The sequence below is a fragment of the Carassius carassius genome, chromosome 17 (assembly GCF_963082965.1).
Source record: "Carassius carassius chromosome 17, fCarCar2.1, whole genome shotgun sequence".
In the NCBI taxonomy this organism is placed as follows: Eukaryota; Metazoa; Chordata; class Actinopteri; order Cypriniformes; family Cyprinidae; genus Carassius; species Carassius carassius.
Genome location: NC_081771.1, coordinates 13765244 through 13893225, shown reverse-complemented (window position 1 = coordinate 13893225; position 127982 = coordinate 13765244). Strand labels below are relative to the sequence as shown.

The window sequence follows — 127982 nt, the reverse complement described above, 5'->3', positions numbered from 1 at the left end:
TTTTTGACTCATCACATTTGTGCTTTCCTAGAATTACTGTATGTAGATGGTGTGGGTAGATGTGTTATAAAATACGGCTAATATGACTGAAGATGATTGCAGAAATGGGTAATTTATTTAGGAGACATTTTGAATGTTGGTTTAAATTGTACAAAGTAATTTCCTGTATGTCAGTGTTTTTGTGTTCACACACACGTCTCTCTCTATTCTGTTTTCTCTTTATAATCACACTAATTAACATACAGCTAATAAATTACATCTAATTTAATTAAGAATGTAATTTAAATTTTTTTTTTGGTAAATGACAAAAAAAAGTGTATGTAACTATGCAATAATGCGAAAACAAAATGAACAACAATTAGTAAACTAAACTGTAAGAAAATGAAAGGTTTTTACAAGTCAAAAATATTAGTCTTTCTTTTTTTTATCTCTCTTTCCATTCCCTAGGTGCCAGTTAGTGCATTTCCTCACGTGTTGACATGCAATAGCCCAGAGGCTTTAGAGAGCTCTGAAATGCCACTAGTGGGTTCCCACTTACCACTATGAAAAATTAATCACTCAGGCAAGCCACTTCTCAATGTATGTGTGTTTTTTTTTTTTCAATAAAATGTTTCCTGTGATATTTGTTTTTTCTAGGAGGATATGGGTCATGAGTTAAGCTTAAATCTGTAGTTTATTGAGTATTGTTGTAAGAGCTGTTTTAAAGCGTCTAAAATTTAGGCCAACTAATTTTTAATCTCCTGGTCTGCATCAACATGAAATCTCATTAATATCAGCCCCAGCTGGTGAGCTAAATGAGGTACCTGTCAGAACTCAGCTCAACTGTCGTCTGCTTCTGACAGGCTGTAAATGTCTAGGATGACCACTTTAGGCCATTAGACTTAAGCACTGCGGTCCTGGAAGAATGTTCTGAACTTGATGGTCGCTTGAGATTTGCCACTCGTGCACTTTCTTCCCAAGTGTTTTCTACATTTTCATTTACTACTTTTTAACCCATTCGAATTTATGCTGGTTACTTTTGGATGAAGTCAAAAAGGAGGATTTTCTAGGACCATCAAGGAGCAGAGGGTGGATCTGAAGTAAAGCTTGAGGATCTTTACATATTAATGTCATAGTCCTGTCTGCACATTAAAATACACACTTGCACAACCTGTTAACATGCACCTTACACCCACATGTATTATGAACAGACAATGTGCTCTCATTTTTCCTCTCATTTGCTCATACATAAATGCACATCCACATGCCATGGTGTTCCTGACCACCCCCCAAAAGGCACTGAGGTCCCACTTGACTGGCACTTCCTTCATCAGAAAAGACGGGTGCAGCCTATTGAAATACTTACTATCAATTATTTACCTTCCCTCTCTCCCTCTCTTCAATAACCAGGTTGGCTTTGAGTTTGATGGCCATTGCGTCCACGCTGAGGGCCAACTCGCTTAACGTCATCCCCCCTTGCCCTCGCTCTTCCACATTTTCATTCATCCATCTCACTGCCACTCTATTAAGAGAGAGAGAGAGAGAGAGAGAGAAAAAAAAAAGCCCGGCTGTCAAATGCTAAAACATGGCAAGTGGTCAAAGTCCAGAACGTCTTACTTTACTTCATGTCCTCATCTACACTCATAACAGTCATGAATTTTCCACAGAGACTGGAGGGGACATTGTGTTAACTCGTTGTGATGTTGTTCACTTAACAAACATGAGAACAAAATGAAAAATTAAAATAAAGATGAATAAAAAAAAACTATATATACAATTAAATTATTAAAACAACAAAATTACAAAAAAATTATACTAAAAACTACAATAGTATCAGAGATACTAAAACAACTCTGGGAATCAGCAACTCTGTGTTGTTAAATGCAACAATTTTTTTATCTTGTAATAGTCGGCTGATTAACTTTATAATAAGCTGTATTATACAAAATTACAAAAAACTAGACTTACACTAAAAATAAATAAATAAATAAATAAATAAACTGAAACAACTGAAACTGCTAAATCAACTAAATTGAAAAGACCCACTGAAAAATAAAATGGAAATATAGCTATATTCTAAATTACTAACTGTTTAGTGAATATACTGCAATGGTTGAGACATCTTGTACTATTCATGGACACAAACGCAAAGGCACCAGCACACAAACACACACACACACACACACAGATATTTATGCAGTATTTTACGTTGATTCCCACATCTGAATGCATTATAGACTTTAAAATAAGGTTTTTCTGAGGTTTTAAGCACACCCGAATAAATCTTTTTAGATGTCCTGAAATTCAAATTTCACATGATTTCTCCATCGGCGCTCATGGGCCTGAAAACCTTCAGGAGGAAATATGTACATCACAGGATTAAGCTTTGAGGTCTTCCCCTCCATCATGCTTCTAAACACACACAACCATGCCTGTAGAAGCAGAAGATTATTTCCAAATAACAAGAGCATGCTGTCTTGGCTTGCTAAAAGGATTTCAAGCATGTCTGGGATAGAGGTAAAGCTGTGTGGCGTCAGTGACAAGAGTTTCTGTTGGAAGCTATCTCTAATAAAATGCCTTTGTTTTGCCTTCTTTATTGATCAAATTTCATTTGTTCTGTTTCTCAGCTCGGTTCTCGCAACATATCCCATATTGCCTCTCGAATTTACTGTTCAGAGAATGAGCTGCTAGACTTATCATGGTACACACACACAGGGATTTGAGCTAGACTATAGTGGACACGGCACAGGATCAGCTGGTGACATTATTAACCAGTAGGGGCCATCAACACTGCTGCTCCTCTGGATTTCTGTAAGCCAGAGCATCAGAGCATGTGTGTCAGGAGGGGCTGTTTGGTTTCGGGAGACACTGGGTGTTTTAAGGGAGGAACGGTTAATGCACAATAGCTTGATTAGAGTCAATATTTTCAGAATTTTTTTCATGTGATATAAAGGTCACATTTAAACATGCCTTCATTATTCATTCTAGCTGGTGGTTTGCTTATTTTAAACCCATACTATCGAATCTGTAGAAAGTGTAATGAAAAATAAATTATAAAAGGATATTTATTCATTTATTCTAAAGTGTGAGGAAACCATTTTTATTGTTTATTTCTAATCAATTTATAATTGTTTAAAGTTTATATATATATATATATATATATATATATAAACTTAAGAAAAGATGAAGCTATTAAAACAACATGGTTTGGAATTTATAATGTATTTTAAAAACAGTAATGTATGTGTATTTTTACACTTTATGTACACTGTCAAAAAAGTGTCATTCTTTTAAGTCTGCAGGGCCAAATGTACCCGACTGTGAACTGCTCTTCCAGAAACAGTGTGCGAGATTATACCAGATAGTAATTTCCAACAATGTGCAGTGACTGGTTCTCTTCCCCTCTCCTTCACTCTGAGTGTGTGAGTGGCAAGAGGATCAGAAGGGGCTAATGTAGAGGGACAGCGATGGCATTCCGAGTCTGCCTGGTGTCAGGGAGAATTAGCCCACAGTCACACAAACACTCCGACATCCGAGCTCACACACACTCACAGAGCCAATACACGCGCAAATGAGCCTGTCACTCTACACAGGTCAAAGGTCAAAAGGAATTCTCCATCCTTTTTCCTCATCCCTCGCTCTCCTTTCCCCTGCAGTTGGATTTCTTGCTCTGTGTATCACGCTATGCTTCAATGCAGCATCATTAAACACATTTTAACTCCCTGAGGTGACATTATGAGTATACTTTAAATCTCGTAGCTTTCCATTGAGATTGTTTATATGCATATGTTATTTGTGCATGCCTGTTCTTTTTATAATCACCTGAACCCTTTTAATCCATCATAAACAGCTGACCAAAGTTGTTGTTGAATCCAGTCAGCTAGCACTTATAGTGCCTACTGGACGACTTGAAGAGAATGAAGAGTTTGATGAAGAGGATGTGGAGTTAGTTTATCTCAGGCCTCATTGGACATCTCAGCGTTTTGTTTCTCTAGTCAGCAGGTCCGAGTTGATGGGTTGAGTTTGTAGAGCTGTTGTTTTTAATTTTGCCTTCGTTAGGCCTTGTGTTAATTACCAATCTCATGGTTCACAGCCATGCGGTTGGTCTCTGCTCTCTAATGAGACGGAAATGAGACAAACAGCTGGGATTTATGGCTCGCTGGATGCTCACGCCATGAGAAAACTTGTACGTGCAAGACAGAAAAACAAACAATCACATATATACGATTCGCACATTGTGATTAATTATGCACAAATAGACGTTAACATGATTTGACTGTCCGTATGCAAATTAGAAAATGCACAATCTAAAATATTTGTATGAAAGAAACCTAAGCAGATTAATACACAGCTGCATGAGGACACACAAGAGTGCTTACAGAGCAAAATCTACCCTTATTAATCTTAAACTAAGACTATTTAAAACAAAAAGGAGTGAAATAAACAAACCTTTTAGATATTTATTTTATATTATATTATATTTTTTTATATATTAACCCCCCTTTTTTTCTTCTGTTGTATTATAATTTCCATCACCAATAATAATAATAATAATAATAATTATTATTATTATTATTATTATAAATACACTGTTGTTCAAATGTTAGGGTTGTTTATTTATTAATTAATTAATTTAAAATAATTATTTTATTATAATAATATTTATGTTTCTGACTGATCTTAAATTGTGTATTGGGTAGCTAAAGTTAAAAATGAATACAATTAAATATTTTTACACTCTTTGCATAATTTGCTAAATTACAGCTAAAATATTAAATTATTACAAACTTTATTATATAATAATTAAGTAATAATTAAGTAACAATTAAGTAATTATAAGTATTGTGTCAGTAATAATTTTCTACATATAAAGAACATATATAAATAACAGCCATTTGGATAGTAGCAAATTTTTAATGATGAAGGCATGTGGCCTTAATGTGATTAAGAATAATAATAATAATAATAATATATATATATATATATATATATATATATATATATATATATAAATCTAATTTCATTTTATCTGTTTCTTTTGATATCAGGCACATTGAATGTTTAGGTTGGAAAAATGAAGGTGATCAAATGTAAAAAAAAAAAAGTGGTTATTTTGAACTGTATATTCTTAAAAGCATCTTGAGAAAAACCTGTATTACAGTTCCAACAAAATATATAGCAAAACTGATGGCTGTCTGAATGTTCACACAATGAGGAAACTCTTGTACACGCAGAACACAAAAATAAACAATCGCATAAACAAATCATGCATTGTGTTTTAAATGATTAGACTGTCCGTATGCAAATTAAAAAATGCACAATCCAAAATATTTGTATGAAAGGAACCTAAGCAGACTAATACACAGCTGCACGAAGACACACAAGAGTGCTTACAGAGCAAAACCCACCCAAGGGCCTGGCAGACGCACCCTCAGCCAGCATCGAACATGAGTTCTCCTCTCATTTGGACCTCCTCCCTCACTCATTCTTTCCATCAGCCTCAGGGGAACTCCACAATTAATGACCAGGCTGATGACCGTCTCAGCGGGTGTGTGTGTGGAAGGGGTTGGGGTGCAGTCAAAGGGTGTGTGTGTGTGCGTGTATGTGAGTGTGAATCGCTGAGGGAGGCAGCTCATGGCTCAGGTGATCGGGAAGCATGTCTCGGTGGGCTGTGGGTAAAGACCCGACGCAGCGCTTTCAGGCCTGAGCTTCAGCACAAAGGTAGCTGTGTCTGCCTTCACCATCAGCAGCTTTCACTGCAGCTCCAGACCCACAGTCCTGCCCGGAATGGACCTCTCCTGCAGCCTGTTCGGTGGACCAGAGCCCAGCAAACCACACGACAAAACCCTAGACAGAGGTGGACAATGTACAAGTACTCTGTTACTTGAGTGAAAGTACAGATTATGCTGGTCAAAAATTAGTCCAAGTAAAAATTGTAAAGAGAGATAAAAGTAAAAGTACTTAACTACCAAAAGTGTAATCATTCATCTACATTTGAACCAAGTAGATACTGTAGTAAAACTGCTGTAAATACAGAAACAAAAAACAAAACACAACTGTACCTGCAACACAACTGTAGCTGTATAACATTACAACAGCAAAAACAGTTACAACTGCCTTTGATGTAAGAATGGTGTGTGCAGTACTGCTTCAAATCAAACACCTATTGTGTTTTGTTAGGAGACGCACAACAGTTCTTCTGAGGCTTTATAGGTAATATTTTAATTTATACAACTTTGTAAAATCAGACAATATTGTGTCTAATAGACTATATTTCACAATATTAACTTATTATTATTGAACTGTTGTAAATAAATATCACATTTGCAACTGGTCAGTGTTCAAAAAGCACTGGGAAATCACTTCACATGACCCTACAACAGAAATTACATATAGGCTGTCAAGAAGAAAAAAAAATCCCCCACTGACTTTCAAAGCTGCAACATAGTGACATTCTACTTCAAAATGTAGTGAAGTGAAAAGTAAGAGTTTTGTCTTTCAAATGTAGTGAAGTTAAAGTCATACATTTCCAAAAAAATAAAAATAAATAAATAAATACTCATGTAAAGTACAGATACTTAAAAAGTGTTTTTAAGCACAGTAATCAAGTAAATGTATTTCATTACTGTCGACCTCTGGGTAGACCCTGTGTGCATCTGTTATTATGATCGGACTTGAGTAATGCTCTGGCACATTGTTGTTTAAACCTTGTAGAAACATTTCAAACATGTCTGATTATATGAGATTATTTTTTTGAAAGCAGGAGCTCGGACTACATGACTACACACATCACCCTCAATGCCAGTATGTTACTGTATGTCATAAAAAGCTAAAAAGTTAAATAAAATTAAATAATAAAATATTTTAATCTGACAACAAATTATCTTTTCAGCAATGTTGTAGTGAAGTAACTTTACCTATATTTAAAGAGTTCAGATGCAAAAGCCTCTAAGTGCCATCTGAGATTTTCTTCTAAAATTAGCATTTTTATCAGGCTCCATTATTTGTGTTTAGTTATTTTACTTGAATTGCATAGAAAAGGACCTGTACATTGTCAATAGAATAACTGTACTCAACCTAAACATAGGAGCCTAATAAAAAAATAAAAAAAGCTTAAACGGCACTTAAAAGCTTTTGCACCTCTCTCTCAACAACTCTTCATTTGTTTTTTGTTTTTGTTTTTTTTGATTCAGTAGCAGATCAGTAGCAGACTTTAAAAAAAAAAAAAAAAAAATTTCTTGAAATTAGTCAAACTGTGTATTGAAATTAAAACTGAAAAAAGTGTTTTGAAATACCTCTTAAAAGCTAAAGCCAAAATAAATTCAATTAATACATTTTCACACTGTTTGTATAATTTGCAAAATTATAGCTTGATAGGACCTGACACACAACAATAAATACATACATAACAGGCATTTGAAAAGTAGAAATTTAAATGAAGGCATGCTTTAATGTGACATAAAATCAGTTACTTTTTATCAGGCATTAGACAAATTATTGAAGATGTTTCATGAAAGTCCTTGCGCAAATGTTTAGATTGGACAGTTCTTCACAAAAATATATACAGTGTTTTACACAATGTGGTCCGAAGTTATTTTGATGACCTCTGAATATGTTTGAAGTGTATGTTGTCCAATTTTAAAACATTGTCAGATTTCAATCATGTCATCCAAAGCAAATGTTAATCTCTAATATAAATGGAGTCACAGGCTGCACCAGTACCAAAAACCACCAGCCAGCCAGATGTGCTTGCAGCAGCACCACAAACAGCACCTGTATCCTGGCAATGCATAACCCTTGCTTAAAATCATAAACTGCACTGCGTCTGCCTGCAATCATTGACCTGCCCATCAGTCACCCTGCAGTGGTGTTGCGCCTCTGAAACAAGAAGCTGCGTCTTTGTTGATTGTATGATGAAGGGAAGAAAGTCCGTCAACACAGTTCAAACAAACTGCTTGAGTCTAATTGGCCTGAGGCCTTCTGGTGCGTCTTTGCCTTTACTGTCCTCTCTTAAGACAAGTCAAAGAGATCTCCTCGCTTTTATCAGGAGCTATCAAAGAATTCATGGACTTCAGCACTTTACACCTCTGATTACATGTTTGTTTCCCTCCTACAGTGTGATGAGTGGATGTGTATTCAGCTAAATAACCTTGCTGACTCAAGGTCTGTCCAGTGAGAGTGAGGTGCATTCAGAAGTGGCTACCACAGACCACAGTTAATGAGACAGGTGTACTCGGAGGATTGACTGAGTTTAAAATATTACCATGTCCCGATCCATACCCTGCCATTCTAAACCAACCTACAAATTTGCTGCAATTCTCACCTGTTTCTTGCTAAATGGAATATGTTAGGTAACCACTGTGAAAATACCTGACCACTCAATAATTCTCACAAATGGAGGATTTTTACTTACATTTCTTTATAATACAGATCTTCAGTGTCATTCCGGCAGTCGTACAGAGTTCATTTTTCAGTGAATCTCCAAGGTGCTCCAGGACTTCCTGTCCTCTGGCTGTTTCTACAAATATGACAAGGAATGACAAACAGACAATGAGAGAGGGCTGCAGAGAGGGAAGCAACTAGACAACTAGACACAAGAGAATTTAAATATGTTCCATATTAAGTCAACCCCGTTTAACGTACAGCACACAGGCATATAGTGTTATATAGTCATACCATGGGGTTCAAAGCCCTGTTAAATCATTTTTTTTTCTTTTCTTGTCCATATGTAAGGAAAAATGCAGTACTGGTGTTTATATATATAAATTAACACTTTATTCAGCAAAGATGCATTCAACTGATTTCAAACTGACATTAGAGGCATTTGTAATGTTACAAAAGAGATCTACTGTACTTAAATAAATGCTGTTTTTTTTTTTACCTTTTGATGCACAAGCTATAAACAACCCCTTCTTAATACACAACATGGGTCTAAAATGATTATACATTTCCTATGTTATTTCATACTTTGCAATTTTTCATACTTTTACTATTTTTTTATCAGTTTATTTCAGCATTCAATATTCCCTCATTTATACATTCCATGATCTATGAATTTTCAAAATATATTTTTTACAATAGACAGAAATAAATATTTATTTCATTTTGTTGCTACATCAGGTTTACACACATGGGTCAAAAATGACCCATCTAGACAAGCATGATAAAATAAAAGAATAAAGATATTTTGTTAAAAGAATTATTTTGGCAGTTATTTAGACCAACATATTTAACACTTAAAATATGTTATGTGCCACTTATTTAATAGATAACACTGAAATTGAACTGTCTGTAGTGCAACTGTAGTGAATGTGATTGAATAGATGAAAATAAAACTAACTAAATAAAATCACGTTGGTACAGCACCATTTCAAATTGCCATCTCGGTGCTAACATGCCTCACAAATGACAACTACAGGTTTGTGCTTCTTGCACACAGGCCTGACACTGGGAACACCAGCTGCTGACTTGTCAGCTTTTGGCAGCTGGGCAGATCCTTTACTTCTTCCTCTTCGATTGACCCTCCTGCCTGTTGTATACCTGTGGCCGGGTGGTGGCTGTGTTTTGTTTATTATCCCACATCTTCTCATTACCTTTGTATTATGGCTTTGAAGGTGAGGTGTGTCCTCCAAGCACCTCTTCATATGTGGCATTACAAGCACTTTGACCTGCTCCTTGATAAATAGTCGTCATGCATTGTTCACACCAGCCATGTAATCAGGGGGCGAGCATGATTTCACCAAGTACAACATGTTCCTGGATCAACATCCTTGTTGACCCTGGAACAACATTCCAATCAACCAATCAGAATTGAGATATAACGTTTCAGGAAATATCTGTTTTAGTCTTACAATCAGGGTAAGGTGCTTCTACACTTTTGTTAATCAGCTATCATTTCCAACTGATTTTAAGAAAAAAAATATGGGTAGTGTTAGGTTTAGGGGTAGGGATTGGGTTAAGTTTATATTTTTGGACAATAATGTTGATCCAGGATCATCAAAAGATTTTGATCTGTTAATCTAGAATGTCTGGGATCAGCCATACTAACACTTTAGATAAAGAGTGCACAACAAGCAGTTGATCAGTTGGTCGCTGTCAAACAGAAACCTTGTATGTCCAAAACCATTACTTTTCAGAAGCACTGACAGACTTAAAGGGTGACCAATAGCACTGATTTATGACAAAAAAATAAAAATTATGAAATGTGGAGATGATGAAAAGGTTTCTGCAATGATAGCAATGATATATTTGTATATAATAACATATTATTTTGACTTAGATTTTGTTGACCTAGCTAACATTAACTAGCTAAAATAGAATATGTCAACAACAAGCTAGCTAATAGCATTGGATATGTTTCTCTGTAATAGATTTCAAGGTCAAGGTAACCTTAGCCTAACATTCAAATATTATATCCAGTTATTCAGAAATTAATGGAATTCTGAACGATGAAATGAATTTCTTGCTAAGATATATATAAACTCAATCGGGTCACTTAGACCTATGTTGTGCATCAAATGGTTAACAGCTGAAAATTCATCTTTCACCGTATTAAATTGCATCGTAAAATATGCTAAAATAGAAAGAAAATAAAAAATTTTACAGTATTACTTTTTCCCTGTATTTTTTATCAAATAAATGCAGCCTTGGTGAGCTTTAGAGATTTCTTTCAAATATACAGTATATAACATACCAATTCCAAACTTTAGTAGTGAATAACTTTAAAATACTTTCACAAAATTTCTTAAAACCCTTAAGGATTAAAACAAACGAGAGAAAAAAAAACAACGAAAAACATTCTGCTTAAAAAATGGTGGTGGTGGTGTTCTTGATTTGGAGAAAATAAACTTTAGGCTGCATTTAGCTCGTGCATTATACCATATATGTGTGAAAAAAGACATTCAGAACAGAAGAATCCTATTTTAGGGAATTCTTTCCTTTTCTCTGTCCCTTCAGTGCGCAGAGATGAATGAAACATTTGGCCCCAGACTCATAAAATGGCTTATATATTCATTTCTTTACTGACATGATTTATGAACTTCTAACACCACTGATTTATTGAGGGTTCTGTGTCATCTCACAACTGCAATGAGTGATGAGACTGTGATGTTATCATTAATATTATAACTACAAGAATTATTAATATTTTCTTTTGTTTTAGAAAATCTAAAAAGATACTAGCTATTTTACATTAAGTTTACAAACATTTCCTTTAACCTTAAATACAACGCAACACATGATTCAAACTATGGACAGATTACTAAAGCAGAAATTCCCACACAGTAATCTACTTTTCATAGAGTCTCACTCCTTCACACACCAAAAGCAAACAATGAAAAAGAGAACAAATTAATAAAGTAATAAAGCTTAAAAAATAAAGAACTTCATATTACACCAAGAGCTTTCAAAAGATACTAAACAGTCAGATCGACTGCTGTTATGAGATTTAAGCAAAAAATATGTGACATGTTTTGAAATTACTTTGCATCTACTGTATCACAAGTGACTTAATCAAATTCCATGTTCTGATTACGCTTATTATGGATCAGAAAAACAATCATTATTAGCTGATAGTCATCCAGAGTTAAAAGGATTGCGACCTTCCTGTCAGGGCTAATTATAGCTTATAAGCATAATGAATGCTTGTGGATTGTTCTAAGTGTAACTATTAATATTAATGGATGGCCAGTCTTGCCGACAGGCACTTTTCTATAAAATGTTTTATGATGAGTTAAATATGTTTACATATGCTCGCCTCGGGGGCATTATCTGACTGAGCAAATGGATTTTTGAGGACAAAGGTTGAAGTGCTGCATCAGCATATCCTTGGTGGTTTGTATGGGCTGGAAAGAACGTTTAATGATTATTATTATTATTATATACATTTATTATTTTAGTATGTTAATTAATTTGTTCATATAACCACATATGTCACGAAATATACGTTTATTTTCCAATACAAGAATTTGTTTCTGCAATAATTAAATGTAAACAATTTTTGCACAAATTATTATGAAAGCAATAATATTGTAGAAGTACATAACTCCAGCAAAATATTGAACATCTCACCACAGTGACCACTAAAGGCTACATCGTCTATCCACTAGCACAACCTTTGACCCCGTGACCCTCTGACACGGATTCCTCTGACCTTCTCTTCACCTCAGTCAACAGACATAACGCTGAGCACAAGACAGTTACGTCTCAGTCCTAGAGAACATGGGCCAAGGTTTCAATACACACAAAACCCACTTTACTCATGTCAATTCAAGTTTATTATAACAAGAGAGAGAACCAGGCAGAAAAAAAGATAAAATGAAGGACAGGAACAGAAAAGGAAGGAATAAATAATTCACTAAACGACCACCGTGATTCAGTCTCTTTCCATTTCTTTCTCTTGGCGGGGGTGGGTGTGTGGTGTTAGGTAGGTGTTGTTAATGAATTGTATTCACAAGTGCACTGGGGACATGTTGTTGTGCTCATTATTGGAGGCAGGAAAGAAGTTAATTGTTCAGTGGCTTTTGGTGAGTTAATACTCCAGTGTCTGATAAATAAAAATGAACGATGCATTATAATCTGCTCTGTCATACAAAAATTACAAAACCAGAACTTCAAAGAATTTCAAGCTCTTATACCTCAGAGAAAAAAAAAGTTATAAAATATATTTATTTATTACTTCTACCACTACCACTACTACTACTACTACTACTAATAATAATAATATAATTACTATTATTACATTTGTAATGTTTTATATTTATAAAATTTTATCTTTAATTCAATGTAGAAAACATGTGTATGTAAATATATATTTAATATGTTAATGTCTCTATGTGTGACCCTGGACCACAAAACCAGTCATAAGTAGCACGGGTATATTTGTAGCAAAAGCCAAAAACACACTGTATGGGTCAAAATGATTGATTTGTCTTTTAAGCCAAAAATCATTAGGATATTAAGTTAAGATCTTGTTCCATGAATATATTTTGTACAAAAACTTACATTTCAGATTAGTAATATGCATTGCTAAGAAGAACTTCATTTGGACAACTTTAAAGGTGATTTTCTCAATAATTTTTATTATTGTACCCTCAGATTCCAGAATTTCAAATATTTGAACAGCCAAATATTGCTCTATCCTAACAAATCATACATTAGTGGAAAGCTTATTTATTCAGTTGTCAGATTATGTATAAAACTCAATAAAAAAAAAACATTGACCCTGATGACTTGTTTTGTGGTCCAGGGTCAAATATCATGCCATACTGTATGATCACGCACACATTGTATACAGTAGAAATACAGTCAAGAAAATTAGCAAAAAAAAGCCTAAATATTTATTATGGGGTCCTGTTTTCAGAACTTTGATGTTAAAGGGGTTATATGATACAAATTGAATCTTTCCTTTCTCTTTGGAGTGTTAGAGGCTCTTGGTGCATAAAGTAGATCTGTAAAGTCTTAAATCCAAAGAGATATTCTTTATAAAGGTCAAGAGTCAACCACTCCTACCTTAAACGGCTCATTCTAACAGATGTGGGAAGATTTACATAACACTGCCCAAATGTTCATGCAACGAAATAAGGCATAACTTTTTTTCTTGCTGTTGCTTGTGGAGACGCTGTGTTTGGCCTTCCAAAATAGTACACAACTACCAATCAATGATTTAGTTCAAAACAGTTCAACCCAAATATTCAGATGTGTGCAGTGCATTTTATGGAGAACTGTTTCCTGATCCTGGCATAGTAGGGTATAATGCCGGCTATTCTGATTCACAGTCTGTAAGTACGTTTTCAGTTTGAAAGGATTTGCCACTGATGATTCAAACACGAGTTTTGAGCAGAGTAGCACTTCTCATTGTATAAGTCATTATAATCAGTAATTATGTCCCCACTGGATGCTACAAATGCCATGTTTGTAATGGATTTTATTGGTTTTGTCTCGTCGCACCAGAGTTCTGACAAGATGAGCTAACCTGTCGGATTTTGCAACCTCCAGTTAAAACAGCATAATTTGGAAGCAAAATCCTTTATTAACATGTACACCTACCCAGCGGTTCTCAATTCCAGTCCTCACGTTCCTCAGCTCTTTATATTTAGCATGTCTCTCTTTGTTAACACACCTGATTCAGATAATCAGCTCATTAGAAGCTCCGTGCATGAACTGTTCACATTGACATGGTCTTTACACAGTGTTCATTGCGCCTTACTCCCTGAGCAGGGGAAATCTGTTGAAGTTTACCTCACTTCAGAACATTCATTCACTGATTTGTCTTCACACAAGGATAAGTGTGACATCATATACCTCTGTAAATAAATACAATTTAAATTCACGTCTCGCACACTTCAGTGCACTTTGAATGGAACATATAGACTCGTTTTATACAGGAATCAAGGCGGAATATCCTGTAATGTCCACTTCGCTGGTCACTTACAGTCGAATAGAACAAATGTCTGAAGCGATAAGAGAGACATATGAAATGTGCAGAGCAGGGTGACGTGAGGACTGGAATTGAGAACCGCTGACCTACCCCAACCCTAAACCTACACTTACAGTAGGATAAATACAGTACTGGTAGCATAATATGATAACTAGCATTATTTGTTAGGGAGACGCCATCACAGTATGGTAAGGGGTGTAACATTTTCCTTACACACTTAGGGTATTCGGCCAGTCACAATGCACTGGATAGCTGGCCAATCTGAGCACACCTCGCTTTTCAGAATGATGAGCTTTGTAAAAATTGACGCGTTTCAGAAAAGTGGGGCATAGAGGAGAAACAATAATGTACAGTATGTGGAAAATAATGTTTTTTTTTTTTTTACCTTAAACAGCATAAACTGATTACAATAAACCAAATACACAAAATAATGTTCTTTTTAGGAACATCATATGACCCCTTTAATATTAATCAAGCTAAAGGCATCCTCATTTCTTCTCACATCTATCTCACACCTTTTTCATGTGTCCTAAACATGTGTGTGAATCCATGCCACGGGGGTTACATTCAACTCCAGAGGGGTGTGAAACATTGCAACAGTAACTGCACACCATCCCTGAATCTCTCGACCCCTGACTGGGTGTTCTAACGGAGTCCCACAACAAGATTACACCTGCCGTCACACTTTAGCAGGAGTATGCACATGTACACGCAGCAGTTAATAGATTCTTAAATATACACAATTAATATTTTATGCATAGTTGTGTGACCTGCTCTGTGACTACAGAAGGACTTATGGTCCCACTTTATATTAGGTGACCTTAGCTACTATGTACTCAAATTAAATTAAATTAAATACATTTAATTTACTATGCACTTACATAAAAAAATAGTACAGTTGTGTTCATATTGTATTGCAAAACATGGATACACTTTATTTTAAGGTGTCCTTGTTACAGTGTATCTATATATTCAAGTACATAATATGAATTAACTACATGTACATACTATAGGGTTACTTGCATGTAATTATGCATAATTCATTGTAATTATTATAGCAAGTAGATGTAAAATGAGTAACAAGGGCACCTTAAAATAAAGTGCTGCACTTTTGCTGCTATTGAGGTGGGATACAGGTAAGGTTAGGGACAGGTTTTGGTGGTATGGGTAGGTTTAAGGGATAAGGTGTAAGGGATGGACCAACAGAGTAATTATAAATGTAATCACAGAAATTAATTACATATGTAATTACATCCAGGTATTTGAGAAATAAAAGTAAATTGTAAAAAAGTATGTACACAATAAGTGCATTGTATCAAATGATACTGTGTATTTAAAATCAAACAAACAAAACATGCTGGTCATATCACCTAAAACTGCTTAATCCTGATTAAACTTAAAATTCTGGGAAACATTCAGAATTACAAGATAATTATTATTATTTTATAAATAATGTTACATCAAATAATGCTATTACTACTAATACTATAATAATAAAATATTATTGTTACAAACAATAACAAAATAATTAATTTTATATTGTTTTATTGAATAATGATTAATGTAATAGTTACTACTCCTCCTTTTACAGAAAACGAAATTAAACAGTGTTAATCTATACAAGTAATTATTTAAATACTAATGACCTTAAGATTATTTTGAAACTAAGCTATTACTGCATTATATGGTCCATTCTACATCTCCATCAAGCTTAATTTTTATACTTTTCTCATAAATCCAACATGACTTTATTATGTCGAGTCCAGCTGTATTTTTTTTTTCTGCACCGGAAACATGATCATCAAATTTTAATAGACCTGCAGATGCTCTTGTTTTGGACAGGTGCCTCACGAAGCAAATCATGGCATAGTACATGTTCCTGTGGTTTCCAAACAAGGTTCCACTTAAAGATCACACATGCTTTCCTCTGACATGATCTGTGTGTCTCACTTCCCTCTCTGTCTCTTTCCTTTTCTCTTCACAACATACTTGCTCCTGTTGTACTGCTTGCTCCCACTACTAAGTGTGTGGACTTTGATTAAATATTTAAAAGTCCACAGTGAAGAATGGTCTCCCCCACACATATACATGGACACACACTTAAAGGCTTGTCGTGGAAATGTGAGGTTGTAGAGGGCTCTTCCTTTCAGCCATTGACGATGTTAGAAACCAAATACATTTTAGAATATTTTAAAACAGATTTTTTCACAATATTCCTGCTTTTAGTGTATTTTATATTAAATAAATGCAGCATTTGAGAGCATAAGGGGCTTTTTATTTTATCTTTTTTTAACTTACTATAGCAACAGCTAAATCAATGCAAAAAAATTAACAAGTTTACAACAACGGCGTAGCTTGTTGATATTTGTTGTTGCTAGGCAGCATGTGAGTGAGAAAGTGTGTCCATCTGTTCTGACTTCAGTGGCACAGCTGGTCCACTTCTCTCACTTTCTCACAGTGACAAGCAAGTGCTCACTCCCTGGCGACTGTTTACACGCATGTCACATCTGTAGCCTCTGAATCTCAGCTCATTCATTGCATGGCACAGGTCTCACAGTAGAAATAGGACAATATTGGTCGACTGTGTGGTGGGCATCTGTTATCCAGACCACCATTTACACTGTGTATTTATCTATCCATCATTCCCCCACTTTCAGCCGTCAATCACCCTTAGCATTTATGTTGCTGTTTTCCACTGATCTAATTATCAGTCTGATTACTTGCTTCATTTTAATTAATTCATTGAGGTCTAATTTTGGGGGTATGTTATATGTCAAAACTACACTAAAATTCAACATTTCTATTTCTTTCTAACATTGTTCTGACAAGCCAGAGTCCCAGTGTTCCTGAGGGACAGTGAAGATTTATCCGACTCATCAGAGCCACCCGGTTCCCCATCTTCAGGCGTGAATGCATCGGGTCCAGGGGAATTTCCCAGACAGGTTTGATGAATATCTGTATTCCCCCTCAAATTGTATACTGGGAGTTTCTCCAAAGTGTTTTTGGGTGGAAATGCAAGAGGTGTACTCAAGAACACCGTGACACGTTGACTTTGCTTTAGCTCTGCTTTTTTTTTTTCTCCTTGCTTCCACATGCTAGAGATCAAGAGAGAAAGTTTTTCTGTATATATATATATATATATATATAAAATTTAATTTACTTATTTATTGTTCTTTTTTTGTCTTATTTGAAGTTGAATTAAATCTGTTAATTTAAATATACTGTAGCCCTCAATCACAATATACATTTCTCACAGCAGTCTCTGTCAAACTTGAGGGAAATGAATAAAGCACTATTTCATGATACTGAATTTGCCCAAGGTTATAGACTTCGGTCATTAATATGAAGTATAGCAAGCAATAAAATAGATAGCATAACATCAACAATTTGATCATACGGTACAAATGATGGTGCAAGGATTAGCTAATATGTGACCTGATGTGTGAAAGCACATGCAATTGCATGGCATCCGCCCTTAAATGTTAATAAAGGTGGCATGCATATTTCATTTCTGTAAACAGAAGCAGGTGAGGCTGGGCTGAGGAGTGATTTATTTATAAGGGTCTGACTTGTAAAGGTGGGGTTTACAGGGGGCTGTCCTGTTTGTATATGCACATGTGTGTGTTTATGTCAGCTTGGGTGCAAGTGTCAGTGTGTTGGTGTCAGAGCGGAGTCTTGGCTCCCGGAGGCATGCTAAGGATGCACAACACTCACCGCTCCACAGTTTACTCAAACACAATCACGCCATGTAAACAACAGTACTACAGAGTGTGTGTGTGTGTGTGTGTGTATGCGTGATTCCTCTGGGAATGTGCGATTTGATAAGAAAATAGGCAATTTTCCCTTTTCAGAAGAAGCCACAAAAGACTGCTTTTCATTGAGAACAGTCCCACAGGAGCAGCAGCCCTCCTCCATCACATGCTTCACATGCTCGATCATGTTGCCATGAATACATTCACGCATTTAAAATGGTCTCAGACAAGACAGGTAGGTAAATTGTCTGCTCAGATGGATAAGAAATCAGTTGTGAAACGCAAAGGCAAGTTCATGTACTTGACAGCTTCGGAAAAGCTTGACTTTCAGATGTAGGAGAGAACAAATGGGGGTGAGAGCAATCAAAAAGATAGAAAACAGGAGAAAAAATTTAGGATTTATGAAAGAATAAAAGTATGGATTTAATTTAATTTAATTTAATTTAATTTAATTTAATTTAATTTAATTTAATTTAATTTAATTTAATTTAATTTAATTTAATTTAATTTAATTTAATTTAATTTAATTTAATTTAATTTAATTTAATTTAACTAAAAATTTTGTGATCATTTTCTATTAACAGCTGCTGATAGTCAATGACTTCCATCAACTGGTTGGTTACCAACAGTCTTCAATAAATAAATAAGCTCATATAGGATGAAATTACTTTTCATTTTCACTTTTCATCTCTTAAATTTTTTTTTTTTTATAATTGCAATAACAATTTGAGTTAAACCATTTGATTTTGTTGTTGTTGTTGTTATTTTTATTTATATTTTTTATTCTTTTTTAATTAAACATGATTTCTTTTCAAATTATTTTCTTATTTTTAGCACTACCCAAGCTCAAGGACTAAAAGAACAATACTGCAGAATTTAGAATATTAATAAATAAATAAATACATTTACATAACTTTTTTTAAGGGTAATGTTAAGGTGTCCTTGTTACACGTTACATGTACTTACTATTATAATAACAATAAATTATGCATAATTACATGCAGTAACTCTAAGCCAACCCCTATTCCTAACCCTAACCATGTTACATGTACATGTAGTTAATTAATATTATGCAGTACTTAAAAGTATATTTACACTGTAACAAGGACACCTTAAAATAAAGTGTGACCAAAAAAGTTTCTAAAATGTATTTAAAATATTTTATTTCCAGATTTTAAATACCAAATAGTCCACGCTTGACATTCTGTTGGATATAAGTAACATTGTCAACTACCAGTAGGCTATTAGTATTAATAGAAAGTATTTGTAGATTGTCTGCTTAATATCTGCTAAAACGTTATTTTCATGGTCATTCTATTTAACCGACAGTCTTTCTAATAGTTAAATTCCTACTAATACTCAAATGGGAATAAGTTGACATGTAGTTGCAAGGTTTTAGTTAGAATGTCTAAAGTTGATGATTGAAATGAAGTATAACCAAAAGGATTAAAAGATTCATGTTACCATGAATATATTCACCCGATTAAAGTGGCCTCATATAAGACAGGTATAAACTGTCTGCCCCAAAGGATAAGAAGGGGGGGTAGAGCGAACAAGACCGAAAACAAGAGGAAAACTCAGGATTCATGAAAGAAAAAAGGATGGATAAGCATGGAGGAGTTCTTGGGTGGGAGTTCCAAATGTTAATGGCTTAAATTAGGGTCACCGCAACAGGAAATCGCAGACGACTGGGGTGTCATAATTCATCATAGCCGTGCTCAGTAATGCAGTGTAGGAATAGGATATGCAGGAAAGTCAGCCTTTCTTCCACCATGACCTCATACTGCCAATGCGTCTTACCACAAGACATACTCTCCGCCATTTAGACCAGAGAGATGATTTGTCAGTCTCTCTCGCACGCTGGTGCTAATACACCTCCTTCTGTCTCTATGTGCCAGTTTCTTGTCTTTTGTGCGACTATTCTTACCACAATTTCTGTTTTCTTTCTCCCTCCATCTACAACCGTTCGGTGGGAGGCAAGCTGAGTGCGCAGTCTTTAGCGGAAAACTTTCTGCCCTGTTTTGCTCTCTTCTGTATTATTAGGGCCTATAAAGTGGAACAAGGGTAAACTAGGACATGAACTGGAGGCTTTTCCAATGATACGAGAAACTATACATTTTTTATACTAAACATTGTAATTGATTTGGAGTTTCTTCCATTATATGCATCTTTTTAGCTTGTTAGAGGCACTTTTCTGTGTCGCATTATGGAGCATTTGGCCGCGATATCCTATAAATCTGTCAGTATGTTCTTAAAAATAGATTGAAGGAGAGAATGCCAACAAGTTTTCTCGCTTCATTGCCAAGATTACTGAAACAAAAACAATCGAGGGTCTTAAAGGGACATAAACACAGGCAGATAATGCAGTGCATAACGTGGCAGTTTGTCAGGGTGTGTTAGAGAGGACCCTCAGGGCTGCAGTATACAACAGAGACTGCCAACATCAAGACAGGGTATCTATCCAAGAGCCTGGATATTGGAGCATTGTCTGTCAGCAGATATCAAGTGCACTAAATCTAAGATTACCAAATTAAGAGAAGGCACTTAAGTGAGATATCTATTAGACACACACACACACACACACACAAACACATAATGTACACACTTACAGTCAGTCCAGAAGTCTGAGAGAACCAGTAAAAAATGCTTATAAACATTTATAAGGATTTGTGGTCACATTTAAGTTTATGCTATTTATTTAGATTTGCGGAGGAAAAAATATAGTTTTTGTATTTTAGATATCTTTGCTATTAAAACTATTAAAACAATTACATTTTTATTTAATATTGCTGCTATTAAAACATATCCTTAACTACAATATGGGCAATTAAATGTTTAGATATTGACATAGCGATGGTATTTGGTCATTAGACATTCAATTACTCAAATAAATTGTCAAAACGCAATTTTTAAGAGAATCCATTTTTTAAATATTTTATATTATTGACATCTTAAAATATATATGGGTTAGGGTGGCCACTTTGAATTATTTAATATTTTGTGCCACAACAAAACAAGCTTTTTTTCAATCCATTTCTCTTAACACATTGACAGCATGAATATTTCCCCATTCTCCTTTATTCTATATCAAAAGAATCTCTCCTGATTAGGTACTGTTATTTTAGCTTTGTACCAACTTCATCCTGTAGCAGGTGCCAAGAAAAAGAAGAGGAACAAATAGACGTGTTCAGGAAGAGTTAGAGAAGGCACAAAGACTTGCTCTCGGACTTCACTTCTAAATCGTAGTGAATGTAGTTTGAGACTGAGATCGCTCTGGAGAGCACTACAGATAAAAGGAAGTGAAGACACTTGCACTCTTTATCAGGTTGTCAGGTTGAGTCTGGCTGCGTGTTTCTGTCCAGTCACACAAAATCTGCGGGAAAATAATCTATCAAAACAGAGCGCTGGGTCTCATTACTGTTCATTCAAAATCCTTCCAGAACATCATTACCTTGGAATGCTAAATAGATGTGAGAAATATAAAAGCTGTGTTACCATGAACCGGGCACTTCCTGGCATCCTGGACACATTAAGATTTAATAAGCTCCTTGTCATGTCCTTTCTTTGAACTACAGATCCTTTACATATATTCATACACACCTTATGACAATAAGAAATACACTTTTTTAGATTTTTTTTTCTCTCCACATTTTGAAATGAATGAAAAGACAACTGCATGGACAGCAGAGTTGAATTTCTTCTCTCTGCTGAAGTGCACCACCCAATGGAGAGGCGCATCAGTCGAGTGCAGATGGAGCGTATGATTGTCCTGCTCATCTGTGGTTTAAAGGCAGAGAGAGGGGGAAACTCTTACAACAGATGAGCGGTGATCCTGGTCCTTGACTCTGTGTGTTCATTCAGGTAAAGCGCTTCTGGCCCACTTACTGACGTACACGAGTAATGATAGTGTCAGTGGACTCGGCTGGTCGCCGGCTTCATTCTAGCACTCCATACATCTCGCCCTTGCTCTGTTTACGACTAAACTCATTTCACGCCTCTTCGGTTCATGATGTTTTTAAACTGTGAAACTAAATTCCGTTTCTAATTGCTCAACACATTTTTGGTAAATATTTGTGAAGTACTAATGGTACACTTCTAAATAATATAGTCAAAAATAATAATTGGTTGACTACTGTGAGAATGCATGAGTGTGAATTTGAATTGAATTGGTCAGGTAACTGAGGGAAACTGAACTAGAATTTAATTTAAATGCATGATGATAACATTCTGAGAAATGAATTGTAGTTTTGCATATGTCCATATAATGGTAGTGAATTTATTAAATATAATGTTATGAACATATGTACACTACCGTTCAGCATTATTGGGGTTAGTATGATTTTTTTATGTTTTTGAAAGATGTCTCTTATGCTCACCAAGGATGCATTTATTTGAAGAAAAATACAGTAAGCACAATTTTAAATAAGTGCTTTCTATTTTAATGTAATAAAAAATTTAACTTATTTCTGTAATGGCAAAGTTAAACTTTCAGCAACCATTACAGTCTTAAGTTTCACACAAACCCTCAGAATTCACTCAAATATGATTTAATGCCCAATAAATATTTCTTATTTTTATCAACACACATACACACACATACAATTTTCTCCTTCCTGTTTTCTACTTCACTTTAAATTCAATTAAAATTTGGGAACTGAATTGGAATTGAAAAGGCATTAACTAATTTCATTTAAAGTGACAAGCATATAAACACCACCATTACCACTATTCAGCAAATCTGACTGAATCGAGACAGTTAAAGTTTTAATTACATGTCGCCACTAATAAGTTTGTAATTTTTCACAATAGTCAACTCTCAGTAACTATTTATAATGTATAGCCATTATTAAAATAAATACTCGGTGTATCCAGAAATCACTTGCAAATCGGCTACGCAGCAAAAATGCTGTCAGTGTACAACGCAAATCTCTTGCTTCTCTCAGTGTAAAACTGGCCTCAGGGTATAAGAGAGCTGGGGAGAATTTGCGGATGAGGAATCCAAAGTGTATGTATGTGTTTGATGGCTGTTGGCCAGGTCCAGTAGAGTAATGGAGCAATTGATTGCTGATTGACCCCAGTGTCACTAAGGACACTTCTCCCTGTTCAGCCACTGCATTACTTTTATTTTCATTAAGGACACACAAACCCAGACCCACAACCACCACCCACAATATGACATATAAAAGGAGCACAATGATGGCACTAGACTAAAGAGTAATCGTATAGTCTTTAGCCTGCAGTTGTGATGGTAAGAGTCACCGACAAGCAAGGCTTGAACTGACCTGTTCTGAAGAACTACAGCTGATAGAGTGAGTGGGGAGAACAGAAAAACACATGTGATCAAGGGTGCAAACACAGCAGACTTGTGTGGAGAACTGAACAGATGGATCAGAGTGAATCAGCGAAAACACAGCCTCTTTCTGAAGGTCACTGCAGGTCAATTAGTGCCTGTAAAACAAAGAGTGAGGAGTGAAGGACAGGCCGACAGATACATGAATCTCAGTCATTTTATAATTGCATAATTCTACAAATATGACGACCACACTTCCTCTCCAAAGATGTAGATAAAATAGTATTGGCAATTTTTTTAAGACACAAGTACCTACAGCCATAAGCCAACATATGTGACCCCTGGCTGTGAAACCCCAGCTAGAGTCACAGAGTGGATTACATATTACTAATAGTTTGATTGTTTTTTGGCCACTTTTTATTTACAGAGTGCACTGAGATGATAGATAAAGAGAGCAGACTTTATTCAGGATAGATGACATATTTATGAATAAAAAACAAGGCAGTAGTGTGGGATAGATGTATAGATTAATGTACAATACTATTGTGTCAATCATTCAGCTGATGAAAATATGTATTTATAAAATATTTCCTAGTAAAATTCAAAGAAGTGTGTTGACATGCCATACATTACTGTCATTGCCTCAGTCTCACAGTTTCCATTTCCATTCATCTACACTGAGAACCATTTTATTTTAAATACAAGCATATTATGGCACCCTTTCAAATGCCCAGAATTTCCAGTTTATTGTCATACAGTGTGTACACACAAATATAATTCCCCCCAGTTGAAAACTTTGATGAAATGAGACATTTAGAGCCATTATATTTGCTTGTGCCTTATAAGAGTAAAAGTAACAAAACATTTTTTTTTCTTGCAGGGCTCTAGGATCAGTGTTCATCCAACCCAAAGCCAGAGAGCACTGTTTAGCTGCAGGCTGTCAAGGTGGGAAGTGACTGACAGGAGCTATTTCCACTCACTAATTGGCAGAGTGGAAAAGTCTGAGAAAAAAAAGCAAATCTTTTTGCATATCATCTCCCCGTTTCCATAATCAGGCACGGTTCAACATTAGGAACCATTTGTTTGTCCGTTTGTTTATTTATTTGTTTATTTTCGGGTGCACGGAGAAAAAAAACTGAAGAAAAAATCGCTTGCGTTGCAGATTTTCTCCCTGTGATAGCATGTTTTTCGCTTTGTCTATTCAGCACACAGCGTGTCAGCGCGAGTGTGCGTGCAGGCGCGCGCGTTTGTGTGTGTGACAGCCGGTTTGCAGCGGCGAAGGGTCGCTCACTCACCATCTGTAAATTGCTTTTTTTCAGCGGGTCGGTGCTGCGCCCTGGCTCCGCTCGCGGTGAGGAGGGAGCCGTTCCGCAGTAATGAGTTTGTCGGCGTTTGGGGATCGCGCACAGTGCGCGCCCTGGGTCACTAATTCAATCCTGAAAGCGTTCTAAATAATTATTAATACCTGCTAAGCGTTAATAGAGCTTCATAGGCGATTCATCAAGCTGTCGATTTATTTTAGGGGTTGCGACATTTTGTGTCTGTGATTTCAAACACGTCCAATAAACGTGGCCAGCGTACAGACCTCTAGAGGGGAGGCTTTTTATTGCAACCTATCGAAAATGACCGTTGTGAATCCAATTGTTAATTCAGCTTTCCGTTTGACAGCCAATATAACGCATGATGACATAGGCCTACAGATTGCTTGCTTGATTCTAAATGTATTCTTTCAAATAATCTCAGCATAGGAAGGCCCACATATGAGGTTTATGCAAGTGCACACACATTATACACATTTCCAAAGTGCCCTCGTGAGTGTGTGAAGTGCATTGTGTGTGTGTGAATGTGTGGCTGTCTCTCTTGTAAACTGAGCCATAGAGACGCTGACTACAGGGGAATCTCATCGGCAATGCAGCCTAGACGCCAAAGAACACACTACCTCTTCCTCTCACTCTCTCTTCCTACTTGCCTCAGTCTCTTCTCCCCTCTTTCATTAAATGCACCTTGGCCTATGGCTGCCACCATGCAAGATCAAACGTGTGCCTTTTGGTACCATACATCTATCTTGAATGTATACTGCTGCTGAAAAACAGAAGGAAAAAAAACGTAATTAAGGAGACAAAAAATAGGCATTTTCCTTATTCATATTATTCCAATTCACTCGTGCATTAAAATATGTTATTAAATAAATTCAAGTTAATACAAACCAGTTATTAAGACAAAACACAGTGTGTGTAAGTGTGTGTCAGTCTGGTACACGGTTGAGATGAAGTGATGACTGTCAAACACATTGTCTCCTCTGACACAGCAGAAATGAGAGAAAGTTAGGAAGAAGAGTGGGGGATGGGTTTGAGGGCGTGCTGAGATTGAGCTTCAGTCTGGGATGCTGCCTAAACTGAACGAGGACAGACAGCATCTCAATGGCCACCTCTTGCTCGAACCAAACGTGGCCTGTTGTGTGCATAACACAGAAACATGACAAATGTCATGTTTAGCTACTCTGTGTGTGTCACCCAGGCTGAATATCTGTTTGAGAAAAATACATGCCAGCCCTCCCGTCTTTTACTATTAATAGTAAAAAGTAAAAAAAAAGCATCAGTGTCAGTTATACAGTAGCAATGCCTGCACAAAAAGTCAGTTGCAAACAAAATGCTCCTCTGGGCTGGTCAAAAAAAGAAAGATATAAACTTGCGGTATCAATAGTCAAGTGTATCTAACCTTGAAGTATCTCCGATGAGACTGTTTGACTTTTAGATGCTTGAAAAAAAAAACACTTCTGTATTTAACTACTGTAGAACAATATCCTTTTGTATTTACACATTGCAGAAAAAAAAAGTTTTAAGAAAGAAAATAAAGTTTATTATTTTAAAACAATCAGTTGAAGTTCTAAGAGAGACAAACTATTCCTGTATGATTTGATCAAATATTCCAAACAACTCTTGTCATATAATTTTCCTTTTTTTTTTTTTACTTGCTAAATACATCTGCTACACTTTGACTGTTTACAAGACAAACAAGATGCACCTAAACAACTTAAATGATGATGAACCCCAGTGTTTCCCCCCTGGTTTACTTTCAATTCACTAAACTGCATACAACACACTAGACCAACCAAGTCACACACAAGAATACAGGTCTCATTATTTCCAACGAAACCTTTTAAAAGTATTAAAAAGGACAAATTATTGTAAAAATGACAAATGACACTGCACAGAGAACAGGGAAAGGGCATTACTGGTCAAAGCAACTCTGACAGATAGTTATACTGACATTTTGGTTACAGCACGGTGTAAAAAATTTAGAACATTTGGGATTTCCATTAATCTTAATACGCTGGGCAAAATAGCTCATAAGTGGCAGGTATGATGGAGAGCAAGTAATGCAACATTACGCCCACTGATGCCAGTGAAAATGTTGGACTTTAATATTAAGACAAAAAAAGTGATTTTTTTTTTCTCTCTCGCTCACTCTCTAATTTTAAACCATTTTCTTTACTCTTTTCTTAAGTGCAAATTTATGGTTCATTAAAGGAGAGAATACATCATGTGTGGGTATAATGCTTTACAGAGTCTCATGTGATGTAAGAAAAAAGAATCCATATCATATCTATAAACTGATGTATTAAATCTGAGATAATCCGAACCTTTGGGGTTGCCTCTGACACACAAGCACTGATAAAAATGCCAGAAGCAGAATAAGTCAAGTGAAACACATAGGGACTAACCATCCTTTGATACAACAACAGGTGCAGAGGCCAGAACACTTAAAACAAAACTAAAGTTCAGCCACCAACAGGCTGTTTTTCATCTACACTGAGAACGCGAACCTGCGAGAGGCTCCAAAAGCTTGGAAAAAGAAACCCGAAATTAGAAGATGAGGACCCTCACGTAAATCGTTTCAAACTGATCTTGTACAGTTTTGTTCAAAGCATTTAGTTTTAGAAATCCGTTTATTATGATATAATAATAATACACATTAAGGAACATGTGGTGTAGTAATGCAATTGGGAGTAGGCTAAGGGGAAATTAATTAACAGGAAGATTATTAAGAATAGAAGGATAACATGTTATCTTCGCGAAGTCTGGATAACATTAAACAGTAAATCGCGGCTCAAACTATTACAATAAATGATAGTTTAACATTTGCCATTAGCCTATATATATAAAAATATAATTTATTGTTATTTTAAATTATCGTTTTATTACTCGGGTAAACTAAAATGTGATAGCGACGTATCACAAAACTCTTTTCATTATCATCGATCAAAAGACGAACATATAATGTCAATCAAAAAATTTTTTTTTAAACTGGTCCAAATATGAGATGTTTGCGAGCAATAATTAGACAAATAACAAAAACAACACGAAGAATATACGAATAAAATCACCCTGTTAACTCGTTTGTGTAGCCCTACCTATCTTTCGACTTCCATCTAAATAATTTATTTTCAAACATTTGTGTAAACAAAACGTTTTAGGTTAATGTTAGGCTATAAACGAATGCCACTGTACCAGGAATTTATGAACTTGTGTTTATTTTTACGATGATAAAATAAATCTTTATGTCACATCAGTAGGCTATTAAAATTAGTTCATAGAATTCATATGAATTATTTAAATTAATTTTTGAAAACGTAACCAATTACCAACAACGAACGTTTGAAATAGTAAGATTCGTGTGCCACGTGCGCAATGAGGCACGATGCTTTATAAAAGACACACATCTTTAATTCCTTACACTTTTTATAATTTTCATTTCATCTGTCATTTAAGCCAAACAGATGTCATTGGAATAACTGAATCTTGATTTTCGTATAACAACAAATCACATATTTTAGCCACGAAAAGACACTTGTTGAGTGATTGGAAAAGAGGCTGATGCATTTGACAGGAGTTTTTATTAAACATTATGAAAACAAGATTCTGAACAACATTCAATTTCGAAACATTTTGGTTTGGACTTACTGACACGTAAGGACATTAATAATTTCGATAAATATATAGAAATTATAGACTATGTACAGTTTTGTTTTTCTTTTTTCCCCGCATTTATTTATTTATTTTTTACATAAGACAGCACACATGACAGCACATTATGTAACCTCAAGCCGCTGTGCCTCAAATTAGACCAAAGACAAAGAGATTGCTTCATAACGAACTGTATCATAATTCATAATTTAAACGAAATAAATTAATCAATGTTAACAGTAGTTTTCAGGTGAGATATCAAGCAGATACTATCCCAGGTAAAGGAGCATACTTGGTGACCTTATTTTAGGAGTCTGGCCGATAAATCTGTTAGGAAATTAAGCATACACAGGTCGGAAAGAATTTGAAAACTGACTTAAGACAATTTACGTGCATTAGATAATCCACTTTGGCAACTTCTTCATTTAGCCTGAAGAAGATGGGCTATATTTCAAGCTCAAATGCGCATGATTAATTATAGCAAAGTTTGCACACAAACCCTCTATTGTTGAATTATATCCGCATTTCATCTCTTGACATCTACCTGTAGTGTAATTCAGTACGGTCGGAAGCCTATTATCACCACAATGTTGTATGCCGAACAATAGGCAACTGCTTTATACAGAGTATGCTACAGTTTTATTATGTCATAAAAAGTTAAAACAATCCTTCTTGCCCTACGAACGACGGTTGTCATATTTGAAGTTAACAGTTTTATGTCGTTCATCAACCTGGTTATTAAGACAAATTATATATATATATAAACGTTCATGAAGAGATGATCTTAGTTATTTTTGATATCCATATCTAACCAGTTTTCTACATATCTTCATTTATTTTGAAGTTCAAAATTCACATAACCAGAGCTTCTGTTAATTGCTTTCGAATTTGGTGCATAGAATATTAGCAGCAATTGAAGTCCTTGTATTTATCTGAAATTTAGATCGACTATGTCCACCATAACAGCAATTCGATTAACACAGAGGAAAAGAAATGTTATAGAAATCCCAATTCTTCAAATCGTAGTGCAGTAGGCTTCCTTTGAAATTGTACATATTCAATAGGATGAGAATATCTTTGTCATTTGCATGCTACTACATACAAACATCGTATTAAGACGTTTTAAATAATCAAGCAGAAATGACTTTTTTAAAAAGAAAGTTAAATGAACACATAATTTGACCTCTACATATGTACAATTGGGAATAAATAACTCTGGCTCAGTTCGGTGTTTTTTCTTTGCTCTTATTCTGCACTTTTAAACAATAGAAAAGAAATGTAAAAACGGATTTCATGTGATTTCGCAAGAACGCATGAGTTCCTTCACATACAAGGTTTGTGTCGAGCAGAAGAAACGAAAAAAAAGAGAGAGAGAAAACAGAGAGTGGTTAAGGGCCATGCTTTTCGTCCAAGTGCTGTATGAGGAAGAGAGAGAAAGGACCTGGTGCGTTTGGAGTACCATACATGTCCCGCATGCAGGATTGGTGGGGTAATGCAGACTTGGGCAATGCTTGAGGGCCCTCAAAGTTCATAAGCCCCCTCAACATCAGTTCATGACTGAGAAAAGTCAAGGATGTATTGCTATCTCCCTTTCCTGCTTATAAGTGTTTTAGTATTAGCATTGTTCCTTACAAAGTCCCTTCGCAGACTGAAGTTTCGTTTCCAGTATGTTCTCATCGCCATTAAGACTCGTCAAAAAAAGAAAAAAGAGGTTAAGAAAGCGGCTGTATGTCTTAAAACATGTTGGACGTTGCAGTTACCATAGAAAAAAAAAACATGGATTTACAGAATTCCAAACTGATGTGTCTTTGGAGGTTTATGCGTGATCCCATATTTCGAGCGGAGGTGTTATGAAGTAGAAGGGTCCGTGCAGTATCTGTGGAAGATAATCTTAACATTACACTAACCTTAAGACTTTTATGGTACAGTAATATATGTACACAAATAATGAGTGAAGACTTTAAATATGTCGCTGTAATGTTAGACTACACTTTTACAAAATAAAGGTTCTTCAGTTTTTCCTTTCAGCACTTTAAGTTCAGCAAAAAAAACTTGACTTGCTTGCCAGTAGGCTTACCATTTTGGCGGTAAAAGGGGGTAGTTCTTTGGAAAAGAAAAATTGCAGTATGTTACATTACTGATTCTGTAGATTTGCATAATTGGTTTTGGGTTATTTAAAGCACCAGTAGGCTACATAGATGTATAGAGTCCTTAAAAATAAAATATTTTTTTGTGGAACTTAAAAAAGTTCCCTATATGGCATCAGACCTTTATTTTCAAGAGTGTATGTTCTAAAGTGGACACTGAGTATTTAAGAACTGCAAATAAAATTCACACTGAAAATCATAAAAATTAAGGTTTTAAAAAACGAATACGTTGGTGCGGAAGAAGTCTTTAAGAAGAATCACTCTCACATGAAGAATTCCGTGGAAGTGGTTTTGCCGTGAGTGCCGTTGGACGGGTCCCGAGTGGTGCCGCCTCCGCCGTTAAAGGTTCGGCTCGCGAGCTTCTCGTACTTCTCCTTGTACAGGTCCCGCTCTTTGATCAGACGCGCCACGTCTTGCTTGAGTTGCTCCACCTGGCTCTGCAGCGTGCACTTTTCGCTCTCGAGCATGTGGCGCTGCTGCACGCGCTTGTAGCGGCACGACTGCGCATACCCGCGGTTCTTCAAGGTTCGCCGTTTCTGCTTGAGACGGATCACCTCTTCTTTGCTGAAGCCTCTCAGTTGCCGGTTGAGCTCGCGCACCGTCATGCTCACCAGCTGCTCGTCCGAGAAGCGGTCCTCGATGCGCGCGTGCGCGTGGTGGCCGTGGTGGTGATGTTGGTGGTGGTGCATCGGGTGGTGGTGCCCGTTCGTGGCCGCTGAGAGGTCTTCTCCGACGTACTGCTGACCGCGATATCCCTCGTATGGCTGGTGGTGATGGTGGTGGTGGTGCGCGTTACCGATGAGCGCTTCCACCGCGTCCTCGGGCGTCAGGTTGAGGGCCTCTGGACTGATGTGATGCTGGTAGTTGGGAATCCAGTAGAGATCTTCCAGCTGAGGTTTGCCCGAGGAGCCTTGGTGGTTGTTGTTGTTGTTGTTGCTGACGCCATTTCCGAGGTTCTGCACAGGCTGCGATCCGGGACTGGGGGCACAGAAACTGGGCGAGGAAGGCACCGAGGAGCAGGGTGTGCTGATTGGGGTGGAGGATAGCGAGCCCGGGGGCAGGCGGTGGCAATAGCGTTCGGCCTCGGGAGGCTCTTTCTTGACTTCAAACTTCATGAGGTCGAAGTCGTTGACATATTCTATAGCCAGGGGGCTGTTGGGCAAATCTGCGCTCATGGCGAGATCGGTGGCCATGTTAGTCCATGCGACGACACCAACCCTAACAGCCAAAGCGACACGCGTGGGTTTCGCTGGGATTGCGATGAAAACGACTGAAGATGAGTGCCCAGCGTTTAATACATAAGCACGAGCTTCTATTTATAGTGCAGCGAGATATAAGTATGCCCATGCATGTAAATGTACTTATACACCTGCCAGTTTGCCTCTTGTTGACAACTTATCCCAGGTCAAATTCACGCGTTAATATCACTGGCCAGGGCGTCAGAAACTTGAGACTCGTGCATTCAAAACCACCAACCTGACTCGTCTTCGCTTCACCGCGTTAAAGATGACATGTGGTTTCAGAGAAATCGTCCTTTGCGTAACAGAGATTTCAAATATCCTTCTTCACCTCCTTGTTTGAAGTTCCGTATAACCGGAGGCAATAGAGTTGAAGCTTTCATGTGAAGAAAGCTAGAACTTTTTCTCACGTCGCAGAAGAGTCCTTCACACAACAAACGCGCGCCCGTCAAGTTCAGAAAACGTCAGACTTGACATCGAAGTCCAAAGGGAAGGCTGCTGCTGCTGCTTTTTACACAGGGACCGCAACAATGTGCGTAACGTTAAGTTCCTCCGGTGGGACGCTCCGACGCAGCCCGACGAAGGATGCGGAATTCTGGCTACTTAAATTCACCTCCCTCCTCTGTCACTTTTAAAGATATATGGACTGCTGTCACCGTTTACGGCTAGAGCTTATTTTTGCACCGTTGTCCACCGCTGACACGCAGTATCACTGAAGCACTGAAAGGAGCAATGTACCACTTTATACACATGGCCCATCTGAGCGTCCCACCCAGACCACAGAAAGGACCAATGAGATGAGGCGTAGCAGTAGACATGCATACTCCTATAGCGACGCCTCTATGTGGCAGCTGAGCAGAACGAGCAGCAGCTGACAGGGGCTTAAACAGATGTTCTTCCCGCCCCCTAGCGACGCGTCCACTGCAACCGCACGTGGAGGTGAGCGCGAGGAAAGGCAATAGCCCAGATTGTCTTACTTAGAAAATGTTTATTTAGAACAGAGCAAACACTTCTTAAACGCTATATGCTATGCAAACGCTTAAGGGATAACTTACACATTTATAAACGGATAACGTACGATAATTGTACGTGTAATTTTCATGACCAGTTGAATTCTTTATTTAATAGATATAAATGATTTTTTTGTCATATAGCTAAATTGACTTATTTTTCACTTCAAAACTAAAAGTCAGTCTTATGAGAAATTGCAATAGGCCTACAATGAAAGCAAATCGAAAATATAAAAGTTTTTTGTCATTTAAAAATATAAATGTGATTCAATAAACTTCAGTGCAACGACAATCCAACCAGTTATTATAGTTATTAGTTAGTATTATATAAATAGTTATTCAACTATTTATGCATCACGTTTCCTTTCAATAGCCAGGGGGCTGATTATTAACAATTAATTATTTTGTATCATTTATTAATTTATCAAAAGCGAGCCATCCTTTAGAAGCAGGAGAGAACTATGGCATAGGATAATTATTTTACAAAACCCCCACTGTGCTTGGACAGACCGTTTAAAGTTTAAATTGATTAGATAATTATGTATTAAACTGCATATTTCCTCAATGTGCCGTAACCCCGTGAACAGTCATTCAGTGTATTGATCTGATAGGATAACACACGCGCAACTTTCCTCCCCGCTTATGACCTATAGGCGGTGACGAACTCAATAACGCGTGATCCAGCAATAAAATCAATCCACATTTCCGCCGGATAGGGAAAAATGCGCAATTTGTGCGGGTGAGTTAATTATGATCCGCCTCGCCAGTGCCAGCCACGCTCCGGATTTCTTTCGCAATTAACCTCTAATTGCATCTCGACTCATCTGCGCGGATCGACAAATAATTAAGCCCCACGCAGCGCGCGCCTTTATCACCACAGCATATGTCTTAATCAGAGGAGCCAGTCTCGCGCTGAAGGAAGTACCCTAAAATGAGGGTCAGTCTAGCACCCTATGCGAGGCCGGGTCCTTATTGCAGTGTAAGGACCCCGAGGAATGTAGATCAATATAAAAATGTTTGAAATATTATTATAGTGCTTTGTTAAAAATAAAAGAGACAGAAAGACTATAGAAATAATGAGACACTCTTAAAGGAATAGTTCAACTAAAATGAAAATGTACTCACCCTCAGACCAGCTGACATGTAGATATGTTTTTCTTCATAGGATCATATCTGAGGAATTTTGAATATCATCACTTGCTCAGCAATGAATCCTCTGCAGTGAATGGCTGTCGTCAGAATGAGAGTCAAAACAGCTGATACATGCAGGACTCCAGTCCATCAATTAATGTCTTGTGAAGCAAAAGCTGTTTGTAATAAATGCATTTTTTTTACTTCATTCTGTTGTTTTTAGCTACAATTCGAGTTATCTATCCATAATATATATATATATATATATATATATATATATATATATTTTTTTTTTTTTCTCCAGTGAAAAAGTTGTTTGGTCTGAATCAGGAGAGAAATATGTGCAGATCAAACACGTTTTACAACAAATGTCTAATTTTGATGTGAAAGAATAACAAGGAATATAATTTAATCACTTGATAATGGATTATGGTCTGCTATTTTGGTCAGAAGTGACAGTTTAAATTACAAAACTATAAACATGTATTTGTTTTATTTATTTTCTTTTTTACCAGAACTGCCGTGTTGTTTACTTGTGGATTATTGTGATGCTTTTATCCACACTTATTCTGACGGCACACATTTACTGCAGATAATCCAGTGGTGAGTGAGTGACAATGCGAATAACTTCAAATCTTTTTATGATTAAGAAATGATCTGTTCTGATGAAATTCTTCTACATCCTGGATGGATGCTGGATTTCTGGGTGAATTATTCCCTTAATTACTGTGTTTGACAGGTCTTTACATTCATATGCAGTACTCTGTAATTCCTCACTCTGTAATTTTCTCAAATGCTTAATACTTGCCAGTTTATTTGAATGAATGTGTATTTTCTTTGCTTCAATATCAATTATCCAAATAAAATCTGCTGTATAACGTACTTCTTAATACATCTGAGACCTCTACTAACTTTATGTAATATGCTAAGACTTTCTTTCCAGGTGCCAATGAGTGAAATACAGACACGCTTGAGGCTAAAATCTGCCAACGGAGGGGAAAAAAGAAAAGCCTAAGAGGACGGGACAAATCATATCAAGGTATTTGAAGTTGAAGGTGCGCTAAGTCATTATGGAGGTTTTATAAAATAAGCACGAGTGGACCTCAAAGTCCAAGCTAAGCAGTCCGCTTTGAAAATGCCACATTTAAGAAGATCTGCCATCGTCCATTCAGTGAGCGGAGGTGGGTGGGTGTGGATGTGGCCGAGGGCTTGAGACATAAATTTTGAAGTCAGTCCTTTCATTGTGCCTTTTCATATTGGGAGTTAGCTGCTGGTGCAGTTCTACTGATTTAAGCAAAATGGACATCAGCATGTCCAAGGAGAAAAAGAGTATGATAGTGTGAAAGAGAGAAGGGGGGGGGGGGGGGGGGTTGTTGGACTAGACATCTGTGGAAATGACTGAGACGGATTTATCCAGTTAACCCCTCCTTAGCTAAAATAGTTAAGAGGTGCCAGGTGGAGTAGGGGGTTATCGGAAGAAGTTTCGGAAAGGAGGTTTTTGTGGCCCTCAAAATCTCACAAATGCCCGTTCAAATACTCAGCAGTAATCGTTCGACTAAATTCAAACCAACAAAGTCTTATGAAGTTCTCAGCTAAAAAAAAAGTGAGTTAGAAAGAGCAAGATGACAGAAAAGAGCATGTAAAAGAGAAAGAGAGACTGATTCCTTCAAAACAACCAAAAATAAAGTGTAAGTAGACACAGGAAGAGACTTTTTTTTTAAATGTACTAAAGCTCAAGAGCTTTAAAAATGGCAAGAAGATAAACAGCAATAAAGCACAAGCAGAAAGATTGGAAAAAGAGCAGGAGGGGATAGAAGGAGAGATGACAGATATACTAATGACTAACTACTTGCAGTGGAAGTATGATCATTATTGATGGGCTGGAGTCTTTGCTGATCTGTAACAAGTTTGTCTTTTTTATGCCTAGGCGATCTATCGAGGTAGAGAAAAATTACACTTGACCTTTCATTCTTTCCTTTTCTCATTCAAGTAGGATTGTCCTCGGAAAAATGTGAATGTGTTTTCCTCCTTTCTCTCTCACTCTCCTCCTTCATTCTCTTTCACATGCGCTTTTACTAAAAATTGAAATATTGATCTTAATTAGAGTTTGCCGAGCTCAGCAGCTCGCGTTGAGCTTTGAGACAAGTGGCAGCAGACATCTGTCTAAGGCACTTACATCCTCGCCGTCAGAGCAGGAGAACGAGAAGGAAGGGGAGGGTGAGAAAAGAAAGAGTGATTGCACCATGAATTTCTCTTTCTCTTCCCATGCAGATAACAGAGACTGGTGAGCAGGGCCATGCACAGGCATTTTGAGGGGCAGTGGCTGAAATTACTGGAGTGGGGCAGCTATTGCTCAGCCATATATGTATATGTCTGTGTGTGTGTGTATTAGTGTTGTGACAGTGATGAAATTTTTCCACTTGATCGACATCACCGGTAATACCTGTAACACCAAGGAGTGGGGTTCAATGTGGTTTTCCTCACTGTCTTTTACTTTTAAATAGCTTCTAAATGCCTGGGCGCATTTTACTTTCACTTTCAAATTAGCTGCAATTCTGTGTCAACTGCTTGAATGTACAACAAAACAGCACAGTGACTAACTCACTTATATTAAACATAGAACTTTTGTTACAAAAAAACGGATTTAAATAGACCACGCTATAGGCCTAAAATGAAATAAATAACTAGTATTAGATTATGTATTTGGATACAGTATTTACACTATTAAATACTACGTTTTATAAAAGTTGACATATAAAAGGTTGATTTGAAGTGTCAGTTTTTGCATTATTATTGCAGTAAAATCTGGACACAGGGAACACATTTTGTTACTCATACTAGCTACATATAATAATTTGATCAGTCACACGAAAGTAATCAGAATAAATATTGATATTCCAAAATATGTGTGTTTACGTACCATATAAACAGAGATGTGGTCTGCGGTTCAGTCATTTTCAGACAGATTCAGATTCCAGTAGCTTTACTGGCATGGTAAAAAGGCTTTACATTGCCAAAGCAATGATAGCGCTCTGATCCAGTGCTGTTGAGCATGATCAAATTTACAGGTGGGAATGGGCAGCGAATCAGGCAGTGATTGACAACGTTCTGATCCAATGGCATTAGGCATTGTCAGATTGACTGTACTCTAGCCTAGCCTAATGGTGTTGGGAGGCACCAGGTGGCCAATCACGTTCAGTGGGGGGTGGGGGGTAGGGGGTTCAAGAATGGCACTTCAGCCAATTAGGGCAGAGGGGAAGTGGCTCTAGCTACTGAGCCATACCGCTATGCACGGCCCTGCTGGTGAGTGACCATCGTTAAAGAGCATTATAAATTCAGATATATTCATCACACCTCACATCTTTTACACCTTTCTGTACAAATAAAAGGTTATGACTTTACTGTACTAACTGAAGTTCTATAGTAATTAATTTAGGGGTTGTTTTGTTTGACATTGAACATGGAAATGTTAAATAAAAATAAAATTACTTAAAAATCAACCGATTAAAAAATAAATAAAAATCACATCTATATATTTTGCCAACTTTAATGGATGTTATTTGGGGGAAAAGATAGTTCTATGAACTTTGTTTTATTATTTAAAAAAAATACATTTGTTTTATTATTAAAAAAATACATAAATAACAGTGGTGATGACGGTGAATCACATTGGAAGTAAATAGAGCAAGTTTTGTAGAATTTTAGCCTTTAACTCTAAACTTATGTATTATTTGAGCTGTAGTTTAAATTGTAATTTTTAAGGCTTTACATTTAGGCAACAACTGAACTGAAGTGAAACTGAACTTTTCACATCAAAGTTTAGTAAGTGATTAATAAAACTAAATAAGGCCAATTTTGAAGCATACATTTTTAAAAAGCATTTAGACCTTCTAGTGTTAAATTATAGTTATTATTTGATTAGTAGCTAATGTTATACAAAATGTCATTTTAATTGTTATTATAGTTTTTAAGCATTATGTTTAGGCAAAAAAAAGTTGTAAAACTGGACATATCTTTACACAGTAAATGTTAGTAAGTGATTTTGTCAAACTGAAATCATGATAATATTGTTAAACATATTGTTTATGTTTTTTGCCAATATATATTTGAAACTGTATTTTAACATAGCCAAAATCATTTTATGTTTCATTCATAGACTCATACCCAATGACAAAATTAATTTTGTGCTGAGCAAAATTATGCAGAATATTCTTCAGTTAACTCGTGTTAAAACTTGTGCATTTTTACACCTTTAAAGTTGTAAAAATGGTATTTAAATGGTTATTTTATGGTTTTAGGCATTCAATTAGCAAAAAGTTGCAAAACATTAAGTGATTTTGTCAAAATTAAACCATGGCAACATGCATATTGTTCGACATGTAGCTATATAATTGAATCCATTTTAATGTTTAAGGATTGACCCTATACTACCCCTATACTATAAAATGAGGGACAAATAAAAATTGTTTATTTTAATAATCAACATCCTGTCACAAGTCAGATGAGCTAAACGATGAACTCTGGCATTCCTTTAAAATAAAAAGAATATCTATAAGCAAGAGCTGCAATGCAATGCAATGAAAAAATAATAATAATAATAAAAGACAAATAAGCTAAGAGGAGTTAGGTGATGTATGACAACTTTAGTTGATTTTACAACACCCATATCAACATGCATTCTTGTGAAGTATTCCTTCCTGCATGAACGATTAAACAGAAGAGAAAGATAGAGAGAGAAGTCAGATGAGGGAGTGTTTTCCTTCCCTCCATCCCTCTATGTCATCGTAAACGTGGTTCGTATCATGGGCATGGCCTTTATCTCGTTAACACGGCGGCAGGCTTGTCAGTGCCAGCGAGTGTGTGGTGTTCCGCAGCGAGACCCTCGCCACGGTGTATTAATGCCCCCTGTCGTTGCAGCCGGCGACGGTTAACCAGGTTTCCCGTCGCGACCGGCAGTCGTTTGTCACAGAGCACGGAGCACGAGGCCTTGGTTCAGCGGAGCATTAATAGTCTGAATATCAGCAGTCTCCGCACAGTGAGGGGCGTTCAAGGGATTACAACTCCCATCATCCTCTCTGTACCACTGTTTAACACTCAACATACTAATTACATTACCCGACGGAGACGAGCGAGAGGAGGAGGAGGAGGAGGAACCAACGGATCCTCAATCAAATGCGCATTTTAGGAAAAGACAGGGAGGAGAAAAGGAAAATGACATTGTCAGAAATTAGTTGTGATGGATTTGGTCAGACAGCAGTTAGAGAGGAAAAAGTGAGAGGAGAAGAAAAATGAGTTTTGAGGAGTGTGAGGGAGACGTAACGTTTTTTCCCCGTTTCCTATAGATTCCTTAAGACTCAATTACAGTGACAGACATGCAGACATGAGGGATGTTCTTCACGTCTACATGCCTCACAACATGTGTAGAGAAATACCGCTACTTTTCACAACTTGGAAGTGAGGTGGTTTTAGAAGTTATATGGTTTAATAAATGAAAAACTGGTTAAATATGGTTAAAGAACTGAAACATTCGTTTTCCATATATGCAAACATGTTCAGAAACAAAGACAAAGCGGTGCAAATCACAAAGCAATTTTATTTAGTTATTTCCACTTTTTGAAAATACATTTTCACAAGCTTGCATTTGAAATAATACAATTTCTTTGCATAAGAAACCACTACAGAAATGCCATTTTAAAAATCCCTGAGAATTGCATATACATACTGAAACTAACTTTAAGAGCTCACTATGAACATTTGCATTTTTTTCAGAATAGTTTTTGATAATAATGCATATATTCAGTTCTGTAGTAGTGACAGTTTTTGAACATATTCCAAGAAATGTTTAATCAACTCTTAGAATTGCATTTCGAAATTCCTGAAACCAAACATGTGACTTCACATCAAAAATAGCTGTGAACATCTCAAGTAAAAACGACTATGTAAACCATTTTGTAACAATTTGGGAGAATTTATACTGTATATTATTAAAGTAAAAATCAAGTTAAAAATGTTTCAAAGTTTATTACCAATTAAAACAGCCACCATCAGCCCTCCTTTGGCAAGCTTTCTGTCTGTGTTGTATATAAGAATCGCGGCTTGATATGTAGTGGCTTTCCTGTAATAGAGAGAAGAAAGGAGAAGAAAAATTCCACAAGGAAACAGTGCAGACAAAAGTTTTTTCATGTTTTTGAGAAAGTGAATTCTGATTTGGTTACACAGCACTAACTGAAGCCAAAAGTGAAATTAGGGAAACTTTGATTTGTAAAAACAAGACAGACAGACAAGAAATAAATAGCACCTGCTATATAATGACAGAAGCAGCTATCGCTGTGTTTTTACTGATAGAGGAGTGACATTGTAGTGTGTGATTGTCTCAAGTGTTTGATAGCACAGAGATGGATGGAGTAAGATAAGATGCAGGCAGTGATGCACAGAGTCTGGGCTAATTTATGCAAAGCAGAAAGAAGTTTGTCTTGACGGCCACAATCTTTACAGTGAGAGTTAAACTGTCATTCGTAACAATTAACTGCTATTGGCATGAATGTGGTTGTGAAGGCAAAAGTATAATCTCACCAGGGTTGGGAATTAAACACACACACACACACACACACACACACAGACACACAGACACACACACACACACAGACACACACACACACACACACACACACACACACACACACACTGACCTGACCATGTTTTGCTTGAGTGTCTCTTCTTTAATTTCTAAATTGGTATTATCTAATTGTGTACTTAAATTTAAAAACTGACAGATGGCAACTATTCAACCTAATACATTACATACCTTTCTGTCAAAGTTATCTGACATTATTAAGATTAATACTAATTGACACAGTTGTCTAGTTATTAAAAAATTGACAGTTTAACTGAGTTCTCATCATATTTCATTACCATTTTCTAAGCTACAGTATATTCTATAAACTGTGATAATGTGAGAAATGTTGAAGGTGTCTGAAAAAAATGTTGGTTTGACAATGTACACAAACACAATTTTTTATAGCTGGTGTGGAAAGAAAAATCTAATAAAATATGCAACATTTTAATGAAAGAATATTAGTGAAGAATATGTTTTCCAATTCCTGTTAGGAAGCAAAATTGAAAATAACTTAAATTTAAACTTGAATAATAATAAGTAAATAATAATAAATGATAAATGAAAACATTAATAAATAATAATGGCAATCAATCAATCAATTATTAAATGGTCCTTACATGTATAGACATTGTTTGTCTATTACCGTTTTGTTGAAATCTTAAATGATCTCATAATTTGACAACATATTTCTGAGGATAATGCATTAAAAAAATTCTAAACATTATCCATTGTTCCGTCCTCAAAATAGCAAAATAATAATTAATAGAACCGTTAAGGAATCCAAATTGTATTAGAACTGCCAAATTTGTTAAACTTCTTGTTATATTAATGTGAATTTGAGAGCAGCACTTTTTCAGTCTTTATGTAGAAGATGATTTCAGACAACAGGATGAGAAAGTGACATGTGAAAAGCCATGGTGGTCTGGTGGGCACCTGTGCTATTCTGAGACACAGGGGCTGCCATCAATGATCTCAAAGGGGAACTGAGCTGGAACTTGGCACGAGAGAAATAGGAAGTTGGCAGAGAGATTTGTGTGTATGTATAACAAGCATAAATTTGTATAAATATGCAGACATGATACTTGCCATCACTCAAGAAAGCTTTGGAAATAGAAAGAAACCCGACATGCATGAACATGGGCTAAACTTAATCAGAAACACAGAGGTATACATTTTTTTATATTTGGGTATAGAGAAGAGAATGATAATGCCACGCTTCAGTGTGACCATATGACTGAAAAGCCACTGCCAGGGTGTAAAGTTGAGGTTAATGACAGCAGTTTCTATTCTGCAGTAACTAATTTAAGATAGGAAGTATGAAAGCATGAGAAAGGAGAAGACTGAAGAGTTGAAAAGAGTTCAGATGAATACTAAAAAGTTAGAACCACTTTCTCAGAACCTTTAAGAGAACTTGATTATTTTTGCTGAAAAAAATGTCATGTGTGTGAGTTAGTGTGAGGAAAGTGAGGAAAGACACTGTTCCATAGGGTGCGGCTGGCGTGTGTGTGTGTGTGAGTGTGTGTGTGAGGTTATAGGGGCCCCTCTCCACCTATCAGTGAGACACATGCCAGCTTCAGCTGTGCCTGTCCTTAACAACAAACCTAAATATTAGTAACCCCTCAGTTAGTATTATATCCCTCATGTAGCCCCTCTCTTAAATAATACCAACCCCCTCGATATTATTAAACCCATCACTGCGTATTAAGTAGCTCAGCTTCGTACTCCATAAATATTTATTACCTCCTTACTCTTTATATATACAGTGACCCTAAAAAGTATTTGGACTCTTAAGCTACACTTAACAAGCCTATTTTACATTTATATGAATGTAGTATTGCTATGCAATGAGGCATCTGCAAACAAATTTCACAAGACATTTTCTTAGAGCCAAGTTTAATTTCTGAGGCATATTTTCTAATTACTCAAATTTTTGGTATGCATATTAAGTAATTTCCTCGATTTTTACACAGGTGTACCAGCAGAGTAACAACAGGTGTAGTTGTCATCACATTAACTGTATACATTTTGGTAGCACTTTATTTTACAGTCCTGTTCCTTATGTACATAATATGTACTTATTATAATAATTACAATAACTATGTAATAACTAGGTACTTACCCTAAACTACCCCTAAACCTAACCCTACCCCATGTAGTTACCTTGAATTACCAGAACTTTCTTAGATAAATACACTTTAAGTACACTATAAGTACACGTACTGCAAAATAAAGTGCAACCGAAATTTTATCTTAATTTTTAATAACATAATTATCATTTTTGTTAACAGATGTCTGTTTGTTAGCTTTCTTTAAAGTACCACCTGGTTTTATATTAAACTAGTGCAAAAACATTTATTCATGAAGTGTAGCTTTAGTGTTTAGATACTTTAGCCAATTTATCTACTTTATGTTATAATTATTATTTTATACTGAATCTGTTAAATCTGAAGTCTTGTAGACACATAAATACACACCTTTGGCCTGTGGACCAGCTGCAGGGGGCACCTTTGGGGTAGCAGGGTTCTCTGACATGTCAGGGGAGCTGGACAAGGAGATGAAGGAAGGCAGCTTCTCAGGACCCGAGCAGGACAAGCCTTCATCTGCCTGTATGGACTCTGTAGACTGTGTCTGAACTTCCTCTGAACTAAAAAGGCAAAACACCAAATAATAGATTAGATTAAGATTACTTTTTGTTTTTCCCCTCAAAGGAATTTCTAAATAATCATCATGCTTATAAGGGATTTACATAGTTATTCATGTCACTTCCCTATAATAATATAATTATTCAAATTATGATCATATTTTTTGTTGACAATTGAGAATCCTAAAAGCTAATGTTAGATTTGGTCCTGACCCTGACCTTTTTAAAATGTCTCTAGTACGGGCTTTCTTGGTCGGTCCAAAGCTTGCGTTAGAACCAGAGCGCTTCAAGCTCTGTCTGTGGTGCAGTTTGCATTTAGATCCACGTGGACACACACCGGTACTGGAGAAGTCTGGACACACCAGCGTGTGTTTCTTCTTACACTGTGAAGAGAGCAGAACATTTTTAATGCTGTATTTCTTTATATCCAGATTGACAATGGATGTTTTATGGTTGATTATGAACACGTGGGACACTGTCAGGTTAAAAGGAGGTAGAGATTTCAGGTGTGCCACACCCTGTAGGAGTGCACAGAAGTTAGCAAAAGTAAGTGTTTGCGTGTGATCACACATCAGTAGGTGCATGTATCTGATATGTGAGAGAAGGTGAGCATGTGTTTGTGTGTGTAAGTGAGAGTAGGTGAGAGTGTCTGTGTGCCTGTGTAATTTGGGCGTAAATTGGTAGCTTCATTCTTCAGGAGACCCGATCCCTCCCACCTGTCAGAGAAGCTAATTATACCCCACTATGGGGTGAGGAGCGCGAGACGCGTGTATAAGTGAGAGAGAGAGAGAATGGGCGAGTGTGGGGCATGTTGCTCCAGAAATAAACAGAGTGAGAGAGAGAGAGAGAGAGAGAGAGAGAGAGAGAGAGAGAGAGAGAGAGAGAGAGAGAGAGAGAGAGAGAGAGAGAGAGAGAGAGAGAGAGAGATGGACTGTATGTCTGTGTGGGAGAGAAGGATGACTGAAGGATCGTGTGTCCGGGAACACTGTGGACTCCCTGTCACCCTTTGGGTCAGACCGCCCAGAGACACTTTACCCAATGATGATCAGGTCAGAGCCACAAGCAGCCTAAAATGACCAAATCTACAGTTATTAGGTATTATCTCGTTGTGCTTAGAAATGAGATACAGAAACCAGACACATTTTATTAAATTAAACCCGCAGCGACCCTTCACACAGGAAAATTCTTTTCAGCTGTGCTACTTTTTTAATTGTCACACATATGTATCCAATTGCTGCAAGCTAGATATGATGCAAACAAGACAAGACCAAAGCAAAGCAAAGGCAAAAAAAAGAAAAATAAATAAATCGAAAATAAAAATAAAACAAAACAAAAGCAGACATGACTACGGAGCCCCGCACATGACATGCAGGAAAAAATAGTAGGCTAAATTGTGTGCATTATTTACTAATTCGTTCCCACAATGTAAAAAAACGTGCACACGATTACTATTGCATTCCCTCGATTTACTATTTCGTTCACTCGATTTATAAATTGTGCGCACGATTTACTAATTCGTTCCCTCGATTTGCTAAATCGTGCGCATAATTTAGCAAATCAAGGGAACGCAATAGTAATCGTGTGCATGTTTTAGAACATTGAGGGAACAAATTAGTAAATCGTGTGCACAATTTATTCAATTTTTCTTGCATGTCATATGCGGGGCTCCGTATATGACAAATCACCAAACAAAACAAACACAAAAACCCACAAAGAAAATAAAAAAATAAAATAAAATGAATGAATAAATACACAATCATTTTATTGTATGTCATAGATTCTATCACTAACTGCAAAAATACATGTATAGTGTGGCTATGGAGTCTTTAAATCCAAGATGACAGCTTTTGCTTTATTTACTGTTATAAAAAAAAAAAAAATTATATATATATATATATATATATATAAAATCACAAACAGTCTAGTGTAACTGGATTATCGTACCCAATGAATCTGGGTCTCTAATGCCCCCTAAATCATCCTATAGACAACATCATCACTCACCACACTCAGGGCTAATTGGCCCAATTTGCTAAATCCCTTGCCACTTGAATTCAGTCGATTCCAATTCCACCCCATTTCAGAGGAGCATTTGGGACCTTTCTTTTTTTAAACACCCATTTGTTTCTTGTTTGACTGATAACATCCATGTCGAGCTTTAATCATTCAAAGGTCCAGCGGAGGCAGATAGAACCGATGTATAAACTGTGAGAAATTACAAGCGATGTGAAGTGGGATAATCTGATCACACAGCATCTGTAATTTTAACTCTTCTGATTTCAGGTTCACTACAATACAGCATCTAGGATGGGACCAGGCTGTTTTTGCAGTGAAATTGACCTACTATAACACTGGCATCTCCGGGGCATTTATAATTCAACAACATTGACTGCATCCACTGAGTCTACTCTCTCCGCCAACAGACCAGTTGATGCACATTGACCAATAAGATGGCCAGATCTGGTTGAATCCCCCAATTTCAGACTTGTTGGTTGGCTGCTAGCTACATCCTGAATTCAGCTGGCAAAAGTTTTTAGTCAGTCTTTTAGGAGAAAAAGGTTTTGTCTATTTGTTGTCAAGCTGCTAAAGTGGCCTCTAACAATGACTATTTTCCCATATTTGCAAGGTTCATGACATCTTTTCAGGTATTTTTCAAGAGCTTTGTCTAATTGATTTCCACATTGCTAATGATTTCCATATTGCTGTCTGTTGAGTCTTTTGTTGAGTCTGCTGCTTTATTATTTGAAACAGCTGATATTTTGTTGCACAGCAGTATATTATTGTGGAAGTATTGAGAGAATAACCTGCCTCTTTCATCCCCTTTCCAAGTGGGACAATTCTTGGCCAGTAAAATCCAAAGTCTGGTTAATTAAATCAACTTAAATCAGATCAGTATGGTTAGTTCAGCCAAAAATTCACATCCACCAACATGCATGATGAGTAAGCAAATAGTCCTAATCACGTACCTTTCATTCCCACAAACATTCAATTTCTACAAATTAGTGAACGCTCCAATATGAAAAGTACGGGTGATATAAATCTTACCTAACTTATAAATTGATTGGCTATTTGAAATAATTTCTAATTGGAAGAAAATCCCGCTGATGGGAGGTGGACACAGTACTGAGAAGGCTCATTAACTTTGATGTTCATGGCTGCGATCTGGGCAAAGAAAACACAAAAGCCCGAGTCCTCCCCGACCATGCTCTCTCATACATTTTAATTTACATAAAAGCAGCAAAATAGAGGGAAAAGAGAAGTGTGTGAGAGAAAAAAAAGAGAAGTGGATGGAACATCTTTATATCAGTGCAAGTTAACAATTTTCCACTTGATTTAAGAAAGGCTGGGAAGTCTCTGGGGCCTATTAGAAGAGCTTTCTACTGGCCACAAAGCAGAAAGAGTCAGCACATTTTACATTACTGAGACAGAGAGCAAGAAAGAGAGAGACAGAAAAAATGTATGGTGGTGTGAGCTATGATAAAGAGCTAGGAAATGAGAATAGTGACAGAGTGATAGAGGGATGGGAGAAAGAACGAGAATCAAAAGAAGAGTGATCAGGATGAGGTGTGAATTGATGTGACCAGCAAACAAAAGAAGAAACGGGACAGAAAACCATGTGAAATGGCAGACAGAAAGAGAGCCAGAGAAGGGGAAAAAAGAACAGGGGATGGAGAAATAAAGAGGATGAGAGCGCGCTTTAACCCTTGCTCCGCTGGCGTATCAATTGCTGGCCTCTCGCCTGTACTGCTGTCATCAGCACTTTTTCACGTCCATAATTATGGTGCGCTATCCATCATATCTAAGACAGTGCTTTTGGGACGGCACAAAATTACAGACCTAAGCACTTCAGCTAATAGAATAAATATTAATATCTCTCTTCTTATATATTCTCATTCTCACCCCAAATATTTAAATGAGCCCTGACAGCGAGAGAATGCATTTGTTACGATGAAGGGAAAGCAAAGAAGAACAAATGGAGGGAAAAAAACAGAGCGAGAGACAGACAGAGACAAAGAGAGAAGACAGGAGAGGCAGAAAACACTGCGGAGAAACAATTCATTAGAATGAGACAAATCCAAAGAGGAAGAAACTGATAGGGGTGGAGATGAAAGTTTCTGCAGAAAAACAATGAAGGGAGGCATACTGTCAGTTTAAAATAATAAATCACTTTTATTCTGGCACATATGAATTATGGTATCATCTCAAAAGCTTCCCGCTTTAAAATCTAGCGCAAAATGGCACTACAGTTAAAAAAAGAGGCATTCAGGAATTTTTTAATTGGCGCATGTGGCAGTTGTAAGAGGGCTTACAGAGATAATTATTTGGTTGGTTGTGTGATCTCAATATGGACACACAATGATGTGACCCACTCCATGAGAAATTAATAGTCCTTTATTAGTCAACAGATATGACAAAGTCACATGATGACATTTTTTTAATTATTTACTTATTTGTGTTTATTTAACTTTTTGGTGTCACTTTTTTGGTACTTTACCAAAAAATCACTTTACAATGTAATTTTTTCTACAATTTCTTAATGCATTTAGTCACATTAGTTTTTTCTCAGAAATGTTCATTTATAAATCTACAGTTTTACTTAATTCATGTTCATTACAAATTAATGTTAAATAACAATAATTGTTCATCTATGCAATTTCAAATGTAAAAAATACATGTACAAAGTTACTGTTTGATGTTGTATAAGTATTGTTCATTTTAAGTTCATGATGCCTAATTAAGTAATGTTAATGAACTGAACATTACTGTAAAGTGTTACTAACATTTCAAATAAAGAAACATTACTAAATGCACTGTTAATAGAACAGTTCGCCCAAAAATAAAAACTTGCACCTATCCTAAAGACATCCAAGATGTAGACGAGTTTGTTTCTTCATTGGAACAGAATTTGAGAAATTTAGCATCAAATCACTTGGATCCAGGAACACAAATGGATCCTTTGCAGTGAATGGGTGCCGTCAGAATGAGAGTCCAAACAGGACTCTCACAAAACTCTCTGACTCTGACAAAAATAATGGTCCATTATAATACTTCTTCCAGTAGAAAAAGCCCATCTCGTTGTCCTCTCACATTAAAATATGGATAAAGAATGTGTATTTTAGCTGGAAGGAACGGTTTGAAGTTAAAGAAGCCTCAATGATGAATTATTTTGTTAAAAAGATTAACCTTTTTCTTCACAAGAAATCAATTGATTGACTGGATTTGTCAATTACTTGCAGATTTTTTTTTTTTGTTGTTCGGACTCTCATCTGATGGCACCCATTCACTGGAGAGGATCCTTTATTCAGCAAGTGATGCAAAATTTCTCCAATTCTGTTCTGAAGAAGAAACAAACTAATCTACATCTTGGATGGCCTGATGGGGAGTACATTTTCATTTTTGGGTGAAGTATTCCTTTAAGCTAACACTTCTGAAATATAACAAAGAACGTGAATAGCAAAAGTCATACAATGTCGTGTATTCAAATTGGATTAAAACAAGAAAGTAATAGGTAATAACAACATGACAATGGCTATACCCAATTCATGCAAGTGAAGGTTTGTACTCTCCCATACAGCTTAATGAGACTGAGGGACAGGTGTGATGGAGGACAAGAGAAGTGTGTGTGTGTGTGTGTGTGTGTGTGTGTGTGTGAGAGAGAGAGCTGGGGTGAGGATAGAGGTCACGGATGGGTTAGAACCTGCTGGATTAAGGACATATGAGGACACTTGGTAAATGTGGGTCATGTTGTCCTCTCATTACTGCCCTCAATATGTCACTCACTCACAAACATGGAGGAAACAAAATGCTTATATTATAAGCACCCTGATGAAAGTTCAGATTAGCATTAGGGACACAGTCAACTTTTAAGAGCTCTATTTAAAACTCTTGGAAAAAATCATCACCAATAAACGGCATTCATTCATTAAGACCAATAAAACTGTCATCAACTGCAAAGCACTTTAATCTAACAAATGTTATGAATGTCAAACTACATACACACTAAAATAAGGAGGACCTTACAGCTTGTATGAGCATGGAAGTAAAAGTGAAAATAATTTTGTTGACATTGCTGACCTGAAAGTTGAACCACGTGTTTTATGTGCCAAATCAAATGCTAGATCTCTCTCCATATAAACACATTTTATCACAATACAGGTGTATGCCTTTCCCAGGGTCAAAGAGCAAATTTGCCTATTTTTATTTTTAGTTAATAAACGTATATAATACTATAATACTGTTAGCACTTTATTTTACAGTCCTGTTCCTCATGTATATACTATGTACTTATTATAGTAATTACAATAACTATGTAATAACTAGGTACTGACCCTGAACCTACCCCTAAACCTACCCCATGTAGTTACCTTGTATTACAGAACTTTCTTAGATAAATACACTGTAAGTACAGTATAAGTACATGTAAGTACACGTACTGTAAAATAAAGTGCAACCATAATACTTTACTATAATAAACTATAAGCAAAATATATTTATATATATATATATATATATATATATATATATATACAGTATATATATATATATATATAATTTTTTTTTTCAAATCATTTACATAGTTAATCTATTTAAATTTTTATAGCTATGAATAGCTTCATGCTTTAACATGAAGAAGCATTTAGAAAAGGTTTCATGTTAAAGATTTCAAGTTTAATCAACATGTTTTTGCATAGAAACCATCAAACTGTCTTACCTTATCTCCCTGAGGGCAGTAGCCTCGGACAAAGTCTTTGCACACATCAGCTTTGCGAGACACATAAACATGGCTGTAGGGACAGCTACTGTTATTACAGATCCCCTTCAGAAAGTACAAGCACACAGGCATCTATACAGAAAAAAAAACAAACAGCGATTAAGAGCTTGAAAGTGGATCTATGCAAACCATTTAAAACCTCAGAAAACCGAAGATTAAACCATTCTCCGGCACTAAGTGTGAATGAATATGGTTAGTTTGAGAAACCAAAAAACTTCTGAATGTTAAGAGCAGTTACAATACATCTTAGCTTTTAAATTCCCTTTCTAACAGATGTGCGTCAATATAAAGTAAGTGATGGAAAACGTAAGTGAGTTACACAGATATGGCACAAGTATTGTATCACATATCTATTGAAGTCCCTGTCAAAACACACATTTATCACACACTGTCTAATCAGTAATTATTTGCATGTGTCAATGGCACAGATTTGCACTGACTCCTCGTGAATATAATCTGCATGTATGAATAATCTGAACGTGACGGCAAGTTCTCTGGGCTTAAAATAGAATGTGAGGATCGCGCACACGATGAGCGAGAGGGGGGCCGCTGACCTCTTAAGTGGAATCTCATTTCCATGGTGGTCATATAATTTCTGCTTAATTAACTGCAACAGAAATATTGACCCAAGTGGGGCGTCGTACCACCTGCATGCTGTGTTTATGTTCAGGGGAGGGGAATGGATGCTAGCCATGACTGGGGTGAAGGGGTTTGGGGGTTGGGTTGGGGGTCTTGTTTCTCAGTTATTTGGAGGGGGAACTGGATCGTTTTCAATTGCAGGCGTGAACTCAAGCCATGCTTCAAGGCATATACACGGATGACACAGGTTGTGGGGTTAAATTGAGCCCCAAGGCTGTGGAGGAACAGGAGGAGGGGGGCTTATAGGGTTGGGACTAGCAGGTGGGCCTGTGCTGCGATGAGGTGGCTCTGCTCCTTTAAAACAAGCGGACAGCTGGTCTCTTGGTGGACTGGAGGGGTAAAGGGTGATGACTGTCACAGGTGCAGTGATTCGGCATGCTTGAATGGGTGATGGGGGGGGGGGGGGCTTGGACAGAATACAAGCAAAAGTCTGAACAAGTGTTAAAATTTGGGGGGGGGCAAGGAGAAAGTATGTGTGTTTTACAGAAAGTGAACGCTCTCAGAGGGGCTTTTTTCTGTCAAACAAACAATGGAAACAGGTGTCTCACTGTGAGAGGGAAGTGTGGGGAAAGTATCAGACAGTATCTTACTGAACCTGGAATGACACTTCTGTTCCTGTCAAACTACACCTCTTCATTTACCACTCCTACTGTCATTATAAATAATGCATCATTTCTATGTTAATTTCATATTATAATAAACGTGCTTTAAGGCCTCAATATACAAACAAAATAAAAGAAAGCATCTGATCATAGCAATGTGTACTAGACAGCAATTCATACAATAAGACTGCTTTATAAGCAGCTTTACTGTATTAACAGTGTTCCTTCATATTTTCCATTTCAAAATTCTATACTTGTCTAAACCTCTCAGTAGATTTTCAGACCATATTTAAAATACATGGTTCATACGGCATTTTTTTTCAGCTTTATATTTGGTATATAGTACAGTCATCGTAAATATTTGCAAATGTTTTTTTCATTGATTTTCTCAACGTGACAACATACATAGCCAGTAAAATAATAAAATATTATTATTAATAATAAACATGACTTTTGCATGCACACAGTTTTCTTTTTGTGCCCCTGAGTAAGGATTTTTTTTTTTTTGCATGCCAAGAAACCGCACTGTAAAAAGGTCTGATGGTGGATCAGTGTGCATTGTCCTATATGCTAAGTTTCCAAAGGTCCTTGAGGTTATGTAATACATTGCTAAGAATATTATGAAAAGAAACCCAAAACGCTTATAACTTGCATTTTGCATAATGAAAAAGTGCACATGGAATTCATTCAGTTTTGTTTGACAATCACTAAAGAATCAATAAACAGCTGCTATGAAAACACTTCTTGTATGTGTCGTGGAAATTCTAATTCAATAACAATTTGTAGAGTCTGAAAATGAAAAAAAAAACAAACAGAGTTTTGTCTTTGTATTGCTTTAATTCTCTGCAGAGAATGATCTGGTTTACACACAGCTTCTGAGTCTGTGTGCAAAGAGACTCACAGCCCACTTTTTATAGAATGTAAAAGATACATTGAAGGACAGACTAGGACCTTTGAGCCAATCAATATACTCTTTGTTTTTTCCATATTTTTCAGATCTGGAAATATTTAAATCAAATGACATATTTTTCCATACTTTTCCAAACTGTGTAGGAACCCTGTTTTCAACACAAACAACAGATACAGTGTTACTTTCAAATAGAATTACAACTTCAATTTTAAACTATATAGCAGCTCTCTAGTGTGTTTATGTATTTACTTGCTGATGTCTGAAGAAGGAAATGAACCAGAGAATGTTTCTATGTCAAAGAAGGCAGAGCCCCAGAGCAATAGTAGTTTGAAGGTGATGAAAGTTATGTTTCAGGAAATTTCACTATGGCAAGAATGGTTTGGTCTGGTTTTGTTTGAAATGATGTAATGCCAGCTTATTTTTTTCAATTTTGCTTACAAAGTTTAGAACAAAACTTTTACTGACCAATAGATAATTCATTACTCTCCCAGGACATTTCCAGTCAATTGCAATGGACACTGGATCTGCTAGTCTTGATCTGCCGCCGAATCATTTAGAATACTTTGTGAATCAGTTTGATCAGTTCACTGAAAAGAGCTGACTGAATCATTTGCCCATAAATCACATCACTTTGACTTGCAAGCAAGCTTAACGTTACATAAGCGCTACATGAGCAGAATCTAGCTAATAATTCAAAAGGAATTGCATAATAATTATAGATTTATTTTTAAAGATTGTATTCTTTTCCATGACCTTTTCAGGCCTGAAAAAACAATGACAATTCCATGTTGTCCACGATCACGGAAATCCAAAAGAAAACTTAGCAAATTTAGTGGACCATGTTATTAAAAGTCATATTCTACTGAAATACTTATTACAAATATTTAAAACGATGGACACTTACATCAGATACAGATGTCAGTGTATTTGATGCATAATGTGTCTACAAAGGGGTCTCCCTTCATGTTGGCTGCCATATTGAGCTTTATATTACTCACTTTATCTCAGCAACCCTGCAATTGTCAGATACTTTGAGTTGCAAATTGCACTGCAGATCTATTTGGATGCATTTTGCAACCAAAAATATTTGACAGTTATGCAAATATTTCTATAAAGGTATCAAAAACTAAATGGGTTAACAAGGTGTCTGTCTGGGAGGGGAAGGTAAGTAATTAGATCGTAATGTTCACTTCAGGAGAATCTAGACTATAAGTTGGGTCACATGTTGTGTCAATACCGATCCCATCTCCACCTGTCTCCATGACGGCAATGCCTAGGCAAAGACCTTGAAGTATGTAACTCTGGAATCTAGTGGGATTGCCTCACAGATATTGAGACTGTAACACACCATCACAACCTGAGAGAGGAAGCTAAGAACCTGACAGTATCTTTAATTATCACCCCACAGGCCAGCAGGCCCTGACAATAACCTGATACTACCACAAACGGCCAGTCATGACTTATGCTAAGATTCTTATGGCTTTATGCATAAATCCAACTGTCAATACTGTCCTACAAAGATAAAATACAGTAGCTGCACATTTTATGTTTGAGTTATGACCGAAATTGGTTCACTTAGTTTATGATCTGCCCTCTTACAGAAACATTTGGTGCAACTATGTTTAAATTCAGAGAAAACTATTATATAAAACAAAATTCAAGCAAAACTTTGAACAAGCGTTTTGTGTTGATTTTCTAAACATGCACTAAATGTCTGACTCTGATACTTTTTTGCAGTGTCCCTTATGCTGTCCAGTTTTTGAACACAAACAGTTCATTAGAACACTTAAATCAAATCATTTTATGCTTTCAAAGGTAGATCCCTTAAAAGGTACCTTCTCTTTGGCTACTTTATGCGAGAAAGGACAAGTCCCATCTGTCTGCTTACACGTGCCTCGGAGAAACCTGCCAACAAATCAAGATTTTAATTTGAAGCCGGCTTTCAAAGTGTAATATGTTTTGTATAGTCTAAGAGTGTGCACAGACACTCAGTACCTGGTGCAGACGGCCACTTTGTCAGGGTCATGGATGTAGGGGCAAGCGTCACCATGGTTGCACTTGCCAAATCGGTTATAGTACATGCAGTACTGCTTGGCCTTCTGTTTCTTCTGTTTAGCCTGTCTAATTATAGCTAAACTCTTCTGCACAGCACGGCTGATACGCATAAAAAAATTAATAAATTACAAAACCAGTAAACAAACTGACGTTTTTATGTTATGTATTGTAATTATGCTGTGAAATTAACCATCTATTACAATACTAACCTGGCTACGTAACGTGTGGCTGATGTTCGTCCCTGATTACCAGTTGAAGAAACATATGGATTGTACCATTCTCCTGTAGTATGGAAAGAAAAAGAAAATTATAGAAGATTATTACGCACCATTTTATGAACATGCATGACTTTCTTCCATGAAACACAAAAGGAGGTTTATATTATATATAAATTTCCATGTTTGCCACACAAAACATATATTTTTCCAAGTCTGACAAATTTTTTCATGATGGTTTTGTATTATTTTCATAGTGCTTTTATGTCTTTTTTGGTACTTGATAGTCACTGGTCACGTAATGCTTTCAATATATGAATAAAAAGAGCAGCATGAACATTCCACTAAATATCTATTTTTGTTTTATATGAAAAAAAATATTATTTGGTGTTGTGTTTGATTTGGATTGAACTGAAGGTGAAGAAACAATGACCTAATTATTATTGTTGGATGAACTATTAATATAAAAACATCAGCTTAAACAAAATCTGATTTAGCAAATATAAAGCAAAGTATTATTTCTTTGTGAATATTATGTAGATATTGTAGCTTGAAGTGAGCTGTAGGCCAGTGCTTGTTTGTTCCTCCGGTCTCATCCAAGCTTCTGCAAAAGCAAATTTATTTATAACAAGCCAGACTAATAGCATGTAATTAAAGATCATCACATTCATTGGTAGTGATGGAGGCCAGCATGTACAACTAAGACAAGATACCATGCTGTTTATTTATATGTCAGGGTCCATCAACTACAGCCAAATGGCAATCTGAGAGAGGAATAGATATAAACACTGTACTCTATGTAGCACTGAGTGATAGAGCAATAAGGCCAAAGCGCATGGAATTTAGGTTCCAAGCGCATGTGAGAAATGGCTCGCTGGTTATGTGGGATTCAATTATGAAGTCTATGTGAAAAGTGAATGAGAGATTGAGTCGGTGTATATTAACTGTACCAGACTTGTGTGTGGTGAGACTAGAGTCTGTTGAAGAGATCATAAATAGATGAAATGTGTGTTTGTGTGGAATTCCCATCACAGAGCAAGAACTGATCTTTAATTTCATTTCTGACTAGGGCTTTAAGGTTTAATCCAGGCCATTCACCATCTCTCGTTCTCTCGGTGTCTCTCTCTTAACCTTTAGCAAGTGACAGATGACAGCTTTATTATTTCAGAAGGCGACCTGTAGCCCCCTTTCTCTTTCTCGCTGGATGGGTTGATAATTTGGATTGTGTACTTATAGACAACCGATATATACTGACCCTTGAATACCTACAAACTAAAAACCGCCATATTCATGTAAACAAAAAAGTGGGCAACACACATTTATAATTTCATTTTAGTGCTAAGAATAGAACTGGTCAGGCAATTATCTCTGCAAAATGGTTACCTGGTCTACTGTTAGGTGTGCAGGTGGTTTGAGTGCGAGAGAGCTTATTGGCTGAGACTCTGTATAGTGCTCCGCCTATCCATCTCATGCTCCGCCCCCTCCAGTGCCTTTCTGAAGTTGTCCTTAGTCGATTCTGCAGGAGGATTCTGAATGAAAAATAAAAAGGCACATGGGTACAAGGGACAAAAACAAATTATAGTAGCATTCAAACACCAACTATAATAAACATTTTAACCAATCAACTAATTATATATATACTGTATATATATATACTGTATATATATATATATATATATATATATATATATATATATATATATATATATATATATATATATATATATATATACTGTATATATATATATATATATATATATTAGGGGTGGTCCAACTCATCGGCTACCGATCAGTATCAGCCAATAATCCCTTTAGGAAGATTGATCAGTGGTCTCTCTGTCCCGTGTGGGTAAAGTCTCTCTGTCTGGTGTGGGTAAAATAATTCAGGTACAATTCAGGTTTCTTTATTAAATAAGGCAATTAGAAAATGTTCTGTGAGACCTCCATCCCTCAAATAAAAAAATCCTTCCACAAGTGTCACCTTAGAGGGGAATCCCCCTATTTTCAAAAATGAAATTCAGGCCCTGAATAAATGTGTAAAAATCCTGATTAGAGCGTCACTATAAATAATTCAACATAATAAAAAGAAGGCTTCAAAAAGATCCGGTATCGGTGATTGGATCAGCAGATACTGCTTCCTGTGATCAGAGATCAGCTCCAAAAATCCTAAAAGAATCACCCTATACCAGAGCACCATATATTAAGACAGATATATTTTTTTCCTAGTACACTTATTACATACTCTACAGTTTAAAAGTTTATTGTTTGAAATGTTATTACAATTTTAAATATATGTACTCTGTTTAAATATAATATGCAATGTAATTTATTCCTGTAATAGTAGAGCAGAATTTCAGAATCCATTTACTCCAGCCTTCAGAGTCACATGATTCTTCAGAAATTATTCAAATATGCTGATTTAATACTCCAGAAACTTTTATTATTATTATCAATGTTGAAAACACTTGTGCTGCTTCATACAGTATGTTTATGGAAACTATGATACTTGATTTAAAACAAAAGAATTCTCTACTGTCACTTTTGATCAATTTAATACATACTTGGCGGACGAATAAATACCTTTTGAAAGGTCGTGTATAAAACAACTTTTCAGATTAATTTGATTCAAAAACAGAGTAAAAAGAGGTCTTCTTAAGATCTGCCTTCTTTAAGAAACTTTGTTTAAATGTATTTGGTGCCCATCATGTCCCATTACATTTCTGAATGACGGCAGCAAGGCAGCTATTCTTTTTTCCCTCTTACTGTCCCTTCTTCAACACCCCTTTCCAATCTCATCCTCACCTTCCCAAACATACCCACACTCTCACGCTCTCTCTAACTCCCTCTCTTTCTCCTGGCTCCTGTGTCACAGCACTCTGGTAAATTGCTCCTTTAATGGAGGGGACGGCCGTGTGGAAATGGAGAGAATTGAAAAGAGGAGGAAATCATTGAGATAATTGCCAGGGCATGAGGCCAGAGCAGAAAGACTGCCCCCAAACATACTCTCTGATGCTTCCTCTCCCTCTTAAACACACATACACACACACACACACACACACACACACGGACAAATCTCTCACGTTCTCATTTATTAGGAAATGTATGTGCAAAATGGATGCTTCTAAAAATAACTGAAAGTGTGTTTTCTTGCACAATAAAAATTCAGTAAGACATATTCACTGCAGTGCTACACATGGAGAACAAGAATTCCATCACTGCTACATGCTTATAATCATATTCAGTATTATAGACCCAATGTCATACAGTATATCGCGACTTTCAAAGTATATATTTAAGGGATGTTGTGTGTGAAGGAGTGTTTGAGTGTCTTAGAGTAGCTGCTCTGTATTAGGAGACATGAACTTTAGTACAAAACGTTTCAAGAGCCCAACAGCAAATTACCTCCAACATCAATCTACACCCAATACAAGAGCTTCAACTACACAATCTATTGCCTCGGCCAATATGTCCAACCCCAGCCCACACATACAGCACAGCATCAACATTGAGCCTGAGCACTCCTACACACACAGAAAGTATCACTGGCTTCTATACAAACACACATTGATAACCAAAATGCCCCATGAACTTCCATGAAATAGTACTCTTCATAGAAATAACACCAAAATAACCTCATTATACTGCTAATCAGATTTTTTTGATAAATTACTCAATTTCAATCAATCAATAAATAAATACAAAACATCTTTTATTTCTAGTTACAACCACTTTCACTTCTGTTTTCCACAAACTCCAACAAAAGTGAGGATTTTGTTATTGTGTAATGCAGCAAGATGGCTTAGGAACCTCCTTCAAAGTATGTAAACCTGTTTGCCTGTTTTATTGTCCATAAGGCAATAGGTCTCATAGTTTAGAAATTAGAATATAAATAGCAAACCTCTTCTCAACAAGCCACATGATTTGACATCTCTGTAACATTTTAATATAGGTACCAATTCTCACTATAAACTAGTTGCTTATTAGCATGCATATTACTAGCATATTGGCTGTTTATTAGTACTTATAAAGCATGTATTCTGTATGACCATGTTCTACATCCTTAATCCTCAATACCCAAACTTAACAACTACCTTATTAACTATTAATAAGCAGTAATTAGGAGTTTATTGAGGGAAAAGTTGCAGTTAATAGTAAGAACTGGACCTTAAAATAAAGTGTAACTGATGCTTCATTCAATGTATTGAGATGAGAAGCCAAAGTTTCATATTTTAAAGGGATATTTCACCCAAATCTAAAAATTCTATTAACGATTATTCACCCTTGTGCTTCTTTAAGACTTTCATTCATCTTTGAAACACAGATGAATACACTTTTAAAGAATCCAGGTTATCACTGTCATTTAACCCATTCCACCAAAACTTATTACAGGAATACAGCTAATCATCCATTTATCATATTTGACAACAGAATTTTCATTTTTTGGATGCACTAATAATCCATTACACTCGGATATATGTCACAAAATAAAATAAAAGAGCTGTAGATTCTTCAGTTTTATTGCAACTATAAAAACTTTACAGAGAAGACCAAAGAGGCAAACAACCTGTAGTGCATCTACATCCTTTAGCTGTAAGAGCATATGTCACACATACATCATAACCCCACACAGGTCCACAACAGCTCAGTGACGGCAGCCATGGGAGCAATAATGAGGCGTAATGGGAGAACAGTTGCTGCCCTCACGGTACCTCAGGCAGGGCACCCAAGAGCCATAATGGAGCCTAATGTAGCCATGACATGGACATGGAACATGTGAGGCAGTTAACCCCAGTCATACTGAGGCAAATGGATAAAATATATGAAGCCTAAACTCGGAGGCAGAGTACATGTAATAGCATGCAAATGTTCTTCCACTGGGCTTTGTCTAAGAAGAAGCGAGAGGATAGCTGTAAACACAAGATGCCTTGTGACCTCTTGGGTCTCTCGTTTTAACTCTGGAAAAGATGGAAATAAAAGACAGAAAGCAAAGAGGAGAGCTCCAATATCCTTAGTGCTCCCAGCCAGTCGTCCTTGACCCTTAAACGCTGATACCTTATCTTCAGCCAACCGGCACTCTTTAAATCACAGGTGGCCACGACATACATACTTTTAGTTGCTGTTCTGGTATCAGTTATGTCTGTGGTTCCTGTTAGTGCAGTAACTCAGGCTGGAAGGCGTAAGAGCTGATCTGATATCAGAGGCAGAGGGAATCGGCAGTGCTAATACATGGGGTCTGGAGGGACATATCACGTCGTCCCATGTATCACTTGAATGGCAGTGGGGAATTATTTTTATGGGACACACGATGGGTTGTAATTGCACTGTTAGAGTAGGACATGATTTAGCATTTGGGGACTCTGACCCTGAGGCTATGATATAAAAAGTCTTTGTGCTCTTCCTAAGGGTCCGCTGAGGGACATGAGATAGGAGAAGTTTTTTACTTGAAATCATTCGGATGAAACTTTGAGGACACTATAAAAAAAACTGAAAAAAAAAAAAAAATATATATATATATATATATATATATATATATATATATATATATATACACATACATACATACATACATATATACACGCACGCACGCACGCACCTATATATATACAGTACAGACCAAAAGTTTGGACACATCTTCTCATTCAAAGAGTTTTCTTTATTTTCATGACTATAAAAATTGTAGATTCACACTGAAGGCATCAAAACTATGAATTAACACATGTGGAATTATATATGGAATTATATACATAACAAAAAAGTGTGAACCAACTGAAAATATGTCATATTCTATATTCTTCAAAGTAGCAACATTTTGTTTTGATTACTGCTTTGCACACTCTTGGCATTCTCTTGATGAGCTTCAAGAGGTAGTCACCTGAAATGGTCTTCCAACAGTCTTGAAGGAGTTCCCCGAGAGATGCTTAGCACTTGTTGGCCCTTTTGCCTTCAGTCTGCGGTCCAGCTCACCCCTAAACCATCTCAATTGGGTGCAGGTCCGGTGACTGTGGAGGCCAGGTCATCTGGCGCAGCACCCCATCACTCCCCTTCTTGGTCAAATAGCCCTTTAAACTTTTTTTTTATAGGAGATTAAAATACTAAGAAATAATAAGAATTTTTTTTTTTTGCATTTTTTTATTTGGGAAAGCACTAGAAAGAAAGAAAACGACCAACTTATACCAGAAAAATTCCCCCAAATGTCATTATTATTATTTATTTGTTGTTTTATGATGTTAAAAGATGTCACCGTTCTTGAGGTTTGTTTCATGATATATATAAACTTTCTACAACTACATATCTTTGCTTTGATATCACATATATCATTGTTATCTTATAAACATTTCCATACATACAGTCGTGGCCAAAAGTTGAGGATTACATAAATATTGGAAATTGGAAAAGTTGCTGCTTAAGTTTTTATAATAGCAATTTGCATATACTCCAGAATGTTATGAAGAGTGATCAGATGAATTGCATAGTCCTTCTTTGCAATGAAAATTAAATTAATCCCAAAAAAACCTTTCCACTGCATTTCAGTGCTGTCATTAAAGGACCTGCTGAGATCATTTCAGTAATCGTCTTGTTAACTCAGGTGAGAATGTTGACGAGCACAAGGCTGGAGATCATTATGTCAGGCTGATTGGGTTAGAATGGCAGACTTGACATGTTAAAAGGAGGGTGATGCTTGAAATCATTGTTCTTCCATTGTTAACCATGGTGACCTGCAAAGAAACGCGTGCAGCATTGCGTTGCATAAAAATGGCTTCACAGGCAAGGATATTGTGGCTACTAAGATTGCACCTAAATCAACAATTTATAGGATCATCAAGAACTTCAAGGAAAGAGGTTCAATTCTTGTAAAGAAGGCTTCAGGGCGTCCAAGAAAGTCCAGCAAGCGCCAGGATCGTCTCCTAAAAAGGATTCAGCTGCGGGATCGGAGTGCCACCATTGCAGAGCTTGCTCAGGAATGGCAGCAGGCAGGTGTGAGCGCATCTGCACGCACAGTGAGGCGAAGACTTTTGGAAGATGGCCTGGTGTCAAGAAGGGCAGCAAAGAAGCCACTTCTCTCAAAAAAAAAACCATCAGGGACAGATTGATCTTCTGCAGAAAGTATAGTGAATGGACTGCTGAGGACTGGGGCAAAGTCATATTCTCAGATGAAACCCCTTTCCGATTGTTTGGGGCATCTGGAAAAAGGCTTGTCCGGAGAAGAAAAGGTGAGCGCTACCATCAGTCCTGTGTCATGCCAACAGTAAAGCATCCTGACACCATTCATGTGTGGGGTTGCTTCTCATCCAAGGGAATGGGGGCTCACTCACCATTCTGCCCAAAAACACAGCCATGAATAAAGAATGGTACCAAAACACCCTCCAACAGCAACTTCTTCCAACAATCCAACAACAGTTTGGTGAAGAACAATGCATTTTCCAGCACGATGGAGCACCGTGCCATAAGGCAAAAGTGATAACTAAGTGGCTTGGGGACCAGAATGTTGAAATTTTGGGTCCATGGCCTGGAAACTCCCCAGATCTTAATCCCATTGAGAGGCGTGTGGACAAACAAAAACCCACTAATTCTGACAAACTCCAAGAAGTGATTATGAAAGAATGGGTTGCTATCAGTCAGGATTTGGCCCAGAAGTTGATTGAGAGCATGCCCAGTCGAATTGCAGAGGTCCTGAAAAAGAAGGGCCGACACTGCAAATACTGACTCTTTGCATAAATGTCATGTAATTGTCGATAAAAGCCTTTGAAACGTATGAAGTGCTTGTTATTATATTTCAGTACATCACAGAAACAACTGAAACAAAGATCTAAAAGCAGTTTAGCAGCAAACTTTTTGAAAACTAATATTTATGTAATTCTCAAAACTTTTGGCCACGACTGTACATCATGCATATATATACATATACTGTATACACACACTTTGTAGATCTATCAGTGGATCCGTCTATGTGCAGATATACAGATGCGGCAGCTTTCAAACACTCCAGTGCATTTCTATGTGAGCACTCGGTGAAGAGTGTGAAACGATGATCATTGTAGCCAATCACAGTCATATTTGTTGAGTGCGTAATCACGATAGCCAATCAGCTGCATTTAAGAGTCCGTTCAACAGTGTTTTAAAAATTTCATTAGCGACCGGTTGATACTTTTGACACCATCAAAAAAATTTTGGATTCCAGTTCTACCTAACAGTTCCGGTTCCAACTCCGGTTCTGGTTCCATTAAAATCATATTAATAGTGGTAAGAAAGAAGAAAAAAAAAGCACAATACTCAACTACTCAATGCTCAATATTGTTTATTACTTACTGTCAACTTAATTTAAAGGTTGGCAATGTCAAAATTCAACATATATTACAGCATACAAATATTCAGGTTCTGATTCTGGTTCCAATTAAATGAACTATGTTTTTTACTATTTTACCTTCACTGAATGTAGCGTTGCTGGAAGGTAGTAAGTAATGTTGAGTAATGCTAGTCCATCAATCAGCATGTGCTTCAAAGTTGATGTTTTTTACACTACCAATAACATTTTGCTTTTCAAGAAGGAATAATCTGGTTGGCCAAATAGTCCCTTGAGGGCTAAGACACTTGTTCATTTCATTAAATTAATTAACTATAAACTGTTATACTTATAACAATGTATACACACTCCCCATAAAGCCCCTATTTTATAAAAAAGAATGCAGTCAGGATATGATGTGATGTAATGATTGGTTTCCACATTTTTAAACATTTAAAATGCATGAAAATAAATATTTTCTATCACTTTGTTTATCACTCTTGAAATGACCTATACAATAAATAATCTATTCCTCATACTTATGTAACAATAGTAGTCTATTTATTTAGTGGTCCAAATTGAAGTCAGTATGTATATTGATGACAATATGGACAAATATAATGTATTTTAGTGGCGGGAGGTGCTGCCTGCTGCCATTACATGTACAGTCAGACAAAAGTTATCAAAGGCACGAGTAAGCGTACAGTCGTGGGAAACGTGTTCGGCAGTTAAAGACACGATGTGGCACGGCGAGTCTGTGGAGTGCGCGTCATTGGAAAACCAATGTGCTCAGTAATTAAAGAGGCAGGGCAGCGTTTATGTTATTCGGTTTGTCACATGCTTTACGGGAAACGCAGAATCATCAGAATACTGGGGCAAGGCTGCTCACAGCACTTGGTCACGTGTCGCACCAGAACCATTTTTTTTTTTAATTCCTTTTTTGTTTTCTTGATTACATTGTGCTCACGTTAAGTATGCATGAAATGCAAAGATGTACTGAATATTCTGATGATGACCCATCCCTCAAGGGGCTGGAGCGAATCTGTGTTTTTGTCCCTTTAATTCATTCTGTCAAAATAAACGCTTTTACAGCAAACATCTCTGAGGCATCATGATTTTTATCACTCCCACTAGACACAAATCTCTTTTTTTGCTGGTATGTGGCATATTTAAGGGACACGGTAAGCAACCATCAGCAAGCATGAGCACGGGGGACTTACACCTGTGTCAAGACAAAAACACACCAGTGCTGGTGCATGTGATGGTCGAGTAAGAATGCATATGCCGGCCAAACAATTAGTATGAGAGAAAACCTCGTAATTGTTAAAAGTAAAAAAAAAAGTTCTTAAAGCAGCCAATACTCAGAATAGTTAGCCACAATCACTGGCTGCTTTTGATCATGCAAACTATTCTGCATTCTCACATGAGAGCATGCATGTATATATGTGTGTCTTGTTGTGGTGTTGTGTTTCGACCGCAGGACAAGCGCAGATGAAGGAGAGAGCGAATCAGCACTCCGGCAGGGTGATTAACGATGTGACTTTTGTTTTGGTGACGGAGAGGAATTCACAGGGCATTCACAATAATGCTTGTCTTGTCTATTTGGCTGCAGATAAAGCATTAGTAAGCTCATCCTGAAGAATAGACAAAAAGAGTTACCCTTGAAATGAGCTAGCTGGTTTCACTTAACCAATTTTTTGTGTGTAAATGAGATTTTGCTTGTAGCAAAGTAGATAATGAAGGAAACTTAATTGATACTTGTATTAAAGACTATTATAGAGGGAAAACATTTAAAATGTTTGAAGAAATCAACAGCTTAAGGGCAGACAAGTGGGCAAAAGATGAAAAAATAAAAGGGGAGAGGACTGAGGAACAGATGACATGAGGTAAATTAGACCGTTGTCATCAGGGTGGGATATTAACACTTGCAACCAGCCAAATGAGGCTATTTTTTGCAGTGGCGGGTATTTTTGCTTATTATACCAGACATGTGGCATGTTTCAGATTGGCCTGACAATAAATGCTCTTGAACACTTTGAACTAAATGTAAATTTTCTTAATTACATTACTGTACACAAGTCTGTTGTCAGTAAGGTATTTTTTTTTTAAAGGGAAATAAATACTCTTTATATAAATACACACACACACACACGTTTGTTTTTTTTTTTGAAAAGTGGGGACATCCCATAGGCGTAATGGTTTTTATACTGTAAAAACTGTATATTCTAATCGCCCTTCACCAACCCTACCCCTAACCCTAACCCTCACAGGACACTTTGTGCATTTTTACTTTCTCATTCTGTATGATTTATAAGCGTTTTGAAAAATGGGGACATGGGTTCTGTCGTCATAAGTCACCCTCTCCTTGTAATACCTGTGTCATACCCATGTCATTATACAGAGTTGGGTCCTGATATGTCACAAAAACAAGAGCGCGCGCACACACACACACACACATATATATATATATACACAATACATAAATGACTAAAACATTGTGTGTGTGTGTTTATGTGTTTATACACACACACACATATATACATATACATATCTGTATGTGTATATATAAATATATCTATGCATATGTATATATATTATACATAAATGAGTAAAACATTTAGGGTATTTCCAGCCAGGTCATCATTTTCAACATTTCCAGGCTCATGCTCTGTTTTATATCTCAACACTGTATTACCAGTCAAACATTTATGAGTGTTAATTCCTGAACTCTTAAGCTCTATTGCTCTACCTTGTCCTTCAGCATTCTCAATTCACCTCTCTTGTTCCTCCTGTTCTCCCTTGTGGTCCCCTCCCTTCTCTCCCAGGATGGGTGGATGAGATGAATGGAGAGGTGGTGAAGAGGAGAGAAGAGGGGAGCAATGCTGCAGCATATCCTGTGCTGATCAATACCAGAGCACTAAACCTGATGAGGGCCACGCGGGCCGCTCCACCCACACTGAGAGAGTGCATGACCGCACGTGTCAGAGTGCGACGACCAAAGAAAATAAAAGGTGAAGATTGTGATTGTTGTTTCTTCAACATGAACAGTGTAAGAGTTCAGCAGCAACAGCAGCAAGAAATCTGGCTGAATACACAGCACAGTAAATATATGAATGTGAGTCCTAAAATGAGTGCTAGAGTGAAATATTAATCAAGATTTTTATTATGGCTGCTTTGATTAAAAGTCCTTTGCTCACTTTCTGTGCATTATTTAAAATTTTGCAAACAGATATATTGCTGAATATAATAGCAACAAATTAATTGAGTTGAATAAATCAAGTATTAATGAAGTATTTGAATGTGCATTTATTATAGAACTTTGATCATGTAATATGTAAATGTTGCTAATATTAAATTAATCATTATTATCAACAATATTACTACTAATAAAATAATAGATAACTGCAATAAAGAGATATTATACTGATATTGATAATATTATTAGAATCATTAATATAAAACTCATCATTAATTTATGATGAGAAGAAATATCAATATCAAAAAGTTTGCACATTTTCTTAATTCAAATCATATATGAATATTGATCAAATTATATAAATCATTTTTAATATCTATATTAATAATATAAATGAATTAATATTCATGTTTAAAATATCAAGAAAAATAAGAGATTATTTTAAGAGGTGGTCTGACTGGCCAAGTCCAAGAACAAAAAGACAAACTCTACATTCACAGTAATAAATGAGAAAATCTAGAAAAGAAAGAACAAAATGGAGAGCATGCAATGGGAGGAGGCAGTTTGTATGCGTATGTACGTATATGTGTGTGTGTGCGCATGGACTCGTGTAATTTATGCCCAGGCGTCCATGCTTTACGGCTTTCTTAATTCAACTCCTGCTACTATTAATGTAGTTAATGTTGAGATTATATCTATTTTCTGGTGGCTGCCGGGGATTTACGAGGGCCTTTCCTCCCCCACCCAGTCCCCTCGAACACTCAATCACCAGACACAGCCGCACTGCTGACTACACACTCCCACCGTTCTCCAGCTTGCTGCGCCGGACGCCGGGTCACTGCACGGAAGGGTGAGGGGCTAAAAAGCCCCGCGTCTGTCTGCTCAAGTGTGAGACGGAGAGGGGCTCCGCGCTTCTTCTGCTTGAGCTCTTGGGTGGTGGACTGTGATTGGCCATCTGTGTGTGTTTCCTAACTAACTAATATGGAGAGACTCTTGGCATTGTAGCTTTTTTTAAGCATGCTGTGCATCCGTTCTTTATAGCACAGTGACAACATTACGGGTTCGATGGTAAAACGCATATCTTGAATGCACCATAAGTCGCTTCAGACAAAAGCTTAAATGTAATGCCTGCCAAATGTTTAAATATAATAAGAATGTGGCAGATGGCCATACTCTAAAATACTCTAAAATTAAGCATCACCAACAAATGAATGAATGAATGAGAGATGGATCGTTAAAAATCTTCCCTCATCTCCTCTCCCCCCACGCTACCTTTCTCTCTTTCTCATTTCCCTCGCTCTTGTAATATTTCACAATGCGTCTCAGAGGTTCAAATTGAAAATCCCTTGATGAATCAATATTTATTGCAGGCAGCTAAATGAATAGGGGTAAGTCACCACATCTCAAAGGCAGTCTGAAGCCAAGCACGCGTCTCTCACAAAATCTGCATTACACAAATGAAGCCCCACAAACACGCACTCGCTAATCCATTAAAAATCAGAGAGCACTGCCCTAGCAAATCTAAATTACATGAATCAAGTATCACTGACCTGCACACAAACTTGCAGTAACACCTTAGATTCCTGTAGCACAATATATTAAAATATTTTAGTTGGCTACAAATAATATTTGAGATTTTAGGGCAAAATCTGGATACATATAAAAAGTGTACAGTGTATTTTTAAATCACCTTTTAGAAAGAGTATACAAAAACATTTGTACATTTGAAAATGAATAAAATAAAACAAATTGAACTGCACTGGCTGTTGCCAGACAAAAATCTCACTGGCAAAATACATTTATGGAAATGTAAAATGATATTTCCTACTGACACACTACAGCAAAATATAGAAATAACTGGCTAGTGTTGTAATAATTTTGGACACCATTAACAATAAAAAGTTTTAGTAACTATTACACAAAGCAATCAGGCTACACTTTCAGTATGATATTCATTACTTATATAGTATGTAAGTCATGCAAGACAATCTGTAAATTACAGATTTAATTACAGAATAAATTACAGATGATGAGAGCTAGAAACACACACACACACACACACAAACACACACACACACACACACACACACACACCCACACACACACACACACAAATCTAATCAAACTATACATAAACAGTGTTGAATACTTGCGTGCAGGCCACTGAGGTCAAAATGTCAGCATCTCTTCAGTAATGAGCTCAGATGAGAGTCTGACCTGTAGACCTATTAATCATCTATTTCAAGAGCAGCTGTTAGATGTCTGTCGACCAAAATGTGCTCAACCGCCACGTGATGACTACATATACCAGTAGTTTTACTAAGTTGGGCATAGCATTATGTTTCCTTGCTATGTAAAATTCTAAAACATATGTTTAAGTAAAAATATATACATATTTTCATGGCTTGATTATATCCAAAGAAACATGCCCATCCTAAATGTGAACAATGAGCAGAAAAGGCTAAGATACACACATAATGAAACTATTATCAGCTCATTATGAGAGGAACAGGGATAACTACATTACTAGATTTAAAACCAATGAACATAAACAGATCTGCTCCCCCAACTTCCTCTCTCTCCAAAGTTACAGCAGCTTAAGCAGCCAATCAGATACTCAAAGTGATATCATGCACCGAACCTGCTTGAAAGCAGCAAAAAGAAGTGATTTTGTTAAACGCTTTCCACTCAAGGCAGTGTAAAGCGATCCTCACTAAGGCAGAAAAGACCAGAAAGCCAGTAAAAGAGAACAAGAAAGGTAAAAGAGAAGGTTATTTTGTTTCTTAACATATAACACCTTTAATCCACATTCTCTTTTTTTTATACATGGCTAAGCCAGGCCCACACAGCAGGGGGATTTATGAAGATCATTTTAACTCTGTAGATAAGAGGGGGAATAAAAAATTTACATCCATACGCATGAGTGCTTCATTTACACCCTTAAGTGAATCGGATTTCTCAGTGGCCTGGCCTACTATCACACTAAAGCTAATGCCATACAGACACAGCAGTGACCCCTCTTCCTTCTCTCTGTCTTTCTATACACATTTACAATTTAGAAGCTTTCCAAGCTATCTTAATTTTGCTTTAAAGGCTTGTTCTGTGTGAACAGAACCACAATGGGCAACTAGACACCTCATATTGTGCAACAGCCATTCTCTTTTGCACACAAACTGCTAGACGGTATATAAGGGGAAAACAAGTTGTTTGTCATTTGAATCTGAATCGCTGCCTCTTGCACTAACACCATTGCATTAACATCGTCTGGGGAATGTATATACTGCCAGGCCACAAATTTAACAGGGAAAGCTGTTAACTGTCATTTAAACATAAATACAACCTTCTGTTGATCTGTTTTTTGAATATCATTTTAAAATTTTCAATTGACTGCACTACTTTTAGATTGTTTACCCATCTAAAAAGATGCTAGAATATGTCTTTGACCATTGAGCTCAAGTTTTGCAAATGCAGTGTGATCTCATTTTCCGCAAAATGTGGTTCTACAAAACGTACATTTACTTACATTTTCACAGACACTGAAACATACAATACAGCATCTAAAAATACAATGGTGACGGGGTCTAAAAATTGAAACCACTTATGAATAAAATTATAAATAAAATTCATGGATACAAATATCTTAATGATATAAAAGATTAATAAATATATATATATATATATATATATATATTATTTTTATTTTTTTTAGATAAAATATATTTAAATGTTGTAATACATTAAATTACAGTAACAATTCAGCAACAATAAAAACATACAAAAATGTACATTTTGTCCTTGTAAATGTTATGGACTAATATGTACGTATAGAAGACCAGGCTGGCATATGACACAGGGATCTAAAAACACAGCACTCAAGTTAAAAGTACAACTACTTTAAAAAAAATCACTTACAACTTACTTATTCCACTTGCCAATGTCTCATGTTTTTTAAATGCAAAAACAGGTTTTGTGTGAATTGCCCATTACAAAAAACTAAATGTCTATTTCTATTCAAGGCACCCTTAAAAGCTTCTGTCTCAGTGACTTCCCCCATGTCCATGCGAGCATGTGGGCCATCCCGTAGAACATCTTTATGGTGTAATATTATGGTTCCAGTAATAGATTACCATGACGAGCGGCACCTTCTCTCTGTCATTATCAGCGGTGATGAAGCAGTTAGTTATGGGTCTATGTGGCGTTATTAAGGGCCAGGCCGTTATATTATGTTTTATTAGGCACTGAGACACTGATAAAAACACTGAATGTCAACAGAGAGGTTTTAATCAGGCTGGTAATTGGTTGTGCCGGGCTAAGATTGTGAGCGGGATGCACGCACACATGCAAACACACAATTTATGATAGAATAAAGCCATTGAAATTAGCTTTGTTGAGGTGAAGACAAACAGGAAGTGGATTAAGTGCTGGTCATTTCCACCTCCACCAGAAAAGCACCCATCACTTACCTGGCAGAATGCACTCTCTTGACCCTGTAGGAAAGAGTCGGGTTGTGGTGGACTGTATGGGCTTTACGTGTGTCAATCTTGTAGCGTGTTTTGATGACCCTATGCAATGCCGGGCTTCGCAATGACGAAAATAAGGGTCCTGCAGAGGAACAGACAAATCACAGAAGTGAATTAATGGTTGACATGTCACTTTACTGATCAATAAAGCTTAATCACCTAATGATGTCCGCTTGAGCTAAAATGAAGTCATTATTTGGTTTGCATAAACTCCAGAGATAAACACTGTTCACATTTCACAAGTACACACAAATATACACACACACACACACACACACACACACACACACACGATCATCTGGCACTTTTACACTTAGTATACACATGTTTTTTATCTTGTATTTGCAAAATGGACAATGGCATTTGCATACTGTAGAAGTTATGTTATACACAATATTGATAGAAATTATTTCCATCATTTTAAATGATTTAAAAATATTTTGTGGTTTCAGTGATTCAGTCACAATATGTCTTGGGTGCAATTACCCTTGGCTTTTAATGTGGTTAAGTGCTATCGATTGTGATTTGATCACTGAAAACTCATGGTATTAATGCCAGGTCTAAAGGGAGCCGTTGCTAGACAGGAAAATACAGCACTAAACACAGAGGGTTGTCATCTAAACTGGCTTTGTGAGGTCTGAGTCTTCCTTCTCCACGGGACACACACATTTAGACATACACCCACTGGCGCACACAAACTCTTTCTCTGGCAGGTGCGCTCCTTAATAAGCTGCACATGGAAAAATGACTGAATAACAAAGGCTGAATTTTTATCAGCCTAATAAATCATATGTGTCTCTCCACCCCAGCCCCTTCTTTCGCTCTCCCTCTAAGTCTTATTCCTTATATCATTTCACAGATCCATCAGAGAGGCGGAGGAAAGGATGTGCGGGAGAGAATAAGTGTGGCTTTTTTTTATTTCTTTCTGTATTCATTTATCCATCATGTTGCTTTATGAGTGGCTGGGCTGAAGTGACATGCAATGCATGCGGGTTGAGTAAAAGATGGACTCGGCATGGCAGCTTTCGCTTGTTGCCGCTGTACACCAGAGCTTAAAACCCCAAAGATTTATTCCCAGCAGCTACGATTTAGCATGTTAGACAAGCCAATGGGAGAATGGAATTACTTAAAGATCTTAAGGAAATCAGAGAGGGTTAGTGGAGGAAAAATACAGAGCAGAAAGGCTTTGGCTGAAAGTTTATTTTAATAAAGCATTTACAGCTGTTTATGAAAAGGTTTTATTTGGAAGCAGGTGGTAGTTCCGTTTGAACTAACTAGGCAGCGCAGATTTGGCAAGAGTAAATTCTTAGTTGTGCTTCTCTAACATGTGACAATGGCTTCACCAAATCGATTAAAATCAGAAAGAAAGAAGCAGGAAGAAAGAAAAATGACAGGAATGAAGGATAGGAACGAATAATAATAAAATAAATTAGGAAAGCAAAGAATGGAAGGAAGGAAGGATGAAAAAGAAAGAAAGAAAGAAAGAAAGAAAGAAAGAAAGAAAGGTGGGAATGAATGAATGAATGGATGGATTGATTGATGGAAGGGATAAAAGAGGAAGAGTAAAAGATAGGAAAAAGTATGCAAGGAGGAAAAAGAAAAAGAAAGAAAGGAAGGTGGGGATGAATGGAAAAAAGAGTAAAGAGTAAAAGAGTAAAAGATAGGAAAAAGGAAGCAAGGAGGAAAAAGAAAGAAGCAAAGAAAAAGAAAGAAATAAAGTGTGAATTAAGCAAAATAAGTAAAGAGTAAATTAATGGAAAAACAAATGTATTTTTTTTGGTAATACGCCTTTCCCTGGTTATTTGAACAGCTACTTTTTCAAGGGTCCATTTAATGGCCATTTCATAATGTTATATATATATATAAAAAAACAAACTCACATTTCCTGTCGCAATAGAAAACCTTCCTCCTCCTATTTTTCCCTGTCTCTAGGCACCCTACTCCATTTATCACTGGACCCATACACGCACACACCCTTCAGTATCAGCCGGGGAATTCATCTTCGACAAACATTTACCAATGATCAAATCTCTGCCCAGTATGGCACACAGCGGAGGGATGTGTCCGACTGTACGGCTGTGTGTAATACAAAGGACCCTTTATGAGGGTTTATGTGTGCTTTATGTGATAGAGTGTTTGAGCTGTGGAGTGTATGACCAGACTGCATAAGCGAGGGAGCAAACACACTTGTGTGTGGGCCTGTGACAAGGGGTCGAGTATGTGAGGCTGCGAGATTAGTTGTCTGGCTCAAAGTCACTTTTTCACACACCTCTCATCTGTACCGCAGATGTCGGACCTGCCTGTGTCCCAGTGGATGACAAATATGGCTTGTCAGAGAGCTTGTGTCTTACACAGCCAGCCGTATACTACGCACTTTGCTGTATTGTTCCACCTTACCTATTGTTTAATGATAGCGCCAGAGAATTGATGCCACCCGTGTCTTTGTGTGCGTGTGTGCAACCAGTTTAGTGTAGTACTGTGCTAGGTACCAGGTCCCTGTCAGGACACTTTTATTGATGTGTGTACTCGCAAGTGTGTGTATATGTGTGTGGTAAAGGCCTGTCAGTGGCCTATTAGAGGGAAGATTGAGACTCCACTCGGCACAGACTCACTCAACCAACACAACCTGCTGGGCTTTACAATCAGGCCTGGGGACTCATCCATCGCCTGCTGACACACCAGCCCTGCACCCGCGGCTCCTCAGACGGCCGATTATTTACTCAACTCACTTCGGCTTCAGTGCTGCGTGCTCACACCTTTATCTAACCCTCTCAGTCACATACACAGACTTATTTTTCTGACAGGTTCCCATGCTATTTGTCTGTCTACTCTCTGGACTTTATGCTGGGCCGCTTGGGATAACTGAGTGGTGATGTTAACATTAAATGGAAAAGCTTTTTTTGGAAAGCACAACTACACAAACAATTCAGAGCATTATATGATTGCCACCAATTTAGTGGCCAGTTAGTCTAGTTCATTTGTTAGTCTGTTTTTAAGATGCTTTGTGGATGGCATACAATAGGACTACAAAGTTTATAAGAGTAAAAAATGGCATACAGATAAGATTAAATGGTCTGCAACAATAATTCAAGAAGGGAGGATGGAAGGAAGGTAGGTAGATAGATATGTAGGAATAAAGGAAAGATGGAAGGCTAAGTAAGGTAGGTAAATAGACAAGCGGAAATCAAAGAAAGGTAGGCAAAGTAAGGTACTGTAGGTAGGAAAGAAGGATGCAAAGGAATGATGGAAGGGAAAGGTATGCAGATAGGTTAGAAGGAAAGAAGGCAAAGTATGGTAAATGGGTAAGCAGGAAAAAAGTAAGGCAAAGTAAAGTAGACAGATGGGTAGGAAGGAAGTCGGGAATGAAGGAAGGAATAAAAAAAGAAATGTAACAGGTAGATAGGTGTTGAGGGAAAAAATCCGCGCAAAGGAAATTTGTAAGGTAAACAGAAATGTAATGGGTAGATATATAGCCAGGAAAGGAATGAAGGAAATTAATGAGGAAAGAAAAGAGGGAAAGGATTGAATGAATATATAAAAAGTAAGGAAATTAAGGTAAGAAGGCAAGTAGGTAGGAAGGAATTAAAGTATTTTGGTTAGAGAGTTAACCCTAGGGTTGTGGGTTCGAGTCTCTGGCCGGCAATACCGCGACTTAGGTGCCCTTGAGCAAGGCACCGAACCCCCAACAGTTCCCCGGGCACCGCAGCATAAATGGCTGCCCACTGCTCCGGGTGTGTGTTCACGGTTTTTGTGTGTTCACTGCTGTGTGTGTGTGCATGAATTCTGAGAATGGGTCACCATACTTGGATGTATGTCACTTCACTTTACTTCAATGCAGAGCACATATTCTGAGTATGGCACCATACTTGGCCGCACATCATGTCTTTTCTTTTCCTAAAGTAGAAACAAAAGGATGTTTTCACAGGACAGAAGGAAGGATGAAAGGAAAAAGAAAAGGAAAGAAAGGAAGTGTCAAACCCAGCAGGCTTGTGGTCAGCAAGCAGGTAGCACAGTTGTTCTTCTGCCGACCAAAGTTCGAGTCCTAGCTTGTGGTCGTTTTCAATCCCCTCCTCTTCTCTCTTTCCTACTTCACTTTATCTCAACTCTCTAAACCGTCCTGTCCAAATAAAGGCAAAAATGTCAAAAATAAATGTAAAAAAAAAAAAAGAGGAAATGAAATGAAGGGAGAGAGCTATTGAAAGGAAGGGAGATAGGAACAAAAGGAAGTACAGGCATTCAAGTTACACCACTTGTCCCAACATGTTCTCTGAAACTGAAATGGAGATACTCATAGTGTGAAAACTGCTATAGTATTTATTTCACACTTTCTGGAATGCTCCCTGCACTCCTCATCAATGTTATGACAGGGTAGCAGTGACACCCTGCATCCTCTTAGGGATTATCAAGCTGTGTCATCTCATGTTCTCTGATCCAGTCTCCAAATTTGACAACTAATTCCGTTTAACAGCAGTCCGATTCTCCACCGTTCCATCTCTGTCAAATCATTAATCTCATTATTGACAGCAAGAGATACTCCTCCTGCTTCTGCAGCAATCCGCCAGGGGCTCATCCTCTGATTCCCAGTGGGACAGCACAGCTGCCATTAAATGCTTCTCCGGTAAACCAGCAACACTTAACACCACTATCAAACTAGTGTTAAGGCAGTGTAGAATCTCATGGGACAAAACAAGTGTGGCAGAGATGGAGTGTGGCATAGCTATGAATTTAAGACCTCAGTGAGTGAATGAGACCCACTGTCTGCATGCAACTCTGCTTTAGTGTCTGTGCAAAATTGTTCATTAATATAATAGGAACAGGCATAGGCAAGTGAATTGAGTGCTCGAAAACAAAGGTCCACAGGCTAGAGTTCATGTGTCGAAAGCTTCCATTCACGGACAGTCAAAGAAGTGTACTTTGAATGGGCTCAGAGCAATTATGTTACTGATATACTGATACGTTGACTTCGATATATGTTCATGAACAATACTTTTATTGATACCAATTTAAAAAATCAGCAGGTTACATAAAAACTTATGGATAACTGGACTTATTTAAAGGGGTTATATAATGCGGTTTAAATTTTTCTTTTTTCTTTGAAATGTTACAAGCTTTTGGTGCATAAAGAAGATCTGTAAAGTTGCAAAGACTAAAGTCTCAAATCCAAAGAGATATTCTTTATAAATGTTAAGACTTGTCCACGCCCCCTAAAATGGCTCATTCTAACACGCCCCCATGTCTATGTCACATTGTGGGAAGATTTGCATAACTCAGCCCAAATATTAACGCTAAGAAGAAAGGCATAAATTTTGTTCTCACTGTTGTCACCGACGCCATGTTGTGAAGTCGCTGTGTTTGGTTGTGAAAGCCAAGCTACTTTGTTTTGCCTTCCAAAAGAGGACACAGTAAAATCTAGAAATCAGTGGTTAAGGTGTATTTACAACACTGCTGTATTCAACCCCAAATATTCAGATGTGTGAAGCACATTTTATGGAGGACGAGTACTGTTTCCTGTGAGAGTAGACTACAATGCCGTTGTCTGCTTCTGTGGGGCAGTCATAATTTTGCAAGAACAGTCTGGTGCTTCTGACTCAGTCTGTAAGTACAAAGTACATTTACATATTTAAAGAATTTGCCACTGATGATTAAAACACGAGTTTTAAGGAGTGTGGAGTAGCATTTGTTGTTTGTTGTTTCTCCAATCACAAATGCAGACATGATACGCAATGCAACATGTAAAAACAGAGTATAAGTCATTATTATTAGTAATTATGTCCCTACTGGATGCAACAAATGTCTCGTTTATAATGGATTATATTGTTTTTGTCTTGTTAGCTGGGACACGGCATCACAGTATGGTAAGGCAGCGTTTCCCAATCCCACTCCTCGTCACAAACAACATTTGTTCTATTCGACGAGTGCCCTGCGAAGTGGACATCACAGACATTCCGCCATGTTTCCAGTTCAAAACGAGTGTATAAGTTTCATTCAAAGGGCATTAAAGTGTGCAAGACGTGATTCTAAATTGTATTTATTTACAGAGGTATATGATGCCACACTCAGCAGCGCAAATCCATGAATGAATGTTCGGAAGTGAAGTAAACTTCAAAGGATTTCCCCTGCTCAGGGAGTAGGGCGCAATGAACACGGTGCAGTGTACAGGGGTCATATCTATCTGAATGCAGTTCATACACGTAGCTCTCTTCTAATGAGCTGGTTATAATAATCAGGTGTGTTAACTAAGAGAGACATGCAAAATATGCAGAGCAGTGGGGTGCGAGGACTGGGATTGGGAACCGCTGTGGTAAGGAGCGTAACATTTCCATCACACACTTGAGGCATTCAGCTAATCACAATGCACGGTATAGCTGGCCAATCAGAGCACACCTTCCTTTTCAGAATGATAAGCTTTGCAAAAATCTATGAGTTTCAGAAAGACGGGGCTTAGAGGAGAAACAATAATGTACATTATGTGGAAAATAATGTTTTTTTTCCCTTAAACCTCATAAACACATTGCATTACACAAAAAAACCCACAAAATAATGTTCTTTTTAGCAACGTCATAAGACCCCTTTAAGAGCTGCTTGTGTGCAAAATAGAGCTACATGATTTTCTTTTTAAGGGTGATTCTGGTTCTCTCACGATTCTGAAGAAAAACAGCCAACTAAACAAAATCAGATGTAATTTATAAATGCATGATTCAATGACTCACTCAAAGATTTACTTGTTTCATTACTGAACAATCTCTTGAATGATTCAAATACAGACATTTTAACAGCCCCTTTTCGCCACCTACTGGTGTAACAATGTAATCGATAACTCTTTCTTTGAAGTGTCAAATTACTTTCAAAAGGTGATTTACTCTATTTTGAACACTACCGTACACCAGGGATGGGCGATATATCTAACGATATGATCACGCACATCTAGTCCATAAATCTGGTTCCCTGATTACCGCTAAATCACCATCACCTGCTTTTAAATGGAGCGGCATTTAATAGACAATATTATAATTGTCATATAATTCAATATCGCGTTCATTATCCCGGATGAATCGCCTTCGAGGCCACTGCACCCAGACCCAAAATACCAAGATGTCTCTTTTCAATCCTGGCACAAACTACAGAGCTCATCTGAACATACGTGTCTGTGGCTTTTAAGTGAAGTGTGCCAACAAAGATCTCTGTCCACCTCTGAGACCTGTTGTTCAGCCAAGTGTTTGTGCATGGACGGGATGTGACCTTGGGAAGTTTTAAAGTGCAGAAATACAAGAAGAGCCCTCTGAGGCTCAGAGGATCTGCTAATGTAGACAGACAGATAGCAAGATTGGCAGCAAGACGGTTGATGTACATTGGAGAGATCCGATGAGAGACAGGGTACAAAAAGAACCTTCTCACCATGAACCATGGACCAGTGGATGGCTCCATGGTGCCATACCAGTCAAAATCAGGAAAGGCTCAAGTATCGCCCACGAGGCCAGTCCTCATCTGTCAATGGTGCGATGCTATCGTCACGGAAACCAACACCACAATAACACACATAAATACTCACTCCTCTTCTACATCAACTGATGAAATGACCCAAGATGGTTGGGACTAATAAGAGCAACACAATCTGCAGTGAGCATCCCTGACTGCTTATAAAGCCAGAAATGGAGGTTTACAGTCGTAATTCACACATCTGCTGCAATTTTACTGTGTGTTAACATTTAAGTTACTTTTGGATTCACACTAGAAGGCTTTCACAGGACGTCAACACCATAGAGCCTACATCATGGAAATGTTTCCATATTGCTAATGTTTAGTCCTTTGGGATTCCAGCATTGCTTCCTCTCCACATGCATGATGTTGTGTGTCAATGTTGGTTAGAGACCAAACAGGGAAAACTTGAATGCGTAATGACACCAGCTTCCTTACATTCAGTACTGCTGTTTTCATCCAGTTATGGCATTAAAGGCATGAATAAGAAATGAGATGAAAGCATTATGACCTTGCCCTTAGCTTGAGTGCACTGTACTCCTATCAAAACAAACTGTGCAATAAACCATAGGTTTGAGAGGATACTGTACTCATTTCTGGCGCACTGCACTGTGATAATAAATTCAATTTTTGTTTAAAGGTCAATGACAAACAAGAATGTTCATGATAAAGAAAAAAATATATATAAAAAGACGTACTGTGTTTACAAATGTACTATTCATATTCATGTTGGTTTGATCTTTTTATTTTTATTTTTTTAACAATAACATATAATTATGTTATCTTCAAAAACGTTTACTGCAGTGGTTTTAAACCTGTGAGCCAAGGCCGGTGGTATTGCAGGTGGGCCGCCAATTACTATTAAGAGAAATAATAATATTGTTAATATATGTAAAAATGACTAAATCATAACATAATAACATCATTTCATATATATATATACATACACTCACCTAAAGGATTATTAGGAACACCTGTTTAATTTCTCATTAATGCAATTATCTAATCAACCAAATCACATGGCAGTTGCTTCAATGCATTTAGGGATGTGGTCCTGGTCAAGACTCCTGAACTCCTGAACTCCAAACTGAATGTCAGAATGGGAAAGAAAGGTGATTTAAGCAATTTTGAGCATGGCATGGTTGTTGGTGCCAGACGGGCCGGTCTGAGTATTTCACAATCTGCTCAGTTACTGGGATTTTCACGCACAACCATTTCTAGGGTTTACAAAGAATGGTGTGAAAAGGGAAAATCATCTAGTATGCGGCATTCCTGTGGGGCGAAAATGCCTTGTTGATGCTACAGGTCAGAGGAGAATGGGCCGACTGATTCAAGCTGATAGAAGATCGACTTTGACTGAAATAACCACTCGTTACAACCGAGGTATGCAGCAAAGCATTTGTGAAGCCACAACACGCACAACCTTGAGGCTGATGGGCTACAAAAGCAAAAGACCCCACCGGGTACCACTCATCTCCACTACAAATAGGAAAAAGAGGCTACAATTTGCACAAGCTCACCAAAATTGGACAGTTGAAGACTGGAAAAATGTTGCCTGGTCTGATGAGTCTCGATTTCTGTTGAGAAATTCAGATGGTAGAGTCAGAATTTGGCGTAAACAGAATGAGAACATGGATCCATTATGCCTTGTTACTACTGTGCAGGCTGGTGGTGGTGGTGTAATGGTGTGGGGGATGTTTTCTTGGCACACTTTAGGCCCCTTAGTGCCAACTGGGCATCGTTTAAATGCCACGGCCTACATGAGCATTGTTTCTGACCATCTCCATCCCTTTATGACCACCATGTACCCATCCTCTGATGACTACTTCCAGCAGGATAATGCACCATGTCACAAAGCTCGAATCATTTCAAATTGGTTTCTTGAACATGACAATGAGTTCACTGTACTAAAATGGCCCCCACAGTCACCAGATCTCAACCCAATAGAGCATCTTTGGGATGTGGTGGAACAGGAGTTTCGTGCCCTGGATGTGCATCCCACAAATCTCCATCAACTGCAAGATGCTATCCTATCAATATGGGCCTACATTTCTAAGGAATGCTTTCAGCACCTTGTTAAATCAATGCCACGTAGAATTAAGGCAGTTCTGAAGGCGAAAGGGGGTCAAACACAGTATTAGTATGGTGTTCCTAATAATTCTTTAGGTGAGTGTATATATATATATATATAATTAAATAACAAAAAATAAATATTAAACTGTAACTATGCTTCCACTTTTCGAGCTCGCTGATTGGTTTAAAAATGAACCACAAATTTATTGTTATTATTATTATTTTTTATTTTTATTATTTTTGCTGCATATGCTACAAACAACAAATTCAAACATGCTTAAATAGCTGTCAACAAGGTCAACATAAATGGCTGTCAACATGTTCCTTCCTGACTGCTTACTCCGCTGACTGACTACCTACTGCCGAGCTCTGCCTGAATCTGGTTTTCCCATTTTGCTGAGCGGTGCCAGCCCGAGTTATTTTCTGTTCATTGCCAGTTCATTCTAGGGCTGTGCGAATGATAGAAATCGTCATAAAAATCACGATTTGAGTGTGCGCGATTTCTAAATCGCTTTATAGCATGATTTTCCGCAGCCCTGACCTCCCGCAGTATGCTATCCGATTCAATCAGAATCCAACAGAACAGAACAGACTGGTCATATGCCTACGTAAATCCAGGTTCACACACTGTCTGTGATGTGACTTTTTTCCGATCCCATGTTAACGGATCAGAGCGTTCACACTGAATGCGGTAAAAGGCTAGAAATACAAACGTGCGAAAATAATTAATATCTAGCACATGAGCATAGAGAGAGTTGTGAGTGCACTTTTTTTTTTACTTATGTCTGTTCTAGAGACGTTACAAGTTTTTGATAAAGCTCTTATTGGTTTTCTTTTGGAAATATGTTTTAAATTCATCCTGAATGCATTTATGACTGTAAAGCATATCTGTGTGTGTCAAAATTGTGATTAAAATCGAATTAGCAAAATTTATCAAAGAAATCACGATAGTTTTTTTTTGTACACATCGCACAGCCCTAGTTCATTCAATAAATACAGTTAACAATATAGCTTCTGAGTACTAAGTTATTAACCCAACAATAGCGGGGTCAGTTAATTTTTTTTGCAGTGGGCCGCGCAAACATATGTGTGTGGTTGTTTGGGCCGCGAGTTGAAAAAGGTTGGGAACTACTGGTTTACTGTTTATTGGTCATTAAAGTTAGTTCATAATTTATTAACTAATGTTAACAGAAGAAATTAACACACTCTAACAAGGAACAATACTTCTACATATTCCATTAATCTTAAAGGGATAGGTCATACAAAAATGCTAATTTTATGTTTTTCTGCTTAACCCCAGGGCATCCAAGATGTAGGTGACTTAGAGGAGGACTCTATCTACAATCTCAATTGAAAGTGTCAATGGTCCATTTGAGAGATAGGTGGCGGTAATGCACTCATAAGTCTGTGATCCACCGTAAAGCAAGAAGAAGACGACGACGACAGAAGGGCCTGGTTTAGAACGTGCTCAGGAGGATGCGCTTAGGAGAGTTTGAATAGTTCAGACATTGCATGAATCAGAGTTAAAAAAAACTATATAAATTCTGTTAGGTTTCTTGAACAGGTCGATTTGTTTTGTGTCTTTAAACATCTATGTATCGTCACAAGCTGCAGAGTTTAATTTAGTTTTATTTGTGTATGTTTGTTTTTAGTTTTATTGTATGTTTTAGTCGTGATTACCATTCAAATCAATAAGACTGACAGACTGCAACGGTTTGAGTTAAAAATCTCAGTTTGTGTTGTACTAAAGAAACAAAGTCACCTACATTTTGGAAGTCCTGGGGCTAAGCAGATAAACATCAAATTAAAATTTTGGGGACGAACTATCCCTTTAATGTTACAAATGGGCTCTTATTGTAAATTGTTACCATTTCATTTCAACAGTCATGCTTAAAGATGGGCAATTACATATTTACTTCAAGAATGAACAATGTGGCATAAATGAGGTTCAAGTTCAGTGTTAAAAAAAAAAAAGAGCAGACAGAAAGAGAAAGTGCAAGCTACTTTATATTACAGCTCTCTATATGAAGAATACAGACTTTATTAAAGCCACAGTAAGAAAAATGTTTTGCTGAAAAAAAAGAACAATTTGGTATCAGTTCATTAATAGACCATAACCGATTATAATGTACTTTTCTGATGACATTTGTAGCATACATTAGGCGCATTTGGCTTGTAGCGCCACTGCGCAGAATGATCAGTGAATGACATAAAGTACTGCAAGAGTGATAAGAGAGCAGACGGATCCTATGAAAGTCATGACATTTGCCAAGTATAGTAACCCATACTTGGAATTGGTGCTCTGCATTTAACCCATCCAAGTGCACACACACAGCAGTGAGAAGTGAACACACCGTGAACACACACCCAGAGCAGTGGGCAGCTATATATCCAGCGCCCGGGGATCAACTGGGGGTTCAGTACCTTGCTCAAGGGCACTTCAGCCATGGGTATTAAGGGTACCCATGGCTGAGGGTGGAATTGAGGGTGGAAGAGAGAGAGTATTGAGGGTGGAAGAGAGTGCTGTTCCCCGCCACCTACAACACCTGTCAGCACCGAGACTCGAACCGGCAACCTTCTGGTAGTCCAGCTCTCTAACCATTAGGCCACAGCTGCCCTATGCAAGTGGTAAGCTCGAGTATTTAAAAACGATCCAACTACTTTAAAAGCGGACCTCTGGCAACATTTCGGCTTTCATGAACAACTTAAGCACGGACTGGAAAAGACTCATGCTGAGTGTAAATCATTTCACGCACAGTGAAATATTCAGGGGGCAGGTATTGGCAAATGAAGCCTTATGAAGTACTGATGCTTTCCTCTGACTATTTTCGGGAAAAGATTTAAAGCTTTGAGTGTCTGGAAAACAGCGCCAGGTGGTTCAAAAAAAGATATCAGCCAAAAGCCTTTGAAATACTCTTCGTAGATCAAGGCATCTACCAGGTATTCCACAGATCGATTCAAGTTATGTGCACAAATAAAAGCCTAACAGTGTGTGTGTTTGAGTTTGTTGAATTTTTCTGTCTCTGATAAATTAATTTACCCTTTAAACAGTGCAATTTAATACTAGTACGAATATCAATATGATGTATTAGAAGAATAGTGTAATGTACACATATGAATTGTATATTACAAATATTGAATCTTTCTGAAATAATTTGTATTCTTCATATACCTGTCTTGTATTTATTGACAAAACTGTAAAAGTGTAAAGTAAAACTGAAAATTGCATAGTCAATGCATTGTGATGGATCATGATATCGAATTGAATTGAACTGATGACATGATAATCGTAAATGAACCGAACCGTGAGACCAGTGTAGGTTCATACTCCTATCCTTAACAAGCTGAACCTTGCAATTTCATAAAAAAAGACTTTTGAAAAAACATGACAATGAATGAACTAATGAATGAATGAATGAATGAAGGCATGCTAGTTTATACAACATTAATGCACAACAGATGCTGACCAAAGGTGACAATCTTGTGAAAAAAAAAAAAAAAAAAATAATAATAATAATATAACACACTAATGAACCTGATGAACTTGTAGGTGACCTATTGTATGGATTTTAAAATAAATTTTCATATCTTTTTAAATAAATTAACAGATCCAGACAAATAAAAACAGAAACTTGTCATTGACCTATAAACTTATTTAATAAAAAACACATCAAGTCCTATGAGATTCACATTCCAAGGAAGTGCTTCAGGGTTGTGACTACGTTCAGAAGAAACGAGTGCTTGTCAGCTGAGCCAAAGATTCAAAAAGTTACACCTTTCTGGCATGTGTCTATGCACGGGGGCACTTATGAAGGTTAAGTGCCCTGAGGCCCATCACACAATAAAGCACTGGGGATATGAAACTATGCCCGTCACAGCTGAGAGCTGTATATCTTTTGAGATGGAGGTATGTTTGTAAAAACATGGAAGCGTGAATGTCTTAAAGACACAAAAATAGGGATAATAAATTAGGCAGACAGAAGGTTATACTAGATATCCAAGGGTGTGATTATGCCATGTGTTGACAACAGAACTACATCTACTCACAGAATTAACATGGGTACCAAACATGTGTGCATTTGTGTGGTGTACACATCCTGTGTGGTGACAGAGTGAATAAACTTGACTGATGCATTCTGGGTTAAGGGAGTATGTCCACTGAGAGCAGAATACACTTTCACAAACTCTAACATACACTTCACCTGTCAGCCACCTGTCCACAACCAAGGGCACCTAAGAGTCTGGACAAAACCCTGGGCGGTATTCTCCTTGCAGGGCATCATTAAACACTGGGTGTGAATAAGTGTGTTGCTAAAAGGAGTTGGTGCTTGGCTGTTCATGCTCAATCAAGTCTGAGCATTCAACTGACTAAAAAACTTGGGTTCCACTCACTGAGTGAGGCATTGAGCACAACTGAGCAGTCACTAACCCTGCGCTTGTGAGTGTCGATATTTCCCTGAGTGACTTATGGAGGTCATGAAAGTGTCATTGTGGTAAACACTCACCTAGTCGGAGGGGCAGAAGCTTGAGATGGTCTTGTAAAAGGCCGGGTTTCAACTAAGCAGGATCGTAATTATGACTATTGAACCCAATGAGACCTGTAATGCAATGATGCCTGTCCTTCTTTGGAGTTCCAAATATTCACTCCATGTCGCACTAAGTTTGACATCAGTTACATCAAACATCAATGGTTCTCAAAATCATTGATACTTGCCATGTTTGAAAAAGACTGTTCCTGACACTAAACGGTTTCAGAATAGGGCTCCAACTAACAATTGTTTTGGTAATGGTTAATCGGTCCATTATTCATCATTTAATCTGATTTAAATGACACACACACACAAATAAAATACACACACATTTTTTATACATATATATGTGTGTGTTAAAAAAAAAAATCTGACTGTCTATCTACACTACCGGTCAGAACGATTTTTAATGTTTTTACTATTTTTATGTTTTTAATATTGTGAAATATTATGATGTAAAATAACATATTTATATTTTAACATACATTAAAATCTAATTTATTCTTGTGATTCAAAGCTGAATTTTCAGCATCATTACTCCAGTCTTCAGTGTCACATGATCGTTCAGAAATCATTCTAATATGCTGATTTATTATTAGAACCTGTGATACTTTTTTTCAGGATTCTTTGATGAATAAAAAGTTAAAAAGAAGAGTATTTATTTACAATATAAAATTTTTCTAACAATATGCACTACAGTTCAAAAGTTTGGGGTCAGTACATTTTTATTATTTCTTTTTTTTTTTTGAAAGAAAGTAAAAATTTTATTCAGCAAGGATGTGTGAAAAATATATTCATAGAAAATATATTCATAGAAAAGTGGAAGGACTGGAAGTAAAAAATGTGGTAGGAAAAGCCGATTCTTCACAAGGAGTGGACTGAAGCGCATCAAGAGTAACCACACATAGACATATTCAGGAAAAGGGCTACTGCTGTCACATTCCTAGAACCAAGCCACTCCTGAATCAGAAAAAAAAATGTCAGAAGCATTTCAGCTGGGATAAGGAGCAAAATAACCGGACTTTTGCTCAGTGGCCCACAGTCCTCTTTTCAGATGAAAGTAAATGTAGCATTTCATTTGGAAATCAAGGTCTGGAGTCTGGAGGAAGACTGGAGAGGCACATTATCCAAAGTCCATTGTGCAGTTTCTGAAGTCACAGATGATTTGGGGTGCTGTGACGTCTGCTGGTGTTGGTCCATTGTGTTTTATCAAGTCCAAAGTCAATACAGCCATCTACCAGGAAATTTTTGAGCACTTTATGCTTCCATCTGCTGACAAGCTTTATGGAGATGCTGATTTTTTTTTTGCAGCAGGACTTTAGCACCTGCCCATAATACCAAAACCCCTTCCAAGTGGTTTCTTGACATGATATTACTGTGCTTGATTGGCCAGCCAACTCACCTGACCTGAACCTTACAGAGAATCTATGGGGTATTGTGAAGAGGAAGATAATTAACATCTGACAAACAATACAGAGGAGATGAAGGCCGCTATCAAAGCAACCTGGGCTACAATAACGCCTCAGTAGTGCCACAGGCTGATCGCCTCCATGCTACATTGAAGCAGTAATTTGTGCAAAAGGAGCCCAAATCAAGTATTGAGTGCATAATTAAACCTGCTTTAGAGATCATGAACATTTCTGTTTTGTAAATCTTTTTTTGATTGAACTTTGAGAAAATATTCAAATTCTTTGAGATACTGAATTTGTTATTTTCCTAAGCTGTAAATCATAACCATCAAAATTAAAACAAAAAAACTCTTGAAATATTTTAGTTTGAGTGCAATGAATCTAGAATATAATAAAGTTTGCTCTTTTTGATTAAATTACAAAAAAAAAAACACTTTTCCATGATATTCAAATTCTTTTGATATGCATCCGTATATGACTGAATGATTTCTGAAGAATCATGTGACACTTTATACTAGAGTAATGGCTGATGAAAATTTCAGCTTTGCATCAAAGAAATAAATTATATTTTAAAGGATATTAAAATAGAAACCATTATTTTACATTGTAATAACATTTTACAAGATTACATTTTTTTTCTGTATTTTTGATCAATTAAATGCAGCCTTGATGAGCATAAGAGATTTCTTTAAAGAACAGCTCTTTTTTTATTTTTTTTTATATCTAATTTGCAGTTTAGAACGTAGCTATAATATCTGCAAAGTTGTTATTCAAAAGAGTGCATGATAAGTAAAGATATTGCATCTCAAAAGAGAGAGTCAATTCTGAATCACCTTAACGAGTCATCATATTTTCGAAATATTTTGCCTGTTACCAGTATACATCACTGGGTAACACATTAACATAATCCCCCCTTGCCCGTGAAACACAAACAGATTCTGACCGGGCCACAAACAATTCCGCTATTAGTGTTTTTACATCATGTTGAGAAGATGCTGTGTTCAAGAATACCACAGATATACAGTTCAAACCTTTTGTTGTGTATAATTTTATCAAGTACTGCTTCTCTAATCTTGGCTTTTATCTTCGTTGGCTTCTAATCTTCTTAATTTGGACTAACACGCTCTCCGAACCACAATCTGTTGATACGTTATGTGTACATTTTCAACTGAGTTTTTGTGCTAATATGTGATGTATACCTAGTGCAGCTTTATGTTTCCAGGTAAAGCACAATATCACTTACTGAAGTAGTTCTGATAATTCGCTATGAATCTAGTATTTCCTAAGAGTGTGTCGATTAATATAGACTGACGTTGTTCTAATTACTTAGTTTAATAATAAAGTATGTATTGTAGCGCACATACCTTATAATCATTGTGAAATTGCTGTTTATTTTGCTGCACCAGCAGTCATAGGGTTAATGTGGAGCGAGTTAGTAGGCTGCTGCGCCTGTGATACAGCTGTTCTGTGTTCTGATTAAAAGTTAAGACAGAGCGTCTATTGTCTGTCGTTCTTCAAACATTCCAGTAGACTTACTTTGGTTTACAAACTGCATTTTTGTTATCAGTTAGTCACGTAAGTACTTGGCTAATGTAATCACCATTATTGTTTTAAGTGTTCCCAGTTTAGCAGGTAAACTTTAGCTGTGGGCACGATTTGCTTGCATAAGTGTTTTTGTATTTTATGTCATTATTATAAGAAAGGATTGGAGCACTTTGTCAATAGTCGCGCTCGCTAACTAGCTTAAGGACTCCTCTCAGTGCCAATCACAACAGGCTTGGCCAGCTGACCAATCAGAGCAGAGTAGACTTATGGAAGGGAGGGGTTTTCTCTGCACTTGCTTGGAATGAATCGTTTCAAAATTAAATGTATATTCTGAGAAAATTACAATGTTTCCTGACCTTAGATGCATTGAAACCTGTTGTAGGGGAGTCCAACCCAATATTAGGACACTTTAAAATACCATAACTTGCTCTTTAAAAAAAACATTCAAACTTACTGATCCTAAACTTTTGAACAGTAGTGTATATCTACAGTATATCTATGTATCTAGCTATCTACAACCTTCATCCCCCATTAGTTCAAAAACTAAATGCTAAAACAATTTCTATTTTGGGGGAAATTATTTATTTCACTATGTGTGTGTACCACAGTATCAGAATTATCCCTCAATAAGAGGTGCAAAAAGGTACAAAATCTAAATTCAGACTCTGCTCACCAAAGGTCAGGTTTCACAGGGGAAAGGTCAGTGGTGGACTGCCAGGTTTAGTGATTCCAAGGACCCGTCTTCACACCTAGACCTTTCAGTGTCAAGCAGGTGTTAAGAGGACAGAAAGTCCAAGACACTGTAGTGTCCCTCACATCTCAAGTCTTTTCACATCTCTTCATCACTTCACACTCCTCTTTCCGCTTTGACTGGCACTGATGCCAGCAGCTGCTGTAAGCTTAATTGGTCCCTCTGGGTAAGGCTGGCACGAAAGGGAACAGGCATCTGTTCAGAATGGGCAAAGAGGAGAGCACCTAACCGCTGGAGCAGCTGCCCTCAATATCACCAGGACAACTGCAAGGGCGTTGAAAAAGGGTAAGCCACTGACCTTCAGATTATTCACATGGCTAGCCTCAAACGTGTCATTCGGGAGGGGTTACTACCAGATTTCTCACCAGGGCACCTGCCAGACATGGGATCTATGCCAGGCAATGAAAAATCTACCACCTTTTTCATAATGGCAAAGGGAGGGAACGAGAGAGAGTGACAGTGTCCTGTCACTGTTTTAAGATAAGAGGCTTCACTTCAAGTTGGTCATTAACCACAAACTTGTTAAGTGGAGAATGCCATGGAAGGGGATATGGGACATGACAAGTGCCCTGGCAGGGCAGAGAAAGGAACAAATCACTGGCGCTTAAAATAGGCCAGCTGGTATTCACTAACCCTAACCGCAGAGCTGCATTAAGGAACACTATCATTTAGACCATAAAAAGATTATATTTTAATTTAAAATATAAAAGGTTAATAAAGGCAATTATAAATTTTGTTTCTCTCAATGGTTTCGTATAATCTGCGGTCATTGCTCAATTCGAAAGGCCATGCACCATTAGATTGGGTGTCTGTTGCATGCCATAGGACTTGGGATGGGATGGCCTGACTATATTTATTAAACAGCTCAGATATAATATTAACTAATGCTGTATACACCAAATCAACAACAACAACAAAAATTGTCAAATTAAGTTTTATCCATAATTACAAATAAAAATAGTAATTGGACAGTGATGATTCAAACAATGAAACGTACACAAGTGGTGTGAGGAAGGGAAAATGCAAAACATTTAAAAACTGAAGCCACTAGCATTTAAGAGCGATTGACCACTGCACACAATCAATACTACGCCGTCCGTTGTCCCTAAAACTAAGACTATTCCGCCTCGGTGCTTCACACATGGGAAGCAGCGTTAATGTTAACATGGGATCTGCTGTCACCTTTTAAACAGATGGCCCCAAAGTATTGAATAAATGCTTTAGCCAGTCTGACTATCAGTCTGTGTCTGGAAAAAAATACACCGTACTTAACTGATCAATGATGTACCATTTGCTAGCATGATAGCAGATTCATGTCACACAGTACATTCATTTAAAAATACAATTTATATAAATAGTAATAGACTACTTTTATAAAGATTTCTGTGTCTAAATACTAACCTAAGTGAAAGGTTTCTACATGCATTACACATGTATTCCTTAAGTTTAAATACAGCTTAAGTTATTAGTGCTTTCTTTATAATCCTGGATGAACCCACTCAACTCAAGAAGGAGTAGACTGTATAGAAAGTATATTTGCAAAGCCTGACCAGATAAGTGACTATCACTAACCAGAATAGAACCTTGGTTGCTCTACGACCACCGTGACAGGAGACAAACTAGCTATTTCCCACAGAGCAACTCACCGGGGACAACAGAAAATGAACTGGCCCTGATCAATACCATTCAGCTCCCCTCTCTCTTTCTCTCTCTCTCTCTCTCTCTCTGGTGTGGCTCACACAGGAAACCGAAAAACACAAATATTGTAATTCACAGCATGATGTGCAAAAGCACATATAATTATGTCATGTCAGCGCTACACAGAAGGGGGAAAAAAAGGGAGTTTCTTTTCTTCTAATACACAAATGTTATGGAATTCCTTCTCATAACTAATTAGACTGGTTAATGGTGAACAAATTAAATGGCGACTGAATTCTCTCTTTTGGGGCCCTGGTGGTGGTTGTGGGTGGGGGGGTTAGATGTTTCTCCTTTCCTTTTTTAAGGAAAGTGTACAGCAATAAACTTAATTGTATGATATATGAAAGAGAGCAGTGTTTATAATACAGGGCTCCAGACTGCGGCCATTTTTTTTTCTGCCGGTGCGACTAATTATTTGTGAGTGGTCGCACTAGCGCGACCACCACATTGCCCAACTCATCAGCTCTGTCATTTCTGTTGCAATTGAGAAACATCAAATGACAAATGAAAAGAAAGCGAAACTAAACCGTGCTACACTTCAGCTGTGCAGCGCAGACCGTTTATAAGCTCGGACTGCGACGCAAACACACTTTTCCGAGTTCAGAACAGCTTTCTCTGGAGCCAAAGTTGATTTCGGGACACTCTTACTGCACAGTGCTGCATGATCATATTAAAGCATTTAAATTCGCTGCACAATTATAACGTTACTATGAGATCTAGTGAGAATCATTCCAGAAATCTTATTAAACACTGCTGACATACGTCAGAAAACCAGAAGCGGTAACACTAACTGTAAATGCATTATATCATTCATTTCAGGGTTTGTACAACCTTTTGAGAGAGAAATTCAAGCACGTTTCAGTGACTTTCAAGCATTTCACACAACTATTTCCAGAACTTTAAAGCACTAAGATGATCCTGTTTGAATGTTATTTTTAATGGGATTAACAAATATACTTTGTGGTAAATAAATACTTATGTAAAATAAAAATAAACAAATAAATAAAAAACATAAAATCACAGTTATAACCTGTAGAAAGCAGCAGAGGAGCACTTATTGGCTTACACATTCATTTCTACTTTTTCTATATATTTTGTAATTATAAAAATAACTATTATAAAATATCAAATCATCAAGAAATCCGATTTTGTCAGAATTTTTTACTTTTTTGTGTATGAAGTAAAAGTCACAAACTTTTCTTCAATTTGCTACTAAATCACACATAATCATTGAAGTTGGTCAGTTGGTCAATATGCTAGAAAATTAATGGTACATTTAATAAGAGTGGAATATATACATTTTCTGTATATAAAAAGTAGATTTTGTACCTTTTACTGTTGTTAATAAAAGAAAATTTTGTATGCATCTTAACTCAAGCTTAGTGTTTTACTGTCAAATCTGTATAAACAATAAACAAAAGAAAAATTAACAAGAACTGAACATTAAATATTTTTAGTAACTGCACTTTTTAATGCAAAACATGAGTAATTTTATGATTAAATGATCTTTATTTTGAACACCCCCCATATGTAGAATTTAGTGGCACCAGCATCATCATCATGATTAGAGAGTTGGACTTATAATCCAAAAGGTTGTGAGTTCGAGTCTTGGGCTGGCAGGAATTGTAGGTGGGGGAGTGAATGTACAATTGCTGAGTGAGTGAAGACTGTTTCTACACCAAAATATTTCCGGTGTATTTTAAAAGGTGACATCTTAAGATCACAATCTCTAAATTCCCATGCATGTATGTGTGCATCAGTAATGCCTTCCTCTAATTACTGAGAATCTTTATTTGGATGATGCATAAGTGTGTGGGGTATGAGAGTGCTGTCAACACAGAGGAACACTGCTAGTCCACAGGTGTGGGAAAGACCCTCGGCACAATTCTCAGGCAGAGACATGTGTGTTTACTGCCATTCACACTGCCACTCTAGGACATTTTTGTCCTGTGTCTCAGTGTAAAGAAACTTGTCTGCTAACAATTAATTATCTACTAAAGTATCCAACAGATGAAGTTTACAATCTTTGTACTGACTAAATCATCAAGTGGTTTAAATGATGAATGGGCCCCTTGTAAAAGGGCTCCCTCTGCAGGTGATGATCAGTAATGAACAAAAAAAGATCTTTCACACATTAAAACCTAAGCAAGCATAAAAATATAATCCCCCCCCCCCCCCCCCCCTAAATATTAATAACAGTGTTTGCCACGATGCATTGATATAAGATATTTCATACTTGGTAATTCTGGATATAACAGAACTACACAATACATATTGTGTTTACATCTAAAAAAAGAAGTACCTATGAGCTTAATTTCAAAAGTAGAGGAAAAGAAATGTCAAAATTGAGAAAAATCAACACCTTAAAATGAAGCCGAATGTATGGAGTCAATTAAAAAGTGCAGCGACAGTGAGCATAAAAAGAAATGGATAACTAACTACAGTAGCTACAAGATACTCAGACAAAACTAAAGAGGATCTGGAGTTGTTTTGGCAGATTTCATGACCTAGAGTGTGCCAATGTCTGCATGCTGTGCGGCAAACTGATAGAGATGTGGAAATAGCAGTAGGAACCATGCATAACACTGTCCTGAGACAGGTGCAGTGTTTTTGCCAATGGGAATAAAACCAATAGATGAGCTACATTAGTGGCAAAATCACTCTAGCACTCCAGTTTGCCTTTAAAAAAAAGTGGTAAGCAAGATGAAGGCAATGGAATCCGGACATGATATATGTCTGACTCAAACCTCCAACCCCCTGAACACATGTGAAGGGAGTCAGGATTTCCGTGAAAGGCAAAAATGTACACAAACCAATACTGTAACATCAGAACTGCCCCCCCTACTAGACTGGACTCAATTACTTTCTTAGTTCAGAGCAAATCTTACTAATTAAATACGCTGAGCATTAATTATGTAGCCTGAGTGGGAGCCTATAAAACTATACCCACCAATCCCAGCCAATCGATACTCCAGGAGCGGAATTAGCAGTTATCTTAAAGTCCTTTAACAACAGTGCAGGCTGACAGACCAACACAAACAATCATCCATAATTAAACGGACACTCTCACAGACACACACTGTACAAAGTATGAATGTCATACATATTGTTCTTTACAATAAAATGCTCAAATACTGGAGCTTCACTAACACTAGATGTGGTTCTCAACTGGAGGCCACAGCCAAAAGTACTAACCATATAATTAAGCAGAGGACATAAATAAAAAGGCTTGATCCATAAAATCTTTTGATCTGTCATTTGGTGTAAGTAACTTACAAAGATTTCATGATGTGCCCATATCTTCAGTCAATAAAAAGTCTGAATAATTTTTGGATCCAGGTAAATGCTCTAAGCCTACTTAAAGAGAATGGGGTTTGAGATAAATCAACAAAATAAAAAGATATTTAAGAACGAAACTGGTCCATCAGTTATATCAACATTTACAAACACCTACAAAAGGTTTACATGCATGCGAGGTCAAAAATGCCTTTGTTTTCTCAAAATATGCATTTAATATCTCCTCATTTTTCAATGATTCTCAAGTGATTTGTTTGAAGCAGTTCTAAGATTCAGTCTCTGTAAACCCCTCCTTTCTGTGAGCCTACTCTTCTCAGATTGGTCAGATGGCAGAGTCTGTTCTGGTTGGTCTACCGCGTTTATCAGTGTTTATTTTGTCCAAAAAAAGATAAGGCACACATCATTTTACTCACAGTATTTTAACTTAGGTGCTGCAATGGATGAACAGATTTGCTGGTGCAGTAAAGTACTTTTTATTACAGTACAGTACAGTAAAGAATTTTATTTAAAAAGTGTATTGCTGTTACTGTGGCATGAGAGAATTCAAACGGAAGTTATAATCCATCATGGTGGTGCTCGTGAGTTACTTAGGGAAAAGGTAGATGGGGCACTTTAAGAAATATATTTGTTTAATTGCATACAATAATTACAATACTGTGTTGAGTTGCAATTTGATGTCCCATGTAAAATATGGATAGAGAATCACTGCACTGAATGAAATATTTACAAAACTCCTCAAAAGAGTAAAAATCAAAAGCAAAAGAAACCAAAAATAAAAGACTGGATAGAGAGAAAGTGAAAGAGAAAGTTGGGTGCCTTCCATTGACAACATTCACTTCCCAGATCTCATCTGTCCATCCGTCTGTGAGCTTTGTGTGTTAAACAAGCTCCCACACATTTCCCAGGATAACACACACAGCCTGCCTGCGGTTTTAAATTTGGACAGCCACCTGTGAGGATGACTAAGATAGCTTGTGTGTGTGTGTGTGTGTGTGTGTGTGTGCAGGGTTTATGGAGCTTATTTGGATATGGGGTGTTGAGCTGGGGAACTTGCATGCCAATCGTGGCCAGCAGTCTCTGAGAGGCCTGAAGGTACTTAACTGCTCCCTTGAGAGCAAAATAAAGATCAAGTCCAAGTGAGAGAGAGGGAAGGCATAGAAAAAGGATATGATGGAGCGAAACTATGGGCTGTGCCAAAAAAGCCCTTCGCAAAAAAAAAAAAAAAAAAAAAAAACGGACAGAAATTGGGCCGGGTGAGATATAAAAAATAAAAAATTAAAAAAAACAGGGAAAGGGAAAAGCGAATGAAGGGATGCCTGCATGGTTTGCTGGCTTACTTCTTAGGCTCAGAATAGAGCATGAGCTCCAATGTCTGGGCCACTTCGACAGAAAAGGAAAGTTGAGAGTGATTAGGGTCGGGTTTCCCAGTCCACCCCTCCGTCATGGGCTGTGAGCCAGGTGGAGCGGACTGTGGGTTTGAGAGTTATGTGTATACTCTAGCCCCTGGATGGCCTCTCTGGTCAGTGTACAGCTACAGCCAGCCAGTTAATTAGGAGAATTTCATCACTCCGTCATAGAGAAGTAAAGATAGAGGGAGAGGAAGGGACAGAAATATACTATTAGTCTATGGTCACAGAAGTTGATTCAAGCCCTTATGGATGGCGATGAGAGTAACACAAGCTCTGCTTGAACTGAACTGTGGTTGTTTTATTGACATCCTCATATTGATTGTTTAGATTTTAATTTTTCTTTTCCCCAAGCCATGTAATTCATACATGCAATGAAATGAAGCTATTCTATAAAATGCTCTGGACCAAAGGGTCAAGTTTGTTTATCGTAAACAAGTCAATCATCCTCTTCACATGCACTGTGGATTGGTGATTTACAATATTTTGGATATGGGAACATAAAACTATATTCACACTACCAAAAAAAAAAAAAAAAGGGGTCATTTTAATTATTATTATTTTTTAATCTGTTTTAAAATGCAATTTATTCCTGTGATGATAAAGCTGAATTTTCAGCAGAAATTACTCCAGTCTTCAGTGACACATTATCCTTCAGTTGTGCTGTATAATACTGGTAAAATTCTCCCACATATCGTGACATTTGTTACAGTATTCTTTAATGAATAGAAACAATTACTTAAAATAGAAGTAGAAGAATATATATATATATTTTTATATATATATATATATATATATATATTTTTTTTTTTTGGTAATGCATTCTTGCTGAATAAATATATTAACTTTATATAAAAAATGTGTAAGAAAACAGGAAAACTTTATCTCTTTAACTTGATCAACTTTAGCTCAAATGTCTTCTGCAAATAAAAGAGAGAGATAGAGAGAGAGAGAGCGAAAGTTGAACAAGAAGGTGGTTGCAGGTTTTGAAAAAAAAAACCATTCTGCAAATCCATTTGGTCACTAGTGGCACAGAAAATGACACCAGCTTTAAGAGTCACAGTTTCATGTGCTTCTGGGTTGGCAACTTGGTAACTACTTGGACAGAGTGAACAAGGCAGATCAAAGGCCAAAAACCGAGTGAGACTGCACCAGTGAAGGTGGTGTGAATGGCTATACTATGCCTCCAAACCCTGTTATTGACTGCAATGTGTTGAAACTGTTCTCGGATATGGTTACTAAAAATGATATGAACATATGTGGGCTCAGATAACAGCCAAAAATAAAAATGGATATTAATCACATCAGTCTAGCTAATTCTTACACTTCATCTTCTTACTTCATACACCTGTCTTTCAACAGCCATCGGCATATTCTCTCATATCCTATAAATGAACAAGTGATTTTATTATAAACTGCAGAAATTAGATTTTTTTTTTTTGATCCTAGAGGTGAGGAATACACTACCTAATCCAATCAGATAAAAAAAAAAAAAAACTAAGCATCATACACTTGCCAACTTTGTAAATGGTTACACATTTATACTGGGCATCATGACAAATAAAAATGTGTTCTAAAATTAGATCAAAATATATTTTAAAAAATTATAACAAGTAGACTGTGCTCAATATACACAATTATCCATGAAATAGGTAAACTCTTGACTGCAGAATATTGTGTATGTTCCAGCTTTTAGCTAAATATTTCAATTGTACAAAAGCAAACAATGCTTATAATAATACTGATATTATCAATACTGTGAAAAAATGGATCAATTTGTCTTCAACACAGAGAGAAAATACACCTAAACAAAACATAAAAAGTTAGTTTAGCATAGTGTTTCAAAAAATCAGAGCAAGTGAATGATGTGTCTCTTTTTCTGGAAGCACAACACCCCTATAAACATGACCTTTGTGACACCAGCTTTCCTCCAGAGAATGGAGTGTCTTACTGGTTTAAAGTGAGGCCTAAAGACTAGTTTTAATATCCAGGACCTCTTTCTGCCTGCTTCCAGTCAGAAACCTTTAACCCCATGAACCTGTCCCACTCCAATCCACTCTATGAGAGAGCCAAAAAGCCTCATTATGGATGTGTTTGACTGGATTTAGATCGCATAGTCTGCTTCCCACGCAATGCCAATTTACTGTGATTATTATGGTAACACTTCACGCTGTGTGGACAGATGAAGGGTGCGTGGGAGGGGCTGCTAAGATCAGATTACTGGAAAAGGGAAACTTAAAGGTCTTGTTTTAAATTTAAAAGGCATTTTGTAGGAACCTAGCCATGGTCTTAAAACAACCAAGTGAACTTTATCTTGTGCTACATAAGACAAAGTTGATGCAAAAGGAACAGAGTTCAGTGTCCAAAAAGTACACTTGAATAACAGCCACACAAGGGGAGCAGTGTGCTCTAAAATATTGCAGCTAAAATTTCAGTTTGAAATTTCTAAAACATTATCATTATTATTATTAAATTATTTGTTTATTATTTAAATAAATAGTAAGTGGTGAAAAAAATGGTAATTATTATTTACTTATAATTAACAATTTATTTAAATTTACATATAACAATATTCTATTTATAATAATAATACTAATAATAAATATAGCTGCAAGCAGCAATTACAGGGCCAAGCACTCCAGCAGAAAGTTAAGTAGCTAAGCGTCGCTTGAAGCATCACAAGAAGTGCAACAATGAGCAATTAAAGCAAATTAAGGATGATTGTAATTGAAATGGCTAAAAAACAAATGCAATCTCTACTAGCATGATTACTTGGCTTATCAAGTTTGACCAATAGGTGGCGCTGTTATCAAATCAATTTGATGCACTCTGTGTGACTTGTCAATGACACACACAAAGTTTGGTGTCAATATGCCAAAGCATTGCAGAAATACAGCCTCAAGTGTCATTTTGGCATTGTGCCTCAAATTCGTCGCTGTTTTGTCTATCGACACAAAATCCATAACATTTTGTCAGCACAGTCTGAAGATAATTTGATTCAAATTTGGTGAAAATCGGACCTATGGTTGATGAGGATTTTGAAAAAGTAGGTTTTCAACATAAATCAACATGGCGGACAGGAAGTTCGGCTTACTCTGGAATATTTGGTATCTATGTTGTCGGCATAAGCCAGGGAATATTTTGAGACCAGTTTCATTGCAATAGGCTAATGCATTAAAAAGTTATTATCATTTTTATAAGTGTAATTATTCATAGTTAATGAATGGTTCATTACTCTTGACCAATAGGTGGCGCTGTTACCAAATTTATGTGGCATGGTCAGAGTGAGGTGCCAATGACACATACAAAGTTTGGTGCAAATATGTCAAAGCGTTGCTGAGATACAGCCTCAAATGCATTTTGGCACCCTTCCAGCAAATTCGTTGATGCGCTAAATGAGAACCGTTTCGTATATCGACACGAAATCCATAACTTTTTGCTACCATGGTCTGAAGATGATCCATGTCAAGTTTGGTGAAAATCGGACTAACGGTGTAGGAGGAGTTTGAAAAAGTAGGTTTTCAACATTAATCAAAATGGCGGACAGGAAGTATGGCCAATTTTTGCATAATTGGTATAGATGCTCTCGGCATGAGCCACAGAATATAGAGAGACGATTTTCACTTAAATAGTCTAATTTATTCAAAAGTTATTAGCATTTTTGTGATATTTCATTATAACTCTTGACCACAAGGTGGCGCCGCCACCAAACTTTTTGAGTACCTTCAGGGCATGGGGCCGAAGATTTTTGTAATTATTTTCGTAACGATACGATAATGCGTTAAAAAAATACTGCATTTTGAAACATAATTCAAAATGGCCAATGCCTAAAATGGCCGACACGGGAAAATTTGATATCATTCGACTCGACATGACTCACTGAATCTAAACAGACCAGTTGTGTGATTTTTGGCCAAACCATTCAGAAGTTATAAGCCAAAATATGCATTTTTCATATCTCCTGACCACTAGGTGGCGCTGCGTCGAAACACTGCAGGTAGTCTCAGGTCATGCTTCTTATAACACACACCAAGTTTGGTCTCATTATGCCGAACCGTTGCCGAGATATAGCCTCACGTGCATTTTTGCGTGTTTTTTGTCAAATTTGTTTACGTGTCATTCGACAACGGTTGGACGAATCAACTTGAATTCCATAACTTTTTGCCAGCATGGTTTGAAGATGATATGAGCCAATTTTCGTGAAGATCGAACTAACCGTTTTAGGACGAGTTCGAAAAAGTAGGTTTTTCAAAAAACTGAAAATAGCGAAAAAACTTTGGGGTTCATTCGACTTGGCATGAGCCAAGGATTCAGAGGAAAAAAGAATTTCCATTTTCTGGCTTACGGTTCAAAAGTTATTAGCATACAAACATTGAAAGTTTGGACAAGTGGTGGCGCTAAAGAGTAGGAGTTAGAAACTTCAAATTTGCTATAGTTAATGTTGGGACTGTCCTCTAACAGTGTGCCAAATTATACAACTTTCCCGCAATCGGTTCTATGGGCTGCCATAGACTTGCGGCGGAAGAAGAAGAAGAAGAATAATAACGCCAACGATTACAATAGGTGCCTACGCACCTTCGGTGCTTGGCCCCTAATAATAATAATAACGCCAACGAAAACAATAGGTGCCTACGCACCTTCGGTGCTTGGCCCCTAATAATAATAAAAGTATGTAATATGGGTGATTACTGCTAATGATTTATTACTACAGAAACGAGATGATGACAATCACATATGTCAACATTAATTAGTCAAGTAAAGCTATAATTGGACAGACAAAATACCAATAAATCGTAAAGACAAGCATGTTTTTAAGTCCCAGACATGTACATAACTACACAATGCATGTGTTGGAGGCGATAAATGATGTGTATGTTCTTAAATAATTAGCAGGTGTGTCTTGTTTAAGGTTTCTAATTTATTCTGTCCTGTGTGTTACCGGAGACCACTCAGGATACCAAGAAAACATTTACCCCCAAAACAGGGAAGGAAAGAGTGTAAGTGCAGTGTCCCGTTTCATTGGCGTTTGGATTACACTTTTCATCACTTAGCTTTCAACTGCTGGCACAAACACTCAACAAATGATCTCACACATCAACCCTTTAACGCACAAACTCAAAACTAGCTCCAATGTGAAAATGTGTGCAAACAGTTTGACAATAAACACATTTTCTATTTTTGCTTGTACTTATACATTTTCCTGTAAGTGTATAGGAGACACACATCTCAAACTGCATTGAAACTAAGTGGCTACATCTCCGTCCTCTTAACCTGCAGATGGTCTCATGTGGTTTACCGATAAGCGCAGGGGACGGGTGTGCCTGCCAGGTGGCTGTTAGTTGCGTTGGTGCTTGGGTGTGTCACACAAGGCCGAGCAGTGAGAAGCTTTAATTATGGCCAGCTGACAGTTTGACAAGGGAGCAGCCAGAGGCCCGGGCAAGAGAAGCAAGGCACAAGAGCATTGGATAATGTCTCTCTACGTCTGTCAATGACTATACACGAATTACACACTGGGAATCCATGTTGAGCACGGGGGTCTTTTCGTTAAAGAGTTTGAGGTTGATCAGTTGTCCTGGTTGTATGCTGGGTATTACCATGGTATGTTACTACATTCTGACCAAATGATTTGTAAACATCTATTTATATACAGAAGCTGCCCTGCTAAAAAGATTCTATGTTGTCCATTGCCAAAATTACATAAAACCAATTTCTTTCTTCAGATTTGTTGAATATTTATTGAATGTCCTTTTTTAATTTGTAATATTAATATTAATATTTCTCATACAGTTTAACATTTAATTTTATATATATATATATATATATAATTTAAATATTTTTTCTAATTTAATCATGTGATGAAGCAGACACAAGATCCTTCAGAAATCATTCTAATATACTGATTCAGCGTTCAAGAAATGTACTTATTACAATCAGGTTTTTTTTTTTTTTTTTTTTTTTGAATAGGACTTTATTAAGCTTATTATATTAGCATATTAAGGCCCCTTTAAACATATATGTCTTACTGACTCCAAACTTTTGAACAGTAGTGTATGGTGGCATTTGTGTTAAAGAAGACATCCTACTTTTAGTCATTTACAACGGCATTTTAGTGGCACGTTGAAAAAAAAGAAAAGAAAATGAAGGTTACGAGATTAAAGTCGAAATGTTTTGCGAATAAAGTCGAAATATTAAGAGAATAAAGTCGAAATGTTTAGAGAATAAAGTCAAAATATTACGATAATAAAGTAGTAATACTACTAGAATAAAGTCGAAATATTACGAGAATAAAGTCGAAATGTTTCGAGAATAAAGTAGAAATGTTTCGAGAATAAAGTAGAAATATTACGAGAATAAAGTCATAATACTACGAGAATAAAGTCTAAATGTTTTGAGGATTTAAATCGTAGAAATTAAAGTTATGTTATTTTGAGAGTATAGCTTTCATTGTGCATGTGAATGTCTCGGATTGAGAGCACCGGGAAAAGTTCCAGGCCACCGGGATTGATTTGAATCTTGTTTTGTCCGAGCGGCCGCATCATCTTACCTGGATGAGGAAGAGTCAGTTTTAAGGAAGAGTTAGTTTTAAGGACTTGTGGAAACAGCTTATTTATTAACAGACTGAACAGGAACAACTTTTTAATCTTAACATCAGCTCACACACCCAATCAACATTCCTTCGGGGAGCGCTGTAGCTCTCTTATTTTTTATACTCTACCAATATATGTGGGATTATTAGCAGAAATCATGCCATGTGTCATACTCGCGGGGACAGTATGCTTGGAAATAATATTTCATATCTTCTATTACATTCGTTATTTGTAGTGCGCCAGCCACCCAATAGCAATAAGATTCGTGCTTTTGATATACCTACTTTTAATGTCCCAGCTTTCAAAATCAGTTTTATAGTGGAACACAAATTATGTGTATTACAATAATGTTTTTCAAGCTCTTTAATGATCAGATTGCTGTATTTATATGAAACAATTCATTCAATTAAACCGTTTTCTATGTGAAAATGTATTCTCGAAACATTTCGACTTTATTCTCGAAATATTAAGAATTTAATCTCGAAACATTTCGACTTTATTCTCCTAATATTTCCACTTTATTCTTGTAGTATTTCCACTTTATTCTCGTAGTAGACCTATTACGACTTTATTCTCGTAATATATCTACTTTATTCTCGTAATATTACAACTTTATTCACGTAATAGTACGACTTTATTCTCTTAATATTACGACTTTATTCTCGTAATATTACGACTTTATTCTCGTAATATTACGACTTTATTCTCGTAATATTACGACTTTATTCTCGTAATATTACGACTTTATTCTCGTAATATTACGACTTTAATCTCATAATTTTAGAGGTTTTTTTCCAACGTGGCGCTAAAACACCGTCATAGTCATTAAATGAACATAAACAGCCAGAACAAAAAATTATAAACAAAAAAATAAACAATAACAACAATAATAAAAATCGTACTATATTTACATCGCACTAAATGCAATATATGTGTCATTTATGTGTTATTTTTTTCTACATTAGTTCTCGCAAAAGCTTGTAAAATCTGGAGGTAAAGTAAAATAAATGGATCTAGAGAGAACATGGTAAAAGTAATTGGTAGTTGTACCAACGACAACCAGAGAGACAGAGAGAAACTGACAAAAGACAGCTGAAGGACAGACAAGTTTAGATATACTGAACATCCACACACACACACACACACAATAGCTGTTAACAGGTGGTGGGTGGTCCTCCCAAAGACAGGCCTGCTGGACACATTTTTAACAGGTTGATGTGTGCGTGTCGGGACCCGTACCGAGCATGAATTTGAGTAGTTGGATGTTTATCCAGTGGACACTGGTTGAGGGGAGAGATAACACCCCATTAAAGTACAAGTTGCATGTCTGCTTGACATGCAGGGCCTGAGAAAGTGATGTGGAATGAGCAGAATGTTCGTCCCAGAAACTAAGGATCAACCGCGTGCGAGTACAAGTGTGACTGACGCAGTTGATGAAACCACTGTGGCATTGTGGTATTTAGAGCAAACATATCTCGGGTGACAGTTGAGAGAAGTAAAAACACTGTGTTGGTCCTCGTAAATATCTCCTATTTCTTTTGCGTTCAGATTAATCCAGCATTTATGTAACATTGTGCTTGTTTTCCCTGTTGGCTTTCTCTCTTTACATACAAACTTGTGTTGTATTCAATTGCAATACAATTTCATATCTATACCTAACAATAATACACCACAAAGTTACACGTAATGCTAACCTACAGCAGTATCAGGAGGGCATGTGGATCAAGTAAACTAGGGCCGGCCGACAAACATTTGTCATAAACAGGGTATTTATTACCGGACTGGAGCTGGGATGCTTACTCAATATGGCAGAGGCATATGTAGGAATGGGAAATGGGGAGGAGGAGCTGGGAATTAGATCCAGCAGATGAGGGAGCAGTGGTGGTGTGAAGAAAAGTGGCAGAAACTAAAGAAGTGTGAACTAGCGAGTGATGCAAAAAAACAAACTAAATTAAAATAAATAAACAAACCACATAAGGAATGAACGCTTAAGGGCAGAAGGAGATTGACGCAATGGCTGTCACCTCTACAATTTACAATGCATGTATGGTTGCCAGTGGGAGGGGGGTGTGGGGGTTAATTTGATCTGGATAATACAAAACAGCATTCTACCACTAATGCGTGAAAAATAATTGGCAGTTTGTTTGGCAGTCCATTTCATTTACTGTACACTCCAGCACCACCCAGTTTGTATGCACACACACACACACACAAACACACACACATACATATATATATATCAACGAGGGACTGTCGCGGATCATCCAGGAAAGGACACATAGTATTGTTTACAATCATACAACTTTTGAATGGGGTCATTTTTATAAATTCAGTTATTATTTTGTCTTTTGGCATATATTTATAGTAATACTTTTAAAAGAAATTGATACTTTTATTCAGCAAGGATGCATTCAATTAAACTGAAAAAAGAAAAAGTGTTACGAATGATTTATATTTTAAATAAATGCTATTCTTTCACCCTTTTTTCCATCAAAAAAATCCAGAAATAATTTCTGAAGGATCAGTTGACACTGATGACTGTAGTAATAGCGGATGAAAATTCAGCTTTTCCCAGAAATTATATTTTAAAATATATTCAAATAGGAAACATAATTTTAAACTGTTATTTGTTATTTTAAAAATTAAATAAATGCAGTTTTATATATATAAAATTCCATTCAAAAGTCTGTCTGTATGCCTTTTTTTAACTCCCAGTTGCCAGGATGTGTGTATGTTTATTTACGTTGACAGAGTGTGTGGTTTTGCCCTGAGGGGTGAGGCATTGTGTTAATCTATGGAAAAGATACTTTGTACATATAAAGTGACAGATTGTAATGCATGAAGATAAACATCGGGGAAAAAATAGATGATACAGGATGAACATATAAAAACCCTTCATAAAACATTACCTTCCTTACACCGCACTTCACAACGAACATAATACATGCTAAACTTGACTGATACCCCTGAGCAAATTTAGTCAAATGACCTGAACTTCTATAGATATCACTTGCTTGTTGTATAGGGAGTAATGAACACTATGCAGGGATCCTGGGAATTAGGCTACAGCTATGAATATATTAAAATACCTCTGCACACTTTCTCCGAATTGTAAAGATATTTTGTGAGTTAAAGATGTAAATGATAAAAGATCATTAAAGTTCTTTCTTTTTTTATGGGCAAATAAAAAGGTGCAAATATTGTACAGTAATAGGACCCCTATGGATATAGTCAGGGCTAAGGTGTGTGTGTGTGTGTGTGTGTATATGGGCGTGTTTTTGGAATTGCGGTAACATGACTATGCAAGTATGCATTTACGAGAGGAGTGATGTGTCCGACTCCAGCTTAATCGTAAACCTTCCATATCATTGCCTGAGCAGGTCACCATGTGCATGCGCGTGAGCTGAAAAAGATACATGCTGGTCTTTGATTTACACATTAAAATACCAATCGTTTGCAGAGGAGATGTTAAAACGTTGACCTGCACACTGTGTATTTGTGTGTGTGGAATGGGAGGGGTAGGGTGGAGGTGTACATACATCATGCTGTGCCAAATAAAGCCACAGCAACTCTCCCTTAAGTTAATCACTTAAACACGTGAGAGAAGCTGCCTACACAAACATGCATGAGGGGGAGATCTGAAGCCACAGGCTGTCAAATTACTCATATAAAGATTCTACTTATTCCTCTATAGTAATGTCCACCAGAAAAGCATTTTGTTTTTTAATTCAGCAAATTTTAAATTGCAAAAAAATTAAAAATAAATAAATAAACAAACACCTGAGTTTTCTGTCTGTCCATACTGAATGCAATGCTGTTGGGTGACAAGACAATAACAGTCAAGTTACATAGTTGTATAGTGTAGGAATTATATAGTGTATAGTTATATGTAGCAGGATTTTATATCAAGTGAGGCAACCAAGAAAAAAAAACATAACTGTACCAATTGGAAAAATGTTTGTTATTATTATTATTATTTTTTTTTATAATCTTTTAAGCCATCTCTTATGCTCACCAGTGTGCATTTATTTTATCAAAAAAATATCAAATTTGATATATTTTGATATATTTTAAAATGTAATTTTATTTATGATGGCAATGCTAAATTTTTAGCAGTCATTAGAAGTGCACTTTTGATCAATTTAACACACCCATTCTGAATAAAAGTATCCATTTCCATAAATTAAGAATGAATGAATGAATGATCATCATAGAGCCCCTGAACTTTTGAACAGTAGTGTACATGAGTAACTGGCTAGTCAAAAAGTAACCGCTTGCTTAAACGAAGTAGAAGCTTCATGTATGTGTCAACATGTTTAGAATAGGTATAGAATAGTATTACAAAAAATAAGTAATACTCAAAACCCATATTTGTCAGTGAATCTACATCACTTTTAGCTTTTACACTTTTACATCACTACATTAGCTTGCAGTCAATAATATATTACTGATGAACTACTGATTTTTAATTATCTTTCATGTCAAGAGAAGAAAAAAAAGAAGATTGTGCAACTATGGTTCATGATTGTGAAAAGCTAAAAAAAAATATGAATGCAGCACATGCGAAGACCACTTATGGATGTAAATGCATCCACAAATATATGAAGCTGTTCTGTAGGGAGTGAAGACACTAAGTTGCCTTTCATTTGTCTATGAACCCTCAAGCATTCTAAGCCCAAATACCATTGAGACGCTTCAGGCGGCTTCATTTCCTCTCTCCTCCTTTTCTCTCTCCCTCTCATCTCCTCACTATTGTGTTCTGTCATTTATCTATTTTATGGGATTATCGAGGCGCTTCTCCCCTGCCCGCAATTCATTACGCTCCTAACTGCTCACTTAGGTTTATGCCCCTTTAAATCCCCCAACAGATAACCAACCAGCCTCTGTAAACAGATAGAGAGGGAGGGAGAGAGAGAGACATGTGGTGGGCACTCATCAGACAAGGAATTAAGAGATGTCACGCAGCGGTGGCCATGGCAGAGAGGAGAGGCAGTTAGTGGCGGGTTTTTAATGTGGCTGCCCTCTTTCTCCTCATTACTAATTCAATTTGCTCTTTATTAGCCACTCTTATCTCCTGCACAGAGTCCCTCTGGCTAACCCCTCCATCACCCGCCCGGTCTTTCACGCTCGCCCCCTCGCTCTTCACATCCAACCCAAAGAAGCATCACCTGGCTGGAACAAGAAAGAAATTCCTATAACAAAACCTTGGTAGGAAGAGACGCAGGTAATTTACAGGTATGCAAAAGGAAGGCAGTTTTATGGTAATACTGCTACTCTAATGTGCACAGAAACAGAGCACAAGTGATTACAGTGAGATGGGGTGGAGGGGGTGGAGCTGGCTGTAAAAACAGTAATTGCTTTCCATAAGGTTGGGCTTATATTCTCCAGTTCGTTAAAACAATCCAATTTGCAAAGGGATAATTACGCATTAGCTCCTTTTTATCTACTGAGCGAGAGCACTGGCAGGGTTTGATAGTGTAGCTGTATTCGGCATGCCACTGCTGCAAATTACCCGCTATCGGCACATGTACACCATCATGGCCCGATTGGACAATTAATTAACTCCTCCTATCCCCAGCGGATACGGGCCATCACACCCAAACCTACTCCCTCTTAAACCAATCAGGCTGCTGGGAACTTGCTGCCCTCTATTGGGGGTGTACAGTCACAGCCGACAGACTTAATTCACAATCTTTCATTATAGGGCTGCATGATTAATCTCATGCGAGTCACATCAGTAAAGCTGGTTCTGTGATTAGTAGCAAATGTCCATCACCTGTTTTCAAATGGAGTGGCATTTACTATACAAATCTGTAGGTCACTGACACGCTACACAATATCACGTCATAATCGCAGATGAATCGCATTCGGTTGTGAACACGATACTTGTCAGCAAACTACAGCTCTGTGTAGTAAATGCCGCTCCATTTGAGTACCATTTTGGATCAGATTATAACATCTAATAGACCTGCGTCAGAGTATCGCAATGTTTAATTTTTATTTTTTAACGGGAATAAAAATGAGGCTGTGAGAGATAGAAGTACAGGGTGTTCAGTGGGTTGTACTGTTGTTTAACAACATACCAATTGTTCAACTAATAAAATGTTGTTCCAAAAAAACGCATCATAACTATGTAAATGGCTACAAAGGACAAACTGGGCATCATACACTATGACTGAGGATTAGAGGCTGACATTTTTTCGGGATTCCTGTGGGTCATGGGAATCCCGCGGGAACAAAATCACTATTAATCACGGGATTGGGACAGGACAGGAAAAAATGTCAGCGGGAGTGGGTGGGACCGGGAATACACTTTGATCCCCAACTTTATACACAAATATAGCCTACTTTTTATTTAAATAAACTATAAACTAGTGGAGTGCGATATGACGATTTTTGACCGTGGATGATAAAAATTGCTCCACGATCTGCTTTTGAAGAAATATCGTAGTATCGTGCTACAGCGCTCATTCTATCAGCTGCAGTTCTGGTCCCTGTGTCAACAACACATGCATTCACACGCAGCAGTGTTAAATCAGCGCTAGAGTTACTCTCTCATTTACATGTGCTTTTAGATGTTTCATCTCGGCAATAACCGAGCGGGAAGTTAAAGGCTAGTTCTCAAGGAGTTTGTCTGTTCCTTTTACTGAATATTTTCGGGTTAAAGCATGTTTTAAACAGATTCAGCACATTCATACTCAGTCGCTTTCGCAATAATGCATAAAAAATTAATCTTACAGTGCTACTTCATCTGTATCTGATTTTGAATGAGCAGAAATCTGTAAGAAATGCATCGATCTGTAGATAAAATAACTGAAGAAAATGTACTGTTATTTTCATCACAAACAAATTATTATACCACAAGCAATTATACGTTTTAATGCTTGTTAATGCTTTAATGCTTAATCTCCAATTATTTTATTTATTAATTTTTATTTTATTTTAATATAGGCTACGTCATGAACCTAACATTGAAATTCAAACATACTGAAATACTTTATCCACGGAGTGAAGGCGGAGCGGTGTTTCTGGTATCAGTGAGCGCGGAGAGGAGTGATTATTAAATGTTCGGAGTGCGGATGGAAATTGTTGTTAAAATACTTTGTCATTTTTGGTCATAAAGATAAAAGTAATCAATCTTTCGAATCCGTATACGTTTATTTGTGTGCACTCAGAATAACAATGAAATGCTGTGCTTTTGTAAAATAGTTAAAGCAAACAAGATGCAGTTTCTGCCATCTGGGTCATGTGAACTTGAGCGAGAAACTTCGAAACTCTATGTATAGACAATACATAATCTATAGAGAGTGAAATGTCTACTTTCAAATTAAAAAAAAATAAAAAAATAAAAAAATAGGAAACGTGTGGGTTAGCATGGATGATTTACATGAAATTTAATGTGTGTGCAATGCACATTGTGCATTGTTTAAGATGGCTTTCAGTTCATTCAAATAACAACAACAAAAAAATACATTTAAATTTTTTATTTTACTAAAGTTGCCATGCTGTGATCTCTAGCCTACTGTATTTATTTTTTTATTTTTTATTTACTGTAACTGACAGATTCCAGCCAAAAAAAAAATACAACCCGGGAGTGGGTAGGAACGGGAGTCATTCTTCTGGGATTGGGACAGGAGGGATTTTCCCCTAGTTTTTTCATGGGATTGGGACGGGACGGGATTTCTTTTTGCGGGAGTGGGATGGGACAGATTTGAAAATCCACTCTCGTGTCACCCTCTACTGAGTATCACACACTACTAGACTTTCACATTGTTTCAAACACAGAAATGTTTGCTTTGCTGATAGAATACGCATTAAAAATGAAAACAACTTGTGTTCTAAAACTCAAAAAAAAAAAAAAAATCTGACATATTTGCTATGCCTCCAACTGGACAGAATCTATGGAAGCCCATTTCCGCCACTGGATAAAAAAAAAAAAAAAAGGTAATTGCGACTTTTCATCTCACAATTGACAGTTTACATCTCACAGTTCTGACTTTTTTTCTCAGAATTGTGAGATATAAACTCACAATTGCGTGTAATAAAGTCAGAATTGCAATATACTGTATAAACTCTAGTTTGTATCATGCAATTCTGACTTTATATAGCAGTTGTGAGTTTACATCATACAATTCTGAGAAAAAAAGTCAGAATTGTGAGATTTAAAATAGGGCTCATACAGTATATTGCAATATATATAAAGTCCGATTCTTAATTTATTTTTATTTTTTCTTCTCAGAATTAGGTGTTCTGAACCTCACAATTCTGCCTTAGTAACTTGCAATTGCTGAGAAAATGTCATAATTGTGAGATCAACTGAGAGATGTAAACTTGAATGACAGAATGACATAGTTGCCCTTACCTTATTGTTTATTTTAGTTTAGTTTAGTGCTTCCAATTAAAATCATGGTCTAAAAAAAACCTGTCTGTACCAATCATGCACTATGCTTCTTTTTTTGCGTTAAATCTGTGAACTCTGATTGCACAAAACAAGCCAAATATTTGGGCAAAATTTATGTAGTGTATTCCAGCCTTAAAGTATATAAGAAATAAGAATAATTAAGATGTAAGAATAATAAAAGCATAAACAAAATATTGCAACATGCACACTTATCAATATCAAGACAAAAATGTGGGCTTCAAAATGGTATATTAAATTATTTAAAATTACATATCAGAACATGTAAAAAATATGAATAGAAAAAAAAGGGTATAAAATTCCAGGGTTAGGCTGCGACGTGAGGACACTCCATGTACCACAGATCTAGTCAGTACAGCCAAGACTGACAGGAAGATTTCCATGATTCCATCTACTGTAAGAGTTTATTTTCATGACAGTACCCAGTGTACTGTTCATCTCTCCTGCAGTTTTGTGTTTCCATGGGACCATAAAGCCCACCTCAACCTCTCTCCGAGGAATACAAAGCAGCGATAATTAATATTCCAGAGACCGTTTTGTGTTGATAACTAATTAAACCAATTAGTCAGAGAGGGGGTGAAAACAATCAGTTCATTTAAAAAGGCAGAAGTAGAGTTGAATTGTGTTTTGAGAGTTGCAAAGCCTTTTCTGAATGTGCAGTCATAGTTACTCACCTGATCTTGAGGTCCCGAGTGAGGTGGAGGTGAGAGAGAGACGGCGAAGCTTGTGTCTGCCAAATGAAACCAGCACTTTGGGCTGTGCTCGCTTGGTATTGGTTGGACTCTTCACCTGAGTGTGTGTCCGTCTCCACAAAGAATACCGGCTCCTTAAAGTTTGCACAACGGGGCTGTATCTTCTCTCGAAGGAGGGACTGTATATAGACATACATACAACATACATGAAATGCTGTAAGAATTTCTTATATATATATATATATATATATATATATAATTTTTTTTTTTTGTAAGTTACAGAAGCCAATAAAAAGTAAATGTTTGCTTTGTTCGATTGACATGCAAAGGAAATTCAAGGAAATTTTTGCTGCCATCTAGAGGAGAGTTTGAGAACGATATTTCCACACACAACCTATGACACTTGCAACTGGCGATCGTTCTACACTTTAAAGAGGTCATATAATACACTGGGTTTCTACAGTTTATGATGAAACATGTTTCAGGACATTTCCATGTTTTAGATTTTTTGTTTTTTTCAATTTTAGAATTGTCTATGTTAGCATGATCCCATGTCTTGATATTTAACACAAATACACATTTTTGAAACTTACTTGTGTTTAATAATTCCACTAATTAAACATCTTGTATTTCAACATGTCAGGCAAGTACTGTTATCTGTTATCATTCCTTTTATAACAGGACAGATAACTACTCCTGCAAGAGGAAAAATATATCGGCCTATTTTATATAAAATTGTATACAATTTTTATATTTTGGCCATACCATGATGATGATGCTGGCCAGAATTTTAATATCAGTGCATCCCTAAAATGGTATATACACATCACAATCTTTAAGCAAAACTCTCACCTGCTAGCAGATCTTCTGATGATCTTGGTTCGACTCCGGAGCTTGAAAGCACCAGCTGAAAGTGGGGTGGTAGTAGGGTTCATATAGGTGGGGTTTGAGGACAGAGCAAGTACCTTTTCCCCCTTTTGACCATTCTTGTTAGCTGTCCATTGATAGACCGTGCCTTTATGAGTAGTCCTAGAAATTGAGCTAGATGCATTTGCTGTTGCGCTTTGTCCAGCCGCTTTCCAACGATAGCGGCTGGCATTGTCAGCATGGGATGTGGAGGCACCTGTAGCTTTAGTCTTTTTTGATAAACTTGTTAAGGTTGTGGCAGATCTCTTTTCTTTCATCGGTACCTCCAGTCCACCTTGAGAAATCCTTGCAGAGACTTTAAGAGATTTGGGTGAAAGGGGCTTGTGTGTAGTTTTCGTTAAAGCATTTGCTTTCCCAGCTGTTGACGAGGAGCAAGAGGAAGACACCCAGGTGTACTTTGAGGTCTTAGGAGCTCCGAGGGAAAGATTAGGCTTGCGAGACACCTTCTTATTGGAGCTGGCGACTCGTTTGACAGTGGCTGTAACAGGAGAGGATCCAGAGGTCACTGGCTTAGGTGTGCTTTTTATGTTTACCTTCTCTTGGTTTTTCACCCAAGTAAATCGAGATTTCTTATGACATGGTGAGTCTACACATGACTGAGTTGAGTCTAGCTTAAGCTGAAGCTTTGTGGGACTCAAGGAAGCCTGAGACTGAAGGTTAGAGGCGGCAGAAGAAGCCATAGCACAATCTCTATTGAATGTTGGCATTACAACAGTCCTATTGGATAAGGCAGCAGTGGAAAGGTGTGGTTTGACAGATGAAGGGATAGAGGGATTGTTCACAGCTGAGGATGATTTCAAAGTTGGTTTTATCTTCATTTCAGGGTCAGATGTTGAAGCAGAGTCAGTTAGTGTACTGGTAGATGAGCAGCCATGATCGTCTTTTCCTGTTGAAGGTATAAGGACAGTCCTTTTTTCACTTTCTTTACTTTTCCTCTCCTTTGAAGCCTCACTTTGGACATTAAGTGAAGATGTTGTAGATTTATCTGTGGTTTGTTCAGCTGTCAACTTTTTTAATAAAACACTGTTGTTTCCAAAAGGTCCAGCACTATTCCCAGTAGCAGTATCACCAGATGTATTGATGTGATGGTGAGGCTGGTTCAGGTGGTCCACAGCTGGATGAGACACATGGCTCCCAACTGTGCTGTTGGTCTTGTTGTTAAGTGAGTATGTTTTCCTCCAGTTGCCAGAAGAATGAAGCACATTTGGTTGTGGCAGTGATGAATATGACTGTGCGTAGTGTGAGGCATGACCCCGACTCTGGCCCCGGCCCCGGCCCCTCCTTGAGCCATGTCTGGCATGACCCCACTGGGTAGAGCTTGAGGGAATGTCACCATGAGTACTTTTATAGTCATTAATGAGGTCTGCAAAGTAAAGAAGCAGCATGTAAGGTTAAGGTGAGACTAATCTGATCTGACCTGATTATTTAAAAATGAGTGAAATAGACTTCAGTAAATGCAAGGTTGTCTGTAACAACGGTTTGGCCATCTCTTTTTACTACACTTGATTCCAGAAGATAGAAAAAATAGTATTATTAAAAATAATAATAAGATGAGATACCCCTTAATCAGGGATAGTCTGATAAATGTTAAACCCTTGACAGAATCTCTTAACAACAGTTTCAGAAAATTTAGTAAAGTCAAACAAAATATAAAGTGAAACATTTTATTTTTAAAATCTTTTGACTTTTAAATATGTGGAACAAATATAAATCTGAATAGTTAGAATACAGTTGTTAACTATAAAAACAAATGCAAGGTATCTGTAATCATAAACAAATATTATAAATTATGTGCATATCTTAAAACAATAAACGCTGTTTTAGAAAAAAAAAAATATTCATTTGTTCTGGTCTGGTCCCCATCTCCTTACAGGTTTTAACCTTAGGATTGTCACAATCTAATTGATCTATTTTTTTTTCAAAGTTTGGAGATTCTGGAAATCATTTTTGTTTAACCCTAAATGGATTTAAACAATTTTTAAAATCAAAATCTGTTTAAATTAGTTATTCAATAGCTACTAAGAAAGAATGTAGAATATAATATTATCAAATATACCAAATTGATATAAGAGATAAACGAACAGAGGCATTCAAAATGCACATAAATAACAATGTGGAGCATTTATTACACTTTGTTTGTAATTTCCTCATTGTTCATTGCTGAACCTGCTCTACAGCAACCAGCAAAAAACCACCAAGTTACCAACAACGAGAACAAAATGACAACGAACAAACCGCGGTAATTTAGAAATTACAAACATATAAGTTAAACATCCTACAATTAGTGAATATCGGATAAGTCAGCCACGGTGTAACTGAATACTTCATTCACAAGGCAAATGTGGCTAATAACGAACGTAGGATTTTGAAAAAGGCTTAAAACCACTGTTTAATTACACTAGAAGATCGCCATATAAATAAAGAAATTACACTTACTTTGCAATTCCTCTATTTCTCTTTTTAGCGCTTCACGTTCAGCCATCTTCACACCAAAACACCGATGTCATAAAACCGCGACGACGCCTGTGATTACGTGTACAGGCAACATCCAATCACAACACGCTTCTCAACAGACGATTCTAAAGTTTCGGTTTTGAGCTGAACTATTTCTGGTTGTTTGAACTTTACAGACCGACAGGAGCTATGTCTGGAGAGTAGTTTAATTTAGAGAAGCATTATAAACTTATGATAATCACATCATTATCTTTATTCTAACATCTTTTCAAGTTTATGTATTTGGAAGAAGGCTGACAGTTTTGAGATCTAACAGTTTCAATCTGTGTTACAGAAATCGAAAGCACTACTGACATCGGTAAGTAATGGCCATACTTAGATCGAATGTTTGCTCAATTTAATTGGGAATTATTAATTTTATGAAGCCGCTTGAGAGTGGGAGTTAACCTATTTAAAAACTTCGTTTTGAATAAGTTAGCCGTTTTTAAAAAATGTTGTTGACTGTTTTACAGAGGCTATATAACGTTACGCAACTCTTCCTAGTTACCAGCGCAGTTGTTTTAAATTGTTCACGTTTTTAATTTGAAGGTATTTAAATGACGAAGAAGAGGAATATACATTACTCAGAGGAAGTGAGCAAGTAACATTACTCCAATGCTATAGGCCCATGCCCACAGTGGAAACGCTTGTGTCAACCTGAAAGCTTGACGTACTTCAGTTTTCAAAGAGACATTTTCAACAAATGGCTTCAGCTGACAACAAGTTATACTTCATTATAACTGCAAACTCGCCTTCACTCTATGGGTACATAAACGTCGGAGAAATATGCTTCATAGATAAGCAACGATATAATGAAAGGCAAAAAAGACAACAAACAGACATTTTACCTGTTGTTCGTATGGGAACATTAATTGATACATTCCTTGATAAAGTACTTCTGCAGCCATTGTCACGCAGAGAAGCAGAATTACTGATGGCTCTTGAGTCCAATGATGACCGACTCTTGGCCCTGAAAGATCCTGAGGCTTTAGAAAAATCTTCAAAACTGTCTGAAGGCTGTCAGGTTCGCGTGGAATATAAAGAGCAGTGGCTCAAAGGTGTGATTCGATACATTGGCAGACTCACATCTCATATTTCTGATCCTATAACAGGAGTCTTCTTCGGGGTGGAACTGCAGGTGAGTAACCTGTTTGCATGAGTGAGATTGTGTCGGTGTACTAACAACCCACTAAGCATAATGTGGTTGTATAAGGCTTACATTCCTTTTATTCTTAGGGGGGAGATAAAGGAAAAGGCCAAAATGATGGTTCCTGCTTCCGAAAAACATACTTCACATGTTCTAAAAACTCAGGCATTTTTGCACCTTTTACAAGAATCAAACCAGTGGATCATAAACCTTCAGCACCACCTCTACATACTCAATCTCCCCTGTCCATGACGTCTACGGAGCCTCTCAAAGCTGGAGACAGAGTAACCTTTTTTGGTGACAAAAATGTTCAACATGGCATGGTTATGGATATAAATGACCACCCAGATGGCAAAATGGTTCTCATATCTACTGTGAGTACTGACTTCTGACTTCTTAGAGTGACAAAAAAAATGAATATTTCACCCAAAAATGATTTTACTCAGTGTGATTCTAAGTTTATATAAGTTTCTTTAAGTTGAACAACGAGGGGGAATTGTTAAGGATTTCACCTTTTGTGTTCCACTGAAAAAAAAAAAACAGGTTTGGAATAACATAGGAGTGAATAAATCATGACAGAAATTGTATTTTTGGGTGAATTTATTTATTTATTTTTACTTTCTCTTTAATCACGTTCCTTAGATCTAAAAATAAAAACACAACTGGATTGGTAGCATGATGCATGATGTTAACCTAAATATTAGCTGCAGAATATTGTTCTGTCTCTTATTTCATTATCTGTTTATAAGATAATGATTTACTAAAGGTTTGCTAAAGAAAATTTTTTCGCTTGTATTTTTTGCATACAGATGATAACATCGTCAAAATGATCCCCATTCACAGAGATCCATAAAAATGGACACTATTTATCTAAGCCAGGCCAATAGTTGGTCACTTTGTAAAGAAACACTACGCAAACATGTAATATGCATGTTATCTCACCGTTTTCACAAAGTTACATTCTCGTAATTTACACAGAGACCATAATGGTATTGTTTGCAAAAACGTGCACTTTGAAACATATTTATAACCATAAAATAAGGTTAACTAAATGTACTACATAGATGTATTACATAGATGTAAGTAAAAGAAAAACAAGGCAGTATACAGATTAAGGTATAATAACACAAAGGCAAGCTATTGTACAATGTTACATTAAGTAAGAATACTTTTCTAAAATGTTCCCCTTCTCAGGATAAGGATGAAGAGGGGAAGCAAGGAGGAGAGATAGTGATCCCACTGGATTGTGTAATTAAAGAGGAGCTGTTAAATAAAGGTAACATATGCATGCGTTGCTGCAGGTTTTATGTGTGTTTATAGAACAGAAGAACACATAGTACAACCTTAGCGTAAGCATTTGGGCTTGGACACTCATGCAAACAATAATTTTTGTATCAAAAATATAAATGTACTGGAGTTAGTTTCAAATCATACTTTTATTTTTTTTTTGTTTTTCTTGTGACCAGATGAAACTGAAAAAATGAACACTTCTCAGGGCCCAGGGATGGGGGGTAGTACTGATTCTGATGAAATCACTGTTGGCTCCCTAGTGCAGTTTCTGGGTAAAAAAATATTTTATGGTATTGTCCGCTGGATTGGCCAGTTACCCGATTACCCTGGGATGACTGCCGGACTGGAACTGGTAGGTTCTCTATATACCAGTTCAACTGTTGTAATCTTTCAGAAATTCCTGTTGTTTTGAAATTAAATAAAACTAAACGGCAGTTTCACCATTTGTTAAACTAAAGGTCCTTTCACACTGGACGCGATTTTAACGCGCGAATAATTCGCGCGATGGTTTTATTTTTTGATCAGCTGTTTGTGTAATGAGTGCTTTCACACCGAACGCGAATGTGCTGAGGCGAAAAAACGACTTTTATTTTTTTCGCTTCGATGTCGATTTTTTTTTACTTTTGAGGCGACAAAAAGGCTTCAGCCAATCACATACAAGGAAACAAAGGTGACGTCACAGCAAAAATGACGGATCTTCTGATTACTTGTGTGTGTGTTCTGTGGGCTGATGTTTTTAAGAGGACAGCTCACCTTAAGCAGACTGCCAGACGCTGCTCCGGATCAATTGGTTCCCTGAAGTTTGTGGTTTGTCTCGTAAGATGCGGTGCCACTATCTGAAGGAGCTCCTCGAATTGTCCCACAGACATCCGAAAGTAAGTGCGGAACCGGCCATGATAAAGTTTTAGCTCCTGTACAAGATTGGCATACTCCCCTTCAGACTCTCTGTTCTTTAGGACTGGGTGCACCCAAAACCTTCTTTTCTGTCTTTTAAAGAAAATGAAAAGCTCGTCTTCACTGGATGATGATGTTGAAGTGTCCATTTTCTCAACTGTCGGCGCGAAAGTTTTGGAATGTTGAAGCTCTCTGAACGTCACAGACATCGCAAATTCGCGTCGCGGCTGATGTGAATGGTTTTGACGCGAACTATTCGCTTTTTCGTTTCGCTTTTTCGTTTCGCTTTTTCGTTACGCATCCGGTGTGAAAGGGCCTTGAGACTGTAATATATGTATTTTTTCTTAGGAGGACAGCAGTGCCGGCGTGAGTGATGGAACATATAAAGGAAAACGGTACTTTAACTGTCCTCCTTACTGTGGTTTATTTGTGAAACTCTCATCTTGTCTGCCTGATGATCGCTTTTCTGCTGTAAAGAAGAAGCTGTTCAATGGACAGTCTGGTAAGAAATAAAGATATATAAATATAATATAAATGATAAAGATATGTTTTTGTGAAAATACATTGTACTGCATTTAAAGTGAGTGTGTGAGGTGTTTATTAGCAGAAAGTGAAACTTTACCATGGACAGGTAGATAACACCAACCAATATTATGTTGCCACCTACTGTAGTGGAACTTGCACAGCATTCCTTATGTGCCTCATTCTTCTTCTCTGTGACAGATAATGATGAGGCAATGTTATCTGAGGAACAGGAGAATGTGCCACCTATTAGAACAGAAGATGTGTCAAACCGACTGATTGGTAAGATGAAAGGCATTCAGGGTCACTGCAACTCCTGTTATATGGACTCTGCCCTGTTCAGGTTAGAACTCCCTTTAGACATGATTTACATGGAGTTTTAATGTATGTTGTATTATAATGTATATTAAATTAGATTTCCTGTATAAGATTTTTTTTCTTTAACATACATTCATCAACTGTTCAGTAATATTGCATGATCTTATTTCTGATTTTTCTATTTGTCCAGTGTGTTTTCCTGTTCATCAGTTCTGGATTCTCTGCTTTTTAAGACTACAGGATATGAAACCATTCAAAGGATCCTGCTAAAGAACATTGTTAACCCTCTCCGCAAGTGAGCTTGTGGCCCTTATTTTTCTTTGTATTGCCTTTTAAAATTTACATTAGAATGTCATGCTAAGCAGAAATTTCAGTAAAACTTATTGTGTACATATGCACATATAGGAGAGCTTAAACAGCCTAATTTTCTCTCCTAATTTACAGACAAGGTTTTGTATCAGAGCACAGTGTGATGAATCTTCGGAAACAGTTACAGAAACGGGAACACTGCCCCACTTACACCACAGATGAGAAGGGTATCATATCTCCTTGATGTCATAGCCAGATTCAGCTTTGTTAACAATGTCAAGTTTCAAACAGAATATTAAAGAAAAATGTCCAACTTTACATTTCTCTACAAGTCATCAAAACGCAGATCCCAAATATTACACAGCTGTTTCCACAAATTATTTATATCTCATTATCTATAAAAGATCTCTTGGCTGTTTTCTAGAATTGCAATAAGCATAGTGTTTTTCCTGATGTGTGCAGATCCCGAGGAGTTCCTCTCTCTTATCATGCAGGAAATTTTCTTTCTGGATCCACCACTCATACTCTGGTAGGAAAATTCTTCATTGTTTTTATTTGTCAGTAGGGAAAGGAATCATAGAGAATTTAGCTTTTCTAGTTCATTCATGATTCCATTGTTTATTCTTAGTAATTTGAGGAAGTACCACATAATTGATCCTAACTACTATACCATTTAACTCATACACACACACACACATAAACTACACCTTGATCTCTTTGAAAAGTCAGACAATTGACATTAAAAAACTGTAGTGAAACTTAACATGAAAATTAATGTTTTTTTTTTTTTGTTTGTTTGTTTTAGAAGGATCTGTTTTTTTTTATTCCTACCCTTAATTTTCAGAGGTCACTTATGCTAAATATGTTTTGGCATTTTAATAGGATGCCTTCTTGTTTATCAATTTTTTTTTGGAGTTGATGCATTAATATATGTATCGCTTTATCTATCTTTAGCAGCCAAACAGGAAGCACACCAAAATTGCAAAGTTGTTACTACTACCAAATCTTTATGGATTATAACCACCATTTAGTCCTACCGACAGTTCAGCAGCTACTGGAACATTCATTTTACAGCAACAGTCTCAAACTGTCAGAGGTAATTGTTTTGGTTGGACATTTCATGAATGACCTGCAGATGGTACTGTTTCTCTATACCTAAATATTTCTGGAGCGACCCGAATGAATATACATCCTGTATGTGTTTTTCTTAATATCAAGAAATGGATCAAAAATATACATGCATAAGTCATTGTATGATCTAGCTTTTACTCTGATCATTTATTTCTTCATGCCTCCAGGTGCCTTCCTGCCTGATTCTTACTATGCCTCGCTCAGGGAAAAGTTTCAAAATGTTTCCAAAAATCATTCCTTCTACAGAACTGGACATCACAGGTCTTCTTGCAGATGGTAACTTGTCCTAAATGTCTCAGGGTTTTCCTAGTAATTTTGTTGCCTCTATTTCTGTGCTCTAATAAGTCACCTGAGGTTTGTGTTATATATTTACTTGCTCATTAGGTCCTCAGCAGTGCGTGTTGTGTGGTCAGCTAGCAATTTATGAGTGTGCGGAGTGCTTCAGAGACACAACGTTTAGTGATACAGGATTCAAATATTTCTGTGAGAAATGTTCCACTCAGGTAGGGTGTTAAATATGCATTCTGCATTTATCAGAATATTCTGTATTAATTATAATGCATACATTCAGTCCTTTCTTAAGGGTATTTTCACAGGCTTTATTATTGTTAAATTATTAGACTAATTATTAAAAGGGCTTATGTACAGTAAAGTAAATCATGTACTTTATATATCAGAAATCATTCACTTATTTATATATTTTTTACATTTCAATGCAACATAATATGTTCATCTATGAACTGATATGTTTGTGTAGGTGCACTTACACCAGCAGCGTCGATACCACAAACCCAGCCTCCTGCTTCTTCCTCAGGGCTTCTCTTACTCACAGAGTTCAGGGTCAGATCGCCTCACTCTTCCAAGGGAGAAACTCGAGCTGTTTGCTGTGCTGTGTATAGAGACCAGCCACTATGTCTCTTTTGTCAAATATGGACCTCAGGATACTGACTGGATCTTCTTTGATAGTATGGCTGACCGCGTTGGTAAGTAAATGTGTGCTTGGTTTAAGTTTAAAGGGAGAGTTCACCCAAAAATTCTGTCATTAATTACTCACCCTCATGTCGTTCCAAACCTGTAAGACCTTTGTTCATCTTCGGAACACAAATAAAGATATTTTTGATGCATTCCGAGAGCTCTCTGACCCTCTCATAGACAGCAAGGATCCTTACACGATCAACAGGGGCGCAACTATCCAGTGTTAGAGGGGTATGCAGCAAAACATTTTGGCGTAAAAAAAGTATTCTCGTAGCTTCATAATATTACGGTTGAACCCTGATGACACATGAATTATTTTAACAATCTCCTTGCTACCTTTCTGAGCCTTGATCATGTAAGGATCCTTGCAGTCTATAAGAGGGTCATCTTAATTTGTGTGCTGAAGATGAACAAAGGTCTTACAGGTTTGGAATGACATGAAGGCAAGTAATTAATTGCAGAATTTTCATTTTTTTGGGTGAACTATCCCTTTAACACTGGGTTTGAACATGTTGATCATACACTTTCCTGTTTGTAGGTGAAAGTGATGGCTATAATATCCCAGAAGTACGTGCATGTCCTGAGGTTGGCCAGTACCTACATATGCCTCTGGCTCAGCTGGCTAATCAAGTGCCTCGAGAAATGGAAGGTGTGGCAAAGCGACTCTTCTGCGATGGTTATATGTACCTTTATCAGAGCAAGACCATGTGTCTATATCGATAATTAAATCAATACGTACGGTACATGTCAATAAATGAGAATTATATAGGAATAGGTCTGCTGAGTAATGGATTCTAATAATGATATGTTCTTTTTAAGGAAAATTGTGAAACTATATGCTTCTGCTCCATATTTGAGCATTTATCTATCAAATATTTACACTTTCTTTTGGAATTATTTACTTTCTGTATGGAATTCCCATACTGCATTGCCTGGGTGGGTGGTACACACTGGTGTCAAGCGATTAAGACTTGAATAAAAGCACACAAATTGTTCAAGTATGTGTATAAGAAATAATATGTAAAATAATTTTCGAATATTAACAAAATGGGTTTTTATTTAAAAAAAAATTTCAAATGCGTATTTCTTACCTACTGTAGCTTGCTGCCTTATTCATGGTAATAGAAAAGGGAGTCAAGACATTTTTGCTTACATTTAATACTGACAAGATAAAGATTTTGTTTCTGTAACAAATGAAGTTGATGACTTACAGAATTCTAATAGCAATTTTCAATTGTATTGGTTCATGAGGTTCTGTGTTAAGATTTCTGGCTTCTGAATAACATTGTGAGCAACATAATATGTAAATACTGTCACAAATTATCTGTAATATTTTGATTCTTTAATTTGTTTGTTTTAGTCTATTTGATTTCATTTCGGTGAAAAAGATCAACCAAAAAATAAATATGTCTTGACAGGAATTACTTCCTCTGTTTCCTTTTTCTCCTTGTTTGTGTGCGCGTGTGAGAGCCTTAGATCTCAGCTTATTACATTTCTTTATGTGTGTGTGTGTGTGTGTGTGTGTGTGTGAGAGAGAGAGAGAGAGAGAGCCTTACATCTCAGCTCATTACATTTCTTTCCTAACAGGGATAAACTTGGATCAGACTTTGCATGTTTGTGTTTTTCGTTACATCATCGTAAACTTTAAGTGGCAGACCAGTAGTTGTTAGACCCCCAGGGCATCCAAGATGTAGGTGACTTTGTTTCTTCAGTAAAACACAAACGAAGATTATTAAACCAAACCGTTGCAGTCTGACAGTCATATAATGGAAGTGATTGGGAATCATGCCTTTGAGTAAAAAAAAAAAAAAACATACACAAACAAAACCAAAGTAAACCCTGCGGCTCGTGACGATATATTTATGTGTAAAGACATGAAACGATTGTTTTCAGAGAAGAAACTGAACAGTATTTATACAACCCGAATTCCGGAAAAGTTGGGACGTTTTTTAAATTTTAATAAAATGAAAACAAAAGGAATTTCAAATCACATGAGCCAATATTTTATTCACAATAGCACATAGATAACGTAGCAAATGTTTAAACTGAGAAATTTTACACTTATATCCACTTAATTAGCTCATTTAAAATTTAATGCCTGCTACAGGTCTCAAAAAAGTTGGCACGGGGGCAACAAATGGCTAAAAAAGCAAGCAGTTTTGAAAAGATTCAGCTGAGAGAGCATCTAGTGATTAAGTTAATTGATATCAGGTCTGTAACATGATTAGCTATAAAAGCTTTGTCTTAGAGAAGCAGAGTCTCTCAGAAGTAAAGATGGGCAGAGGCTCTCCAATCTGTGAAAGACTGCGTAAAAAAATTGTGGAAAACATTAAAAACAATGTTCCTCAACGTCAAATTGCAAAGGCTTTGCAAATCTCATCATCTACAGTGCATAACATCAGCAAAAGATTCAGAGAAACTGGAGAAATCTCTGTGCGTAAGGGACAAGGCCGGAGACCTTTATTGGATGCCCGTGGTCTTCGGGCTCTCAGATGACACTGCATCACTCATCGGCATGATTGTGTCAATGACATTACTAAATGGGCCCAGGAATACTTTCAGAAACCACTGTCGGTAAACACAATCCGCCGTGCCATCAGCAGATGCCAACTAAAGCTCTATCATGCAAAAAGGAAGCCATATGTGAACATGGTCCAGAAGCGCCGTCGTGTCCTGTGGGCCAAGGCTCATTTAAAATGGACTATTTCAAAGTGGAATAGTGTTTTATGGTCAGACGAGTCCAAATTTGACATTCTTGTTGGAAATCACGGACGCCGTGTCCTCCGGGCTAAAGAGGAGGGAGACCTTCCAGCATGTTATCAGCGTTCAGTTCAAAAGCCAGCATCTCTGATGGTATGGGGGTGCATAAGTGCATACGGTATGGGCAGCTTGCATGTTTTGGAAGGCTCTGTGAATGCTGAAAGGTATATAAAGGTTTTAGAGCAACATATGCTTCCCTCCAAACAACGTCTATTTCAGGGAAGGCCTTGTTTATTTCAGCAGGACAATGCAAAACCACATACTGCCGCTATAACAACAGCATGGCTTCGTCGTAGAAGAGTCCGGGTGCTAACCTGGCCTGCCTGCAGTCCAGATCTTTCACCTATAGAGAACATTTGGCGCATCATTAAACGAAAAATACGTCAAAGACGACCACGAACTCTTCAGCAGCTGGAAATCTATATAAGGCAAGAATGGGACCAAATTCCAACAGCAAAACTCCAGCAACTCATAGCCTCAATGCCCAGACGTCTTCAAACTGTTTTGAAAAGAAAAGGAGATGCTACACCATGGTAAACATGCCCCGTCCCAACTATTTTGAGACCTGTAGCAGAAATCAAAATTGAAATGAGCTCATTTTGTGCATAAAATTGTAAACTTTCTCAGTTTAAACATTTGCTATGTTATCTATGTTCTATTGTGAATAAAATATTGGCTCATGTGATTTGAAAGTCTTTTAGTTTTCATTTTATTAAAATTTAAAAAACGTCCCAACTTTTCCGGAATTCGGGTTGTATAATTTTTCACCACAATGTCTGAACTGTCCTGAGCGCATTCTCAACAGCCAGCGCATAATGCGTCTTCTTCCTCTTTCTTGCTTTACTGCGAATCGCAGACTTATAAGTACATTACCACCACCTATCTCTCAAATGGACTATTGAAACTCTATCTACAATCTCAATTAGGAGTGTATATATAATATATATATTATTTTCTTCCCTCCAAAAATTAAAATAAAAAACATCATGCCCTTATATGCACTTCTTTTCTCTTTCTTATTGTCTCTTTCAATGAAAACTCTTCCCTTTTTATTTTCATATCCATGCTGTCATTGTGAGTCCTCTTGACTTGATTTGGAACAAAGAGAATGTTTGAATACACAGATTAGACCTGTGATCAGCAAGCACTGCTTTTACAGGAACAGGAAATATTAATGCCTGACTAAATCAATAAAGCGTTGCCTGCGTGATGATTTCATTATGCAGACAGAGCTCAGCACTGTGGGAGGAGTCAGTGTCAACTGATTTCACCTGACAAATCTGATCGATCAGTTAAATAGGATTACCTGTTAAGAATAGTGCCAGGATATGAACATTGAATATGGATATGAACATTTTCCCATTTCTGTCATCAGGTCATTACATTGAATGCATGTGTTGTGACTAGGGATGGGACGATAACCGGTTTTATTGATAACCGTGATAAAATGTGCTGAAGGTTAGTAATATCGTTTAAAAATGAATTATCATTAAAACCGTGTTTGATTATCGCGGTTTTAATAACTCACTATTAAATCATGTCCAGCCAGCAACAGTCTGACGCAAGCGCAGCGCACAATGTTTTTTGTTTTTTTTTTTCGAGAAGGAATGGCGAAAGTCAGTGACTTTTCTATGCTTTTCTATGCTTCTACACTTTTCATTATAAGGAAGGAAATGCCACAGAATTTAATCTTTCTTTAAATTAAGTGCATAGAGTTGCTTGTTTTATTAGTTGTTTGTTGATTATTAAATATAAAACTTGCTGAAATGTTTTCAGTGTGAGCATCAGCTATTTTTGAACACTTTCATCTCGTTTCAACAAAACCGTGATAATATTGATAATCGTGATAATTTTAGTCACTATAATCGTGATATTAAATTTTCATACCGTCCCATCCCTAGTTGTGACATACTATGCCTTAATTGAATCAGAAGTACTTTTACACACAATTGGTCTTTTCAATGCATAATGGAGAGCACTGGTCCCTGGTGCTAAACATTTCCAGAGTTCAAAATTAATTAAAGGTTACTGAATGTGGTTTAGTGAAAATAAATTACCAGGGAAGCCACAAGGGTTGCACTACTAGGCCCTTAGAAGATCACTTGCATATCAATATATACATGACTACTCGAACACTAAACAATTATTTATGAGTAAAATCTGATATGGACATATCTGATTTTATCGCACAACCCATATTGGACAACAAGGTAGATTTACTAGGGCTAATTCTGTTTAGGTAAACAAGGGGACCCAGAGTGAATTATGACTCTCAAAGAAGGAAAATAATTCAAGAAGTCCTGCAGTGACCAGTTCAATCAGGCCATCCAAGATGAAATGTTACTTCATTGAAATAGATTTGAAAAAAACTTAGCAGTACTTCAGTTGTTAATAAATGAATTATCAGTGAATGGGTGCCATCAGAATGAGAGTAGATTAAAGCATTGCAATAATCCACAAGTAATCCACACAATTTAACGTCGTGAAGTGCAAAAAAGCATGTTTGTATGAAAGAACATTTGTTTAGAACTGTTTTGAACTGGATTTGCTTGTAAACAGTGCCTTATGCTTATTTCTCTCCTGTTTCAGATTACTTTTTCATTGGAGAAAGCAATATTATTAATAGAGGACTTTTATTTGAACAGTTTGAAGTTAAAAGTGTCTTGATGATGCATTTGTTAATTACATTCACAGCTTTTCATGTTTCAAGATGTTAAATGATCGACTGGATTTGTGCTTTATCAGCTGTTTGGAATCTCATTCTAAAAGCACCCATTCACTGTAGAAGATACATTTGTGAGCAAGTAATATAGTGCTGTTTCTCTAAATCAGTTTCATTTAAGAAACAATTATCTACATCTTGGATGTATTTTTGGGGTGAACTATTCCTTTTTTTACTTTAACACTGTCACGATCTCTAGCAGGAGTGCATGTGAGCTTTGCTTGAAGGCTTCACTTTACCCAGGACTCAATTTCACATAATCCTTTGCACAGACTCATCAACTGCATCACCTGTCTCTCATCAGATCTCATCATCAGTTCACAGCTGTCTCATATTAGAAGGACTTTATAAGTACTGTAGCATACACACTCTTTATTTTTGCTGATTGAGTTTTCAGCCCTTCCGTTTTTCCTAATTTACATGCTTCTAAGTTTTGCTTTTCTTGTATTTTGATCCTTGGGCTATTACCTTGTTTTTGATTGACTGCTGTCTGCCCTGACCATTGCCTGTCTTTTTGGTTTACTTTTTTGCCCATACCTTGGATGTTTTTGTTTGCTGGCATCTGACCCTGCCTGTCCTGACTACGCTCTTTTTAATAAAGTCTGCCATTAGATCCCCACTTCGTTGTCTCGACATCTCTATTGTTACAAACTTGAAACATTTAAGAAAGGTGGAACATGAAAACACTCAGGCTCAGCTTCTGATGGCCCAACCTTCCAAAAAAGACTATGACTTCAGACTATGGCTGTTGTGTTAGTGTAATTGAGAGGTCTAGACACAGAAACAGGATCTTGCCTTTGTGCTATGTCAACAGCTTTGGTATAATTGCATTTGTAGGATGAGGTATGAGCAGGTGTGCGTGTTATGCATGATTACTTTTTTAAGTTGTCATTCTTGGTCGGGTCCTTAGATTCCATCTTTTTATCCCGATCAGACACAGTAGAGGGAAATAATCTAAATCTGTTCTTAGGGAGTCCGTAACAGACTGAAAAAAATAAAATTATATATATATTTTGCATTTGTCTATTTTAGGTTGTGGAAAATGTTATGTTTGTGGTTACATTAAAACTGTGTGTTCTTGGCTACTTTTTTTTTTTTTTTTTGACTAAAATAAATAGTTCACCCAAAAATGAATATTCTGTCATTAATTACTCACCCTCATGTTGTTCCAAACCCGTAAGACCTTTGTTACTGTGACGAGTGGGGCGGGGCCGAGGGACGTGGGAACAAGGAGGGAGGCCGGCAATGATTGGGCAAATCAGGGACACCTGCGACCCACCGCCGGTCTCGAGTCCCACGTAGGAGATGGAAGGATATAAAACTGGAGCGACGACAGCGAAGTACGAGAGACCGGCGGTGGGTCGCAGGTGTTCCTGATTTGCCCAATCATTGCCGGCCTCCCTCCTTGTTCCCACGTCCCTCGGCCCCGCCCCACTCGCCACAGTTACTTCCTTTGGTAGTAAGGACATTGGTACAATTGTCCGTAACATTGTCCTTTGGGCAGTAAACATGCAGATTCATAGTCAGTATCAACATCAGTTGTTGCTAAAAGCATTATGCATTAAAAAGACTGCTCCGTTATGAATCAAATAGACCCTTAAGACCATGAAAATCTGTTTCATGTAAATTTTTATGCTGTGGGTTGACACCAGAACAATTTATAACAGCACACCTACACATGTTAATTTCTAGCAAAGATTGACATTTGATGGTTGCTATACTGATAGTCAAAGATTTAGTAGTTTGTTTTCTCCAGGTTATTCATTTAGCTTTTGTGCACTGAACTTGTGTATACAAACTTCACTGCAACTCCGCAGGAACGTATAATTTATGGAAAGTGGAGTCCAGTGGCCTGGTTGAAGGTTTAAAGCATGTTCAGTTTTTTACTTGCATCTCTGAATTTATCATGATTTAGTTTCAATTTAAGTCTAGTTCTGTATTCAGTCTGACTCCAATTTCAAGTGATCACAAAACTGAACACAGACATCAATTGTATATTAATTTAGATATTTGATTATTCTGGAAATCGAATACTTTGGATTATTTGTTCATTAACGACTCAATGTCACTTAGCAATTCACTTGGCCAAAAGTGAACGCAAGGCACAAACTAAAAAAAAAAAAATGGAAACCACCCATAACAGAAGAGCAGAATTTACTTATATTTTAAATACTTCTCATAATATAAGTGACTACTGTGAAATTGAGATAATTT

The 127982-nt window shown here is 37.0% G+C and overlaps 3 protein-coding genes across 4 annotated transcripts; 1 reads left to right on the top strand and 2 right to left on the bottom strand.

Annotated features, from left to right (window-relative positions):
- Positions 1 to 30671: 30671 nt before the first annotated feature.
- On the bottom strand, positions 30672 to 32535 carry mafaa (MAF bZIP transcription factor Aa). The gene has a single exon (XM_059570971.1). It carries the CDS (start codon positions 31763 to 31765, stop codon positions 30836 to 30838), a length of 930 nt encoding a protein of 309 aa, XP_059426954.1. The 5' UTR covers positions 31766 to 32535; the 3' UTR covers positions 30672 to 30835.
- Positions 32536 to 39524: 6989 nt separating this feature from the next.
- On the bottom strand, positions 39525 to 113795 carry zc3h3 (zinc finger CCCH-type containing 3). Its single transcript, XM_059570968.1, has 12 exons — positions 113644 to 113795; positions 111133 to 112570; positions 110263 to 110459; positions 70342 to 70480; positions 55785 to 55930; positions 54396 to 54468; positions 54127 to 54285; positions 53967 to 54036; positions 49921 to 50052; positions 43428 to 43591; positions 43042 to 43211; positions 39525 to 40066 (listed from the first exon to the last, which is right to left on the bottom strand). The coding sequence occupies exons 1-12, from the start codon at positions 113687 to 113689 to the stop codon at positions 39996 to 39998; spliced, it is 2805 nt and encodes a 934-aa protein (XP_059426951.1). The 5' UTR covers positions 113690 to 113795; the 3' UTR covers positions 39525 to 39995.
- Positions 113796 to 114255: 460 nt separating this feature from the next.
- Positions 114256 to 121707, top strand: cyldl (cylindromatosis (turban tumor syndrome), like). 2 transcript variants are annotated; one of them, XM_059570970.1, is made up of 14 exons: positions 114256 to 114838; positions 114937 to 115221; positions 116042 to 116123; positions 116314 to 116489; positions 117380 to 117533; positions 117755 to 117896; positions 118062 to 118166; positions 118316 to 118407; positions 118643 to 118709; positions 119138 to 119276; positions 119479 to 119587; positions 119696 to 119814; positions 120069 to 120294; positions 120825 to 121707. In XM_059570970.1, exons 1-14 carry the CDS (start codon positions 114404 to 114406, stop codon positions 121007 to 121009), a joined length of 2316 nt encoding a protein of 771 aa, XP_059426953.1. In that variant the 5' UTR covers positions 114256 to 114403; the 3' UTR covers positions 121010 to 121707. The 2 variants fall into 2 exon arrangements, with proteins under 2 accessions (XP_059426953.1, XP_059426952.1); XM_059570969.1 differs by having other exon boundaries at positions 119135 to 119276.
- The last annotated feature ends 6275 nt before the right edge of the window (positions 121708 to 127982 follow it).

Bases quoted from the DNA above. Each gene is read 5' to 3' on its own strand.
- mafaa (XM_059570971.1), bottom strand. From the start codon at position 31,765: ATGGCCACCGATCTCGCCATGAGCGCAGATTTGCCCAACAGCCCCCTG.
- zc3h3 (XM_059570968.1), bottom strand. From the start codon at position 113,689: ATGGCTGAACGTGAAGCGCTAAAAAGAGAAATAGAGGAATTGCAAA. The intron at 55,931-70,341 runs GTAAGTGATGGG...TTTTTCATTCAG, and splicing joins AAGAGAGTGCATTCTGCCAG to AATCCTCCTGCAGAATCGAC. The intron at 43,212-43,427 runs GTCAGGGTCAGG...TTGCCTTTTTAG, and splicing joins ACTAGAGACATTTTAAAAAG to TTCAGAGGAAGTTCAGACAC.
- cyldl (XM_059570969.1), top strand. From the start codon at position 114,404: ATGGCTTCAGCTGACAACAAGTTATACTTCATTATAACTGCAAACTCG. The intron at 114,839-114,936 runs GTGAGTAACCTG...TTTTATTCTTAG, and splicing joins TCTTCGGGGTGGAACTGCAG to GGGGGAGATAAAGGAAAAGG. The intron at 119,815-120,068 runs GTAGGGTGTTAA...ATGTTTGTGTAG, and splicing joins GTGAGAAATGTTCCACTCAG to GTGCACTTACACCAGCAGCG.